Genomic DNA, 144,179 nt, shown 5'->3' on the forward strand with positions numbered 1-144,179 from the left:
TTGTCTTTTGAAAATCACATTTTCCATGCTACTAAAACAGCTTTCTTCTTTCTTAGAAACATTGCCAAGCTACGAAACATGTTATCTGTTTCTGATGCAGAAAAGCTAGTTCATGCATTCATGACCTCTAGACTGGGCTATTGTAATGCACTTCTAGGTGGTTGTCCTGCTTGTTCAATAAACAAGCTACAGGTAGTCCAAAATGCAGCAGCTAGAGTCCTTACCAGGTCAAGAAAATATGATCATATTACCCCAATTTTACAGTCTCTGCACTGGCTAACTATTAAGTTTCAGTTGCAAAATATTATTACTTACCTATAAGGCTGTAACACATTAAAAACTTCATAATCACGGGAAGAAGGAGGCGGGAACTGGCAGACATTCAAATCAAGACTTTAATAATAAAATAAACACAAAACAGCGTGACAGCCCCTCACGGACCACTGCCACGCACAAACAAAAACAAACACAAAATAAAACCCAGACCTGGTCCTCTCTTGTCCTTCACTGTCGTCGCTCCTCTTTTGTATCCTTCTGATCTCCTCCGTGGGACTCGAGACCGGTTAGTGGACCAAATGTCGCTCATTTCCCAATCAGTGGATTTGCATTAGGCAATATATATAGGATATTTCATACTGGCAGAAAATAAAGAATAGTGGAATTTGTTACAGTGCAGTTATAGTATTTTTAGCTTTCGGAACCAATAAAACAACCATATAGTTCAATCTGAATTGCTTTTAAAAACTTTTTTTTTTTTTTTTTTTTATTAAAAGAAAATAATTTGAACTGTGAAATGTTTGGTTTAATTGTAAACAGTTAAGCTCTGTTAGTTCACTTAACTCTGTATTGTCAAGCTCAGCCAATACGTGACACGTAATTAACTCTCATGACCTGCAGTGATTTAATTCATTTCCTTCCAGTTGCACTCTGAAAGAGTATCTGTTTATTATATTCTTCCTGAAAAAGGACACTGATGCAAATAATCATCCAATTTAACACACTTTCTTTTCTCATTAAATGACTCAAACCTCATTGTCAGACACTACGGCTCATTAAAACACACAGAAAAAAGAGCTGCTTTGGATGAGAATCGGTCAGCAACATTACAAACTCTTAAACAAGAAGCTCACACACCATTTACAAAAGTGAAAAGAAAAACATTTGAAACTTCAATACAAAACATTCTACTAGAGGTTTTTATCTTGAAAGAGTTAAACCAATAGTCAGTCTGTCAGGACTAAATGATGCACTGCATACTGATCACTATGCAGTGGTTTTTCTCCATGTGAATGACAGTGTGAAATTTACATTAATGGTGTCATTGGGATTGTAGCGTGTATGAGGTAGGTATGAATGAGTAGGGAGGACCAATGATTTTCAAGGAAACTGAAGTTGCTGCCAAAGCAGTACTTCAATCACAAATTTTCATTGAAATGTCTGACAAGATTTTAAATGTAACTCCAATTCACTTGACAGTTTAACAAATTATACTTTATTTCAACGTCCTTTTTCACTTAAAAAAAAAAGCATTCCTTTAACCATAGCATAAAAGAGCTTTGATGAGGTTTCAAAATTATAATGTGCACTTACTGTCAAAATAGGGATTACAGAACAATCAAAAGCCTTTGCAAAAATCAACATTGAGACAGCTTTTACATTTTTATTTAAAATTCAGTTCCAACAGCAGGGTGCATAGAGCAAAGTCTTGTATTATTAATTCCCTTTTTGATTTGCATCCCCAGCACATAATGTAAGCTCTTTAAATGACAGTTCCCTTCACTGTGCTTTGGCCCATCCATTAGGTAATGTCATTTCCATTAGTTGGGCAGACGACTGTGTGTTCTTGTGCTTGAGTGGTCTACAGATGTCCAATTAATTGTGAACCCTAGTGTCCCTTCTCATCCTGACCATTCAGATGTGTGTTGATGGGAACCATGCTGTGTCCAATCTAGAATTGAGAACATGCTAACATTTGGCGCAGTTTTGACTAATAAATCGAATCATCTTCGTGTTCCAACACAATTTCAGACTTCTTAAGAGTATATGAAATAAAATGAAAACAGTGCAGGTTAATCAGCATGAATGGTGTACTTACTGTTCTTAATCAAAAAAGCACAGTGTCGGGTTCTGGGTCTGGGAGTGATGTGAAGCTCTTCCGAATCTCCTGGGCAAGAAGTGATTCTTGCTCGAAGTGAGGAGGAAGAATACTAGGAAGTTCAAAAAGTGGCACAGATTCCTTCCAACCAGCCGGAGGGTAAAGACCTGGGGTCAAAAAGACAATGGAGATTAATGAAACCAGAAAGAGAAAAATGTCTAGTGTAAAACGAAAGACTAGTCTTCATAATTTCACTCCCACAGTCACAAACACAACAGGAGGGCTATACAACCTATTGTACTTTCAATTAATGCTGGATGGTACGATTTAGTAATTGGTATAATCTGTCAAAATGGATCAAACGATAACACAAGACAGATCAACCGACCACAGTTCACTTTTTGGCATTTAGGCTCAGGTAAAATTGAAACAGATGACACGATAACAATAAACCAGCATACTACAGTGAAGGAACAGCTTTCCTGGTATTTTCACAACAGTAAAGCCCCTTTCACACTGCCATTCCGGCAAATACAGGGGTAAAGTGTTCCTGTAATTGTTCCCTGGTCGCTAGATTTGGCACTTTCACACTGCCAGTGATGACCCGGTATATGTGCGTGCTTTCACACACAACCCTTGAAGATCCCGTAACGACACGTGACATCAGCGCGTGACGTGTAATGTACGAGTCGACAACGCTTGGCACGTTATACTTTAACTGAAGCAAGCAAACGATCTCAGCGTCAGCGCGGAAAGTGAGGAACTAACTGATCTCTGCTTCATTACAGTTTGCACATATGTTTTCGTCGCGAATGTTGATCTTCCTTCAAAACAGCCGGTAAAAGAGTCGCGCGATAACTCGCGTCATCACTTCGTTACGGAATTAGATCTGGCTTTTGTTCACACAGCGCTCGATTACCGCAATGTTACTAGGCCCCCGACCCGGGTTCAATTCGGTAATCAATTCCAGGACGTGGTTGCTTTCACTGAGAAGGCGACCAGGCAATGTTACGGGAATATTGCGGGTCCGACGTGCAGTGTGAAAGGGGCTTAAGACTGTTTTCGCTGGGTTACAATAAACAGAGCTGGCATTTCTCTTACCTTTTTGTTTCAGGTCTAAATCTGGCCTGCCATAATCTTTTGTAGTGCTGATCTTCTTCAGTTGACTCTGAAGACCTGCCTTGCTCATTGACACTTTGGGGTCCACAGGATGCATTGGGACGTAAGCAGAGTCCCACTCATAACTCTCATCCACAGAGCCTCTTTTAGATCTAAAGTCAGAAGATAAAGCAATGTGAGGTGTCATTGTGGATATCCTTAAATCAGGGATATCCAACTCTCCTTGCAACTGCCAAACATGTTATTACCATGGTACTATATCCACAGATTGTGGTATTAAAATGTAAACGTCAAAAAACACATGGCATTTCCATGGTCTTGTGTTAAAAAAGCAAGGTATTATCAGTGCAAATACAAATAGTATTATGGTACTTTTTGTAAGAGAATTAATCTATTTTAGTAATTGAAAACAGCTTAGAGGGGTCATGAAATGCATTTTTGTAGAAGTAGCCGTTGATCTTTTCATCTTAGACACACTATTACATCATAAAGTGGCACATTCCAAAGCAAATCGTTTTCTGAGCATGGTTCCTATAAAAGCTGTTTTTAAACTTACAAGAAAGTTTTGAGTTTTTACATTTATAGGATTGTTTATATTAAACTGACCTGTTAATGTATATGTCAAAAGATCAAGGTTCATTTGATTTCTCAGTTTATGACCCCTTTAAGATAAATAAATGGAGCAGGAAAAAGAAAAGCCAGTTGTACCTTTCATGTTGTTCAGGATCCTGTAGAACTGCCTCGTCTCTGTCACTGTCCTCTGTTGTCTCTGGAGAACTTGTGAGAGGGGGGCTGAGAGAGAACTGCCTATAGTTAGGGGCATCCATGCTGCCTCTACCACTGCTTTGGCTTGCATAACTTCTGTAACTTCCTTCTGTCTCTGAACTCTTCCGGTATCTGTTAATTTCTACATCCACCTCCTGCCCATCTTCGTCTTCCTCCTCTCTCTCCCTCTCTTGGCTTTGGCTCCGTCTTCCAGATGGCAAGGCTGGCAGAGAGGGGCAATAAGGCTGAGGCCAGCTAGAACCCCCTATTGATAAGGCAGCATGAGTTCTATTTCCCGACCGAAGGTTTTTGCAGGATTTTGAACCATCATAGGTTTTAGAGCCCTGTTGACTGGTGTCTTGTATTTGTCTTTCTAAAGGCACAGATGAATCTGTTCGCAAACTGGGACTACTTTTAGGCTTATCTGCCACAGAGTTGGGTCTGCATGCTATGGGGGACATTTTAGAATCTTGTCCAAGTGTCAGCGAGTCTACCCAAGCATCAGGGGTCAAAAAGTGGTCCTTGTACAATTTTGAATCTAAACTTTGGGTGCTCTTGTGCCGATTCCAATTGTTTGACCCCAGACTCTTTGTTTTCCGAGGCATTGTTCCAGAGACATTCATTTGAGATACAGATTTGCTCGACCAATTGTGCTTTCTTAAACTCATATGTCCTGACTCTACTGATCTGTCATTTTCAAGATCTGATAATCTGGGTCTGTCATAATCTAGAGTCTCATAGCTGTGATTAGTGCCCAGCATAGACCTTGAATAAGAAGACTGGCTCTCAAGACCAGTTCCATCTACACTCATCTCTGAATAAACACTAGTTGGATTGATCTGTCTAGTGCTTCTTTCTATGGTCAGCCTCTGCTGATCATCTGAGGATGAATAAATACATGGGTCCAAATAATTTTGACTTCTACTTGAGGTTCTCTGGCCTCTATGCCCTATATCAGTTTGGGTCTTTTCCAATTTGTAGATTAAAGGTTCATCCATTACATGACCAAGACTTGACTCAACGGGAGTTCTGCTTCGTCTTCGGTCCCATGTTTGTGATTTTTGGTGTTCCCCTCTGTCTAGACTACGAGACCTTTGGTAGTTGGATCTCTGGATGGAATAGTAACCTTGTTGATTCTGCCTATTCTTGGTATCCTTTCCATGAGAGGTATGTAGGGGAACCAAGCTTGCTAAAGAAATCCTGTGTCTTTCCTCCCACGGAATGCAAGAGGCAGCTCTCACCTTCAACATGCTGCCATTTTCAGATAAAAGGCTGTGTCTAGTTGCTTGGTAGTTACCCTGAGGTGTTGAGGTTTCTTGAAATTTACAGATTTGTCCAGACTCATCATCTGTCTGTTCATGACTATATGGAGTTTCATCAATAGTGTACTTGCGCAGTTCCCTTTCAAGCTCCTTTCTCTCACGAGCTAAAGTTAAACAGCGACTTAGGTTTCCTTGTTCCCTCTCATGCTCCATCTGCAAAACCAGGGTACTGGCTGTAGAGTGTTTGGTATCTTGTTTCAGGGATTGTCGACCCATAGTACTTTCTGAATGGGGATAGAGAAAAGAGCCAATGCTAACTGACGAGAGACTTGTTCGGTCTAGTCCATCCAAGAAATCTTGCTCCCGAATGGGTATGTAACAGCCATTCAATGAGAGGTGCTTAGCCATAGCTCGTGTTCTGCTGGAAGAAGGGATATCTGATCCAAAAGGTGGAAGATCCACTGAAAGGACAAAGGGTGTTTTTTTTCTTTCATCCCTGTAGGATCTCAAAGACTGGGATTTCTGGTTTCTGAAGTCCCTGTTACCATCTGATGACTGATGGGAGTTTTGACATGAGTTCCTTTTGTTCTGAGAACTGACAATATTGGTGTCTTCACAAGGATCAACAATAAAGCGTCCATCAAACCCTCTGTGAATGAACTCGACAGAAGACACAGGGGCAAGCGATGCCCATTGGAGATGGCTCTCAGGGAAGGGTTGGTGGGATGTAAGGTTAGCTTGAGGCAGGAGATGTTGCTGCTGGGAAAGAAAATCCCTGTGACTAGACTTTTCACTGGAGGAGTGATTGGAAGAAGAGGAAGTGTAGGAGAGTGGACGAGCTGGTAGGAGCCTTTGGTTTAGGGTGTTGTGAGGGCTGCTAAGGTCAAGGATAAGAATTTAGAACATTCCAAAATGTTTGCAATGTATGGAAAATTTTGGACAATTAACAAAGGTTTCATGAGGTGAGGGTGGTGAACTTACTTTTCAGAAGGGTTCTTATTTATTGCAGGAGGGAGATCTGAATGGAGGGAACCAATTTTACAGTGGAATGAGTGACAGGATAAATGATCATGCATGAAGAATAAAAATATGAAATAAAGGAGTGAGAGGATTCTCTAAGGAGGATACATTTCAAAGTGTTGTTTCTTTACCCTTGATATTCTGCCTGCGCCTTCGGTTCCTTTTGTGAAAAATGAAACAGACAATTGCCAGGGTCAGGATAAGAGCAAGACAAAGGAGTCCTACTCCACCCATAACGCCAGCCATTAGCTGGTCAGGATAGTCTAGTAGGCGGGAACTGGCTGGGTGCTTATTAATTCCTGCAGAACCCAAAGAAAGGTTTAATGGTTGGGTAAGTTAAAAGACGTATAGATTTTCTTAGTATAGTTTAGAGAAATTAATTCTAACAATTTCTGACGAAAATATTACAGGCGGGTGATTAGAACAAGGAATATGTGAAGCACTAACCAATGGTGGAGACATTGATTGATGGACTGGGCATGCTCAGCTGATCTCCACGTTGAGAGAGAAGCCTCAGTTCATACTTGCAGTCCTTCAGAGAGTGATGCATTGTGAGAAAGTTAAGGATAATAAGGATGAAAGAAAAGGAAGAAAGGGTTGCATTTATCAAAAATGACAAGCTGACTGATTCATGAAAGTCTCAGATCATGTCTTCAAGAATATTTACCTTACATAACCCTGGAAGAAAGATTTGACTTTGAACTGGACTAATGTTCTCTTTCAGATTAATCCATTCCCCTCCTTCAAGGCGTGACTGTACGACAAAACTGTCAATGGGTGGAGACTGGGCCTTGGGCACTGACCACCACAAAAGAATTCCCTCTGAACTCTTATTGATTGAGAGATTTGTAGGTGGTACCAGCTTGGCCACAACAGGAAGTGCATCTGTGAAATTAAATATTAAATTAAATAAGAGAGAGACTAAAATGAATAGCTTGATTCTATTCAATTATCCACAGTGTGCAGCATAAACACAGATGGTTTTAAATTGATTTGGGTCTGCATGAGGTAGCCAACACACATGCTTTAAAGACACAATGAAATCAAAATTTTTGTTTTTTAGACCATTTCTATTAGCTTTGAGGCCACCTATATGCTAGTATATTCACAGAAAATGACACAATTAATTAAAAATAATAAAAATGATAAGATATTCAAATTTAAATGTACAGGCATTATCTTCTTTCTATGTACAATATTTTGTTAAATAAAATGCAATCACCCTAATCACATGCCACTTAAAAGCAACAGAATGTAACAAATCGTGGTTCATGGCCATGAAAACCTGGGGCTCATACACTGGCCCCAATGTTTTTGCTAGTTTCAGCCCAACAAAGTTCTAGTTTTGCACGATGTTGTTTGAATAGCAAATGCATTTGTGCCCAATTGTGCACCCGTAAATTGTGAATGCTGGTCTGAAAAAGAGGTGTGTTCAGATGCATTGTGGGCATGTTGCTATTTTGAGGAAATGAAAACAGACTGCACCATAGAGCAACTCAAACCTGGTCTAAAGTCTTGCGCAATATTTTTTATTGTTATTTAAATATTTTGTTGTTATTTAAAGAGCGCTAGTAATATGCACCTATAGGCGGGTGAACAACGCATGTACACTTTGCTTATTACACACACTGGGACGTGCAGCAGCACACAAATTAAATAAAAATTACATTCCGCCATGTAAATAGCGAACCCGCTATGGCGCATGTGCAACTAGCTCTTAATGGAGATGGGAGATGAGACACTGATTGGTTTGTTGCATGTTACACACAAAAAAACACCCATTACTCATTAAGAGAATAAGGGCAACATGTTTAGACCATGTGGCCGGGCGCGCCAACCATTTTCCCGTTGTTAAATTAGCAAAAGTGGATTCAGACACATGCCCTGAGTGCACCTGCACTTTAGACCATGAGCTTAAATCGTTAAAATAGGGCCCTTGGCTCTTGAAGCAACTTTAAAAAGGTCTTGAAAGTTTCTTATGGACAGCTAATGTTTACCCAGAGTTGTGATGGTGGTGATCTCACTGAAGGGCCCAGTGCCAATTTTATTTTGGGCTACGACACTGAACTGGTACTCAGTGGAAGGAAGAAGATTGGTGACCAACAGACTTTTTTCAGTGGAGAGGTCTGAGAAAGGCAGCCACTCTTGCTTTTCCTCTTTCCTTTCTCCTGACACCTGCTTATACCTGAAAAAAGAATGTTTGCACAAGTTTTCAAAAAAATCCAGTACATTTATGAAGACAGACATAAACCATCCAGTGAAAAAAGCAACACTACTCATTTTTTTCAGCAGAGTTAAATTAGCTAAAAATGCGACATTTTTGCCAACCAATAGCAATGTAGCATGACAAAATGCTACATCAATTTTGTGAGATTTGTGCACCTATTTAAGATTTGTATTGTGAACGTAGCTTTGTGATTCTGCCTTGCATTTGCACAGACTACTATTTCAAAATATTTTCCCAAGATAAACAGAGATAAACTTTAACAAGACAAGACACCAACCAGACAGTAAATTTCTGGGCATATCCTCCATCAAAGCCAGCCACCCAGGAGACATTGGCCTGGTTAATTCCTGGGATCACAGATACTGATGACACTGCATGTGGACTTGTACCTGTGAATCAGAAGGCAACAAGATACGTGTGACACATGAAGTGTGATACATGAGGTGTGAAAACTTCCGAAGTTACAGGTTCAGTCTAGATGAGGACTACTCAACTCAGCTCAACTCAACTTTAGCCCCCTTAGGTGTTTTTTTTTTCTGAAATCCAAGCCCAAAATGAACACAGATGATGTCTGTGCTTACTGTCACAGTAAACATCACATTGGTCCTGATCTAGATGCCTAAGGTCTTACCGAGCACATGGACTGTTGTTCTGACGGATACAGTGGCCACTCGGTTGGTGGAACTGCACTCCCATTCCCCCTGGTGGTCTTTACTGAGAGGATGCAGAATGAGGGAGCCATTCACTGCCAGAGTGAACAGTGAGCGAGAGGCTATGCCAATCTATGAGGAGCAGTGCCAAAACGAAGCATATAATGAGATTAAACATCAGTTTTAATTAAAAATGTTATTGAATTCCAGCTATAGAGGGTGCATTATAACATTTGGAGAAAATTAAAACTCAATTTTTGTGCACAAGACCGGTGCTATTTTTTCTAATGTTAATCAGCACGGTTTCATATAAACAGCTGTAATGTATTGCTGTATTGCAAATGTGCTTATTATTATATTCATTATTTATTTATATGAATTATATAAAATAATACATGGAAAAGGGGGGAATTTGTTTAATGTAAATACTGTATGTGCTAAAGAAATATGGAAGAATATAATCACGCTGACAAGTGAACGAAGAAAGAGCACAGTGTAATGACATTCACCTTTTTCCAGCTGACTTTTGGAGCCGGATTACCGTCCATCTGACATGGAATAACAAGCATCCTACCAATATCCTGTCTGTACTCTTTACGAGGTGATACTTTAAATGATGGAGGATCCTAAAAGAAAAGGAAAACACAAAGTTTAAGGGTATTTAAATTATGGCTTGAAAATGTAGCTATACTGACCATATCTCACTGTATTTCCATACCATTCCGCCACTTTTTTTAAAATCTATTACAGATATTTGTTGTTAAAAAAAGTGTACTTGTAGATATTTAAGTTTATAGTAAACAAAAAATAGTAATAATTAAAAATGGCAGCACTGTGTAAAGCCCCACCTGTAGTATAACAGTAGTGGGCTCAGACTGGCCCATTGTCCCAAAGCTATTGTAGGCAGTGCACATGTATACACCTGCAGCATCATCATTAGCTGTTGCTATAATGATAGAGCCTTCTGAAGTCAGTGTCCATCCAGGATACTGTTGAAAGAATTTCACAGTTATTCTGAGTGATTCTTGAAATAATGATCTTTCAGAGATGTGAGGTTACGTCACCAAGAGAGGGTAAGCACTGCATGGTATCACCGAATCAATATGTCAAGCATTAGTAGCTAGGAGAAAAAAACACTTAGGACTAGCAGTGTACACATATAAAATGTACATTTAAAAGGTCAAAAGGTTTTTTGCATGATACTGAAAAAAGCAATGGTTACTCACAATGCCTAAATCAAGTGGTTTGTCATCTTTGATCCAGTCGACATGTGATAATGGTGGTTCAGCTCTGACGGGGCACGCAATGACGCCCCTCATGCCAGTGGGGAGGAAGGTCAACGAGGCCATCTTCATCACCTGTGCTGGGTCTGTTCAATATCATTTTAAATATGATTTAATACATTATTTGTATGTTTAGGGTAAAATAGTTAATGTTCACCAAGATTGCATTTATTCGATCAAAATACAGTAAAAAGTAACATGTAAACTGTAACATTGTAAAACATTTTTATAATTTAAAATAACTACTCTCTATATAAAATGCATGTTAAAATTAAATGTATTATTCCATTAATATACTGATTTACTGCCAAATATTTTTTAAACCTTTTTTTTTAAGGATTCTTTCTTTATACACAGTTCAAAATAAGATTTATGTAAATGTATTTAAATAATTTAATTTATTTCATTTTTATTTATTTTTAATTTATTTTTTTTAACAGTAAATCACTTTACTGTCACTATTGATCAAATCATTGTGTCCTTGCTCTATAACGGTATTAATTTCTTAATTTGAAATTAGTCAAATGAGTGATTAACATATAATAAGTGCTTCAGATAAAAATATACATCTTTGGAAGTTCCATTCAAAATCAATTTGGTTTAAAATCTTAGGGATGTGGATTTTTTTTATATCATACACTTATATAAACATATGTAATTAAATAAAATGTTTATGCTAGTTTTAATTTTCATTTTGCACCAAATGTTGCACATAATGTAAAATGATGGCTACAAAATTCTAATTCAAATTCAACAATATCATCCGGATGTGTCTCATTTGAACATGAATGTAGTTGAAACTAATACTTTCTAGTTACACTAGGGTTATACTAGTGTCAATCGTATACTAGTGCAAACAAACCCTAATGAATGAATTCATTATTCTGTGAAACACTTACGCTGCACAGTGAGGGTGGCCGAGGCAGAAGGGGAGTCAGGAAGTCCATTAGTGGGCATGCAGGTGTAGTTCCCAGAATCCTCTGGAATCAGACGCGATATGAGAAGTGTACCGTCCACTATAACCTTAACACGTGACTTCAGAGACCTAAAAAAAAAACCACATGAGTTATGCATAAGCTATGCATTACCTTTAAATAATTAGGGGGAAGTTCACAGTTTTAGAAGAGAACTCACTCAATGTGGTAAATGTCTTCTCCCTGTCTTTGCCACACATAGGTCATGTTGGGGGGGTCAGCCTCAGCCTGGCACTTCAACTTGGCATCCTGGGACATGTTGAGAACGGTGTCCGTTGGAGGAATTACGATCACTGGAGGGCCTGTTGTTAGACAAAATACACAATGTTCCATAATGCAGCAATATGTTGAAAGAAAAACGTTTTATGGAAATAATATCATTTTTTTCTAAATTTCCTAATGTAAAAAAATATTTTCAAACACTTAGCTGCTGCATGCTATTTACAATTAAATAGAAATGTATTCAACTTTGTATTAATATTTAAAGGAATTAGCTGAACTTTAGAGTGCTTTTGACACACATATGCAGGACTTGCATCTTTATATGTAAATTCATTATTACTTCTTGTGTCTTAAATATGGTTAAAGTGAACTGTCGAATGCACAGACAAGCAAAAATACTTTAATGTTAATGATTTCTATATTGAAACTTGTAATTTGTGTATTTAAAATGCATTTGTAATTACTGTATACATGAAGTAATTAACATGTTTTATCATGTTTGTCAAAACATCAAAATGAGTGTTATTTTATAATGATTTAAATCTACTGTAAAGTAGTTTTAGTTTGACATTACAAACAAAGTGCACTTTTTTAAAGATTTTTTAAAAATATTCATTCAAGCGTACTCTCTGTAAGTACACTTCAATATTTGTGACCTTTTATTAATATTTCATTAACTCCAAGTACATTTTTAAATATACTTTTAAGATTTGAAGTACATGACAAATGCATATTCATTACAAATAAGCATTTAGCAAACTTATATTGTTTTTTGTTGTTGTTGTTGTTGTTGTTGTTTGTTTTTTGTTTGTTTTACCCGTTCATTTCCTGGGAACTGAACCCATTATTTTATTACTGGCATCATTCTGTATTGACTGAGCTAAGTTCACTTGAAAAGGAAGTGCGCTTTAATGTAATGTAATGAAACAGCACCACTAGGTGGCGCCATTCAATCAGTAAAGCTTGTAGTTGTCATGTAGAATATAATTACATGAGCTAGGGGTTTAGAAACTATTTACAACTAATGTGAAAATTGTCCCCCTTCTCCTCTTATTGGGCAATAATCATATTTTGAGACCAAAAATAGAATCCAGTAATCCTAATATGGCTTACACTCACTTACTTGATTTCCACCAAATTAGTTCTAATTAATAGGGAGACATTATGCAATCTAATTAATATTCATGAGCAAGACTGATAAGTTTTATAATGGTCCACCCAACAAATCTAAGGTCACAGCAATGCCCTAGCATGAGAAATACAGATAATCATCCTAAATGAGGAGAAAATATCAGTGCTGACTTACCAATGACTTTGAGCAGTGTGACGTGAGATACATTTCCTTCAGTGTTGGAGGCGTCACACTGATAATGGCCTGATGTTTCTCTGCTTACAGCATGGAAAGATACACTTCCATTCGTGATCTATAGGATAAAAATGAGAGATAGGAAGTGTGTGAAAGTCGGGAAAAGAGAGTGGGGGATATTCTAGATCTGCTCCTCCACTGCATTTGTGAACCTGAGGAAGTCAATGAAATCAAAAAGAAGGTCCTTATTAATTCATGTCTGTAACCTTAAAGATCAAAGTGAGTACAACCCCAAAAGCTGACAAAACGAACATCTTTCTTTTCTAGTAAAATGGCCTAAAATGCTTATGACTCAAATTGTTTGGAGTCGTGTGTACATATTTTTGTCCAATCAAATGCTCTCGGAAATGTGCGCTTTCAAGTAATAAATCACAGTGTTTTTCCAGGCTGTGATGTGAACCTAATTTTATTGTCTATTTAAAAGAGGACTAGAACTTCGATATGTCCCACCCAACTTTCCGTAGTTGCGTTTTAGGACTAGGTTTTACTATGCCGTATTAGTATTGCACCTGCCTCACATAAATGGGGAACAGTGTAGAGCATTTTGAGTGGTGGTACCAGGGCTGGAGGGGAGAAGGTATAGAGGGAAAGAGCTCTCAGCTTCACTGGGGTCATTCCTTGGTGTTTCGATGATATTCCCAGGTGTGCCCCCTCTGCTTTCACCTCTGTTGTTATAGGACCCAGACAGCTTCCCTCCTCTTAATCCAGACCGATTGACTTCGCTTGTTCAGTGGCACGGGAAAGGTCCTTGACAGCTTGGGATTGGCCTTGGATTACTAGTTCCTTAAAGAGTCTGATGGCAGATCTCCCTATGAAGCCACTGCAGTCAACCTCGACTGGACAAACCTTTGTTTTCCAGCCACATTGCTTTGTGTCAACTGCAACCTCAGAATACTTAAGGCTCTAGCATTCATAGGCTTCCTCCACTGCATCCTCCCAGGGCACAGTGAGCTCTACGATTTACACAGTACGTATTGAATAGGACCAAAACACCATATATATTGAAATATATCAACACAGGGAAGACAATAGCATTTTTATCCACTTCATGGGTTTTGAAGTACTAATATCCCACCTTTACTTTGTTCTGAGGTTTTATTGGTCGTCCATCTTTAGACCAGGTTATTGTAGGCCGTGGATTTCCCCGAGCTGAACACTTCAGGGTTACCGATCTCCCTACAAACACTTCAACTCCAGGAGGGGGGGTCTCCGTAAACACAGGAGGTGCTAGACATAGAAATGAGCACAGATAACGAAAGTGTCAGAATCTTTCAAAGAATTATAAATATTCATTAACAATCAAATGTGATGCTATGAAGAGCAATTCATAAATTATTTCTTTTTTTGTTTTAAGGGGTTACTAAATGTATTTTTCAATCACAGGCTTTCTTCTCTGATTCATTTTTAAATCACATACTCTTATAATTAAAAGTTTTTAATCTAAATTACATTAAATTACATGTCGATATTATCTACAATTTAGATATTAAATATTGCACATCTAATTATCTTAATAATCTACACCACTGTTTAACAAGCCTGCATTTTTTACAATCAAATATTAAGTAAAAACTGTATTTTTTAAAATAATATTAGAATTGAAAATAACTTTTTTTTAATCTGAATTTATATATTTTTAAATTGAAATGTATTCCTACACAGAATGCAACATTATAAATGTCTTTCCTTTTACTTCAGATTAATTTAATTCTCAATGCTAAATAACAGTAAATAATTTCTTTAAAAAAAAAATTGTACTGACCGCAGTGGTAGTGTATTGTATCTATATATCTTAAATATATTTGTATAAATATTTCCCCTTTTATCAGTAGCTTGTAACTAAGTACAAATTCAAATTGCTAGATTCATTGACTGCCTCATTAGTAACTTACAGTTTCGAAAGCTAAAGGTTTAAAGTAGCACCTTCAGCTTTACTCGTTACTTATTTTTTTACTTTAATGAAAGCCTGGCCTGCTAGATGCTCTTTCTGCTTGGCGTCCTGCGGCTCAAAGAACTAATGAGCTGAAAACTGAACCTAATGCCAGCACAGGCCTCACATGGCTTCTGTAATCTGGCCAACACTTGTTTTTGAGTGTCAGAAAATGGCCTGGAGGTGTGGTCGACCGAGACAGAGCAGACTCTCGAACAGGTGCGTGAGTAGAGTCTGGTAACAGGTGCATGAAAACAGGCTGGGCTGTGTATTCATTCATTGTACACTGCATGTTTGAATGGAGTCGTGTTTGGTTTGGAGACTGTGGGATGAGCATAATGGCATTGTTTCTCTGATCTGACATAAAGAGAATTGCTTTAATGGTTCTGATTCAGACTATGGTAAAATTGGATATCTTTTCTTACTATTAATAATTCAGGTCTACTCGCTGTATATGGTGAGTCTCACCTGTAACGGAGAGTAGAGTCCAGCTCCCGCTGCTGCCAGCCTCATCTGTGGTTTTGTCTAGCGGGAGGATTCTGCACTCATACCAGCCTTCATCCTCCAAGAGAAGACCCCTCACCTGCAGTGATGTCCCCCTGACGAGTGACACTCGTCCTGGTCCAGGAGAGGGGAAGGATCAGAAATTACAAATATGTACAAAACTGAAGAGAAGTGCATATTCGTTGCAGACTAATTTTCAAACACTGATTTAAAATCCACATGAGCACTTGTGAGTTTGTACAAAAAAGCATATATTTTTTTAAATATTAAATATACACTTTATTTAAATAATCCGACAAGCTCCAAGAAAACAAGCTAAATATAAAAAATATATAAAGTGTGTGCATTTGTAAATGTATTTTATATTTGTGTGTGTATATATATATATATATATATATATGTGTGTGTGTGTGTGTGTGTGTGTGTGTGTGTGTGTGTGTGTGTGTGTGTGTGTGTGTGTGTGTGTGTGTGTGTGTGTGTGTGTGTGTGTGTGTGTGAGTACTATTAGTATTTTTCTATATAAATATATATTTTTTTTTTTTACATTATTATAAGCAAATTTTACTTTTCACAATGTTAATATCAACTTAAAATAAAATACACATGGAATTTGTGAGTTTGCACAAAACAAATGCAAAGTGTATATATGTTGCAGATATAAATAACACAGTGTAATTAATTACATAATATAATATTCATTTATCTATTTTAGAAGTATGAGCACATGTAAATGCTTTTTCTTTAAATTAGTTTTAATATTATTATTTTGGTTCATTTAATGTCCATTTAATATAAGTTTACAATTTTAATGTCAAAAATAAATAAATACAAATAAAATAATAATCAATTACAAATGAAGTTTATTTAGTCTTAACCTTATTTAGACTTAACATTTTGAAATAGTTTAAATTTTTTTAAAAATTCAATTGAATTCAATAAATTTAAATTCTAAAATTATAAGTGTTAAAGTGTATTTAAGCATCAAATAAAACATTTTTTTATCAATTATATTACTTTCAATCATGCAACAAAAAACTACATTACTAAGTACTTTGTATTAAAATTAATAAAACATATTCAGTTCTAAAATACACCAATATACCACATATTTTAGCTGAATATATTTTTATACAATTTTATTTTAAACTAATCAAATTGTACAAATAAAGCATATTTGGTCCAGGCGTAATGTTTTCAAATCATTTTAATAATGCAACAAAATATATAAATGAATTTTCATTTTAAATGACATATTGTAGATTTAAGTGTCCAACAAACCATTTTAGTTGGAAGAGGAATTTACCTTTTAATGATTTTTGTTTATTTAAATGTAATGACTAAAATTCTAAAATGCACACTGTCCATTTACGTGTCCCGTATGCCGTTTAGTTTAATTGGAGAAGGCTCAGATAGACTCGGTGTTTAGTCTAGATCTTTTCAGTGCTTGAAACTCTATCTCTCCGTTGCCAGGTGACTGCACCCTGTAGTGACGGTGTTTGCTGACTCACCCCTCCCTCCTCTTTCGTCTCTCTCTCCTTCTCTTCATCTCCCTTTCATTCAACCAAATGAGCTTTTCAAAGACTGGTTTGTTTGATTCTTAAACTCAATCGTCATTTAAAGAGACCAGCGGTCAAAATCTCCACCACGGAAGCCACATCAAAGATAAAAAGGACTCCAAACTGAAAATCCATCATCTGCAAACACGTGTGCGGCCGATGCATGCAGCATAGCTATGATGTGTTTATGAAAATAGGCAGTGACAGCAATCATTAACCAAGCTCCCAAGAGGAGTGCCTGTGGAAACAGAGCTCAGGCTGAGATAACAGCTGAGAGCATCACGGCCCATCCACCTCTGTTTATTTCACCCACATGGAAGTCAGAGGTCACTGAAACAGGGACACGGATGCCATCATCCCTGGGGATTTGGACTATACAACATGTTCCTGTCCAGCCCAGAAACCAAGGGTACAAGCCAGCACTAAAATGTTGCCATGGTCACTCCTGCCAGTGGTGTGGATTTGAATTTAGTTGCCGTGGTGACAGGGATTAAAATCAGTTCGGGGGCGGGGCTTGGGATGAATTTAAACTCTCAAGTTACTCGACACTCCTGAAAAAAGCTGAGGAGAAAGTAATCTGTTTAGTTTAGAAATGTCAGACCACAGTGTGACGGAGAACAGTTATAGTAGGAGGGAAATCACAGAGATCTCTTTAATGTTTCTCCAAAATAAAGTGAGATTAAATGAGATTAAATGAGAGCAAACTGAGACTGTCGAATCTCCTGCTTCACAGATTTACCTCCAAAGAAAAAGATCCTGCTGAACCCACATGAAGAGATCTCATCAATGTCTCACACTGTGCTCAGATTTGTAAATATATATGAGTCTGGGTAATTATGGAACATCAGTCTTAAAAAGTGATATTATTTACAACAGGATTTCCACATTCATGGGGTTCAATAAAACAGTTTTGTTATAAGAGATGATAAAAACAACTCTGTGCATCATTTAATTATCCCTTAGCAAATTTGGACTTATTTCTGAAAGATTTCAAATTATTTCCTGTTATATTCTCTATGTTTGTTATAGTGTGAGTTTTTTACTTTGACAACAACTGTCTAATTTAGATTTTGATTTCTTCTAAACAATTTACGGACAAACATCTGAGAAAAATGTTATATAAATGAAACGTAATATATAACTCAATTCCAGAGGTGTGGGAAGAAAAATTTGAGCTATAAAACCTCTGAGTCAATCTTAAGAGAAAAACATGAGCAAATGAACCTTGTGAGAGTTTATGCCCATTCATGGACTACTAACAACTGGACTGAGAAGTATCTCTTAACAACAATCTATAGTTAGTCGAATATATTAAAAAACATTATCTATATGTGTTCACCTGTTTCCTGGCGCAGCAAAGTCTTCACACGCAAGTACAAACTCACTTGTTTACTTGGGACTGACTAACCATTTCCCACAGCAGATCATGGCCGTACAAACAAACGCTCACTCTGTTGCTTAGTCGACGGCAGTTCAAATCTCCGGATAATATTAGACTCCTTAATGTATGAAGTAACATATGCTGTCATTTGTATCCATGTCATTTGTATCCACTTACTTCATCATTTGAAGGCAATGTTAGACCAGATTTTTGCTGGAAGAATGCAATTACTATTATTCTTTAACAGCTGTTAAACCAAGTTTAAGAACAAGGGCAAATGACCTGTAATTAAGTCTATTTAAGTAACACTCAAGTTACTACAACCGCCTATTCAAATTCAAAAAGGTTCAAAGTTTGAAGGTTTTCCTAGTTGGAGGTTGTATTTAACAAGTCTGTGACTTGAGGCTATGAAACCTGGAGTCTGAATCCTATCCACTGCCTTGTATCCCAGAGACATTGTGTCACCTCTTGGCACATGTTTCCCAGGTAGGGACTCTCCAGTTTCAGCTCAGGAAAGCGTTGGTCTGGTTTCACACCTTATTCATCATCTGTCTTCTTTTCATTGTGTTTCAAGACTGTTATCTTTTGAAATTTGAATCACCATGACGGGCTACTGGGAAGCTGCTTAGTTTGATCGGACCAATGGCCTTTCAAGGTAGCGTGCTGCAAGTTAGAAAGAGTTTTGACTCCATTGAGCTTGACATGAATGGTGACAGATGAGGGGGATGGGAGGTCATCTGGAATAGAGAGCGTCTCTAAAAAGACCTCTGATGGTCACGCTTTTCTCCGCAATTTACAGATCGCTTCTACTTTACTGCCATTTAGCAAGCTAGATTCTATCTAGTTAAGATGTATAAAAATAAACACCACAAAACCTAAACATTTAGATTTTGTGGAGCATAACAGTTATGGCATCTTGAATAATATCAGTATGAGCTCCAGAGTGGACACATGAGACATTTTATTGCCCAAAGCAATGAAATTCCCACCAAGCTCACCCTTCACCTCTTCCCATGCTGCACCTGCCCCCTCACTGCACAAAAATCCCGGCTTTACACTTTTTGCTTCTTTTCTTTGTTTCTCATCGCATAAAAAGGACTGTTGTGACGCCCTCTAACCCTTACTCGGCTGTTGGTGTACATGGGGCTATTCACTCCTTCTTTTAGTTCACAAGGAAGGAATGTGAATAAAATCAATATTCAGTGGTATTCAGTCTCCGAAAATGCTACTAGGAAGTGCTAACACATGCTAAATGTCTAAAAGATATGGAGCCACTATCAACAGATTCTCACACAAGTAAACAAATTTGCTTGCAAGTCATTGCTCGTCACGCAAGAAGCAAAAAACCATCACTTGCTGAATAGTACATTATCATCTGTTTGTTCAAGAAAACGTGCAAGTACAAAAAAAATTCAAAACAAAAAAAGTTGCAAATTCATCTAAAAACATTGCTTGCGGCACATGTATACACAATTGTAAATTAACTGTTGCATGCTGCACAAGTAAACAAATTAACTTATAATCCGATGCTTTTCACAAGAAATTCACTTAAAAGATGTTGCCTGTTGCACATGTAAACAAATTTGTGTATGAACTGTTACATGTTGTACAAGTGAACAAATTAGCTTACAAAGCACTGCAAATTCTCTTAAAAATGTTGCTTTATTGCAGATGTAAACACGTTTGTGTATGAAGTGTTGTTGCACAAATAAACTGATTCACTTATGAACTGTTCCTTTCTTCACAAGTAAATCAATTAGCTTAAAAGTGATCTACATTTACTTTAAAATGTTGTTTGTTGCACATATAAACACATTTGTGTATGAACTATTGCATGTTGTACAAGTAAACACAATCACCTATGAAACTGCAATTTTTAAACAAATTTGTGTATTTTGTGTATGAACCGCTGCATGTTGCTTGCTTGTCGCACAAGTAAATAATTTGTTTATAAACTGTCGCTTGTAAACAAACTCATTATTCTTTACACATTACCACGTAGACAATTGCTTGTTGCATGAGAAAATTAATTTGGCTATAAACCATGTTATAAGTTAACTTAATCAGTTATTGCTAATGCTCAGTGGGTTTGCATTCCATCGCCCGGGCAACGTCGCGATGAACAGGTGACGTGCTGTCTGCGAGAATTTGTTTAATTGCAAAGGGACGCACTGCGATCGCTGCAGGGCTGAACCTGATGCCCGCTCACTGCCTGGAAGGTGAGGCTCTTACAAGCACAGAAAACTTGCAGGGTTACCTGGTTTTTTTTTTTTTTTTTTTTTTTTTTTTTCTATATTAGATCCACTGTCATTTTAAAAACAAGGGAGGGAAAAGTATTTCCAACCTATTGAAAGACTCTTTTCCCCTTAGACACCTTTTGTATTCCAGCTCCCCAAAACACAATAGGGAGTTCGGCAATGAGAGGGGGAGAAACTAGCAGGTCCCACAGCACACAAAAGAGAAGAGTTACTGTAAGCTGAGACCCACTATAACCAAAGTGGCACTCAGGAGAACAAATTATGAAAGAGGGGAGAGATACTGCTTTGTCCATAGTAGGATGTGGTTTACAATGCCATACCTGTCCCAGCTCAGAGGTAACAATATAGACACACTAATGCCAAAATGTCAGTGAAATCTGTTGAAAAGGTTTTCAGTTCATTGTAATAAAAAATGATTCCCAATTACTGACTAATTTTAGCTGTGTCCACATTTTGCACTCAACCCTGTTACTGCGTGATTTTCACAATATTATAAAACATGTAAAATGCTAAATATGAGACAGCCAAGAAATAACATTATTTGGACCCTAACAACAAACAAACAAACAAACAAACACATGATCTCATTCAATATCCTCAAAATTCATTTTTTTTTTAAAGAATAAGGAATAAAAAATTAGTAAGAAAAATGAATAATCATGTGTTTTTCTTTACTTTATGGCAAAAATAAGTTTAGCAATTACAGCAAATCAACATCTGGTCCCAAACTAGATGTCCTTGACTGAGCAATCACTTACTTTAGGCTAAATATGCAACCCTGTTATTTATTATAAATTCATAGTTTTTAATACAGTTGTATTATTATAACCATTACATTTTTATTAATATATTGTTATTTTTAAATAATTCAATTTTCATATTCATTTTTAGTTTTTATTCCAAATTGTATTTTAATTTGATACATTTCCATTTTATTTAAAATTCCAATCCTTTTATTGATTACCCATTCATATTTTTATTCCAAATGTTTTTTTTTATATACATTTTATCTTTGATAAAATGTTGAAATCCCAACCCTGTTATTTATTATCCATTCATAGTTTATATTTATTTTAATTTAATTTTTCTTTCTTTCTGTCTGTCTTTGATGCATGATAACAGTTTTACAAAAATGTAAACCCTTCTTGTGCCCGAGGTTGTTAACCCCTAAAAAAGCTGCCAGTGTTGAGGCACTCACCGTCATAGCTGGGATGCACTCTGGGATCGTGCACTCCAAACTGGATGAGGATGGGGATATCATAGTCCTGACGCACCCACTCGATGACGTGCTGAGGAGCAGAGCTGCCCTCATCCAGGGCTGGAAGACTGCATGTCAACACAGCAGTGTCTCCTTTCTTTGCACGGACATGGACTTCTGCTGCACTAGTGTGATCTATAATAAGTAAATACAAGGAAATCTGATAATTAACCATAAAAAAATTACAAATATATTTACACTAGCGACTTTAAATGAGAAGGAGGTTAGTGCATATATCAGTTGTAAAGTAGTTACTGTATAATACTCACTGAATAGGGACAGTACTGCAACAATGACTTCCAACAGAGGAAGAATCTTCAGTAGCATGATGGGTTTTCATTCAGATTCACATACCTGAAGAACATCAAACACACAAGATCAAACAACAGGCAAACAAACCTCGACCACAGAAACCATTAACCCCACCTGACTATAGATATGAGTTAAACCATAGAGTATGTCACAAACACGTCCACACCTCCTTTGCTTTGCCTGTTCCTGTAATCTCAGAGCACACAGGAGGATTATGGGATCTTATGTATGCATTGTATTGTTTATGTACACAGTGAGCTCAACAGCATCTCTGAATTGAACCAGCTAATTCATCCATAAACCTTAACACAGTTGAAAGGAAGGCTGTAAAATGAGCTTGACTCAAAAACTATGAGTCAAACTCCAGTTCAACAAGAGAGTGAAATATACTGAGACATTTTATTTGTATTTATTTTTTGATGATGTTGAACAATATTGTAAGAGTAGGAGACAAAGAAAACACATTTTACTACATAAAAACATTTGTTTTCCCATTTATTCACTGACACCTCTCTTCTATCCGTGTTGACAGAAATTGGGAATTAGGCGCAGACTAAGAAGCTCTTCCTTCAGACAGAAGTTTATTCATTACACTTTTGGTGTAAAAGGCTCTTTATAGATGCCAAAAATTTTACTTCTGTCAGGACGACTATCGTCAAAATGATTGACACTTACATTTTGACTTACAGTTTGGATTTGGCGGATTGGTTCTGTTCTGGGCAAAAACTCCCTGCCCATCCTTACAGCTGGACATGATGAGCAGGAAGAGCAATAATACCCCCACCCCCCAGTTATCATTAATGTTCTTAATGATATTTTAAGTGTAACACATTATTCAGGATAAAGCAAAGTCTGATTCAACTAGAAATCAGAAGCCAAGTCCTGACTGTGGTGTAAGGAGGAGATGGGGATGGAGGAGGGTGATTTGCTACCGAGCAAACACTAAAGCTGCTGAATATTTCTGAACAGACCTTTTATAGGAATGCCATGATGAGTCAGCTGATGCAAGCTTGACTCACGTGACCTGCCAGAACTAATGCCATCATAAGTCATCAGTAAAACGTTGCACGCTTCTTGTAAATCATTAACACATCAAGAAGCAATAGGTTGGTTGGGTGCTGCTGGAGATACTAAAGCCTGTGACTCATGCAAAGTTTAAAGCTAGTGCTCCAATTAGCTAACTGTGAGCCTGTGCACCAGCGCACAATGCCTACGCCTGCTCATTATACCCATGCAATGAGGGAGAACCATTCTTAAGCTCCTGAAAGGGGTCCCAAGACAATGCCACAGGTCACACGTTTCTCACCGCACACTCGGCTACCAGTCTGTTTACTTTGTTAGTGTCTATTCAACAGTTTAGAATGCTTGTGGTACAAAAATCATGAGAACTTGGGTAATTAAATACTTGCTTGTATGTTGTAAAATGCAATGCATCAGCTCTATGGGATGCTGATAAACTTGTTTTCTCGGACAAAAGCTGGAAGGTCTGCCCATTCCCAGACCTTTGGCTAATGTTCTAGCAAGGTTCTCTTAATGTTAATAGAACATTTGTTCAAAGTTATCCAGACTTTCTCAACACATTATTTATACATCATTCATGGAAACAACTTTGTCGAACTTTCTTTAAATGTTGCTTCTTACTACTTGTTTCAAAACATTTAGAGAGCACTCAAAAGTAACCTTCCCATAATGTTTGCAAAATTATAAAAATGGAACATTCCCTTAATGCTTTCTCTAGGGTTAGAATAACTAGGAAAACCTTTTTAACACATTTAAAATCTGATCATTTTAAACATTCACAAAACACTGAGAAATAACGTTTTCAATCTTAGTGGGAACATTAGCACCATCCCAGCTAGACCGAAGTCCTACATAAATTACCAAGCACACAAAGGCTGTCTTTTTGATTTACTGTTTTAGTTTCAATAAGCGGCAGTAAAATCCAATTTATTTATCTTTGGGGGCAAGGGTTACAGTCCTTTACTATTAAACATTTTGTCTAACCAGTGAGCAAATGTTGAATTATACAATTTTCTGTCTTCAAATGACATTAAACTGGGACCATATTGCAGGATATGCTAATTTAAGGCACTGAAAGAGTTCAGTTCAGTCATCCATTCTTTCTTAGGGTTTACAAAGGACAGGCTGAGCTCATGTCACAAATTTCTCTCAGTCTATAAATCTGGATGTTATGAGAAATAACTGGGCCAAATCGAGCATGAAGGCTAAATATAGCCCATTCATTACAAGCTTAAGCTTAATGCAAAAGGATCACCAGTCTTTCAATTATTCATATCTGACATATACTGCATTCAAGTAGAAAAGGATGACAATACAATTCAGAAATGTTGCTTAATCAAGCTGGGCTGTAACAAAAATAATAACATATAAAAGAGTGCTAGGCCAATTTTTAAAACATGAATGGAGTAAATTTGTTCAACAAGAAATCAAACTTGAAAAAAGTAAACTTTTTCTTCTTCTTCTTTTTTTAAGTACAATATTAAATTTTTAAAATTGTTTTCAAGTCGAATTGTGACTTTAACGATGTGTAATTCCAACTTTCTTTTCCTGCTGCCGTCACTTAGGCCACACATTTAGTCACTATTTAAGCAATATCTGCTACAGACTGAATCATGCTCTTGAGAACTATTTTAACAATTTTATTTATTTATTTATTATTTTATATATATATATATATATAAGACTGAAAGACATGTGGGAAGCTCAGTTAATGTGATGTTAAAGTCAAGAGAACATGGCGTAGTTTGTATATATATCATATAGTTTCAAAATTCATAAATTTGTGAAGATTATCATGATACAGCAATAATCCAAAAAGCCAATGGAAAAAATGGGTTTTTGTCCAGAGCACCAGAATGATGCTAATGAGTTGTCCTACAAAAATATGTCATCACTGCAGAACTCTTCATAACACCCACTTTGATGTTTAAATTGCTCATTTGTTCAATGGAAGTAAAATGAGATTCTACGGGGGCTTCATGTTGGATTTAAATGAGGCCAAAGATAACAAACAAAACCTCACACGTCTGCGTTCCTCTAAGATGTAGCAGAGCAGTAAACCAACTTTAACTTCAAAGAAGCACAAAAAACACTGTAAAGAGCGAAACAAACAAGAAACGTCCACACTAGCAACCTGCGACAGAACTATTTACTCTTTGAAAGCCTTTAAAACAGCAGTCACGTCATCCTGTGAAAGTGAGTCCTACTTTACCAGCGCATTTGTTCGCTGGAGCAAATAAACAGATCATTTGTAGCAGCTGGACCTGAAACTCTGAGGCTCAGAGCAGATTCCCTGCTGACGTGATCGCAGCTACACCGGAGCTCATGGATTTAATCAGCCAAATGGACTAACCATTGATTTGTAGAGGTCAGAAATGTTAACCCACTTTCCTTATTTTATAAAGCATTAACAACAGCCTTTTTATGAATGATGCAACCAAATGCGCACTTAAAAAAAACATCCATACACATTTTAGAATGATAATAGAGATTTAGCTGCTATAGGTGGATTGCTTTAGTCCATTATAAACTAGTTTAAATGATCTAAAAAACGAAAGGAATGAGATCACTGTTTGTATAAGGGAAAAATATTCAGTCTTCACCAACATGCAAATTCCTGCAGTGGTGCGAACACAAACAAAACTAACAGTGACAGAAATAAGCACGTACAAATTCAAGTGTCAAACCCTCAAAAAAAAAATGTCACCGGCCATTTGATGGAGAGAGAAAGTGCCATATCCTTGACAGTGTTGATTACAGATCTTCTGTAATGGTAAAAATATATAACACTATTGCATATGTAAGCATTATAATCCATACAATGCATGGCGGTGTGCATGAATGCTCACTGATTCATGACAGCAGGGATCAGACACAGAGACTCGGTGTAATCCAGGATAATCTGGCTGCAGTGAGCCTGGGAAAAGTGACAGATTAATATCACTGTAAATAAGAGCAATGTCTCTGGCCGGCGAATACACTGAGGCATACTGTGAATTTGACTACATTACGCATGTGACTGACTCTGGATCTACACATGAGTCACACTGGGCTAACATTTGATGAAAAGGAAAATCAATTGTCACAGCCATTGTTTGCAATCAATAAGTATTGTTTACACTCAATTAGGGAAGTTTGATGAAGGAACGCTTAATGAACTTCAATAACAGAAATACAATAAGAGTTACCTAACCCGAAAGAAAATATACATATAATAAGATTAAATGTCCAAATATAATAATGAATTCAGGTTGAATGACAGATTGAGTGTCCCAATAAACAATCAACCTGAATTCACCATACGTTACACTAAAGATGAACGGGTTAGAAATTGATCTACAACTACCTACAAGCCTCATGCTGGGTAGATGTTGGCAATTCTGCTTGACCTGCCCCCACAAATCCACCTGGACCCCTTGCAGAGGCAACAAAACCCTTTAATTCGTCCTTGCTAACAGTCAAACGTTAAATAAATCCCCCACTTCTCAAGCAAACACACTAACAACGACAAAAAAAAAATAATAAAAAATAAATAAATAGACAATAGACCCAAAAAAAGCATATAAATGTTGCCGGCAATATACAACTTAAGTTAATGGCAAATAAAAATTATTCTGTGTCTCATAAAAAAGAATAGATAGATAGATAGATAGATAGATAGATAGATAGATAGATAGATAGATAGATAGATAGATAGATAGATAGATAGATAGATCACATGTAAATGTAAACCATGTAAACCATAGATGAAGTGTAAAGTGACTAGTGAACGTAAATTATTAAAGATACCAAGCGCTTACATAGGCTACAAGTGACGTCAACTTACGCTTCATTAAATGGTGCTAGCGTTCATTCGGTTTTAGGATTACACAAAACGCGCAATTATTATTATTATTACCTTCAGTTTCTAATGTATAAATGTTTATTCATTTTTTTTTCACCTAGTATATCTTAAAGAACGTAACGTGTAAGTCAGAGTGAGTTTGTTTATACTCACCTGTATCACTTCATCTATCAGCTGTGGTAAGCAGCGCTGTTTTGCATTGATGACGAAAAAAGAAAAAAAAAAACGTGGAATTATTCCAGAAGTAAGAACTAATACTCTCTCAGCATTAATTCCATATCACAAACAAATCCTCAAGACTTCACAACTTCACAACACTGGCCAATAATATTTCACTTTCCTCTTGTGCCTATGAATGTAGTGAAGAAACCCAAGCACATAAAGTTTGTCTCTATGGGAGGGTTACGCTCGCGCTTCAGCGCCCCGCTGCTGCTTCACCAAACTCGTGCAAACACAGGCGCGCATGCGCAGAGTACACGGAGAAACTACAGGACCAACACACGTATTTACACATAACCAGCTGTCACAATGAAGAAAGAATGTGTTTTAATATCAAAGGAACATTTAAAATGTTTAAATGTTTTACCGATTTTTTTTTTCTCAAGGCATAGGGTATTTAACTCAGCCTGACATCATAATACAGAGATGTGTCTAATGTTGTACTTTGGTCAATGTGTCATCTGGGCACAAGGAAATCACTCCTGAGACTGCACAACTCTGTAAAATATGACGAATCATTACAATATCTGGCTTAGAATGTGGGTTTCATAAAATGGTAGCTTAAGTGAAAATTTGTCATGTCAACTAAACCATGAAGTGTAATGTAAAACACAAACACACACCACAATTTATACTTTGCTTCACCTGCAATAAAATTAATAAGAACATAATCCGAGAGAAACTTTGTCTTCTTCTGACCAATAAGGATTATTACTAGTATTATTTATCATCCAGGTTAATAATTATAATGTAATAATAATTATTATAGGCCTATTATATATCAGTACACCACAAGTCTTAAAAGTGTCTTATATCAACTGTAGTTTGTAGGCCCCCTAGCGGTGGCAGATCACGTGCTACATCTTATGTCCAACAGTTTTATCTACTTGACCACTAGAGAGCAGTGCTTTCTTCTGTTTTCTCTTCAGGACAGGAGGCGTCTTTGAAAGGATCACTACCTTGTTGCTTATCTCACAGTATATACTTTTTAATACTATGTGAAACAGTATGCATTATGGAAGAATAAACGTTTCAAACAACAACATGCTACGTAGTCCTAATTATGTTGCATGATTAAAACAATATATAACGTTGAAAATAAAAAGTTCACCTCATATTACCTCCAGTTCAATAACCCTGAAAACTGAAGGTCAAGCGTTTCGTTGGATACCCAGTTCTGTTCCTCCTGTTGTATACTTTACATTTTCATAAATCTAAAGATATTCAATAAAGGTTTGATATTTAATATTGTATTAAAGTTTGGATTCTATGTAGAGAAAACAATATTTATCTTATGATGAAACAGTAACAGAAGTATGGTTATAAACATATCATCAGTCTAAAGTTTAGCATGTTATTCTACGTGACTAATCAGCCATTTCTGATATTATAAATAATACTTAAATTCACTTTTGTTTTGCTTCACTTAAAAAATAAAGGATATCAATATACATATCTAATTTAAAATGAACACTTCTCATAACCTTTAATGTATATTAAAATAATGTTTTTGTTCCCTCAGAAATCAGAAGCACAAGAAGGTTAACATCAATACTTCCTTCAAACATTTTCAAACCAAAGAGAAGACGGAATAAAATGGTTTATTCCACAAAAACAATACTGCAACTACCATTCAAATGTTTGGACACATCTGCTCAATCTTACTATTTCCCTCACTTTAAAATAATGGTTAATAATGGACAAAATAACAAATATGCAAGCATAGGAACACAAACAGAAGTATATAGGACAATCAATAAGCAAAAAATAAAATATAAAATATCTTGCATCCCTCAAAGTCAACACCTTTTGCCTAGATTCTAGTTCTACATACTCAGGACCTCATGAGGTGCATCCTGGGGAACTTTTTAAACAATACAGAAGTTCCCACCTTAGAGAAAAATAAATATACTTAATATATTTCATGCCAAGTATACTACAAATGCATTTAAATAATTATGTACTCAAAAATACCCTGCAATCGTACTTTTGTCTGCTTAACAGGAACAACAGATGTTGTACTCCATGCACTTTAATTCTGCAGAAGTAGTGCTGAAGTCCAATTAAAGATACTGAAGTATTATGACTGTGCTAAAGTGGAACTATTTTAAGTATACTTTAGGTACAGATTCTGCTGAAGGGAAACTGTGGCAATCATACAGTACAGGTACACATTAAATACCTTGCATTTGAAGACCGATATTATTCAAAGACCATACAATCCTCGTCAACAGTGGCATTAAAACACATTTCAGGCTTAATATTAAGAAATGTCCATTGTACATAAGTAGCACCCCAAATTCTAATTTATTATATATTATATATATATTATTTTCATCTTTGGCATACAAATCATATTTGTGCCCAAACATTTGACTGACAGTGTATATACAGTAAATAACATGCTCCATTACAAATACATTCAATTTCTAGCTTTTAAAACAATACTTTTTCAAGTTTTATAAAAGCTAAGAAAATATCAGCATATTTCTTGTTGGCATTTTATGCATTTAGCTAAATAAATACTCTATTTTGCTTAATATTGCACTTGTTTTTTTCTTTTGGTAAAATAAAGATATTCAGCTCAAGTAAAGCACAGTGTGCTACAGTTTCTCTCCTAGAGAAAACAGGGAATAAAAGTCTAAAGGCAAATCATGCAACATCTGCAAAAAAAAAAAAACACACATAGAAGTAACAGCATTCTGTATGTCCAGATCCGTTCAGTCATCAAAGTCTGGGATGTCCTCGTAAGAATAACCACGATAACCCTTAGAAGCATAGTAAGCAATCCGCAGATGATAGAATCCGGGAAGAAAGATCAGTATGCCGATGATGAGAACAGGAATCGTGCGATCTGGGTACTAGAACAAGACCATACATCACTGTCTAACATACTGACAGATATTTACAATACTGCAGATTGGTTTACTCACCACGACATTAATGTATCCTGCCAAAAGAAGGGATCCAACAACAATCAATATAGAGCCAACCAGAAATAGGAAGGTTGCCAGCGCAATAGCCTTGTAGGGTACTTTAGGTGGTGTTTTCTTGAACTAGAAGACAGTGTTTGTTTATTTATGCTACAAAGAATACATATATAATTATAATGATACTATATAACAATCGTTTTTTTCTCACCTGTAGATCAATGTAGCCTTCATCACTATCTGCCAGTCTGGAGTACTTCACCTTATTGTTTGGAGCAGCACTGGCTGTGTTGTTCCGAGTTGCCATCATGATGAGGTTTAGGCTTATTGGCACTTGAAAATGATGAAGAGTAGCAAATTATACAGTGATTATCTGAGACAGTATCCGCTCCTGTTGTGGTTTATTGTGGGAAAGCAGAAAGTTAGTTTTAACTTATAATATACAATACATGCATCACAATAGTGCAGAGGAAAACTCATGTTAGATCATTTTCAGACTGTCATGTTTACTGTCTAAACACCAGTCTACATTTAAATTCACACACAGTAATTTGATAACATTCTGGTGGTTTGGCCTACTGTCTCAGGCTAGGTAATTATTTAATAGCAGCTATTATATAATTAGATAACACACCCAAGAGGTTATTTATACAGACGTGAGTCATAACTATCGAACTGCTGTTTTCGACTGTATCTGCTCGGTATTGGTCAGTTTATAAAAGCGTTCATATACTCACCAGATCGACGGGGTTGATTTTTAACTGCTACTTCCACAGGACAACGAAAACTTTGCTCGCTTCCCTGTGAAAACACTGCTCAACCTTCTGCGGACATTGTTTACTTCCTTATTCCCATTCCAACCTGCGCGCGCAGGGAAGAAGAACCGCGGCAGCCAATAGCAACTCGCCTTAGGTGTGCAGATGACAGACAGGATATCGTTTAAAAGAGGAAAAATAATTAAACAAAAGACATTAAAGAATATTAAATGTGAAATAATATTAAATATATTTTAAACCGTACATTAGTAGAATAAATCATTACAATTAACAAATGCACATAGTCAAATGTCAGGGAAAAATACATGCAAAAAGTGAAATGAATGAATGACGACATGAATTTAAAAAAATCATTTAGAATTTATTTTAAATGAATATAATTTAAAGTTAATATACATCAGTTAATGCATAATGCATCAGTAAAACATCTATAAATTAACACAAACCGATTAATAAAAATAATAATAATATAGGCCCTATATGTATTTTTGTGTATGAAGAAAAAAGAATAAACATACAAACAAACTTTAAATGACTCAGTCAGCCTGCTTTTTCGTGTATCTCAGTACTAGATTAAACTGAATAATAATAATAATACATTTAAAAATAACTTTAATGAATAAACAATATACAGATAAATGAGTATGAAACATACAATTATAATAATTAACAAGTTAAATGTAATTATTGAAAAAAAATAAAAATAATAATAATATATTGTTGAATTTCCGTGCGTGTGTGCCGTGGCTGTGACCTCTCAGACACAGAATCAAGAGTGAAATGATGTGGAATTTGAAGTGCTTTTGAGAATAAGTAATAAACAACCTCTTAACTGACTTTTTTTGTTAAATGACAGTGCTTTTGTAACTAAATTGAGTGACAATTCATCTTCAGATGGGCGGAATTTGCTTTTTCGGTATATAGGTTCAAGTAAAAGCCTGGAAAAATTATGAAATAAATTTAAAAAAAAATCTGAAATTGCTTGTGACATTTATGTAACCATATTTTCCCTAAATAATATCAATAAATAATTTCATTGTACGTTCATAAACTTTCTGCTAAACTTGCCGTGGGTGTGTAGATGATGCTGTAAACTCATATTTTATGATTCGAATACAGTGAGAATATAAAGACTATGACAATGGTATTTTTTGTTTATTCTAGACACTTTTTAGGTGCTAAATCCATTCATCTGGCCCATTGTTTGTCAGCTTCTAATCAGAGGATTCATTCTTTCCTCTATATTCTTTATGGTTTGTGCAACTGCTGACGTTGGCTGGCTTCCAAAGTAAGCCTACAACTAAACAATGAAAGAGCCTTAACATTCGCAGCACGTCTTGAGACTGCAGCTTTTAGGCAAGTGCCTCAATAGCTTAAATATTTAAGTTGACAACAAGGGAGGAGATGGAAGCCAAGGCATTCAAAGTCAGTGCAAGCAATCAGTCATGCTTGCATTAAAGTTCTGCATCAAGCACGACAAGGAGGAATATGAAAAACACAAGACAGAACTGTTCACAGTTTTGATTTAAGGACAAAAAAGCGCATGGACATAAGATCTGGCATGAATAAGCATTCTATGATGGACATGGTGTATGCAGCCCAAAAAATAAAAATAAGAATAAACAAAAAGACGAAAGAGGGTGCATGTGTTTTTCATTTCTTTTTTTTTGGAGAAAAAAAAAATAAATGAAAATGAATTATTTAAACGCTCTTGTCATTCAAAACCCAAGGTCTTCTGATGACCATAAAAACTGATGTTTTAAAGAATGTTACTGCTGCTCTTTTCCATACAATGAATATGGATGAGAACCAGAAACAGTCAAATACTTAATGAACACCATTAACGTAATCTATAAAGAAAGTCTGAAATGTCATGACATCTATGTTCTTATGCAGTGACAACAGAGGCATGCAACCTTTGACGAGTCAGCCTTGTTCTGGTAATAGATTGAGGGCATGGATTATTGTGGAAGGAATTATGAAACCAATCATGATGATGGATCTTCGAGACAAAGTAATGGACAGTTGAAGAAACACAAAGCGACATTCACAGCCACAGGTGGGAATGCCATTTCATATAGCCCCATAAATCACTTATTTTCTGTGGCTGTGACATTCACTTTCATTACCAAAGCTGACCTTCAGGGACGTCAGTGATCAGTGCTGATGAATTATACTGTTCTCCACCGACTGTTCGAGCAGAAACAAAATGTGCTCAGAAACTTTCATATCAAACCAACACAAGAAAAGCCAAGGCCCACAACAAAGCACTTAAGTTTTCAAATGCACATGGATCAATGACATGATGTTTTATTTTATTTTTTTATTCAGATATATTGTTATTCAAAAATACATCAAAATGCAATTGATACAGACGATGACTTGAATAAACCTCTTCTAAGAACATTAGGCATTAAAATTCACTTTGACCATCTTTGTCACTGAAACTAGGTTGTGTAACTGTTTGGAAGTCGCAAGAAAGAAGAAATGTTTAAGAAGGAGTCTCAAATTTTCGAAAAATAAAAATGCTGTCATAATTAGTATGAGATTTACTATATATATATATATGTATATATAAAACATGCATTAAATTCTATTCATCATTCAAACTCATTCTTAAATATCATTTTGAAATGTCTTTATTTTATGTGTGCACAGATAGAGTCTTTAATAAGTTAAACTGGCTGCATACAAACAGAATAGTAAATGGATAAAGTAAGTTATAAGTAAGTGTGTGACATATATGAGTGAAGGAAATTAGTCCACATCAGACTAGAACTGATTTTAACCTATTTACTATTTATAAAACAGAAGAGATACCTAAATTAAATATAAAATAATTAAATAAATAAATAATCTTATCATAAAAAATGCTCCTTTACCATGAAAGAGAGGGAGAGAGAGATAGAGAGAGTGAGTAGGCTGATATATTTGCACAAGCACTGTTACATCCCATCAGATTCCTCATCAGACTCGCGTATTTCTCATTCAAAAAACTCATTCGTGTTTACACATGTTGCTCTGAATTAAGGTAAGTGCAGTTAATTTTGAGAAGGATATTTAGAAGGAATGAAGATGAAAAACGCAACTTAATGTTTGTTTTACTGATTTAATGGATATAGTTGCGACCGCAGACGCGATTATTATGGTATCAGAACCTGTACCTCAAAACTGAAGAGCTGCGTGATTGTTAATCGCTTTCGAGTTCGTTTGAATTGGTATCAGTTTGTTTAGTAGAAACTGTATTAAGTAGTGTGGCAGTGTGTCTAATTTGTTGACAGTTCGTAGAAGTAGCAGGCTAGACAACTATTGTCATTTCTCAGTCGAGTTTTGAGTCAAATGTCCAATTACACAAATGCTTGTTTCCTCTTGCGGTGATTGTGTTGTGTTCTTAAACCATTTAATGCCCAAATTATCCTAGCTGAGGGAAACATTTCACTACATCTGTACGTCTTTTCTGAACAGTTTTAAAAGTTATTCCTGGTCACACAATGAAAGATGCTCAATAATATGAAAAAGAAGTTGCTAACAAAATATTTTCTAGGATCAGGTATATGATAAACCAACACGTTCATATTTATTTATTTTTTTCTTCACTTTTGCTGTGTTGCATTTAATGTAAAAAAAAAAAAAACACAATGATTTTCGTCACGTGAATTATCTGTTGCTTATTCAAAATTGAGCTCACAAATGTGATCACTGACATGTCTTGTGATAATGATTTATTTTACTACTACATTAATAATAGAGCATATAACGTGTTTTATGGCGATTTAACAAAGTTTCTTTCAGAGGCGTCGAGGTCATGTGCTTTCAGCAGCCATATATAAATGTTGACATTTGTAGTTTGAAGGAATTTGCATATAGGCCTATATAATCAAATATTTATATGTGTTGCATAACTCGTTTATTTTATTTTTATTATTTTTAATGCCTTTGATTAAAACAAAAATACAGGAAACCTTTTGGTCGTCCATACATTACACTGTATAATAATATAATGATTATCCTTAAGCTCCCCTCTCATTTTGGGCACTGTATATGTTCGCTATAACCAGGCTCACCTGATGGATGATAGACAGACTCAGCGTCAGCACACACCTGATTAAAACAAAACATGACTTCTGTTTAATCATACATTTTATGATTTTAATAGGTTTTATTTAAGCAAAAGGCATGTTAATTTCCATGTTGCAAGGTTTGTTGAAAAATATAGCTTTTTTTGGACTAGAAACTTCTTAGTTCTGTTTCAGTGAAAGATATTTGGCCTGTATATGAGCTCCTGCAGTTAGTGCATCACACCATTTGAACAAAAAGATAATTCCTAAGTGGCTTTTGTGAACGGAGGCGTCTAAACATCCACAGAACACAACTGCTACACTGAAACAATCCACCCAATAGTAACTTGAAGGAACAGGCACTTTTCCATCCCATTATTTTTTGCAAAGAGGGGTTAAGAATCAGTCACATTGAGCTAAAGATATAAGTGGTTAAGATATTCACAGACGAATTGTGATTTATAAGTGCCTCAAAATAATATATACTGAAAATACACAACTTTCAGTTGTGTTCATCTCGCTGACTGCAAAAAAAAAAGAAAAAAAAAAAAGCAAATCTATCACAATTCTCAAAATGAAACAGTATTTGGTTCATTCCAAAGAATTAATGAATCAGTCTGAACCGAACACAGTGGCTAAATATAGAAATGCATACTAGCACACTGCTCTTACTGTAGATACTCACTGTAGGCATAACAGATGTAGAAGAACAGCAGCCTACTCCAGAAGATAACTGTTACGGTTTTATTTGGAAAGCAACATTAAAATGCTAATTCATTAGTTTAATGAAAGTTGAATCACTTTAGTTCCTCATTTGATATTTATAATAATTCTTGTAATGAGCATCAACTGGAGGCAAGTTGAATGAGAACCCATGTACAGTTTAGAAAAATCCAAAAGTGAGTAGAAACACAATGAACAAGACTTGGCAAAAACATGAACAAGCTCACCAAATTACACAGACAAAGCAAGACAAGAGACAATGGCATTGGCAACATGAGGGCTATATATTATCAAACAAAATGAGTCACATGACACAATCCAAGCAATGAGAAACAAGACACACAGCTTATTATCTGTAACCTTTTTCTTTTTAAGGTTGCAGGATCAGAAAAACTATGATGGCTAATGGCTGATATCAAAAGAGATACCTGAGATGAGGAAATGTCAGTCAAATGTCTTCAAGTGTGACTGTCAGGCTACTAAAGCGAGTTTGTGTTGAAACCACAAACATATTACTAGTCATGGATGGTTATCACAGCATGTTCGCTACTCAAGCTTAACCTCATAACACGGGACTCTTACACCATGACCAACGATCTTCCAGCAGAAGATAACATCAGTTTAACCTTTTTTCCTGAGAACTGTCCCAACTGCACTGCGATACCTGCATTTGACATCACTAAGACGCTGGCTCTGGGCCTGGTCCTGGTGCTCTTTATAATATTCGGTGTGATGGGCAACATCCTGGTCATCCTCTCCGTGGTGTGCCATCGCCATCTCCGTTCCGTGCCACATTATTTTATCGCCAATCTAGCCATTGCAGACCTGCTTCTGAGCTCCATGGTGCTCCCGTTTTCCGCTGCATCTGAAGCCTTGGGGCGTTGGGTGTTCGGCCGTCATTTATGTAACGCCTGGACTGCGCTTGACGTGCTGTGCTGCACGGCATCCATCCTCAGTCTCTGCGTGATCTCTGTGGATCGCTACATGGCCGTCAGTTACCCGCTGCAGTACCCTTCCTTGGCTACAGGTCAAAGGGCACTGGTGGCAGTGGTGGCTGTATGGGCTCTTTCGGCTGCCATCTCCGTCGGCCCGCTGTTCGGTTGGAGGGAGCCCATGCCGGAGGACGAGTCGGTCTGCAGAGTGAATGAAGATCTGGGATATGCCATCTTCTCTGCTGCATGCTCCTTCTACGTGCCGTTGGCAGTGATTTTGGCAATGTACTGCAGAGTGTATGTGGTAGCCCAGCAAAAGACTCGTTCCATGAGGAAGGGCTGGCAAACGAATGAGTTAGGTGAGCAGGGAGTGACCCTGCGGATCCACTGTCGCAACGCCCAGCATGCCGCTGGGACAGAGGAAGCAGTGCGCCCGAAGAACTCGTGCTTCGCCTTCATGCGTCTGCTCAAGTTCTCCCAGGAGAAGAAGGCGGCCAAGACTCTGGGGATTGTGGTGGGATGTTTTGTGCTCTGCTGGCTGCCTTTTTTCCTAGTGCTGCCCATAAGTGAGTATAAACGAAACGTTTTTGTGAACACACAGCAAAGCCCATCTGAAAAACAAAACAAACGAACAATAAAAAAATTACAATTTGTATTCAGTTAATAGCTTTATTTTATATATTTACTTACTTTATTTATAAATTTACAATAGAATTTTCACACCACAGTTGCACCACAACATTTTCCAACCTCAACAAACATTGTTTTTATCTAATATTATTCAGTGACATTTTGTTTTGTTTCCCTTTTTTTGTATCTTATGTTTTGTGTTGTGTTTTATTTTTTATTTATTTATTTATTTACTTTTTATTATTATTTAAAGGGTTAGTTCGGCCAAATATTAAAATGATGTCATTAATGACTCACCCTCATGTTGTTCCAAACCCGTAAGACCTCCGTTCATCTTCGGAACACAGTTTAAGATATTTTAGATTTAGTCCGAGAGCTCTCAGTCCCTCCATTGAAACTGTGTGTACGGTCTACTGTCCATGTCCAGAAAGGTAAGAAAAACTTCCTCAAAGTAGCCCATGTGACATCAGAGGGTCAGTTAGAATTTTTTGAAGCATCGAAAATACATTTTTGTCCAAAAATAGCAAAAACTACGACTTTATTCAGCATTGTCTTCTCTTCCGTGTCTGTTGTGAGAGAGAGTTCAAAACAAAGCAGTTTAATATCCGGTTCCCAAACGAATCATTCAATGTAACCAGATCTTCTTGAACCAGTTCACCACATCGAACTGAATCGATTTAAACGGTTCGTGTCTCCAATACGCATTAATCCATAAATGATTTAAGCTGTTAACTTTTTTAATGTGGCTGACACTACCTCTGAGTTAAAACAAACCAATATCCCGGAGTAATGCATGCACTCAAACAGTACACTGACTGAACTGCTGTGAAGAGAGAACTGAAGATGAACACCGAGCCGAGCCAGATAATGAACAAAAGATTTACTCGTTCTCGAGTCACGTTCTCGTGCCCTTGATTCAAGCCTTCGGTTTACCCGCGCTCATAACACTAGCACAGAATCAGTTCAGAAACAATCACTAAAAGAATCAGTTCAGTTCAGACGCTCTGTGTGTCGGTTTGCTGCACGCTGAATCACACATATGTGCAGCATCATCAGCTCCTCGGTTCACGAATCGGACGCGAATGTTTTGTTCGTTATCTGGCTCAGCTCGGTGATCATCTTCAGTTCTCTCTTCACAGCAGTTCAGTCAGTGTACTGTTTGAGTGCATGCATTACTCCGGGATATTGGTTTGTTTTAACTCAGAGGGAGTGTCAGCTACATTAAAAAAGTGAACAGCTTAAGTCATTTGTGGATTAATGCGTATTGGAGATGCGAACCGTTTAAAACGATTCAGTTCAATTTGGTGAGCTGGTTCAAGAAGATCCGGTCACATCGAATGATTCGTTCGGGAACCGGATATGACAAACTGCTTTGTTTTGAACTCTCTCTCCCAACAGACACGGAAGAGAAGACAATGCTGAATAAAGTTGTAGTTTTTGCTATTTTTGGACCAAAATGTATTTTCGATGCCTCAAAAAATTCTAACTGACCCTCTGATGTCACATGGACTACTTTGATGATGTTTTTCTTACCTTTCTGGACATGGACAGTAGACCGTACACATAACTTCAATGGAGGGACTGAGAGCTCTCGGACTAAATCTAAAATATCTTAAACTGTGTTCCCAAGATGAACGGAGGTCTTACGGGTTTGGAACGACATGAGGGTGAGTCATTAATGACACAATTTCAAGTATTTATATGTTTTTGTGTGTGTGTAAATATTAATTTTGTTTTTCTTTAAAATAATGATAAAATATTATGTCAAACTTGAGATTTAAGAACTCCTGCAGAGGGGAGATGATCATAAATATAAACAGTCACAAATGAGATTTGAATAGCACATATTTCAGTCTGTTCTTCATGCAAATCTATTTTACGGTTTTAGCAGAAATATAGTGCATGAGTGTCATTTTGGCTGTTTCCTCCTTATTCATTTTCATTTCTCAGAAAACAGCCAGAATAAAGTAAGTTGGATTTGCAACGACATGAGTAAACAATAACCAAATTTTTGTTGTACCTTTAACTCCAATATCTCAAAGAACACACTGCTCACTGAATATTCTGTGAATTAAATGACGTATGTGTGCATATTTGATAGACACAAGCAAAACACATTAAATTTATTTTCTGAAGTTTATTCTCACCCATGTTTCCAAACGACTCGATGTTCTCCCACAATATGCCTCTGCGTAAATACCATTGACATAATTCTTCCCGGACCTTTTAGATTACATTTAAATGAGCTTGTTTACAACAAAAGAATGAATTATGAACCTAAGACAGAGGCTTTTAACAGCAGCCCTAGTTCAGAAAAACCATATTTTGTATGGATGGATTCCACATGTGTTTACAGGCGAGTCATTTTAACTTTGATGGAAATACAGCTTATTTATTGTGCGTTTAGTAATTGGACAGCTAAGATGCAAGGAGTCAGTCATTTGTGCATCCAATTCAAAGCTTTTAAAATACAGGAAGGAAATGCACACATCAAAGCAAAGCCTTTGAAAATATGAAACATCCAAAACCATTTAACCCTCTGTCTTGGGGTGAGCTTATGAATGATGGAGGTCTCTTGCTCCATAGAGTAATTATGTCATTGCATTCTTTCCGTGTGTCTCCAAAGGCTCCATCTTTCCATCCCATAGACCCCCGGACACTGTCTTCAAAATTACTTTCTGGCTTGGCTACTTAAATAGCTGCCTCAACCCCATCATCTACCCGTGCTTCAGTCAGGAGTTCAAGAAGGCCTTCCTGAACGTTCTCCGTGGCCAATGCCTCAGAAGAACACACAGGATCTGGAGCCCTCCGGCATCTGCTCGAGACCCTATGCATGGCCTCAAATCTCCACAGGGTTTCCCATCTACATCTACTGACTCCGGGAGGCCTGCTAATGCATCGCTGACCACGGATAAGAACTCATTTACTCCACATAGCAACAGTGCTCTGAATGCACCTGAAACATCTCTGATAATGAAAGTTCATAAGGTTTCAACATGCACGATGGACGGTGAGGCTGTATGAACTGTTTTTAAAAGAATAAAAGATAACCTTTCAAAGTTGTTTGCAAAGACAAGGTTCTGAGCCTTGAACACGAATGACCAGAGATCTGGCTAATTCTTATTTATAAGAGCGCCACCTTGTGACAACATCTTTAACATGCATCTGCACTTTCGTGAAGTTTAACTGAGGATTCATCCTTTGGATTGTAAAAAATAAAAAAAAAGCTTGGTAATGAAATGATTGTGGACATAATTTATTTTATTTTTTTTAACTTGTGCAAACACAAAGACACTTTAAGAAAAGTCCAATATACTGTGGTAATATAGAGGTTGAAGTATGACGATTTTGTTTGACATGTTTTCCCATATTTTGAATTATGCACTGCATTGTATTGTATTCTGTTTTAGAGTTGAAGGAAAAGTCTGTAAACTTAATTTTTTTTTTTTTTTTAATTAAAAAAAAATAATGGCCCAGCATGAATTTTTCTACATTTTGTTTTTCTTAGAGTGTACAATATAGGGTCCAAATGCTGTGAAAATACTTGTATTTTGTGTTATTTTTCATATAATTTTAAAATAAAGTAAATCTAAACCTCAAAAGTTTTAATTTGAGTTTATATGTATATGTATGTATGTACTGTAGGTATATGTATGTATAATTCAAATATCACAAATCTCATGATGATGATCAGATTGGATGATATAATGATAATAGACTATTAAACGATAGTATTCTATATGTAAAATGCATATGTCTACTTAATTCTGGTTTCCTGGTGCAAAATTATTATATTATATTATATTATATTATATTATATTATATTAAGTGAAATTTAAAAACAGAGAGAGAAATCTTTTTTCCCCTTTTATTAATTTTCCTTTTCATCACCATCCAAGGGATTGGACACTTTTAAGAGCAAGCAAACATCCTCAAACAGCACAGCCAACAGAATAAACACCAGCACACAACACGTTCACTTCTGGAGTGGGATAAGAGAGGATCTGGGATTATAAATAATCGGCAGTCTCAGATTTAATGACCTTTCAGTTACCATCTACATTTTACATAGATTACATACCACACATAGAAGAACATTCAAGCGAACATAGCAAAGTGTGTGTGTGTGAGAGAGTGTGTGTGTAGTATTAGTGCCAACAGCTGCTCTAGGATTAGAGGAAATGCTTAAGGCATGTTTTATTTGAACTCTTACATATGATGTCTCGATAAGGAAAAGACAAGGAAATCTCTGTTCTCAACGGATGCCATATATTCACACCAGCAAAATTGGGATGAAATACAAATACCAATAAAACTAAATGTTAAATAAACAAGAATAGCTAATACTTGATTTCTCTGAATGTATCTTGAGTTAAATGTATACCTGATCCTTCTGATTCTGATTTCCTGCTCAATAAGTTGGGTACTGTATATGGTTTGTGTTACACTGTATGAAAACGCAGTTGAAATGATTCAGGGATTCAGTGTTGTTTTAACAGCACCAGCCCCAGAAGGGTTGCTAAGGGCATGCTTCCGATGTGTAATGTGTTGCCATGACAAATAAAAGATTCAGATCCTGTTGACTAGGGACGGTCGTCATAGGAACAGTGGAAAAGCAATGAGGTCAGCAAGGAACAAAAAAGAAACAGGAAGAAAGAAAACAATCGTAACAGTCATGAGGTGATAGACTCTACTTCTTCTCGATGGAACGCAAACGTTTTTGCAAGAAAACTTAAACTAATTAAAATAGGCCTGTAGTCCTTCCTCCCATTTAATTTGACTAGACATCAACGTGACAAAAGATTAGCGAGTGAATGAAATTTTGACTGATAAGACTGAAAACATTCTCTGGGGAAAACTAAAACTAAAAACCAACGAGAGAGAGAGAGAGAGAAAGCTTTCTCCTCCATATTTACTAAACTTTAACTTCACTAAAGTTTTGCGAGCAACCTCAATCCCAACAGTTTCAGGACACCATAAGTATATAAGCAGCACTGTACGTTAAAACCCTGAATCAGGGCTTGAGTGTGTGTGTGTGTGTGTTGTTTCTGTGTTGAGTCGCAGAAGAAAAGACAAGCAATTGAGAATGATGTTACAGGCCAAGATTTTGCCGATATTCAAGAGGTAAGAGAAAACAGCTGGAGAACAGGTTTACTAAATGAAAAACAGACTACAGAAAGTCCCATCGTTTCTAATCCATAGTTAGATTTAAGCAAGGTAGGCCTACACTGAAATGTTAAAGCCTTTTTATTCCTGTTTTAACTATGCCTTCTTTGCCTGAAGTGAACGCTTTAGCACCTTCCACAAAATGTGGATTACTGTTAACAACTTTGAGAGTTTTTTGGAGATATTTTCTAACTTTGAAGCAAATCTATAGTGTACTCATTAATGTTGGCAGATTTGAAACGTCTTTCTCCTTACTGCAAATGAACCAAAAATATTGATGACTCATCTAGTACTACACAGATTTTTATCCAATTAAATGCTCTCTACAGTGACAGTGTCCCGCCCTTAATACCACAAGCAACCTACAAGCATTAGCAAATACCAAATCAATAGATGACATAGCCTACCTATAGCCTGGTTCTTTTAAAAGAGATGATCCCAGTGTGTGATGATCCCCAAACTTCTTGTTTCAAAATTAAATGAGTCAAACACAGGAGAAGAAAGCAGACACTGTGCTAGCTGTATTAGCTAACCTAGAGCTGCTCGATGCATCGCCCTTTGTGGGTTTCCAGACCAACTTGGAAGTAAAACAAACAATTTCTCATTCATTCGTTGAAAAAATACAATAAGACCACAAAAACATGGAGCTGCCACAGGCACAGTTGTTGATAATCACCTTTAACCTTTGACTTTTTATTTTTATGATGTTATTACAGGATGCAGCATTTATAACGGCGTTAAAAATGGCGCTGTGATAACTTAAACTTAAAAAAGCCTTTTAAAAGCACTATGACAAGAAAAATCTGGCACCTTTATATCGGTTAACCGGCTATTTTACATTTATCAACCTTTGGGTTGTTTAAAAAAAAAAAACATAAACAAGCTCTTGTAGAAATACTCAAAGTGATCAGTATGTCTCAGGCACAGCTTGGAGTTAAAGATACAAAAAAGACACATTAGCGTAAGGTCTGCGAGATCACATTTGTTGACATAGAAAGTAGCGACATAGTCACTCAATACTATAAAATACTACGACTCGCATGGCACTTTTGTTTTGCGCTGCGATCAAACTTAAAGAAAAATCCATCTGGGGGTTACTCTTAGCCCAAAGTATACTTTGTACGCGTGGAGACTTGATTTTTGTAATCGCGTACATTAGCTCACACATGCACATTAACACTAATTTGGCCACAAGGGGACAACATGTCTAGTTTTACATGTCTAGAGTTTGTGCACTCTATCAAATGAAAAATACTTTGAAAGGTAACATGTTCGGTTGTAAACATATGCCAAGTGTTTGCGTCATCACTTAAGTATATTTTGGGCTTCAGTGCATTTGGAAATTGCTACTATTTTGACGTAGTTTTGTTCTTTAGTAACACAGCATTTTCTCTAGTTAACTACGGAAACTAAAAATAAATTGTGACTTTTTTCTGCCAATTCTGATTTTAAAAAGTCAGAATTACAAGATAAACTAAAATTTGGACGTTCTTGCAATTCTGAGTTTACATTTCGCAATTGAGTTTATATATCACAATTCTGTTTATTTTTTTCTGTATGAAAAAAAAAGTTATAGCAACTTTATTCCTTATTCCCCCGAATTTTCCAAAAAAAAAAAAAAAAAAAAGAATCATAAGATACAAACCCAGAATTGCGAGAAAAAAGTTTGAATTAAGAGATAAAAAGTCGAAGTTATCTTTTTATTTTAATTTTTATCCTATGATGTTGATGAGTTCGAGGCCAGAACAAGGAAGGTTTCCAGCTAGAATCACTTGCCGTCCTCTCTTTTTTTTTTGCAACATTGCTAAGCTGCTTGTTTTTACATGCGGTTTCTTCTTCAGTAACATTAACATTGTTAATTGGTTGTGAAACAACACGTGCTTTTTAATCAGTGACCACTAGTAAAGCTTTCTTTTATTGACTGGCACAGAAAGTATCGCATTGAATGCCACAGAAAGGGCATGGGCGCTACTGATGTAATAAAAAAATAAAATAAAAATAAAAATGTAATAAAAAATTGCCAAAAAATAAAGACATTCCTAATGTAGTAGACTTAAAAGTCTTAATAGATTTGTAGCACAAACAGTGACACAAGAAACCCGGTACTCTATCCATTGCCTTGTCAATGAGTAACAATGATAAACAGCTTCTCTAATACATACACTTGATCCCTCTGATTTAAAAAAGCAAATAAAGTTAAATACAAAAATAATAACACGACTCGTGGTGGGTCGAAAGTACAGTATAAAAAAATCATACAATCAGAAGTGCTCAGATGTGATGTTACATTTTTTCCTTTTCTCTTCACATGAGGCAAATACTTTTTTTTTTTTATCTAGATGTCTCCTTTAGGAAGTGGTGCATGGTTGGGAAAAGAAAAACAAGGGAATGGGGCGAGAGCTCGGGGGTTGGGAGACTAGGGAGTGGAGAATCATAGGCCCTGTGGAGGGTTCTTGATGTGACACGGTGGTCTCAGTAAACACCTCCGGTATAGACATCCCTCCCCCCCAACCCCCTATTCTCCTGTCTGCTGATGGAGGGCGTCTAGCCCAGGCTGGTGATGTTGGCCCTGCCACCAGGGGGCGCAACGATGCGCTGGGTGTTGCGGCGGGTGATGCTGTCGTCAATCTGAGAGCCTGAAATAAGACAAGTCAAAAGGCAAATCAACCTTACGGTGTATAAATATTTAAACATGATGACAACGTTCCTGTGAAAGTGTTCAAAACGGATCACAATAGATTAATGTGAATGATCTCTCACTAATATTACATTTAGATTTTTTAACTTATTTAATAATATTTAATTTATATATAATGACAAAAAATTTTAAGCAAAAAAAAAAAAAAAACTCTAATATCAGGCTATATGTTGATGACATTTTTTGCAAACTGCTGACCCGAGAGGCTGAAGCCGGACTGGTGCAGATTGCGGACCGGTTGAGCGGGCTGCTTGGCAGGAGAGGTTTTGGCAGAGGAAGCAGGAGTCACAGCTTTGGGCGTCACGGAGACTTCACAGACCGGCCCGTCGTAGAGACCCCGCGGGACGCCCCTCAGTTCAGCAAGCTACGAAACATCAGTGCATGATACTGTTACTAAAACACAGCTAATCTGATAACCTCAAACATTTAGAAAACTACAAACAGATAAAGTGTTAATGCAGAAATAGAAAACACTTAATAGGCATTAATTGACAATTATATTAAAAGGCATGAAAAAATAGTATTGTACAGTAATTATAATTATTAGTAATTATTATTAGTAATTAATTATAATCAGTAATTATATAAATTATAATAATAACAAAAATAAAAGTAATATTCTTTTTAAAAAATCCCTGAAATAACAAACGACTATTAAAATCCAAGACAACCACAATAAACTATAAACAATAAACAATAAACTAAAATAAGCAGAATATATATATATATATATATATATATATATATATATATATATATATATATATATATTACCAGTATTCCATAGGACAAAAACAATAATAATAATACTAATAGTAGTACTCTAAACAAATATATTGTTACATTCAAAAATATCTGATAATAATAATAGTAGTAAAAATCTATATCACAATATGGTCACTAATCGATTGTGTATCCATAAATTTCATATTAGAAAACCTGATCAAATAAGTCAAGTCAAGTCTGTTTTATTGTCAATTCTTCCACATGTACAGCACATACATAAAGATAATTTAAACTGCATTACTCTAACAAGACCCTTGGTGCATTCAGAAAACACTAGCAGTAGAGCAAACAAATACAGATAGATACACATTAATTATAAAATACAACTATACAAATAAGTGCATGTAAAAAATATTAAGAATAAACATTTTAATACAATTAAATAAAGCAGAAAAAGGCACAGATAGAGGGTAAACTAGTGAAGTAAACAAACAGTGCAGATAAAAAGATTGTAGTGCAAAATTGCTTGTTCAGACTGATTTAAAGTGACAAAGAGAGCAGTTCTTGATTTAAACTGACTGAGGAGCTACATGTAGTTGAAAGGAAGTTGAATGCATAACTCACCCTGCTGCGAGCCTTTATCCTCTTGTAGACGTAGTCAGGGAAGGGTTTGCGGGTCACGTAGCGGCCGGACCCCTCAGTGGTGTGGAGGTTCCCCTCCTCCAGGATGATCTTTCCCTGGCTGATGACCACCAGAGGCGACCCACGCACCTCGGTGCCCTCGAAGATGTTGTACTCCACCGCCTGGAAAACGAGAATCAACAACATGACACTAACAACACAGAACAGGAACCTAATGTCAGGTGTAACATTATATAATCTTTCGATGATAACGAAGCAAGAAATCACTGCTCAAACGATCCAGATCCCTTCCACATAATGAAGCATTATATCAAGGTGGAAATAGAGGTGATGTGCTGTTGGAAATCATTACTGATCCTTCTAGACAGCTATTTGAGTAATATGTTGAGGATGTGTTACCAGTTTAGAAATACAGTACAAACAAGGAATGTTGGAAATGAGAGGGAGTGAATGAGGGAGGAAGTGTGTGAAAGTTTACAGGGTGTGTGTGTGCCGGCAAAAGTGTGACCACCTTTCTTAATGCTACTGGCGCTTTGCTAAAAGCAATACAGTATGTCTCAGAAGACCTAAAAACAGCATGAGGTTATTCAGTGAGTCTGATAATCAACACACACACACACACACACACACAGACACATGCTCACACACCTACAGATTAGCCACAGGTCTGAATGTAAAAAACTGTTTTCTTAACTTCTTTACTTGAGAACCGGAAGTGTGTTGTAAATATTAAGACATACAAGTTTCTTAAGGTCACAAAGGCTGCATTTATTTGATAAAAAATACAGTAAAAAAAGAAAAAGCAATTAAAAAGATTACATTTTTAGTTAAATTTCATGGATTTTCTTCAGTGTCGCATGTTCCTTCAGAAATCATTCTGATTTGCTTCTCAAGAATCATTTATTATTATTTTTATCAGTGCTGAAAACAGTTTTTTCTATTTAATATATTTGTGAACACTGTGATCCATTCTTTTGTGGCAATGTCAAAATCCTAAACATAATTATTACAGTATTTAGTGAGGTTTACGCATAAGAGGAAAAAAATATTTGCATATGGGATAAAAGACATATTTTTTTGAAATGAGCGTAATTATTTATTAATGTTACATTACTTACTGTAAATGTATTATTAATATAAAAACTAAATACAAATAAATTAATACATTAAATAACTATAAATGAAATACATTAATAAATTATTAATTCCATTATTAATTATAAATGTAAATAACATCTACAATTTCTATACAAATATTTTAATATTTATATTTTATTAACACATTATTTCCATTATTTATCCTATACAGTTTTGCTTCTGAAATAAATCTTTATTTTAGGATGTTTAGATCTGACAAAAATCCACCAAACAAAAGATCACAACCTGTGAAATCCAGTGAGTTGTGGAGCCCAAGAACACAAATAGAAGACATTAAAAAAGATCCTCGTGACGTTGTGCGCACTGTTACGCCTCCAAACCAAGAGGGAGGCGTTAATTACCCAGACGAGCTGAGAATGACATCACTCACATGGGTAACATTCCCATGCCCAACTTTCAGTCAGAACAACCGATGCTCATTGGTCAGGACTGCAAACTACTTCCACAAGAACACAACTTTACTCTATAATTAACTAATGTGATGGCATGAATATATAAACACAATCCATAACCCGCACCAGTTAATCATGCATCTTAGGACTAAGAACACGCCACATGTTCTGAAAGTAAACAGGGACCATTGTAAACACACGTGACATTGCTGAGAGCAGATCTCACCAGATTGTGGCTCTTGGCTGAGATGATCTTCGTGAGTTCAGGGTCCCACAGAACCAGATCGGCGTCTGAACCCACGGCGATGCGGCCCTTGCGCGGGTACAAGTTGAAGATCTTAGCGGCGTTGGTGCTGGTGACAGCCACAAACTGGTTTTCGTCCATTTTTCCAGTTACCTACGAACGAGGGGGACCACAGGGAGAGATGACAGGTGTCTCGGTTGTGTTTGTGTTCACTGTGCTCGTCTGCTGTATTTAGGCTCACATGACCACTGACTGATTTTGTTTATTTGACTGAAGGAAGTGTAGATGCTGCACTGTGGTGGCTTGTGATTAAATGTCTCTCCTTAGTATTTGCAGAGTAGTATTTCGGCCTCACCACACATTTGTCCCAGATGATGGACATCCTTTCCTCAGTGCCATTGGTTCCCTCAGGGATGAGGGTGAAGTCGTCTTTGCCCACAGCTCTCTGGGCGGTGTTAAAGGTGCAGTGAGCACTTCCTGTCACCTGCAGATCCCCACTGAAGCGTGCAGTGAATGAGGAGACACATTCAAATTAGTAAAGACACTTATATTTATTCACTTAGCAAACCTTTATCAAAATTGTGTTTCAAGCAAATATTTTTTGGCCCTAAAAGTGCTTCAGATTTTGTTATTTTTATTATTATTGTAAATAATGTGTATTTATTAAAATGATCTAATATTATATTTTGGATATTCCATTGGATATATGAATATTGTTATTATTATTATTAGTAGTAATATAATAAATATTTGCACTATTAAGATTCTAACAATAATACAATGAGATAAAAAAATATATAATAGATTTTTATTATTATTATTATTGTTTTTTTGTCTTTCAATTACTATTAATACAAATAAAAATAATCATTAATTAATATTGATAATAAAAATACACACAAAGAATACAGTAATTTGATCATTGCTTTATTATGAATATTATTTTATAGTTAATTTATTTTGTAATAAAATTATAACTAATAATTACTAATAATTAAATATCAAATGTAATAATAATAATAATAATAACAATGATGATGATAGTAATAATAATAATATAATAGTGATATTGCTAATGAAAAACAAAAACAAAACAATTTAATAAAATAAAAAAATCATTAATTATGATGATCATTAACTGTATTCAATTTTATAATTATTAATAATAATAATAATAGTTATAATTAAAATGCAAATAAATATACATACTAAAATACAATATTGTTTCTAATTATTACTTCACATGGAATTTTATTTTTTAATTTATTTATTTTGTAATAAAATACTATAATAGTTATTAATATAATAAAATGTATAATATTAAGAATATATTATATATTATACACATAATATCATATCTAATAATAATAATAATCAGAATAATAATAAAATAATTATTATAAATATATTGCTAATAATAATAATAATAATAATAATAATAATAATAAATAAATAAAAAAAAAAAAAATAATAATGCATTTCTTTACTTAACACATTTTTAAAAGTAAATCCCACAGCAGACTCCTAAACTTAAAATCAACCCTTCAGTTCACTTTAAAGTCTTCTAAGTTAATATGGAACTTAAACACATTTGCACTCTCATACCACAACAATGAATCAGTTTCATTTTTCATGGTACACTTATTACAGGGCTTTATTATTAAATCAGTAATGCATACTACTAATGAACAGCCTTGGAGTGCTCGTACCATGACAGCAGTGAGTTGAGATAGTCCGGTGTGGTGGGATCCGGACTCAAGGGTGGGGACGTGACGTAGGCGGCAGCCTTGGCCCAGTTCTTGCTCCAATAGTGTGAGCCGTCCGTGCCAAGACTGGCTGTGATTGGCTCTCCATACACAACAGTGCCTAAATGGTTCAAAGATACCAAATTAGGAACAGGCATATATCATTTCACTGTAATTAACTTGGCCTTATTCTGGAGCCTGACCACCATGATGTCATTTCTTGCTGTCTAGCCAAGAACTATTTTTTGCAGGGCTGCATTGCATCCATTCTCATAAAACCCACCTTGCTTGTTCAGATTTAGTAATAATACCTCATTTTAATGGCACGGATGGAGTGGAATTAGATCAAACCGCCTCAGAATGTTCTTCCATGTTGCTAAATCAACCTTGAATGTTTCTACTATAGGTTTGGATCCATTGAAGACTTCCTAGAGACACCATATTGAAAATGGTGTTTAGATCTCACCTTTCTTCCTGGCCTGGGCGATGACATCAGCGGCACTCTTGCTCATCACCTTGGTGATGTAAAGAGGACAGTTGGTCTGATTGGCCACTGTTACAGAGCGGTTCACTGCCTCCGCCTCCAACTAAATTGGAAATAAAACCAATTCAGTACAAATGTTTTCTTCAACAGAACGTCAGAAACATGGGGAAATAGATGTCATTTCCCAGAATTCCCTGCCATTCACCTCTTCTGGTCGACTGAGGACATGTCCCTCTGGACCAGTGATACCCAACTCCAAAATCCTGCGCTGCTCCTGTTGAAAGAAAAACAGGAAACGAATGAGATGGAAATATAAGAGTAGCATAAGTTGGTTGAATCCGTAAATCATGATGGCATAGTGCCAAAATATACTGTCTATATTAAAAATGTCTTCATTACAAAGAGTTTGCTTTTCTTGATCATGATAAATACACATAACCACGAGCCAAAAGTCATCTGCAATTAATTATATCAAGCTCATGTAGGAATATTTGCTTTGGCTTTGCTTACCATAGAGTCCGAGCATTCATAGTGGAGCATGTGTTTTAATTTAACATCTCCAAACAGTTTATTGTTGATAGTTACTCTGAGTAATGGAGCTCAGTGTTGGACTGCGTAGCCTCTCTGAAGAGCTCACCTCGACTATGATGTCTCCGTTCTCAGCGTGGACCTGAGCGATGGCCCCGAGGTCCCGGATGACACTGAACACTTCGTAGATCTGCACACAAACACACATTCGAAGCCGCACAAAGGCTGACAATGAGAAAGGAATGGCAAATGATGAAGCATGCTTAAAACAGATGCAACGCTCACAGGCAGACTATTCAAGGATCATTTGTTTATACATCGAAAAGGAACTTTGTTTAGAGTTTTCTTCTTTTTCTTTCTCACAATCGTCATTAGCAAATAAAACATAAACACCCAACCCATCAAAACTTGGTCCTGCGCAACCTAAAAATGTTACCATGGCACTGGTCACAAATGAAATTATTTTTTGTCATTTTAGAAAACATTTTGACTCCCAAATTCCATGTTTGACCAATCAGAATCAAGGAATTATGTGGGAGAATGAATGCAATGAATGCATGTTTGTTTGTAAATACATAGTTAGGCCAAGTTGCATTACCAGTTCCATGTTTTGATTTGTTTTGATGAATGAACGGTCAGGAATCCTTTTTTAGAAGAAATGTCATGTCAAATTAAACTGCAAACTCATAAATAAATAATGCATAGTGAATCTACTTAAAAATATCATGATACATGCCTAAAACCAGTGAGAAAAAAAACACACCAAGATATACCAATTTAAATATTTATAACATATCTTTATTTTTATGTAAATATATATATATATATATATATATATATATATATATATATATATATATATATATATATATACACATCGAATATATTTTAGGACCATTCAAATCTCTTGCGTTATTTTCATAATTTTAATTTCTCTCTTTTATTTTATGATTAAATATGACCAGGGTGTGTTTTTGACAGGTTTCATGAGACTGACTGTAAGATACAAGTAGGTGCTCTAGGTACATCGCATGGAGGAAGCCATACCTGGGAATCAGTGAGCTGGAAAACATCTTTGTAAGCCAGGTAGACGAGGAAAGAGTTAACGCCTGCACACAAAGACGGGGGATGAAATTACAGAAGGAAATGAAGGAGTTCGTGAGACATTAGTGAAACCTGAATTCCTGAGCGATGCAGTATTCGCTAACTCTGCTGGGTTTGTGCAGCATATACAGATGTTGACGGTGGTTTACCGTGATCTTTGACGAGCGCCTCCATCTCCTCTTGAACACCCTTGTGCCATTCAGTGATGTCCACGTGAAGAGAATAATCACAGCACGCTTTGCTGTCCGCCCATTCCCGCCACTGATTGAAGGCCGAGATCAGACTTGTCCCGGGTTCAGGAACCACATGATCAACTGTCCACACACACACACAAACACACACACATATGGGTTAGGCAGATATTAAACAGCTCCTACATATTAATAAGTACTTCATATCAATTAATAACACTGCTCTGAAAAGAGGACAATGAAGATACTTAAACAGTCTCTTGTGTTATTTTAAGCACACTGTCTCCATCCTGTCTGACTGCCTTAGCAAAACATTACAGCTTTCATAACAGTTAGGAAAAAGGTAGCATAATTCTTGAAAAGCAGCTCTAACCATAGCTTAAATGGGTATTTCAACCAAAAATGTATTCGCGATATATCATGATAATGAACATGCACGCTATTGTTATCATGAGCACTTCAAAGTACCGTGAATAATTATTTATAACAAATCATTCAGATTTTTCTGAATCCATTTTAAGAATACTTTCCCCATCAACTAGTCACAATGCACAACACCGCTGGACACTCGCATGTAAACAAGCACGGATGAGAGGCACATGACATGAGACAAGAAGGTCCTCACTGCAGAACACAAGATCCAGGGGGCGTGGCTGGATCCAGATCCAACTCCTCCCACCTTACTAACAGTTGTGTTTTTAACAAAGATGAATGACTTCTGTAGCAAATGTATAGATATTGCTCATTGTTGATGTTAGTGCATTAACTAAAGTTAACTAAAGAAATCTTAATGTAAAGTGTTACCTATTGGTCTTTATAATTCTTTTGCACTTCAATCAATTTATTTACTCTATATTTTTTGTGTGTGTATTGATTTATTGTATTTAAATGTTCATTCTCTTTTTGTTATAAGAAAAAAAGTTATCAAACCTGTTATACTTGATTAGCTAAATCTCAATATCATGATAATACCGTATATACCGTGATAAAAGGATTAGCTATTAGCGCACCGTGCACTTTTGATACCGTCATACGCCTACCCAACAATGAAAACTGGTAACCAAACAGTTGATGGTAGCCACTGACATTAATATTATGGAATAAAATACTGTCTAAATCAACGACAGCCAGCAACTGTTTGGTTACCAACATTCTTCACAATATCTTTTGTGTTCAACAGAAGAAAGAAATCGTGGAAGTTTTGAACGACATGAGGGTGAGTAAATAATGACAGTTTTTTCATTTTTAGGTGAACCGTCCCTTTAATTGTGCTATTTGTATTAAAACCACAAGCAAATGGGAGAAACTGTAAGTTTTGCTCGATTCATCATTACTAGATGGTTGCTATGGTACTGTCGTGGTTGCTAGGGTATTGCTAGGTGGTTTCTATGGCATTGCTTACAGGCCCAAGTCTCCATGATTATCAGGTCTCTACATATTAGTGGTTACTAAGTGCTCTGAATGGTGTTTATCGTATCACTATGCATTTGCTCAAGTGTTGTGGGTATTTGCCAGGCTGTTGCTAGGTGGTTGCTATGGCATTTTGTGTGGTTGCTAGGTGCTCTGGTCCTAGAATTTAACAGATGCTTGGTGTTTTGAGTAGGGTTTAAGAATTGCCAAGCATTTGTTTGGGTGTTGCTAGGTGGTTGCTATGTCATTGTGGATGGTTGTCAGGGTGTTGCTAAGTGATTCGTGTGGTGGTGTGAGTAATTGCTATGGCATTGCTGGTGCCTGCCAGGTTGCTGCTAGGCCATTACTCGTTGATTGCTATCTTTTATCTTTATGATAAACACCAAAGCATTTGCAAGGGTGTTGTGGCTGATATGCCAACAGAATGAAATCTAATCTTGGATTCAAACTCTAATCACACTAAGGACAGTCGGACACATACTGATCATGGTGGTTCCTCCAGCCAGCGCAGCACGGGTGCCTTGATAGAAATCATCCGCAGCAGTCATGCCCCTGTCAGGCATCTGGAAGCGTGTGTGCACATCAATGCCACCCGGCATCAGCATACGCCCATGAGCATCGATGGTTTTCACCCCGCCGGGCACTATCAGGTTCTCTCCAATCTGCCTGTAAGTAAGAGTGAGTTATAAAAAAGCAATATGAGTTGTACAATCTGAGCAATCGTAATTTAATTTCATTATCTCTTTATGTGTCATATGATATAAGGGCATATTATGCACACATTAACCTTATAACCTCAGACTACTAAAGGAGCAATGCACCTTATATATTTTACACTCACTTGATCTGGCCATCTTCCATATAGATGTCGGCATAGAACGACTGATCATCATTCACAATCTTCGCCCCTTTAATCAAGAGACGGTCACTCTGTAACCACAGATAAAGCTGGCTTTAGTATTCTATAGCAGTGCAAATGCAAATAGTCTGTTCACCTTGGGACATTAATAAAGAACACTACTGCAAGGTGAAGATGGTGTTTGAAGCTGTGATTAAATATAGACTCAGTGTAAATATAGACTCAAGTAAAATACCAATTCATCCAGGAGTGAGTTAATCAGAGCTTATGAAGCAGCAGTATATCGTCACCCACATTCTTTATAAGCAGCATCAGCCAAGTCCATGGTCTTTACAATTATAAACACATGTTCACCATGGTACATTTCTTTTTCACTGCTCTAAAACGCGCTCAGTTGAACCCAGAAGACAATGATTCACCCTTACAGTCTGAGCTGATTGCTATGTCAAATCTAATGTGTATTGCATTAGTGAAGGGGATCTCAGTTACTCAAATCTTTTAAAGCTGTTCTTCAAAAATTATTAATTCTGATTCATTTACTGATTCATTCAGTAAGCATTTCTATAGGTGACCTTTTGCTGCAACAATATAATCTTTTTCTTTCTTTTTTCCCCCTGTGTTATGAGTGAGTAACTGAATCATGCATTCAGCTAATTTGATAAAAACACAAGACCTAAAATTCAAGAAGTCTATCAAGGTTGGGGTTCGATTCCCCGGGAACACGTGATAGGTAAAAATTGATAGCCTGAATGCACTGTAAGTCGCTTTGGATAAAAGTGTCTGCTAAATGCATAAATTTAAGTCTTATTATTGTATGCAATCTTACAAATCAACTAAGGTTTACTAAATATTTGTACATGGTCATTTTGGACAAATTTATACGCATTCAAAATTCGTCTGTCACCTTTATCTTCTTGTTGTGACCAAGACTGCATCACATGCAGACACTCATTTTCAGTGTATTAACAGTTTCGTTGTTTCCCAAACGGAATGTTCCAGTTCATTCATGAGTCTTGATCTAAAAACACTAACTCATTCAGTTTGTTCAGTAGATGCAACCAATGAAATGCTCCATCACAGCCCACACCTGAATCCTATTGGTTTATATTATAGTCAGTCTTTGAAGACGGGAAAGCAATCACATTCCAGTGAATTAAAAATGTGAGACGGCACAAGGAAGTGACCAAGAATGAACCGTTACTTCTTCACTGATGTACTTACTATCTAAATACAGACAGTAGTTGTATTGTTAATATCTTTTTTTTATGCATATTTATTTATACATTTACTTTTTATCTTTTCTTACAGCATCATGCCCCCCTACAGTATGAAGGGTAAATCTGGCTAGACACCCCGGTATAGACGCCACCACCGAGGAATCTCTTTACAATCAGGGCGCCAGAAGCACAGCCATATTTCGGAAAGGGGAGCGTGGAACAATTCCTGTCACAAGGCCCTCTGCACCGCACGGGGACAAAGGCGGCTCTGTCTTGCGTGTTTGTTGGGAACCCAGCAACATGAGGTGCCTGGCTGGCTTCCCAAGGCCTGCCCCGATTCACTTAGCAATGAAAGAAAATACTCCAGTGACCTGACATCTCCCACTACACATCCCACAACATTATTAGCCAGAAATCAATCACCAGATATAGTTTTACTGAAACCAAATGGTGCTTTATTAGCTTTCATATACCTTTAGTGAGATTAATTCATAGACAAACCAATAACAGCTTCTACAGAAGAGGAATGCCTTCTACTTTTTATGTCCAACTTTTTGCCCGAGGGCTTCTGGGACTGTGCAAGTGGCTTTGGCAGTCATCCACACTCAACAGCTGCTTCATAACATGCATTACATAACCCAGGCAATCGCTGCCATCCACTTCCTCAGTCTCCGTGCACCAATCAGAGCCATCGACATAGGGCTAAAGTATTATGACATCATCAAAAAGGTTGTAAGGTTGATTATAGGAAGTCTGAAAAAAACTGTGGACCCTATGAACTGAACTAGTGCTTGTTTTGGACCTTTTCCAGAGACAGTGCTGAACACATAGTACATGAGAACACTGACAGGAAGTCTTCAGGTCCGCGTGTTTATTTTACTGGTTTCCATAAATGATAATGGACGTTTAAACAGACATGGCGAAATAACACTTTTATGTCCATGAACATCAAAAGTATTTTGTGAACCATAAAGGACATCACATTTGAGACCTGGAGCAATGTTTTGATGCTATGTGCTCATTTACAATCATTAATAATCCAAATTGACAGACTTACAGTCTTTGGGTTTAACCATTTGCAATTCCATCCTTCTACAGTTTAGAATCAGATGTAGTTGAGCCAGATTCTAGCTGTCAGGTTGATCCGAATATGATCCTCTTAAAGGAAAACTGAATATGTGGCTTGTCTGTTTGCGTGCTTGGTGCCTTTTTCCCCTTTGAGGCGCAAGCATAGTCGTTTGTCAAGTCGTTATGAATGGAAATCCTGTATGTTATTTGGCGGGGAAGAAAACACGGTCTTGGCAGACTGCTTGGTACGAGTCAGAGAGGATATTGTGCTTTGTGATGGGGGAGAACACGAGGTACAACAGCAGGTCAGCACTGCATTCTGGGACAGATCACTGGGTTGCACTGGAGCTGCTGCGGTTGCCATGAAAACCAGACAACTGGGCTGAGGAGGGGATTTATTGAAATCACAGCATTTTACGCTGTAACATTCAAAAACTACTAAAATCATGCAAAAGTAAGATGATGTAGTTTTATTTTTAATAAATATTTAATCCTTATACATTTTTTATTCAGAATGTATTTATACATATAGGTTTTTATACATTACTTATATACCTGTATGTTTATCTATCCATAAATTTTTTTACTTAAAATGTTTTATTAAATAAAGATTACATTTAATTTAAATGTATACATATTTATTTGTTTGTTTATTTTATTAATATTTATTTACTTTACAAATATTTATTTATTTATTAAATACAAATAATACTTTATCTTAAATATTTATTCATTCATTTATTAAAAATATATTTTACTTGAATAAACTAATTTACTTTAAGTAGAAATATGGCAAATATTTTAAATTATACTTTCTTCTTCCTATAGTAATTAAATAAATAATAATAATTACTTGAGTAATTTGTTTCAAAAATAAAACTTTTATTCAATAAAATTAATTATTTTACTAAATATTTTTGCAAACATTTACTTTACTTAATTATTAATTACTACAAAAATTGATAAATATTTAAAAAATAAAATTTTAATATTTCTGTAGTAATTAAGTGAAAGTAAATAAAACTTTCATCTTTATTTAGTAAATAAAAAAATAATATCAAAACAAATATTGCATATAAATATTAAACTAAATATTAATGTAAAATCAGTTAACTTGCTGTCAATTTATTTATTTTTATCTTTTACAGTAGCTCTGATGCTGTAAAATCTAGAAACTGCAAACAAGAATGTAACAGAACTTACATAACATACTGTAACAATGCCAGTAACTGATCAACTTAAAAACAGGCGAAATTAACTATGCAGTCAAAGAATTTATTAACATAAAAATTCTTCTCTGATATCTGACCTCATAAGTACAACTGAAAGTGACCAGGCAGGTGGTGAACTAAAGCTAACATTCATCTTTAATGAGGCTCAAGAAGGTGTAACCCTCCTCCGCCTGTCTGAGCAGCTGACCAACGCAGCTGGTCCACCTCGACCCACCCATCAACCATTCCAGCCACCCTCCAGCAAACCAGCCACGCTGCCATATGCTTGTGTGTCAGCTATGTGTGTATCCAAACCACGCCTGGGTCTATTTATGCAGGAGAGAAAAAAAATAAATCACAGGAAATACAGATCTAACAAAGACGGACAGTCCGTCGTTTGCATGGCCAATAGCTCTTAAATATCTGCTCTACGACTTAAAGCATTAAAGGAGGATAACATTTATGCATGAGGTCTTTGGGTCACAGTGTGCTTGGGAGGCACATGAATTCCACTACAGTACAAGGGGAGATGACAGACGTGGCCAAGCTGTGACTAGTAAGAACGGACACAACAAGTAAAATTGGACCGAGCAACCTTTGCACTAGGCAGGCATTTGATGTCAATTGACAGATCTGTTTGAAAGTGTGAATTCCATTCCCATTCTTTTTCCAAACGCTGATGTGCCACAGACGCATGCTCTACAAGATAACTACTGTATTAGGGGTGTGGCACAGACAGCTTTCTACAAGCATTTCTCTCTATGCACACTTCAGACAGCTCATCATTTGCCATTGTTTCCTTCTTTCCATCTGAATTCATTCTTAGCTGCACATTTCAGTCTTTTTCTGCATGCGATCCTCCATGTGCTACTCTCCGACAGGCTTTTCTCCAACCTCTTAGATCTTACTGAGAGCTGGATGCGGTTTCTCTAACATGCCGGACAGAAACCACAACCCACCTACTTCTCATTCAACACTGCTTAGAGATTCTGAAAGGGTGTCCTAAAGCTCTCCCCTGAAACCTCGGCCGAAAGTGCTTCCTTTGAAATGAAACAAAAGGCACACCCGTCACCAGCCGAGCCGGGTGGGTGCTGCATTCGACCATCTCCAAACAGCTATTTCCAGCATGTTTCTCTAGGAAACAGATCAAATTAGGTGCATTGTGTTGCCACTTAAATATGTCATAATCAGATTGGTGGGGAAGCATGATCATGTCTATTCTATTGTGACTCTATACGTGGCTTTACCAAATCTCTAGATGTGGGCCATGCAGATTTTAAATTTCAAACCCTCTGCCTTGAGGAAGGAAATCTGATCATTTTTCTCCCGGTCTGCCATGCGTTTTTCCATTATCCTGTACGGCTCCCTTAAACACTTTGTGTTCGCGTCAGTCAAATTGGTCAAAAACAGACAATCGGTTTCTCATAACTGCTTGTTTTAGTGCAATTATTCAGTAAACCTTGGAATGCGGTTGTTAATTCGCTACACACTGTAACAAGCCGTGTAGGAACGCTTAACGCGAGCGACGCGACCAGAACGCGAGTTAGCGGCAAACAGCTTCATTAATTATAAAGGGAGCGTTCAGGTTTTGTTGAGTCGCGTTCATAGACGGGGTGTGAATCTCATAACAGTGCTAGAACGCAATGCCGTGCTGCAGTACTCCTTCAAGACACGAATTACAGACCTTGACAGCTTAATTTCGCTAAAACATCACAAGTTAACCGGCTCCCAGCACCTGAGCAACGTAATGTAACGCAGCTACGCGAAGCAGGGGATCAGCGAGCGTTGCGTTCATTAGCACTGCAAATCAAACACATTTATCCTCACAATATTTTAAATAGTTCTAAACATGATTTATACGAAGCAAATAATTATAGAAGATATTCCATAACTCACGGTTATGCGGGGAATATTCTTCTTGCCCTGATAGCCAGACATCTTCTTAATGCTCTATTCCCTTTGATGAACCGTTATCACTGTGATAATGGATGCAAAGCTCTGTTCGGGAGGGGAAATGGATTGGTTTGGGACAATTTGTGTAGTCCTTTAGGAATTAAGAGGCGAGTGGAGGAGGTAAAAGCGATAGAAATGTTAAAGGACAAAGGACCTGTGCCCAATATATCCTCTTTACTGATGCACCCAGTCCACCCAGACTGCACGAGACAAAACGAGAGATTTTCATAACGGAGAGCAGCGCGCATGCGCACAACCCCGCCCTGGATAGCCAGCAGCTCCTCCTCTGAGCCCAGAGAGGGTGAGCAATGTTTCAGACAATGGGTTCAATGACACACTGATCAGCTGCCGGAAAACAAAAACTGTACAATGATTCATTAACATTTTGCATGCAAACAATTATGCAGACTGATGAGATGTTATTACATACACATGAAACAATTTAATACATATGAATTTTTTTTTAATAAAATACATTTTAAATAAAATAAAGGCACACATTTCTTGGCAAATATAGTTGCAAAGCAGCTTGAAAAATGGTTTGAAAATAAATAGTTAGATACATTTAGCAAATAAAAGTGACTTAACTGTGTGTCATGTTCAAATGACCCTCATATATCAATACAGACATAAAGACACTCACTAACAAAACAATACATGTTTGCAAAGTTTTAGCTCTAGCATTTCAGAAGAGTATGTAATACCACAATTAATGCCATCTTAAAGTTAATCTTCTACCCTAAATCTTAGTTTATATAATACACAAACACTACAGCTCAATTTCCGGGTCCTTCTGGCTGCTTTGGTCTCAAACATGCTATTGGTCTCTGCAGTCATTAAGGCCTCTCAGCGAAGAAAATAAGGGTGGCTTTAAAGCACACTTGCCAAAAACTGAAGAATCTCCTTTCTGGTAGATTGAGTGACAGAGCGTTTTCTTAAATGTATCATGTTACCATGTATAAAAGCCCTGTCATATTAACTGATGAACAACATTCAGTGAAAATTCTATCTCAACTATTCTCAAATATAACTTATATGGAAAAGGAGAGTAATTCTGAATATAATTATGATCTGAGGTAATTAACTCTTATGAGCTTTTTAACAAATCCCAAGTTATTCCTCTTAAAGCCCTAGTGGGGCGTACTTCAGTCATAGCTCAGTATCACTGTCTCTGTAGCTATGGTTACCGCATCCAGATACCAGGGCCCACACATACAGCCTCTTGAATTATAGTGATACTAGGAACAAGAACTGGATTGTCAAAAAAAAAATAAAAAAAATAAAAAACCTGTAAGATGTTTTAATCAGCTTCAAGGCTGCACCTTATTTCTAAATTATTTTGCAAGGTACAGTGACAAAAAGGTTTATGTATACTTGACCCTTTTTTCTGTGAGAACAGCAACTATTTAAGCCTTAAAATAATTAATGATTTTATTCAACCAAAACAACTTTAAAAATAAGTAAGACATTTTGCACAGTCAGTTGGTAATTATCACAAAATAAACCCATGCAGGTGATCAGATGGGGTATTTTATGATTAATGATCATCATCACTGTACATTTTCTCACATATTTCTGCCTACTAATAAATGGGGAGCGATACAACTGTGAAACTATCATTTTAGGAGATTTATTGCTGGGGTAAAAGTCAAATATAAAGTTTAGATGGTATTATATATAAATATTTGACAACAGAACTCTGTGACTAAACCAATCAGAATAAAGCATTCTGGAAATTATTAGCTGTGTATTATGGACTGCAAATTAGTACAACATATATATATATATATATATAAAATTATTTCAAATCAGTATTCATCCAAGCTATGTTTTTTTTTTTTTTTCTTGAAAATTGAAGCATTACTACTGAGAAAAAAAAGGTTTATTTCTGGTTGATTGTTATTACAAGCAAGGGAGGCTGCATCTGAATGAAGACTGATATGTGCATTAGTGTTAATGTTTGCACCCACATGACAGTGCACAATCCCTGCAGCTCTTACCTCGTCATTTAGGTTCTGCAGAATCTCTTTTCCAGTACTTCTTCTGATCTCCACCTTTCGTGGTTTGGAGATATCCTTCTGCCTCTCGATCACTCGACCTTTCCCTGATGACAGCAAGTCAAAGTCCAGTGTTTTGTTGTCCGCCGAACCCTCCACTGGGCAGAACATGCCACAGAATTTCTGCCGTGGCTGGTTGGGGCTGGAGCTTCCCATGTTCTGGAAAAACGCAGGCACATCTCCGGCAGCAGACATTTCTCTCAGTGAATACTGTCAGATGGATGCAAACGCATGTAAACCTTTGGCTAGAGAGCTCTGTGGATGCTAAATGTTAGTTTTCCCATTTGGAGGTGAGAAACAACATTGCATGTGCAGCGAGGAGGTTCCTATACTTGTCAGAGAAATCTTAAAGGAATACTAATGGAATGTAAACATAAGTAACAATGTAAAGAATCCTCAAAGAAGAAAAGAATGAAGTGAAACAATAAAAGCAATCCATTAGCATTTCTTCAAGATAACACATATGAGTCGCCAAAACAATACATTTTATTATCCACACCATTCAGCTCCAGCATATTAATATGCAATTGATCGGAACTAGCAAAGACTTCAACGAAAAGCCCTTTAGAAAAGATGCCCAAATTGAACAATCTGTCAAACAATACAAAACACGAAGAATGGATGCAAATCAATGTGGCCAATGCAAATTATGTTGTTATTAAACGCAACCCGTCAGGGTTTAATGTTAGTATACGTCCTGAAGCGATGATAAACATTAAGAGAAAATCCAGAGATGTTACCTTACATTAGACGCGAGACCGACGGAGGATGAGGTGACGCTCTGCTGGAGAGAGGAGAGGAGAAACAGTGCAAGTGATGCGGGGTTTTGAGGGTTAAAGATGTAATGTGTCCATATCTGAAGGCTCTTTCCTCGGATGACTTGTCACTTAATGTCTTTTGTGAGATAGACTACCTTTGTTAGCGTTCGTTCTGTATGTTTGGTGAACACACGTTGGATGTGGTAAACAAAGGGAAATGAAGGCTATGTTAGGTTAAGTCGTAGAATGGATGTAACTCTGAATTTTTGTTTTTATTTCTTAAAATGTCGTGGCTCCGTTGATAGTTGAAGCGCCACGCCCATGCAGGTTAAAGTTAAGGGCGCTGTCCGTTCAGCACCACACCATGTTTTTGACTTGAGTTCTGAGTGGAAGTTCACACGGCCCGGGACGCGTTCTTGTGCTCCGTACAGTATTAGAACGTTTCTGTTACGTCTCATTTAAGGGAATCGCGAGAAATTAGAAATGTAATCATTCTACTTTTTCTAAACGATCCCTTCCACTATTTTAGTAAAACTCAATTTCTAATCAATTAATAACTATAGCTACACGTTGTTATTTAAGAACAATCTTCCAGCAACAACAATAATTTACCATCATAGACCTATAGTTACAGTTCCTGGTTCAGTTCGATTCAGACGACATGATTAATAAATAATAATGTGTGTTTCAGTAAGTGAGTCAGACTGATTCAGCAAATGCTCCAGTTGATTCGGGTTTTTGAGTGGTTAGAAAAAAACAACTCATAAGAGTCACTTGTTCAGAAATCTGAACACACTGGCCTCGTTGTGTTTTAAATCACTGTAAAGATCTGACTCTCAAGATTCATTAGCTCGGGAATGACATTGCACTGATCGATTTGATTAAATCAAAAAAAAAAAAAAAAAAAAAAAAAAAAACGACTGACGTCATTCTTCTCGGAACGATCCATTAATAGGAAGAACCATTAAATAGATTAATTAAAAAGAAAGAGTCACGCGTTGGGGAATCGAACATTTTTTTCCCGCGCTGTATTCAAAGTAAAAAAGCCAAGATGCTTTGGGCATTCTTTTCTCATATAGCAATTTTTGCTGCATAAGTAATACTGGGCGGTGGAACATTTCGATGGCAGTCACTCACTCATTGGAGACTCGCTATTCTGCTTGCTTCACCAAGGCAGCCTCACAATAATAGCTCCAAAAGCTCAGTTTCCATAACAACATGTGCCCTTACCCGCTCAAAAGAGTTCCTGCATTAGCTACTGTCTTTACAGGCTGATGGATTGAGGGGGAGAAAGTGAGAAAAACAGTTTGTGCCACAAAAGGAACAAAAGATCAACAGACCTTTCCAAGCAACTTCTCTAGTTAACAGGAGACATTGTTTTGTTTTGGAGCACAACACACACACACGCACACACACACACACACACACACACACATACACACACACACAAGCATGTATACATTGACTGTACCTCAGAACACCTGTTTCAGCCAATCACAAGACGGGAAATTCAACCACAGCTCCTCCCACTACATCCTATGCGGTTGCATTGGGTTACTGGGAGGCATAGACTAATCAAACTGAAATACAAAACTCACAGGATCTCCAGTTTTATAACCTATTATTTTAAAGGAAAAAAATATTTCAAAGAACTGAAATTTACAAACAAAGTCAATACATGTGACAAGCTACATAATTATTTTAAATTACATTTAACCTCGGATACTGGGTTATACTATCTGTGTGAATATGACACACTTAGATAAAAAAAAGAGATGCAGTTAATCATGTCAAAACAACATGCATTAAGATTCATGCCGATGTCACTGAATTGAACCCATCCACTGTTTTCTGATCTGATTTGCATCTGTGCACAATATGAAACGCCCTGCAGGTTGCAGCAACTGCTGACTCATCAATCATTTGATTTCTGCAGTGTTATTTAAAAGCTTTGAGAGACCTACCAGGGGCAAGCTGTGTGTGTGTTGGTGGGTGGGGGTGGGATGGGGTGGGGTTAGTTGTAGGCAACTGTATCCATAAACACATACCACAACATTTTGGAAGGCGGATGATGTCGTTTTCCACTCCATGTTGAGTCAGAATGAGGCACACCCTTAATGTCCCATCTGCGCCACTAGAGGGCAGTCGTGTATCGCTTTAGACTAAACTGGGTTAATATTAATTAAGTTAAACCAAATGAACTCACAAAGGCAATTTAGGCGTTTAGTGTCGGTATAACTGGTTGCAGCCTCTTAGCTCGGGGTGCAGAATTTCACACAAATCAATGGAGGAAATTGATTCAGTGGTAAAAGCTTTTCTGCATTGTGAACCAATCAAAGAAGAGCTTAAGCATTTCAGCTACAAATAGCATATAACTGTTCTTCATAACTAGCAGAGTGGCACTCATTCAACCCTTCGTGATTTTACCACAAGAAGCCTAAATAACTGATTAAAATTCACATTATCTCAGACAGAGACAGCGACAGAGCACAAATATGATATGCATTTCATATGAGATTGTACAACGAAGCATGAGTCAGATTTAAGGTGGGCCGGACGGTTGCCAGAATGGTCTTAACTTATGTTCAGGACAAGATTTGTTTGGTTAACCCTAACATGTCAATGAGAAATGGATCCATACTGATGGGGGGAATGCAGTGAGATCATGATAACTGAGAGTTGTGTGTAATATTACAAATGGTTGATGATTTATCTATCTGTCTCTGGTGCAGTCTGGCTCCAAACTAATCATCTCACTAGTTTCAACAACATGGCTCGGTGTGCAAACTGTAGAGCCGGAGAAGTTCTCACCTCAGGTTGAATTCCCAGACGTTCCCAGCTCTGGAGATCTAATTCTGTGTTCTGAGTGGTTGCTAGCATTGCTGGGTGGTTACATTCTGGTCCAAGCCCAAAGAGACTATGAGCAACAGTAATGATGCTTGACTAAGAACAATAAAAGTATCATTTTATTGAAATAATAAAAATGACTGCTAAAGGTGCACTACATTAAGTTTTTAAAGGTAAAACTAACAGTTCCGTTAATAAACATGTAAAATGTGGTTCTTGATTTACCTTTATCAGCCAAGTCTAAAATAATAATATATTTTGAGCAGATGGGTCGGATTTGGTGGGAAATGTCCACAAACAGAGACAAGAATCAGGCCACAGTGTGGTCAGCTGTGCTACAAAATACCTTGTAGGATTTGTTTTACAATTCTTCTTACTAACAGCAGGTCTTTAAATTAGGTCACATTTAACATTGTTTGTCAAATGGTCCCTGCCAAAATCCAGTCATTTCAATAGCAAAGAAGTGAAGTGAAGAACATACATTTGACAAATAAAAGAGATAGATTTTTAACTAAGTATGCAACCTGACAAAACAAAGAGCAGTTTAATCAGGAGAGAAATAAACATGTGAAGAGTCTTCATGAAATCAGTAATCTTAAACTTTAGCAATAAACTATAACCGAATTTGCTGAACCTGGGAAAAGAAGCAGAGCTACTGTTTGCACTTTTACCACTGGACAAACGGTGATTCTGAATATACAAGAATAATAAGGTAAGTTTAAGTTATCAAAAATTATAATAATAGTGTACATTTATTTTCCTGTATGCTGCTGTATGCTTAACCGTCACGGGATGGAACAGGATTGTGGGATATCAAAGGAAGTGAATGATAGATGCTGCCATCAAAAATCGATCAGATGAAGGTATCTCATGAGACAGGAAGTGAAGCTTACTATTCGGACATGTGTCAAGTCAAATGCACTTTACAAAAACAACCTTGACAATGTAACTAATTTGGCAGTCTGTGGGACAGTCACAAGTCTCCTGGTTTTTATCCAAAAATATCTTAAATTTTGTTTCCGAAGACGAACGAAACTTTTACAGGTTTGGAATGACATGGAGGTAAGGGATTAATGATAAAATTAGCATTTTGGGGGTGGAGTAAACCTTTAACTCTACCGGCATCGGTGGTGCTGGATCATTACTGACGTACACCAGGATATATAGTAGGTTTGGAAGATGTTTGGAAAATGTGCTGGGAACGTTCACTGTTGGTTTGAAACGTAAATAGAATGTTCCCGTTAGGTTAGGGGAACGTTCCTGGAACCTACTGAGAATGTGCAGGGAACTTCCCCCTGACCTAAAGGGGAACGTTCTATTTATGTTAAGACAACTTTCCTTGATAACCAACAGGGAACGTTCTGGGAACCAAAAACTACAATTCCCAGAATGTTCTGAGAATCAAAAATGGTTAGCTTGAATAAAGCTTAGTTTGGAAGTGACCTCTGATTAATGGTTATCAACTAGACCGATTACTGTAATAATATTAGTTAAAAAATGTAAACTATAATTATATATTTGAATATAACGATAATGACACAGAGGAACAATATTGTTGATTGATAAATGATAATAGCATTATTAAACCATAGATGATGATAGAGAGAAATTCCTTTTGAAAAAAAAAAGATAAAAAAAATAGTATGTATGTGTGGTACAATATTTTCAAGATTTCAAGAAATCATCAATATCATGTATAATGAAATCAAACACAAATAAAATGCATTATTTCAACACAACAAAAAAATGCAGATTGTTCTTTTAATTTTAAAACTTTTTCCAGCAGGGGAGAAAATAAAAGGTTTGTCAAATCAATAAAATCACAATTCCTTTCATCATTGCATCCCAGTCAGAAGAACTTCTTTCCAACTGCCAACACAAATAAAATAACTATCTGTGCCTTCTCTTCTAGTTTACTGTACCTTGATTGCCAGAAAAAAAAAAAAAAAAAAAAGCATATGAGGAACTTCCCTAAAGTTATGCTCACCAAGAAGATGCAAAACAACAAATGACAGGAAGTGATAACAGGACGCCTTATCAATAATGAAGGAAATGAGGCACAAAGTTCATAAGAGTTAGTTTTGGCAGCTGTGTTCGAGGAGAAGTGGATCCTCAGGTAGACAATGAAGACCAATGAAAAAATGTTCACATCCAAAATACACTTAAAAAACAAGGCAAAACTCTACTAGACTTGATGAGAATTCACTTTAGGGTTTAATACACAAATTCAGCTCCCAACGATGGGCGCTGGGATGTCCTGGAAAAACACAAGTCACCTGTTGTGCTGGAGTTATACGGGTTTACTAAATGTGCGTGACTATGACTAAGTGTGCCTGGATAGTAGCTCAAACAAGAATTTTAATTCTGCCATCATTATTCAACCTTTTGTATATGGAGATATTCTAAAGAAATCCAAGCGGCCCTTTTCCAGTTTATCTCAACGAACCTTCATAGATCAGAAAAGAGCAGAACAGACACTGTTCAAAGCTTCTTCTTTTGTGATCTACAACTAAAAGAATGTATTTTTTGGAACAACATGAAGTTGAGGAAATAATGACAGAATATATATATTATTTCTATAAATTGGAGATACAAATTTATCTTGCACAGTTGTCCTCAAACTAACAGCTCTGAAATGACATAAATTAATAAGAGACTGGGAAGTATGGAAATGTTTAACAAAATTCCAGAAAGTCTGACCCAGCCATTACTGCATGGCAAAACACTAAAGCCACTGTTCTTGTTAGCAAGATCCTTTCAGCTCTGAATGCCAATTATAAACTGTGTGGCGCTGAAAAGTAGGTAGACACTAGTGAGAAATCACTAGGTCCTGATATGTACGTGAAGAAAACTAACAAAACGACACAACAAACACATAGAAACAAGGACAGGTAAAATAATCACTTATTTCATTCAGAGATCCATCAACCCCACCAGACTGTTTTTATCTAGGTTTATGAGATGAAGTATTTAAAAAAGTTGTGTAAAAGATTTTGGAAAAGTTGGTATAAAATTGCATTTGATAAAGTCATAAATGTTTATCATGCCTCAGCTATTATTTTTTTTGTCTTTACCAGAAGAGTTTGGGGTCTACGGAGAGCCCTATCTTTCCAAAAACACTTCCAAGTCCATAATAAAATAACTAAAATTGGTAGCATTTGTAGTAATAAATAAAATCTTAGCTAGCACTCAGGCATGCTCAAATAACTTCAAAATTCAATATATTTCGGTTGTTCCCATTTTGAGGGTGAAAACCAGGGGGATTCTTCATCACCTGGGAGTGGCCCACTGTTGGGTCAGGTGACTGGACCGAAACGGGATGCTTTTTACCTCCTAGCTGAATCTAGCTAGGGCAGAGCTAGTGTGTGCACATTTGGTTTCAAGCAAAAACTTCCAAAATTAACTCAAAGGGGGTGTTAGAACATTCAGAACTGGAAAAGAGAAACAGAAAATTATAAACGAGGAAAAAAGAGGGCCTGATGCTTCTCAACCTGGAAAGGTTAAATAAAGGAACCACTAAAAAAGGGAAGAAAGGTGGCTGAAAAGAGTAAAGGAGCAGAAAGGGCAGCAGAGGCTTCTTCATAAAAACTGCCACCTTCTCCCTAATCCACCCGTGTCACGCCTGAGGCACTCGATCAGATCGGTGTTCAAATGGAGCTTGCAGAGGCAGTTGTCAGTCTTTTCCCAATGTAGACCCTGTTTTAGAAAATGAAAGTGTCAGAAACTTCATATGCAGAAGATCACACTGTTGTTAAGCTACATAGTAATCAGGGGTGTATGAATTGTCTCGGTGGTGTAATATGAATGCTGTTAAGGTGCGGTAACATTTACTCATGTTATGCAAATTTTCTGCAAACAGGAATCCAAGCCATTTCGAAATTGCTAAAGATTTCCCAGAGCAAACTTCACAACGGTTTTGAGTTAGCAGAAACGGCTTGCTTTGAAAGTGACTTCTGTGTGAGTGGTGCTTCATACTTCGCTACATTCTTGACAATAAATAATGGACCCATTTTACCACCCAAATTGTAAAAAATTTGGCCGCACCTTTAGTGTACAAACAGGTGACCACCAACTAGATGTTAGGCATGCCTATAAACAGCTCTCAGACACGAACTAAAAAATAGAACTTTAAACATCTGAAAGCTTCAATCTGCTAGCTTTGTGCAACACCAAGTTACAAGTGTGTTTGTGTTTTAAGGTGTATCTACCCGAGACCCAGGACCAGGATGTGGGACAGAAGCAGTGAGGGGATGAACACTTTGAGGAACTCCGCAGAGAAGATGCCTCCGTCCTTCATGGCTCCTGTCTTCCTCATGCTGAGAGTCACTGAACGCCGCGGGTGCCGGAAATGAAACTCCCTGTCAGAAAGATAAACCCACCCATCACCACAACAGCATCTCACTGCCTGCAGACTTTGACTCCAGCCAAAAAAAACAAAAACTCAGAACACTACAGGTGCAACACAAAACCTAGTGAGCTCACTATCTACATACATTACTTGTTAGGACACATCTCCCACTTCATTTCCTGTCAACATACTGTCCTATCATGATACAATTTAGTAAAACTTACTAAAAGGCATAATACATACATAATTTCACTCAGCATTTGTGTCTGTGTTTTTGTGCTCATGTGTTTTCAAGTGTTAGCCTAGCGACATGCTAATGCTGACGGTTAGTGAGATTCATTTGCTGCACACAAGTGACCTTGACAGAGTGCTCATTATTGTTTTGAAGTGTTAGCTTAGCAACATGCTAATGTCTGAATCAGCTATTAACACACAGTGCTATTAGCTGCTTGTACGAGAGTGAAAGTTGCAACATATGTAGAGCATATAAAATCAAGATGCCGTCTATTTAGACAAACATTAATTAGATCACTAGCTTTTGACTGATGCTTGAAAAAGATCTCTGCTTGATCATGGTTTGTGGAAATATCTGTGTATACAAGGGTTATTACAGTAAAAAACAAAACAAACAAAAAAAACCCCTATAACCGGAAAAGAATAAACAAACAACAAAAAAACCTAGCAAGCTCGTTGTCAAGACATAATTTCTCATTAACTGGGTTAACTGGATGTACTAAATCTTAAATAATATATATATATTTTTTTTTAAGTGCAAAAGTTACAAATATGTATGCGAGTCCTCACTGGTGCTTACTTAGGCGGAATATTCTCTGGCCTACTTGACCAGTCTGCCACCCGGTCTGAATCCTTCATTAAGATGTCATCATCTCTGATCTTCTCCATCACTTCCTCCTGAGTGGACACAGACACACACCCAAACACAACCTCAGACAGGTAATGAAGAGAAGCCAGAGCTCTTTCCATAAATTAGATGATCCATAACGTTCTCAAGAGGAAGTACCTGACTGTCCCTCCTCACGTCCACGTCGAAAATGATCTGGCCTTCATCCTGAGGACTGTGAGGTCGAGGAGGGCTGTGGGAGTGAGCAGTTATGTTAATCTGCAGAGCTTGCTCTATGCTTATGTCCTACAGGAACGCCACTGTCTTGTGTGTGAACGTGCTTACAACAGTTAGCAAAAGCTAGAGATTATGGTTTATAAAGTTTTAAACATAAAAATTTGTGAATTCAAAAACACATCGATTTGCTTCAAAATGTCTTTATTATCCCCCAGAGCCATGTGGGGCGCTTTTTTTATGATGGATGGACGCAGTTTATTGGACTTCTATTGGACTATGAATATTACCACACATTCCACGCAATGATGAAGCTTGGAAAAGCCCAAACATTTTTAAATATAACTCCCAAATGTATTTCGTCGGAAAGGAGAAAGTCATATTCATATATCTAGGATGGCTTGAGGGTGGGTAAATTGTGAGGTAATTGTAATTTTTAGTAATTTTTAGCTGATCTATCCCTTTAAGAATTGTCATTAAAATGGCTTAAATATCATTCTATTCCTCACACAAAGCTTTCGTTTGACTTCAACAGACGATTTTATGAAAATCTGTTGCTATTTTGTCCTTTTAGGGCAGCATGAATGACCGATCGCTTTCATTTTATGGAAAAAAGCAGCTTGCACATTATGCTAAACATCTCCTTTTGTGTTTCACAGTTCAAAGAAAGTCATACAGGTTAGGAACGAATAAGTTTTCATTTTTGTGTGAACTATGCAGTGTTTGAGAGAGCATTAGTCTGTGTCCATATGAGAGAGAAACACTGTATTCCTACAGTAAACATCAGAATCATGTGACTCAATGAGTTTGAGTGAGAAAGAGTTATTATGGGCGTATCCTATCAGCATGAGGTCAGTGACACCTCGTGTGATTTGGTGTGGATGTTTATACTCCTGCTCATCATCTATGAGGTCATTGAACTCAAGCTGTGAACCTAGGGTGAGCGCATAATGAGAGAATTTTTATTTTGTGGCATTAATATGACATTAAACATGGTGTCTACCTGTCGCATGAGGAGTTACTGCGGCTGGATTCATGCTGGGCATCTAACAGGATTTTTTCCATGTCTCCATTGTGGATGGAAGATGATGAGGGAACATGTTCAAGCCCCCCCACAATCCCAACATCCTCCTCTACTAGCTGGGCTAGAGGGGGCGGCACTGAGGGGCTGGAGGAAGAGAGAGAGGCGGCATTTCTGTTCATCTCCAGCTCTACCCATGACCCTAAACAAGATCATAAAACAATCACAACAAAGCATATACATTAAAGCTTATAACATTTAAAATCAAGATCATAACATTTCATTATTTTATTTTATTGTTAATTAAATGTTTTTGTTTTACCAATCACACAGAACCTAATATTTTGATTCAAAAGACTTTAAAAGGAATTAAGAAATCATACTTTGATCATACCTACATTTTCATTATTGTAATGCAAAAAAAAAAAGTAGCAATATATTATTTACATTGTATAGTATTTATTGTATGGTGCTTACAGTAATAGACAATGAATAAAAAGAAAAAAGTCATTATGTAATGACCAAAGACGCCCATCTGACTCGGGACAAACATCAAAGAGCAAGAACATGTCCTATGGGATTGGCCTATTGTTGTCATTTTTAAATAAAAATTATTTTTTATCAGTTTATTTTATTTTATTAAAGGTCACCGTGTTTATTTCAATATTTGCTACTAAAGTGATCAAACTCTGAAAAGTCATGTAGGGGACAAAAGATTTCTATTTCAAACAAATTATTTTCTCTAAACTTTCTATGCATCAAAGCATCCTGAAAAAGGCACACCACGGTTTCCACAAAAATAATAAGCAAAACATTTAAACGTTTTCAACATTGATAATATTGAGACATTTTTATTAAGCAGCAACGCTGCCTATCAGAATGATTTCATGTGATCATGTGACACTGAAGACTGGAATAATGATGCTGAAAATCAACTTTGCATCACAGAAATAAATATTTTTTTTTTATATATTCAAATAGAAAAGAGTCATTTCAAACTGAAATAATATTTCACACTATAAATGTTTATTACTGTATTTTTTTAAAGGTAATGCACAAAATAATATACTTTTTTGATCAACATTGATATAAATTATAAAAACAAAATGTCAGGTTGTTTATGGATTATAGTAAATACAATCTGACAGTCTAAATAAAATAATAAATACTGCATGCAAATAAATCTAAAAAAAAAAGTCATAAAAGCACACTTAATTTTCTTTACAAAATATCAGATTTTAGAGCGAAATGTGACTTGGAAATGATTTTGCATCCACTGTATCCACCACTGTATGAACCGAGACGGTGACAGAAATGGTTGGTGGTCTGGTTTAACTTCTCTTAACTGTGTGGTGAAAGGACAGTAAATGCCTCCCTCTCAGACTTATTGAGCTCACTGATATTATGGAGTCACACCTGACCTGACCGCCGCGTGCTCTATGTGAGTCTGAGCAGGGACACACTCCCTGAGCGCATGGCCTGATCAACACAAACACACAGACTCCCTTTCATCCACGAGTCAGGGAAGAGCACGGTTAAGATTCCCGTGTTCCCCTCTCACCCACATCTGCAGTGCTGTCTCATCAGAAAAGTCTGTGTTATTGCGTGGTCAGTCCTCGGTTTACCTCCGGCTTAACCAGCGCACGCTGCTGAACAACCATGAACTAAGTATAAACCGAATGCCTCGTGAGCCACTTCCAGGAAAACAAAAAGAGGAAGACAAAAGAAGGTCAACATAACATCCTTGGATTGAGCAAACACGGATCATGTGACATGTCCGTGTGAATTCGGCTGACCTTTGTCTCAATCCACTGACACAAACAGTGCTGCAAGCTGAACATTCTGGCCAACAGTGGAACATTACTTTAGCTGTCATCGGGAAATATATAGAGATCAAAATTAGATAATAGTATGAGAGAGTCTCATTTATGAAACATTAAAGCATCACTGCTATAAAGTGATCACTGTGTGGCTCCGATACAGGAAGATCTGTGGTAGACAAATATTGGTATTTTCAGTCATTTAAAATATGATTATGATTACATATTCAATATAACACTGTATTGTTGTAGAAATAATAAATTTTGGGATCGGTAATATTTTTTTTTTTTTTTTTTTTAAGGAAGCCTCTTTTTTATGTCATTTATTCCTGTGATGGCAAATCTGATTATTATAAAATTAAATATTGTAAATGGGTGTGCTGTTTAAATGTATTTAATTGATATTATATTATATTATATTATATTATATTACATTTACTGTCAACTTTGAATAATTGAAAGTGTCTCTGCCGGAAAAAAATAATTAAATTATTTAAACTAAACTAAACGTACAAAACACAAACTTAAAATGTACATTTAGATTTGACTTTTCTTTAAGGAAAATTCTGAGAAATAATAATAGTAACAATAATAATAATAATAATAATAATAATACTCTCGCGCATATGCAAATTCTTTAAACAATAATACAAAAAAATATATAAAACATACACACATACATATATACACAAATAAAATATAAATTATATTAATTATAAATTATATATAGACAATTGACCAGTAACATATTATTATTATTTTTTATATCTGAACAGAAAAGTAATTATAGCTAATTAACATTATATTTAAAAGCCTTAATTTACGTTTAACTTTTTATTACCAAACCACATTTTTTTATTCAGAACAAATCCAGAAGAGCTTTAAGTAAAACAAGTTAAAAACTAAAAATGCACGTGCTCGTTCTGTTTGTCCATCCATTCTTTTGATTTTCTTGAAGAAATATGACCGGGCGTGTTCTTGACTGGTTTTGAGAGATTCATCCGGTTAGATCTTTGGCTGTGGGCAGAGTCTCTTCACACGTCCTCCAGCTAGCAGTCATCATGTCTTGTACACCGCCAGGCACATCCAAATTGTTAAACAAACACTGTAAACTGAGCCCACATTTGCCCATCTGTTACACTAAAAGAGCCTGGCCAACATTAAGATGTCATTTCACTTTCTCTAGGCAGTTTCTTCACTATAGTGACTGAGAAAACTGTGGCCATCACATCACTGCACTGAGATCTGGCCAAGTTCTGCCTCATCTGTGTGAAACCTAGAGTTTTATGAGATAACTGGACTGTGGTGCTGTTGATGATATTTTCAACATCTAGTGAATGAAAAACTGGCCACAGAATTCATTGAGGAAATACAATGGCCTTATACCAGGGTTATGCACAGTGTGAAAAGCCATTGTGCAGCTATCAATAAGTGTTATTTTAGTATCACAGATTCATATTTTAAACAGTTTATAATATAGATACACCTATATTACATACAAGTATATACTACCGTTTTTGAACAGTAGAATTTGTAATGTTTTTAAAGAAGTCTCTTCTGCTCACCAAGCCTGCATTTATGTGATACAAAGTACAGCAAGAGCAGTAATATTGTGAAATATTTTTACTGTTTAAAATCACTGCCTTTCATTGAATACATTTTAAAATGTAATTGATTTCTGTGATCAAGAAGCTGAATTTTCAGCATCATTACTGCAGACTTCAGTGTAACATGATCCTCAGAAATCATTCTTATATGCTCATTTGCTGTTCAAGAAACATATTTGTTGTTATTAATAATAATAATAATAATAATTATAATAATAATAATATTTAAAACAGTTGAGTACATCAGGATTTTTTGATGAATAGAAACATCCAAAGAGCAGCATTTATCTGAAATAAAAAGCTTTTGTAACATTATGCACTATACCAAAAGCTTGGAGTCAGAATTATTATTATATATTTTAATGTATTTATTTGTACTAATTTTATTTTAATTTTATTTATTTGTTTGTTGATCAAAGGTAATAAAGGCATTTATAATGTTACAAAAGATTTCTATTTAAGAATTTCTATTAAATTCTGTTCTTCTGAAATGTCTATTCATTAAAGAATCCTGAAAAAAAGTCAATATAATAATAATTATTATTAAAATAATAATTAAAATAATACGTGTTTTTTTTGTTTTGTTTTTTTGAGCAGCAAATCAGCATATCACAATGATTTCTGAAGGATCATGTGACACTGAAGACTGGAGAAATAAATAATGCTGAACATTTCGGAAATCACAAGAAAAAAAAATACATTTTTAAATATATTCAAATAGAAAGCAGTCATTTTAAATAATACAATTTCAAAATATTGCTGTTTATTGGATCAAACAAATGCAGTCTTGTGGTGAGCAAAAGATATTTCTTTAAAAACAAAAAAAATTTTTTTAAATCTTACTGATAAAAACCGTTTGACTGATAGTGTATTAAAACCCAATTTCTAAAGGGCCAAAATGTCAACATGAGTACAATTTATTTGTTGAAAAAGTCACTATTGAATTATTAGGCTCGGACTCATTATTTTTTGTGCTGCTGTGTGCTCTAGCCCCTCCCTGTACAATAAATCCATGTGAATATCTGTCTTTGATCATTTTTTTTTATTTTTTTATGTAACTTTATTATCGATATTGATGTCCTTTAGCACAGTATCCTGAATTATGACAATAATGGGGTGCTACTTATAGCCAACAAGTTTAATACTCAACTAGGTTAACACAGACAAAACTATCTAGCACATTAACAGATTAAACTGACCTGCTCTCGAAGCCCTGAACAGGTCAGTGATGCTGCAACCTTTCACTGCTTCTTCTGTCCGCTTGATCGAGTCCCGCGCATCGGTTCTGTTCGGAACCATTTGACGGAATCGCGGAGCAGACGTGAGCTGATTCGTATATATACTGCCAATCAACACTCACCGATTTATGATTTATTGTCGATATATTGTCGAATGACAAAATCGGAAATGATGTATTTGGTACATTGAGAAGGCCAATATATAAAAATTTACTAATAATCTGGATCACTACTAATTACTCTTCAGGACTCAAGCCTTTATCATAGTAGAATTTATGAAGTGTCGTCCTGAACTGGGGCTGTGAGCTCACTCATAGTTGTTTAACACTGCACAAAAATAGTGGTCTTAATATTTAGATAATTGAAAATTGTAGGCTATATTTAATGACAAATGAACTGATATGGATTTTAAAATGGTAATATTTTTAGCAAATCCACACATACTGTATGATAATAATGAACTCTTTGTTTATGGTCTGGCTAAAAGGGTAGGCTACGACTTTTTCGGATGCAAGTTATTTTTGAGTGCATTTCAAACTGGGTTTAGTCTACTTATTGAATTCAATACTAATTTAGTTGTTAAATCGAAGAGGTCAGAAGCCAATAAAGAAACCAGTTTGTTTGCAACCTCGCAGCTCACACGAAAACCTTATTTGCTGCCACATATCATGCGTTACATCTCAAACAAATATGAACAAAACACTTTTTCCTTGAGCCACTTCTAATAAACACACCGGAGAAACAAATGTATGCGTTACATATTTATTAAACGAATTAAAACATGTTTTTTCAAGCATCCAAAATCTCCATTATCGAGTTGCTCTAGTTCTCGCCTTGTTGACATCGGCTTTGGCCAGCCTACTAAAAACGTTTAACCACACTATTGGCTTGGATTAAAGTCAATCACTTTTTAAAACACGCCTCCTCACACAAGCTCAAAAGCTATTGGACAAAAGGCTTGTCAATAAACATGACGCAATTTTATTCCCGCAAACCCCGCCCTCTATATGTCACAGAAATGTTGCTGCAACTAAAAAAAATACATTAAACGAAATAATTAAACGTATCAAAATCACCAATACAGACAAGCTAAAGGCTTCTCGAACAGATTTGATAGATGTCAGAACAATACAGCGAGGGGCTCCGGCTGTACATACCGTTTAATGCAGGCTCCCCGTTGTTGTCTGCTGGAGCAGCAGCGTCGGACATCGTGGCTCTGTGTTGGGCGGCTTGCATAAGAATGAGTGCATGAACAAGCGCTGCGCGCTCACGCGTGACAGAGCCCGATCTCTAATCGGACGCTCTGTGAAGGGGGTGGCTTTTAAATTCGCTAATAACCGCCTTTGTGGCTGACCTCAAGGCGGTTATGGGAGCACAGATTTCCTGCCTAAAATGATAACAAAGACACCAACATTACTTAATGGACTCTTTCTCAATAAACTAATATGTCGTATGGCAAGCCCATTTAACATTGATTTCTTAAACTAGCATCTATCGTTGTTGCCTATACTTTTTCATTACTTGAAAGTCATGCAGTAATAACCACCATCTTTTTTTTTAATTCCATTAGCTAGTTTCCATTAGATGTGTGTATTATTTTTGCTCATTATAATTTTCCATTAGAATGACTAGTCAATATAGTGATTTTCCCCCTAACAAATTGCAAATTTTACCCATTGATTTTTGTATGCATCTGTGGTTCGGATATCAACGGTTCTTAGTATATACTGCAATTGTTGCTAATTGCACTAGTTTAGAACATATCTTTAAGCTACTAATAAGTGTTCCTGTAGCTCAATTCGTATCGCATTACAATATCAAGTGCAAGGTTGGGGGTTCGATTCCCTGGGAACACATGATAGGTAAAAATTGTTAGCCTGAATGCACTGCAAGTCATTTTGGATAAAAGCGTCTGCTGAATGCATTAATTTAATAACTATACTTAACTCTTTAAATAAAAATGCCAACCACCGCCAGCACTTTTTTGTCATTTTCATTTGACAAATTCTGACATAAATATAAATATTCAAGTGAAATGGCTTAGGCTTGCCGCACACTAGACGATTTTAAAAACCATGGGAGATCACAGACAAGACAGTTCAACTGATTTTTAGATTTATAATCCTCTGAAAGCACACACTAGACCAGGGATCCTCAAATCTGGACCTCGAGATCCACTTTCCTGCAGAGTTTAGCTCTAACCCTAATCAAACACACCTGAGCATGCTAATCAATGCCAATTAATGTCTTTGGGATCATTAGATAATCCCAGACAGGTGACTTTGATCAGGTTGGAGTTAAACACTGCGGTGCATTGGACCTCCAGGGTAAGATTCGAGGAAGGGGGCACTAGACGATTCCACCAGACCACACACTTGATGATTGTACGAATGATTTCACAGTGATAAGTGATCTCACGGACACTAGCGAGATCAAACGCTGACTAGAGAAAAAAAAAAAAAAAAAGAGGAAAATCAATGTTGTCAGCCGACTCTCCCGGCATGCGTTCTGCTTCACAGTGAAAAATAAAGTATAGAAAAGAATATGGGTGATGTTCTCTGCTTTCATGTCATATTTGTGGCCGCCAGGAATCAGCTATAGAAGCACGCAACATCCGGTAGTTGCTGCTTGCTCGCTCTCATTGGCTATTGCGGCTATCACGTCAGAGGCAGCCCGATCTGGAGTCGTATATATCCTATGTATATATCAAACATATTCGAGTTTGGCGATGCTCCGTCTTCATCAGGACCAGTCAAATAATCGTAATGACACCACACAATAGAGGATTTTTGCGACAAACATCGAATTGGGCCACAGCACAAGAATATTTCTACCTTCACCATGCATTTTATTTGTTTTATTTTAAAAAGTTTAATCCAGTATTAAAAAGATCTAGTCAATGTTCTTGATCTATCAGGAGCTTATACATTAGAAAGAGGGCATTTGGCACTAAAATATTGGAGCAACACTTAAATTTACCATTTATCCAAATGGTCAACTGCAGAACATCCCTTATGGTTCTCAAAATCCTTTAATATCCTATATTAGTTTGACAACACTAATGCTTTTCAGTTTTGTACAAGGCATGCTTTGCATATTCAAAGAAGACACAACTCCCATGTAATTGTTTGTTCCATTTATAAATACCATTTTGATATCATAATCTCTATAATCTTTCTCAATTTGTAATTCTTGAGATGGAGAGAGTGTAGACAGAAATCAGGCATGGATCACAAAGGAAAATAAACCCTGTAAGGCTGAATGACTCGTACATGAGCGAGCAGTCCAACTGGAGTGTATGCGCTTGAACAAGTGTATGTTATATTCCTACAGCAAACACGGCAATGCCGTCTATGCCACGAAAAGGAAAAAAAAAGAACAGGAAAAGCTCTTTGGACCAATGTGATGGATGGTATGAGTGTGTGGATATCTGAAAAGAAACAGCCGAAACGTTTTGTGGCTGTAATGGAGTGTAATGGGACAGTATGAAATGTAAGGAGTACTAAAAAGAACTAAAAAAAAAATTCAACATTAAAAAAAATTAAAACAAAATTAAAACAAACTAAAACATGGCAGTTTCTCTGATCAGATTAAAAATAATTACAATGGCACAAACAACATATGGAGGATTAAAGGACACAGGGACACATCCACATGAGTTCAAATTAGTTTTTATACAGACACCTTGAATAAACCAAAGCCAAAACAAAAAAACAACAAAAAAAAAGTATGGTTGAAATCTGTCAGAGATTGCCACCCAATTCATCCCTGGGCTTTTGGGTAAGGGGAAAAGGGACGGAGGGTACAGACAGGTTGGCACAACATCACCAGAGCAAGGCGCGTGTCATGGTGCCATAGAGGCCGAGGCCAGGTTGCGCTTTTCTCCAGACCAGTCTGAACCAGTTTGCTCAGTATTGACTGCCACTAGTTGGCTCGCCTAGGTCATTCTGTCCTGGAGTAGGCCAAGGTTGGTTATGTGATGATGGTAGCTGTCACAGAAATGATTTTTGCTAGTTCTTTTTTTTAATTTTCACATAGAGAGAGAGGTTCAGAAGCTTCCTCTCCCCATGACGACCGTTTTAGTTCACTTTTTCCTGGAAGATGTAGAGGTTGTTGGTGGTTGCCACAGCAATGATATTTTCCTGCGGGTGCCAGGCGGTGTGTAGGATCTTCTTGTTGAAGTCCAGGCTGTCCACGCTGATCTCATCCTTCTTTCGCTTGCCGCCTGCGCAAACTCTACGAGGCTTCAGCAGCTGCCGGGGCTTGCAGCTCTCGCGCGAAGCCTCCAGGGTGACGTCCCGCCGCTGGGTGCGGTCCAACATTCGGAAAAAGTTGTTGTAGGATCCAGTCATCACCACACTGGGACAAAAGAATAGTTATTCTTATATATATCAGTTATTCAGGAAGGCAATACTTGAATCTGACAGTTAATAAACCTCACTATAAAAAAAGATAAATGCAAGTTTAATTTGGGATGCACAATATTGGATTTTCGCCGATATTCAATATGCTGATATTTTTCCAACTAATTCTGGTCGATAGCCGATGCAGATTTTTTTGTTTTGTTTGTCTCTTCTGAACAGAGATTATAAACAAATGATTTTTCATTAAAAAAAAAAACATTTCACACATTAATGAATAAATCTGTATATAAACACACACAAACAACCACACACACACCTCTATTCATCAAAATGTAATACTTCAGAGTTATATGCCCTCAAGAAGCTTGCATTCTGCAAGTGAACGACACACTATTGTATCTCAAAGAGGCACAAAAGCATATCCTTAGCCATATTCAAGAAACGACTAAAAACACATCTGTTCCATCTTTATTTGACCCTCTAACGCTATCACTTTCTATTCTATTTAAATTCTACTTCATCGTCTTTTTTATAAAAAAAACTAGCATTCAAATTTTTTCTATTCTAGCTACTTGTTTTCCTTTGTGTGTGTGTGTGTGTGAGTATATATATATATATGTGACGAGTGGGCCGGGGCCGAGAGCCGTGGGAACAGGAGCGAGGCCGGTAGAGTGATTGGAAATGAGCGACACATTTGTGGGATGCCACAATTCTCAATATAATATTGAACCATATTGTACTCATTTGTAAATCTCTTTGGATAAAAGCGTCTGCTAAATGACAACATTTTAAATGTAATTTATATTAATTGAAAATCTGTTGATAAACTTTAATTTCTCCATCAACTGAGTTTATGAAGTAGTTGTCAGTATATTAAAACAAACAAACAACTAAATTTTAAATTTAGTTCTGGCATCCACAGCAGCCATTTATTATTATTATTATTTTTTTATGTAAAATTCACAAACTTCATTAGTTAACATTAGTTACTTAATTAGTTAACAAACTGCCAATTAAAAAATCTTCTGAACATTCATTAATCTTAGGTATTCCAAAATTTTATAACGTGTTACAATCAAAAGTTGCAACAGTGTTATTTAATGAACTAACATGAACTAAGACTTGTATTTTTTAACAAAGATTAATAACTTCTGTAGCAAATGTACCTATTGCCCATTGTGAATGTTAATGCATTAAATAAGGTTAACTAATGAGATCTTATTGTAAAGTGATCTGGTCTTTATATTTCTTTTGCACTTTAATCTGTTTAAAACATTTAACTTTATATATTTTTCTGTATTGCTTTATTGTATTTAAATTTTCAGCTATTTTTGGTAGAAGAAAAAGAGATACTAAATCTGTAATACTTTATTATGACCACTTTTCTGAAACTAAATTTCAATAACGTGATAAAAGCATAAGCAATTTATTCGCAACATGAAAATTGGATACCGACATATCCCTAAATGTGAACGAACACCACAACAGCTTTAGCAGCACACTTTGCAATACACAAAATGTATGTAACTGCAAAAGCTTTTGGCCATGACTTTAGGCTAGCAGGAAAATTGCAGATGTCTAGGAATGGAACGTTATGGCTGGCTAGTAGTCAAGTTTTAGACATGATTGTTGTTAGTGACTAATTTAGTAGAGAAGGATTATGTTCAACAGAACTGAAATGCCTTCATGACATACTAACCCAATCTTTCACTGACCAGCATTTAGTCTGTCTGAGTGTGATTAGAGGTTCCCTCCAGATAAGAGCCAGTCTGGGCCCCAATAGAGAGTCACGCAGGCTCAGTAGCCACTCTAAATGTTGACTGCCACCTTACACTGACTGACTGATGGTCTTAAATGGAAAATTAGCCTTTATTACAGAAGTACCTATAATAACTCATACTTCATGTTTTTTCTACATACTGTTGTTTAACTGCGGCATTTTCTCAAAAAATAAAATAAAAAATAAAAATAAAATAAAATAAAATAATAATAATAATAAATAAATAAATAAAAATGCTAACAAAACAAAGTTAACTTGATAGAACCGGAAACATCTCTGTACTCTGCAATTTATTAGCTAAAATAATTAATTCCTATGTATTTATGCAGTTACAGTGCAATCAAGCTATCATTATACGCAGTTAACTATACATTTCTCAGAAAAAAAATGCTATTATAAACTACCATTCAAAGGTTTAGGGTTGGTAAGATTTGTTTTAAAGACTTTTTGAAATGTTTTATGCTCACCAAGGCTACATTTAATTAAAAAGACAGTAAAAACAATAATATTTGGAAATATTATTACAATTTAAAATAACTGTTCTACTTAAAGTCTAAAATGCTGATTTCCTGCTCAAGAAATAGCTGTGCTGCTTAATATTTTTGTGGAAACTGTGATTCATTTTACTCAGATAAAGTTCAAAAGAACAGAATTAAAATGTTTTTCTTTTCTTAAAAAAATATGGATTATTATAAATATAAATTATAAATACTTTTTTTTACAGTAATAAAGAGCAGTTTGTGGCAGGAGAGTTTAGGAGAATTATTGTTATTGCTTCATCCCATAACAAACAATAACAAAAAATTATGTAGCATTTTGTTGGAAAATAGTACATTGAAACTGGAAGAACAAGAGAGTACCATTTTTACCCTGCTGATCAATGTAGTCAGCAGTGTCGCTGCTTCCAGACACACTTACACCACAACACCATATTTTGCTGACACTTTTATAGGAGTATGATAGTTTAAGCTAGCAGTACTTTTAAGTGTTTACATTTGAGGCCCTGATATACTCAAAATTAAGTTCAACTTTGTTCTTTCTTTAGGGTTAAAATGAAGTTCAGAATACATGAGCAGCGGTATACTGTTATCGAATATCCCGACACTGCCCACTCTGATGAAAGCAATGTTTTATTGAATGTGCAGATATGTGCTGGACGCTTTCGCACATTTTTCTGAAATTAATCGTATTTAATCCCACCTAGCATTATAATTTTTAAATATATATCTTATATTGCAGTGATTTCACATTCAGTCTTCCATTTAATGTAGAAAAAGACAGTATATATTTGTAACATTTAAGTAGCATCTTTTTTATGACTGAAGGTATAACTGATACCAATATTTCTGATGGCTATACGAAATAGTTTTTCCCACTAATATTTAACTACTGATTATATAATTGAGAGCTTAAAGAACAACAAAATATTAGAATATTAGACTAAAATAATAACTTCTAATTTAAGTAAACCGTAAATAATCTTCACATAAATCCATTATAATATATGTCATATTTAGCTACATTCAGCAAGCTGCAAATAGGCCTATCCAGAAATTGAAAAAGTTACCAAACTAAATTCTAAATTAAATATAGATCCAATCTTTAATTTACAAAAGTTATTGATTTCCTCTTATTTTCTTTTGCTCTTTGATGAACAGACATCACAGCAGCTGGGTTTTTAGGTTATTTTGGCTTCTTTAAAAGTTGCCGCTGCTGAACATGATGTGGATCTGACACGCATCACATTTGCTCACAACTCTTTACCTTTTCTGACCCACTTCAGGTCTTAAAAGTCTCTACTAATGAGCTGACGAGTTGAATTGGGTGTGTTAGATGAGGAAGACAGTGCTGGCACTCCAGGACAGTTTGGAAAATCACTGCAACGGCAGGCAACACCTAACTTTGATATGTGCAGCACCCATTCTATCTTTATGAAATCATAACCTTGTGAAGGTTATTAATCACATTAAGCAATACTTCAATTCTTGTCTTTCCATCCCCACATTTAAGACCTCTTGAATTTATAATTAGGGATGCACCAGCTGACCGGCCATAAATTGGAACCGGACTGTTTTTGCTTAAAATGCGTGATTGGCAATCGGCCGGTTTTTGGTCTTTTTTTTATGGCCGATTTTTCCGGAAGTGCTCCCGCGTGCACAGATACATTGTAATCATTTGCTATCATGTCATCTTTGTGGAAGTATTTCGAGATATTTGCGCAGGACACGGGCAGCCGTATAGCTCTGGAAATGAAGAGCTACCAGTCTGAGGCACAGATAGCAAGAAACGAATAGGCGTTGGTGTACTGGCGCACAAATAAGTGCCTCTTTCCTGTCCTCACTGAAGTTGCGCAAAAGTACTGTATCTGTCCGTGCCCTGCACAGGCGTAGACAGTAAAAGGTTGTTCAGCTCAGCTTCTCACGTGTTGGATGAGAAACAGACTTGCATACACTTTTGAAAAGCCAGAAGTAAACATTAATTCTGTATAGGATGATTATTTTTATTTTACCTTAAAATCACATTGACTTAATTTGATTAAAAAAAACACCTGCTGTAGCATCTTTGTTTTACTCACACTAAACATTATTTGAATTAACATTTTGGAATAATTTATTTATTTAGCCTACTTTTATTTAGTTTCACTGGTAAAGACCTAGGGGTGGGCGATATCTCGATATTTAAAATATATTTATATTTTTTAAAACACGATATGGATTTTGACATATCGTATACATAATATATATTCTTTATATTTAATTCTGATTCCGCGACTTTGCTTGTTTGCCTTCTTTGTGCTGTGCTCGCCCCTGCCTCTTTGCTTTGGTTCCCCCTCCCCTCGCGTGTTGTCTCATTGAACATGGCGGCGTCCTCAACCAGCCCGGAGGCAGCAGAACTAGTATCAAAAAAGACAACTGGCTCCATTATATGGAGATACTTTGGTTTTAAGGCGTCGGACGAACAGCAGGCAGATGTCTACTGTAGGGCCCTATGATTTCCGGGATGCAGAAAACACAGACGAAATCGTGGAATCCAGTCATAAAAATGGAATTTACAGTTTTACGCGGAATGTCACAGAATTTGTCAAATTTTTAATTAATTAATCAAAAGTAGGTCAATGCACTCACATAAAATTGTGATATGGACTAATATCTGTAAATATTAAGCCAGAACAGTCCATTTAAATATGAATCCTGCATGTTCTGCGTGTCTGTGTTAATGAATGGCGCAGAAGCGCATCTTTATTCATTAAACACACGGAAGCACGCGTGATACTCGCAGTGATTTCAGCGTCTTTCCTCTCACTAAATAAACATGTGAACTAGGGCTGTCAACGAATATTCTAAATTCGAATATGTATTCAAATAGTTTTAAAAAAACGAATTTCGAAGGTGAAATTGAATATTCGAATAAAAACAGAAATGTGGGGGAAAAAAACGTCCGCGGCAGTAGAGGCGTGGTTGTCTGCTTTGCGAGTGCATGCGCAAACACGCCTGAGGGTCCAGGGACAGGTCAAAGGAGTCGCACTGTCTGGCACAGCATCACTATTGAAAGTTGACGCGTCTTCATTGAAGCTAAACAGTCACGTCTTGACACTTAATGTTACTTTGCATCGCCCGCCACAAGCTCTTTGTCTGCAACACGACAAGAGGCCATAACGGATAAAATAATTTTGTTCATTTGTAAGGACATGAGACCAATCAGTATCACGGATGGGGCAGGCTTCAGGGAGTTCTGTCAAGTAATGGAAGTGAGGTTTGATTATTTATCGTTTCATGTCAAGGAAAAGTTCCATGTTTACCACAGCACAGCTCGCTCAGAGCATTCAATGTCAGTTCTATATGCTGTAAAACTTCAATTAATATTAATAATATTTCTTTCAATCACTGAATGAAGCCTGCTATATTTGGGACAACAGTTGCGACCTTAAATTGCTTGCAAAAAAAATTGTTTGTTCATTTAAACCGTTATGCACAGAGAACGTGAGGGTGAGAGAGCTTGAGGTCTGCAGTCTTGGCCATTAGTTGATTTCCTTGTTTTTGTGTAGGTAATACGTTGTCATATATGTTTAAACTGAAATAGACTATCTATACAAGTAGTTATGTCTCTTTGTATTATTTTGTCCTTTTATTAACGTAATTTATTAACACTGACAACATGCGCAACCAGATGTTCGAAAAGTTTGAATATTCGTGTATTTTTTAGAGGGAATATTCGAACGTCATTTTTGAGTAATTTTGACAGCCCTAATGTGAACACACGAGGAACATCTCCAGAACTGCTCTGACAGTCACTTCATGAGCATCTGACCGTTTGATTTGAGTAAAACTAGCGTCATATATCACATCATAGACTGTAGTATCACATACACAGAACTGTAAAGGTACGGTAACCTGTCAAAATAAAAGTCTGGTTTAGTTTAAAGACAAGTATTTGCCAGAAATCTATTACTATTGTTCAGCAGAATGTACATAGCCTACTACTACTATTAAAATGAAACAAACAATTTTTTAAGGAATAATCAAACAAACTTTCTTCCATGTTTTATTCCCCTTTGTTTACCAAAAAAGAAAGTTTGCTTAATTTTCAATAATTAAAAGATAAATTAAATGAATGTTTTATGCCTTCATTTGATAACCAGAAAAATGTAAATACACAGAATTTCAGAGGGGGGAAAACATTTCATAAGGCTATTTTAAGATTTATTTATTTATTTTTTTTACAAATTAAGTTGTTTTAATGCATTTCAATAATTACACATGCTAAAACACAGAATTAGGTAACAATAAAACATATGAAGAAAAAAATAAAATATTTTTCGTAGGGCCCTAAACGTAAAATTTGGCATATATATATATATATATATATATATATATTTTTTTTTACAGTTATTGTTTTTTCAATAGCTAAAAGCCAGTTTGGCCTATTAAATACCATATAAACATCTTGTTTATGTATAGTTTCCTTCTCTCTTTCTTGCTTGTTGCTTAAAGAAAAAAAAAAAAAAAACGGAAATCAATATCGGAATCAGCCAGCTTGCTTGTATAAAGTATATATATATATATATATATATATATATATATATATATATATATATATATATATATATGTCTGTGTGTGTGTGTGTGTGTGTGTATAAAAAATTAGGTATCGGAACCGGCCATGAAAAATCATGATCAGTGCATCACTAATCAACTTTTAAGACTTTCTTGTACTATTTAAGACTTTTTACGGCCTTAAACTTGATACAACTAAAATTAAGGACTCATGAAAACTCTTAAAAATACACACTTGCAAAGGCTCTGACCTGTCATTTCCGTTCCAGCAGCACTCGAATTTGTCAAAGATGCAGTCGTTCTCATAGAGAGAGCACAACTTACTCCTGAGGTACTCGTGAACCTGCGGAAGACAAACACAAAACACTCTGATCTCCAGTAATAAATGTCACTGCTGTGTCATGGGCAATGAATCAACCTGATGCTCACGTACTGTAAAATCAATTTATATCTATCACACTAAACATATCCATTACATTCGATGATGAAAACAGTTGGCTGTGCTGACTAGAAAGTATGTGTTTACATACACACAGAACTTGACATTAACTTTTTGTCTCACCAGCCACTGTGTCTAGTGGTTTTCCAAAATTACTAGCCACTCAGCATTTTCGTTTTATGATTAAAGTTAACTTCTGCACAGTAACATTTACTTAAATTGTTTTCCAATTTTTGCCTACATAAGGGCATTTTTTCTAACTTTATTAAATGTGTGAGTAATATTTCATAAAAAAAATGGAAATAGCTCAAGTCAATGGCATTTAGATGCAATTACACAGAGTGTTTAATGAAGCTGAAATGTAGTCATTGAGGCGTTCATTCATATGATTCATTCAGACAGCTGACTCATTCAAGAATGAAGCAAGTACCTTTCTTTATGTATGGGCTATAATCATTTACTCAATTCATGCTATGATCTTGGTTTGGAATTTTAACCAAAACCAAACAGACCAAAATAGGTCAACACATGACAATTCTGTGTCTAAAATGTAAGTGATTTAATATGAACTACTCGTTTGAACTCTTGGTTTTCAGGGAAAACTGCACTCTCTTGATCATTTGACCCTGTTTAACTAGGCTATATCATATGTTATAAATATAAAAGCTATGTTTTTACCACACTATGATTCTTCTGTGTGCAGTTGTTCATTTGTTTTGATTTCTCTACGAGATTCTTTCATATACAGACAGGTTGTGTGACACTTAACTGATAACATTGTTAGTGTCAATGCATTATCCATAATAAATCGCCGTTTACAATCAATGTTATAAAATCAGAACCATTCTCGCCAAAATTTTGGCGCTTCCCTAGTTAGATCTTTTAATTGGGTTAGTTGTCCAGTTGGGCAAGTAAACTTCTCTTTCAGTCAGTCCACCTCTTTGGACAAGAAATTGTGAACAGCTGCAAAATCACTAAATTAATAAAATAAGGATTTACTTTATTATTATTTTTTAGATGACTTATCCCTTTAATTAGGGATGCACCGTTTGACCGGCCATAAATCGGAAGTTCGCTCGCGTGCACAGACTACATTGTAATCGTTCGCTTTGTCATTTGTGTGGAAGAGTATTTCGAAATCTGTGCGCAGGACATGGGCAGCCGATCAGTACTGGAAATGCAGAGCTTCATGTCTGAGGCACAGATAGCAGGAAGCGATCAGCCGCTGGTGTTCTGACGCACAAATAAGAGCCTTTCCTGCGTGCACTGAAGCTGCGCGAGCATCTACTGTACCGGTCCGCGCCCTGAACACGGGTAGACCGTGAAGAGATGTTCAGCTCAACTGCTCACATGTTGGATGAGAAACGAAACGGACTAAACTGTGACAAAACTTAAATGTTTTTTTTATTTTTTTATTAAACTTGCATACACGTTTGAAAAGCCAGAAATAAATGTCAGTTCTGCATTAGGATGATTATTTTTTATTTTACCTTAAAATTACAATTTTTATTTAAAAATCACCTGCTGCAGTACACTGAAAAAAGTTTTTCATTCATCCAATTAAAACATTTTAGGGTAATGATTCACATGTATATTTGTTTTTACTTGAGACAATAAGTTATTTATTTTTCACTGGCTCAAGTAAAAAAAATATAGATGTGAATCATTACCCTAATTTTTTAATTTTTATTGGATGAATGAACACTTTGCATCTTTGTTTTATTCGCACCAACATTAATTGATTTTAACATTTTGGTAAATGTATTTATATAGCATACTTTTATTTAGTCTCACTGGTAAAGAGATTTTTTTTTTATTTAAAACCAAATTTAAAAACTAAAATAATGAATGCTGATTAAGAAACATCTTATTAATTGTGTGTTGATTGTGTTGCTTGTACTGTAGAACTATGCAGTTGTTGCCTTTAATTTCACATGGTTACAGTTAATCTTTATATTTAAGGCCAGTTCTCTGTAGTTTCAACCCAATTCAAAAACAAACGCTAAATGCTGGTGTCTGTACCATCTATGTTTGTATTGAATGTAGGCTACTTATTGTGCAGTAACTGCCTTTAATTTCAGATGGTTACGGTTATTGTTTTCAATAGCCAAAAGCAAGTTTGGCCTATTAAATACCAAATATCTTGTTTATGCACACTTTCCGTCTTTCTTGTTTGTTGCTTAAAAAAAAAAAAGAAAAACAAAAAAGGAAATCTGTATCGGAATCGGCCAGTTTGCTTGTAAAAAAAATCGGTATCAAAATCGGTCATGAAAAATCATGATCGGTGCATCCCTATCTTTAATGTTTTTTTTGTTTTGTTTTTTTTATTAACATGGTAATATAAAACTATTATAATTTTTTAAAAATGAAATAAAATAAAAAATACTATAAATAAACAAAAACTGCCAGTAGATGGTGGCATATGTCTTAATGAGTAACGAAATTAGTCATTAATTCATCAGCAGATTTATTCAGGAATTAAGTAAATGTTTATGAATAGGCCATTAAATCATGGTTCACCCGATCTGTTCAAAAGGCAGATTCATTCAGAAATTGTGTGTAGCTTGGAGACGCACAACAGCCATGATGTAGCTTTATAGGTAATATTATCATTGGAAAAACTGAGCAAAAACAATTTCGCTGTACCTAGCCACTCTATCCATTTATGAACCCACCTGGTATGTCTCAACGGGTCGATTCTCCATGTTGATGTCCCAGATTTTGACGGACAGGTAGTCTCGGGTCATCATGTAGCGGCCATTGTGACTAAACTTCACGTCTGAGATGGAGGAAATAATTTCAGAAAAGAACGAGCGGTTGCTGGGGTCCTCTGGCTCCTCGAACACTAAATAAAGAAGAGGAGAAAGCAACGTGCTTTACAAACACCTTTATATGACTAACACACGACACAGTATATGCAGTTTAGAAAACAACAAAATACAAAGCTTCATTGGATTAAGTGGCATATATATATGATGGCTCATATAACTCACATTTAGAGTGCTTGTCACAAAGTGCTGATGCACGCATGTCACACAGGCGGATAGTGCCTTTGCTGCTGCTGTAGACAAACGTGTTACATTGGTGAGGGTGGAACTCTGCGGCTGTAATCACCTCCGTCAGCTCCTCCATGTTGGCTGGTTTTATGTCCACAATGTCTGACGCGGAGTTAAAGCTACACAACATTGCTGAACTGACACAGAGAGATTTCAACATGAAATTCACAACCCAAATCAACACAACACCCAACAACTCCTATGTATCCTCCAAAATAATTCCCAATACACTTTATAGGATACTGAAGCTGCGGTCTGTGATCTCTAAGTGCCAGAGGTTGATGCGCAGGTCGTCTGCTGACAGATAGGTCTCGTTGTCGCTGTTGACTGAGATGGAGTTGATGTGGTAGGTGTGGGCGTTGGCAAAGACCCTCCTTGGACTGGCCTCCACCATGAGATCCATGGGCCTGAATACTGGCACCTGCACACGGAGTTCACATGCGTATTTGCCATTTCAGCCAAACTTAACTGTTTTTATGAATATATAACAGTTATGGAGAGCAAAAACATAAACGGAGAGCAAATGTACACAGCCTTTCAAAGTTTAGAGTTTGAGTGTTCCTGTGGCTCAAGTGGTAGAGCATTGTGTTAGTAGCGCAAGGTTGTGGGTTCGATTCCCAGGGAACACATGTTGCAGCCTGAATGCACTGTATGTCGCCTTGGATAAAAGCATCTGCTAAATGCATAAATTTAATTTGACAAATGTTTGTGCATGACTCACCCGCAGAGTTGTGATGGTAGTAGCATCTCTGTAGCGCCCATCCTCCTCTTTAAGATTGTATCCCTCTGGTCTCTTGTCACGTTCACTGATCTTCCACAACTTTATAGTTTTATCTGCAAATAGAAAGTACAGAATAATCTCACCTCCTAATGCAGGATCAGCCTTCTGACTCATGCTAAAAAATAATTATGTGAGCCACAAAAAAAACCCCAAGCCTATTTCCATGTGTATTAAGAGGTAGTGTGACTGGCATAACTAATCCAGCTGACAGTCCACCAAATTCTGAAAACATCTGAATCTGAACTCTGTTCCACAAATATCTTTCTCCAGTATGAGCAGAAGATCAGCATTCTGTTTATTCAAGAGTCTTAAATACACACCGGTTGCATAACATGTAGAAGTGTTCATATTTTTAGACAGCATCTGAGACGCATCGAGTCAGGGAAAAAAAAATCTGAAGAATCAGCAGAGCTCACATCAACTCACAGAAGTTTTATGCATCTCCAGTTGAAAATATGGAGGAATCAGTACTGACTATATTACAACAGTATGTATAATGCTAAACTTTTAAACCCATAGGACCAAAAGTAACAACCCCAGAGATTTCTATTAATTGTTTAACATTTCAATTAATAAAATAATAATCTGAAAACGAATCCCAGAATGCATTGCCGTATAAATAAATGATTCATTAGCTTGTGTTACAAGATGGCTATTTTGCGGGTTGCAGAGATTTAAAATTAAAGGTAATATAAAACCATACATAATAAATGAATAAAAATAATAAATAAAAGCTTTGTGTTGCTAATTGGTCAATTGTTAGCAAAAAAAAAAAAAGCAAAAAAATAAAATACAAAGTTTCAAATTTCATAAAACTGTAGTTGCCCCAACACCAATTTATTCAGTGAACTAGACGGACAAACAAACACTTAATATTTTTAATGAACTGAATGAATTAATATTAATAACTTAATCTTTTTGTGAACCACAGTAATGTAACATCTTGGACTTTTCTGCATTTCGTGGCTATTTTCAGCAAATACGAATTTGCAAAAAAAAAAATTTAATTTACCATTCACTTATAGATTTTTAAACATACAGCAGTAATGATGAATAATAAATGTAATATACATTTTTATGTCCAAGTAAAAAAAAAATTTTTACTTTTAGATTATTTCATAAACTATATTACTATTTTTTTTTTGAGAATTTTAGAACTAGATTTAAAGTTTTTTTTTTTTTTTACTAATAAATCCCAAGCATTTCTATTAAGAACGTTATGTATTCATCCCCATCCTTCAGTAAAATCTAAGAATCTGATTCGTCTGCGTGATTGCGCTAACAGTAAGACTCCACAGAGCCCCGCTCCTCTACTAACCATTTGTGGACAACAAAAATTGTGCAGCGTTCTTTTGTGGCAGCCAGCGGATCTTGTTAATCTTTTCCTCGATTTCCAAGCTCTTCAGGTAGTCGAATTCAGGCTCGTGGCTCTGAAAAGTGCTGTAAACATTGTATTCACTACGGCACTGTGGCTGACTCTTGTTCTGGAAAAGGAAAAGCACATTTTTGTGAGAAAGACACAAGTGGGAATGAAAGCGGATATAATGTTACTATGAATTCGCCTGATCCTTTACCTCGGTCTCTTGCTGGAAGATGACAACTCGACCACCTTTATCCCCTGTGGCTAGCAGCTCCCCTGAGTGGTTGAACTCCACAGTAGAGATGATGTCGGCTGTAGACGGGCAGAAACAGACATGTGCACATCTGTCAGACGTCCTCCATCCTCTTCCCCCCATAAAATACATACAACAGACTGATCTCAACAGCCAATGGGATCTTGCCCAAAACACCCACAGCAGTCATAACTGAATGTGTGATTTGCTGCAGACATATTTCGCCTCAAAAGTCAGAGAGACACTGACTGACTCAACAAGATGAATCTTTAAATAAAAAAGGAACTGCGACCCAGATTTCTGCTAAAATATATGCTCCTGAGACAGATGTCTCAGTCATCGATGAGCTGTAGACCGCCTCACACCAATTTAACCCTTTATAAACCAACAGAGCAGAAGAATGCAGGAGAAAAGAAGCAAGCAAAGGCCCTTTTGTGTAATCTGACCTCCTTGAGGGCCAAAACTGAAACAAAGTCACTGAATCGGGCCAGAAGACTTTGAAAAGAAGCCAGTAAAACACAAACTGAAGACTTAAGGAGAAGGTACAACCATAATAATCCTATTCTAGCTAAAGAACAGTTCTTTTTGTTAACCGTTAACAATAAAAAAAAAAAAAACTAAAAACATTTTAACTATTTCCAATGTTGTGCAAGTGTTGTATTATGAGATCAGTACTATGTATTGAGCCAAATCATTACACAAGTGTATTGTTACACCCCTATATTCTATATACGTCTGTAACATAATAAACCATCATCATGAACAGGAAGAAATTTCATGGTCATGAAGTTTGGAAATAGACTGGTGTCAGGAGACTAATTTCTCATCTAGATGGTATTCGTGCATTTTTTTGCAATGATTTTGAGAGAAAATCTGTTCGATGGATTTAAATATGGAAAAATGTGTTAAGCAGAGCTGAAAGTACTGCGTTACTGGCAGTACAAAGCATCATCAAATTAGCCAAAGTATTTATGAGCTGCAAGATTAAATCATGTCATGACCGGCTTTGCCGTGCTGCTGGGCAGCTTGTTGTTTGTCTGTGTTTGATGGTTGCCGTCTGTTTGTCTGTTTTAGTCCTACAGGTGGAGCTGTAGGCTGGCCGTACAGGTTAATGGATGACCGGTTAAAAGAGGCCTTCGGGGCTCTTGTTCTCTCTCTCCTCTTCAGGCGGCGGTCCGGGTGGCTGGTGGCTCCTCGCTCATCGCACTTACCTCCTCTCACCACCTTTTTCATTCTACTGACGAACACTACACTTTCGTTAAACCTTACACTTACTGATATCGTTTTATTCTTTCTGTTAAATAAACACTCTTGGTTAAATATAGCGATCGGTGTGGTCTCCCCTTTCATGTTGCGATCACTGTCTGAGCCAAGTGGTCGTAACAATCATTTGAACAAATCGGCTCTCTTTAATTGTGTTTTAATCAACCCATTTAAAAATGACATTCTTGTGTTAAGGGTGCATACTAAACTTACAGCAGATACTGATAAGCCAATAATTTTTCTCATGGGACATATATATATATATATATATATATATATATATATATATATATATATATATATATATACACATACATCAGGTTTTTCAGATACATTGATTTATTTGTGGTGGGCCACCACAATATCAAAACTGACCACCACAAATAGATTTTCCAAAAGGCTTTGACTTGGTTAAATAAACGTGCACTGCAAGTTTCACAATCAAAAACCGCCGCGGGTGTTTTTATATCAAAACCGAATGTTTTCAGAAAATTTTCAATGTCATTTTCATTCCATCTTACAAGTAAAGCCTGATAAATCAGTGTTTGTTAGCTCAGCTCTGCTTTGTATACAGCCGTTACCACAGAAACCTCCATCCCTCCAGCTCCGATAGCGCCTCCATCTGGCAGAAAATTATTTGCATATTTATATAAGGGGGTGGGGGAGTGCCACTACAAATATTGTGTAAGGCTGTGGGAAACACTGTGTATAATACACACACACACACACACACACACATCTATGCTAGGGCTGCACGATTAATCGGACTCAATTAAATCGCGATCGTCATGCACATTTTGTCAGTAAAGCCGGTTCTGTGATTAACAGTAAGTCTTTATCACCTGTTTTCAGATGGAGTAGCATTTACTACACAGAGCCGTAGTCCTCTGACAAGCTATGCAAAAACTGCAGACGATATAATCGTAGGATTCGGAAAATTGACCAAATGTTTTGCGATAATGCCAGCTGTTTGTGTATCTTCGCAGTGAACTACGGCTCTGTGTAGTAAATGCTGCTCCATCTGAGAGCACGTGAAAATACGTTTTTACTCCAAACTCACTTCATAAGGACAGTGTGTTTGAAATAAATCCTTCTGTGAGATGATGCTTTCTTAAACAATAATTAAGGCACACAATATTCCATTGTATCCTAAGCAGTGAGAAAGGCTATGTTGATTATCATTTCATTATAAATATACTTTATTATAACTCAGATAAACCGTATATTGCTGTAGTCGTGTGTTTATTAGTCACGTTGAAACAATGAAAGCAGTTAAATCTTCTGATTATTCAGCTGCAGCAAATAAATGTTTTTAGGATTTTCAGTGTGAGAGTGACCTCTGGCCTTCGAATGAACATTAACTTCTGATCACAGAACTGTGCTCGACTAAAAGATCAGCTTGACAAATCGCAGCCTAATCGCGATTTATTACCTTTGCGATTAAACTTTGATTAATCGTGTGCTCTACAGGCCTATAACCAATATGTTACTGATATATTTAGTTTGGTTCAAACCCATTCGGATAATTTTAAATCTGCACAAGACATACTTCATAATGAAGGCAATTCCTTTAGCTTCATAATCAAGTCCTTAATACTGAATAATCCCAGTTGTGCAAATCAATCAAAATGCAAAACAAGAAAAAAAAATAAAATACAAAAATTACTGTTTAACCATCAACATTATTAGAGTTCGAGATTCACAATCAGATTTGGCATAAACATGCTTCTAACTCAGAAATCAAGTTACAGACTTATAAAACAGAGCCCTATGCACATTTCACAGTTAAGCTAATATAGGCACAACACTCTGCATTGTGAAGAATGCAACATGCATTTGAGCTTGAATGTCTGAAATCAGCCGATTGACTGGTAGAGACAAAGAGTGCTGCAAGACTCTTGGAGAGTGAAGTCTGGTGAACTAAAGGTCATATAATCCAGCACACAGTCTCTGACTCGACATCCTGCTGTTGACAGGAAACCAGACCAAAATGTCAAGCTGTTTGCCTTCACCATTGACTAGCACTATTAATAAGCATGACAATAGGTGTTTCCCAATTCACATACTTATGTGCTAATCTATAGCATTTTATAGTGCCCTACAAAACTGCAAATCCCTGGATGATACACTAAACAGAAACACAAAATCTGGAATGTCAGACTCTTCGTGCAAACTAATTGTCCTCACGTAGCAGGAGGAATGGGAAAATCTGACTGAATGCTGGGGGACAATATAACAATCTAAAAAAATGCCTACAGCTTTTTATTTGTTCTAGAAGTATTTTTAACATTTATGGCGCTTTTCCACTGCGCGGTACGACTCGGCTCGGTATGGCTCAGGACGGCTCGACTCAGCTCGGTTTGCGTCTCCACTGCAGTTTAGTATCGATTTAGAGTGGATGGGATTATTCACGTCATTATTGTTGCTCCGCCTCTACTGCTGCCCCATCAAGCTCTCGCTGGATCCACTCCTCTGATATCAATACGAGGAACATCTGTACTTCCTCAACAGACAACGAAATGCCCATCTTTGAGTTGTTCAAAACATTTCCCCCTTCATTGGCTGTGCTGATTTAAATCTAGCAGTTCTTTTGTGTTTGTGTCGAAAGTTCAGTGACGCAGGTAGTGATGATTCTCACCGGCCAATCAGTGATCAACAGAGTTTACACGTCACGTTATGGTAATGGCAAGGTTCATTTGGAACCTCAAACGAAGTGATACTAAAAAAGTACCAGGTACCAGTGGAAGCCCCCCCAAAAGTGAACAGTACTGAGCCGTACCATGCAGTGGAAAAGCACCATTAGATTTTCTACAAAGATTTACAAAAAAGTGTTCATTAAAGAGTTATAAGCAATGAGCCAAATCAACCAGGTGTGAGGTGAATCACAACATTACGACCTTTGACATGAAGCAAAAAAGTATTTGAAAAACAGACAAAGGTATAAGACTGTCTACCTAAAGGCACTAATAAAGGAAAGAACTACAATCCCATGAATCACTGCAAATGACAATCAAATTAAAAACAATGCTGAATTATAAAACTTTTCATTTAAAGTAGTTATTTCTATAGAAACAACAGATTTTACATTTACCAAGACCCACTTGATTATGCAGACACCACAACTCAAAGTTTGGTGTAATTTTTCTGCACAGCATCATGGGTAATGTAGTTTTCTACCATGAATCCAGCTGCTAAACAATTATTCTACAAACGAAGTTGAAATAATGTGAACAGATGGCTTCAACAAAATAATATACCACTGACTAACAACCTTGGAGCTCACAACAACTCTGTCTTTAAAGAATTATAAGTTATCATTAAAAATCTATTTGACTGTGGAGAAAAATTGATGGTTTTTACTTTTGGATCCCGACTGTTGCAGTCTGTAGTGTCTATCATGTCACTGGGGACACATCATTGTGTTTTGCCCACTTCTGAGTATGGTCCATGAATCGCCTGCTCTTGATAGGAAGAGATTATTCAGACAAGAACTCACCTTCAGCTACGTCATCATCGATCGCCCCTTTCACTTGTGAAAAGCACCACTGCACATCGTTTCCCCCGCCTCCGGCTCCTGAAACCATAAAAGCCAATTAAAGTTTGTTGCAGCCCACAATTATTTTTATTTTTTTTTTACATTGGACATTGCTGGGAAATATACTATTGAAGCTTTCAAAATTTCAATAAACCTATAAGGAGCAACATTTTATTTGATTTAAAAATCATCTTTCCGTGTAGAAAAAAAATAATAACAACAACAAGAGTATAGCATACTACAAGAAAGATGGTAATGACGCGCAGTAAGGAAAAAATGCTACATCACACAAAAAAGAAATCAATGCTAAAATACTGTCTACAGCCGCAATAATACATATAAAATGTAAAGGACAGCTCTTGCGTCATTTTTTAATGAGAGCGGAGAAACGGGCTGGGGCAAACCCGGAGCAGCTATTTGAGGAAAAGTGGTTGGATTTGTTCTCGAGACAAGCTTTTCCAGATTTCGGACATTATCTGAACTCTTGAGGGGGGTTTTAGTGCATCCATTAACAACTGATCTGATTTGTTTTCTGTTAATAATAATAATAATAATTATATACAAGTCTGATGGTTTAATATAAATTAAGTTGATAAGTTTCAGAAGCAGGAACACACTGGGGTTTTTCATTGCTCATGACTCTGCAGATGCCGGTTACAGATCGCTAACGTTACTTTAACGGAGGTGATGTAAAGAGGCCGAGATGTCCAGCAGATCTAAACACCAGGCCAGGTGATACATGCACACAGAGGACGAGAAGCAGGACACGTTATCCAACGCCGATTCAATTTTACAACAAACATATTAAAAACCCCGTAGAGACCGAGCATCCCCGCTAACGAATGATGAGTGATTCAGCCGGACAGATTTCCGCGCAAATGCAGCTCATCGCTGAAATACCCAGATCACAGAGGAGCATCAGTACTCAAATGATTGTCCAATTATGAATAAAGCCCGATCGAAATCAGTTTTGCCGATTTGCTGGCTAACGGGAGGGAAACGAGGCAGCTAGGAAGCTAGGCTACTGTCAGTGGTTCAGCAACACCGACGATGCTTCAGCACAACCGCTGCGCTCACTCAACCCAACAGAAGCTGTTGCTAAAACAAGACTGATTTAATACAACCATTGCTCGAGCAGATCCTAAACTTGTCAAGTTACCTGCCATGGCGAGAGCGGCGATGTAGGACCCTAGTCTTGATCAGCAGTGTGAAGCCAGCGACCACAAGATTTCCAAGAGAGTCGCCGAGAATTCAGTTTTTCAAAATAAAAGCGCTTGATACTGTGAAAAAATGGAACAGAAAAACAGTTCATAACATAAAACTAGATTTATTAATAAAAATGAGAGGTTAACATATTAACAGATAGATTTCCTGCATTCTATGAATTAGTCAAGCATGTTAACACAAGTAGGTAAGGAAACCAAACGGACAAATGTCCTCCTGTGTTTCTCCTGTTCACAGAGAACCGATCCCATTCATTATTCAGCAAATCTTTGGATTTTTTTTTTTTTTCAAAATAGGTTTTCAGGTGGATCTTCCGTTCACATTCGTAATTATACATCTTCATAATGCAATGTTTCTACTGTACTTGTGTATCCATGCATTTAATTTAATATTGCTGATGTTTTAGCAACCAGCGGGGATGATTTTTTTCCAAAAAAACTTATTAGTGGTAAATGATACTGAAATATCGATACTGGTGAACATAAACGATGCTAAAGAGCTTCGTCTGACACATTTATAGTTATCAGTTTTAACTGCCACAGTGCAGTGGAGCAATGCCAATTTTATTATATCTAAAGATGCTTGATACTTAAAGATGCATGATGTGCCACTAGATGTTCTTTTTTTTATAAATAATAATAATAATATTATATAACTTAAATGATACTTAAAAACGTACTCAATTGGATTCACAGTATAAAAAAAAGAGAATTAAATAATAAATGACTTCATTATTTGGTCTGCCTTAAATCTAATAATTATTTACAAATCTATAATTAATACACTAAATTGAGATCTTGAAACTTGTGAGTGTAAACCAACTTAATTTTAAAGTGTAATTTTTGTTTATATTATTAACAAATAACTGATGTACTATATAAAACGGATTTACACCATTTAAAAAATAAAATATTTATGTTCCATTACATTCAAATGAAAACATTTGTTTTTGTTATTAACTTTTGTTTTGACATTTTTTTATGTCACAATTATAAAAATATAGGTTGTGAAGTAATTCTCTAACTTATTAATAAATAACATGTAGCAATATTACAACTTATAACGTTGTGTATTTTAAACTTTATTAAAGGCTTATTTTCACTCTAGCTGTATTCTGAAGGAAAATCACGCTCTCAGGCCCCGCTATTACGTCACTTCCGGCTCTTACCTTCGCTTGCTGTTGCAAGTGTTTGGTATCAGAACTGTCAAGATAACTTTGACGGATTTATTTTATTGCAAACAGTTCGTCTGGGTTTGGACGAAGACGGACCTCGGAAAGAAGATCTTGTCGGTAGTCCTTTCGTTCACTCGTAAATCTGAGACCCTAAGGCTTTCTTCCTTCAGCCCTCTCTCCTCATAGCTCCATCCTCCTACACCTCTCTCAAAATTCAAAATGGCGCAACCCCGCCCTGTAGTGACGCCATTCGCATTGGCCGTTCATGACTGGATGCTGGAGGACGATGACGCAACCACGCTGATTTTGGGGAGGCTGCAGACCTGACTGTAGCCCAGGCAGTTTTACGCCCCTGTTGTTCCTGATGCGTCCAGTAGAGGGAGGAGGATACACGGCGATATATACATGATATTAACCATATTTAGCCGATCAGACATAGAGTGTCATCATATGGACCGTCAATGAAATATTTATTTAATATTGATTGATTGACAAAGCATTTTATAAAGACAAACACAATTCACCATTTTCTAAAATCCCAAGGGCCATTTATCCATCTCAGAAGAAAGAGACAACTTGCACAACAATATTATTTATTAACACCATTTATTAAAAAAGTGAACTAGGATGACTCCCGTTGGTGATTCTCTTTTAATTGTTGTTCAGTCTCGTCACTGTTTGACTGTTTAATCTAAATTGAATGGAGTGTTTAGCATGGTGTAAAGGGCATACTGTTGACATTATATGCCATATGAATGTGGCAATCGTTTCTTAGCGGCGGACCTAAAGATGTCTCTGTGCTGGTCATCTCTAAAACCAGGCTTTGATACTATACAGAGAGACTAGAAGGAGGATCTCTCTTCAGAGTGGCTTCAGTGCCCTTTAGGGATGCATAAGCAATGGATATGGCCAGGGGGTATAATTTTTTTTATTTTATTTTTTATGACAATCCATTTCACATTTGCATTATCTTTGCCTCATGATATTGGGATAAAATCACCCTCCGTAAACCAGCATAAAAGAACAATCCCTCCGAACCACAAAGTTTAATAATTACTATATTCTTATGAGCTACACCATGTCAAATCTTACACATTGCAGATAATGATCTGGGCCGGTGGCTTGTGTTCATGCAGGAAACATAAGTGCATCCTTCATGAAAGCAGTATCCTAAAAAACACAAATAACACTAATAAAGAATAGCCTTTTATTTTACTTCTGACTTATGGTAGATGTCAAATAGTATGAATTATGCATTCAGCACTCACTGGAGAGTAGGTTAGAGGATTGTGGCAATAACATGCATGTTGGCAGTGTGCATGTCTTTGCCCTGTGAAAGAAAAATTAAGCTGACTACCATATGCCATTCAAATATGAAATGAAGAAACTCTCTATAACGTCTCAAAATGTAGCCGATATAAAATATTGTGCTCAAAACTCTTCCTATAATAGATTCAGATAATAGAATCCAATCTGCAAGAGAAACAATCAATTATCTAATCAATCATTAATCTATTATAAACAAAATTTTACAACAATTAAATTTTATTGCAACATATATATATATATATATATATATATATATATATATATATATATATATATATATATATATATATATATATATATATATATATATATACTACTATTACTATGTTTTTTAAATATTATTTAAGAAACTGAAATAGAAAAAAGAAAATGTACACACAACTTAGTTCATAAGCAGTAGTTTGCAGGTGTATATGACACATACTTGGATGACCAATTGAGCTCTTTCCATTCAGAACATCTTTTAAATCACATCTCAATATACATATGGACATGAGATTACAAAGAATAAAAGATTACAGATTCATGCCATGCGCCAAAACAGTGATTAGGGATGGTGCATTCTGAAGGATGTTCTGGTAAACATAAGAACATGTTAACAGATGGTTGCATTGCCCATCCAACAGACTTATTGGCAGTGTTGCTCTAATATTCCTAACAAATGAGTACAGCACAGATGCATTGAACAACTAGCAGCAGGTGGCAGTCTTGCTCCATCAAAATACTTCAGTATTGATCCACTCTTGATGAACAGTGAGCAGATTTCTCTCACAGACCATAAACTATTGCATTATTTCCTCAAAACTGATTTCAGATCAGTCTAAATAGAAATGCGCTGCCAATAATGGCCTTATAAAAGTAGAAAAGCATTAGATGCAACAAAGAAGAAGGGCATTATCATTTCGCCTTCTCATGTGATGGTGGCTAAAATCGAATACACTTCACTACTGATATTTGCAATAGGTTTAGCACCGAAGTTTAAAGATATGAGAAGACAGACAGTCTGGGTGCTACCAGTAGACTAGAGAAGGCAGTGCATTTGGCATTCACATGCTCTTGGAACGGTCTCTGGTGTTGACAGACTTCTGAGGGACGGCGGTTTAATTACAGTGTGAGGAAGCATGCTCACACATGAGTGCCAGACCTCCAGGACACTCGGGCTGCCAGGGCTCCGAACTTGACCACTGCAGTCATCCATTCCAGAGAGAAGCTCCCTCCACTGAGGAAGATCTGCTCTGATTGCCATTGCTGCAGTGTGCCAGAGCCGGGCTTTTTCTAAATAGCCCTGAAACATGTCATGTGGCGGGTTTCAGAGAGCTGTGATGAGCAACCGTGAGCTTTTTAAATGAGCACTTTCACTACTGATAGCCTTTTAACTTGCAGATACCATGCCAGTCGAGGTTATCATGGTTTTGCATTTTCAGTATGACTCTAACTAATTACATTACTGATCGTGTCATGTGATAATGACATGTGGGAACACTATCTAGATGATTAAGATTGAGGTTGAGATCGCATGATGAGAAGGCTTTATCATGCTCAGAAAGATGCTCAGCAGAATGTGTTGTGTTTGACTGTGTGCTTGTGTTGAAACTCATTTGGTGATAAGAATGTCCTTCTTTTTTTAGTAGCAGATGCCATTTAGATCACAATTAACATAGGTTTTAATTAAGTAAACAATCCTGTAATTGAGTAATGGTTTAACTGGTTTATCTCTCAAGGAAAGTTTGAGGCTCCGTCCACATTAATCCAGATTTAATCCAAAATTTTCTCCATGCGCATAAACATTTTTTTTATTTCTCCAACAGTTTACACGGACACATCTAAAAATGCTTAAATCATCTTGCCGCACGTGTGTAAAAAGTCATAAACTCTCACTGAGAAGATGATACTGAGAGACCAGTCACTATTCTTTAATTATTAACAAAATATCGCACCAGTCCAGGTCATACTCTAAATCAAGATTCCAGGTGTGGTCTAAAACAAATTTGTTATCATCTTTTTCCACAGGACAGCAACTGTGTGAGTAAATATTCTGTCGTCTATGAAGAAATGTAATGTGAAGACTCTAAGAAGGAACATTTATCTTCAGAAGCATTATTAAAGTGAATAGCAGGCACAAGGCCAATACAACCATAGATATTTATAGGGACAAAATGCGTCACATGACTAAACAGGATGCATCTAAACAGATTTTGAAACACTAGGCACCATACACTTTCTGACTTTGTAAATATGGCACAGAGACAAAACTGGCCAACATACACCAAACATCTGAGGATCATACACCACCGGACTTTAAAGTAGTTCTGATCACAACAAACTCATGCAGAAACCTGTGTCTTGCTGCGAGGAGACGTGTGACAAATGAAAACAATGTGTTCTAAAACCGGCTGAAGCCATCGAACATGAATGATATCCTCCGATTTGACGGATTTGTCGTAATCGAAAAAAAAAAACCCCGAAATTTGTGACCATGCAATTTTCATCCAAAAATGAACATGTCCAATGAAAGAATGCTCGTTTTTGGTTGTACTGTCCCTTTAAATTTCGGAATTTAAGTTTTAAGAACAGTCATTTTTGAAAATGATGATTAATAACCAATGAAAAGTCACACATATTCAGTGCTAAGGTTCCTTTGAGGATGTGGAGATGTGGGGTCTTATGGCCCTTCATTATTCCTCATTAAGACCTGTCTATGAGGACCATTAAGCAGACAAAAAGATAATCACCTCCCTGGAGTACTGACCCCTTTATGCTTCTGTTAAGGGTTAAACAGAAAAGCCACCTCGACTGTAGTGTGGTCCACTTCCACAAAAACCATCCACAGTATTAAGTCTGGATTCTGACACATCATTAATTTTGTTTATGAGAAGACCAACACTTCCTCCGAGCTCACAGCCTGTGTGGAAACAGATCAATTGGCTTTTACATGTAACAATAAAGGTGAAGGTGAGTTTCCCGATTAAACGATCAAATCAGACGAATCTGAAAGTATTATATGGTTTGTTACCAGCAGGTGTTTAATTAGAGCACTACCACTTGACATCTGGAATGGCCATTATGCGATATATAAACATACAGTCATCACAATGGCGCTATATTAGTAACAAGCCATGTGTTTTTTGCATTCTAATTAGCGAGCACCTGTGAATAGGCTACTGCGTGTTTTATTCAGTACGATTCTAGTATATCATTTCATGACATATGGAAGCGTTTCCACAATACGTCGTAGATTTATAGGGACGTTTGTGGTATCCTCTCTAAATAACTCAAAGCATTTATATCAACATAGATCACTGAACAAAGAGATGTCAGGTAAAGATAACATGGCTGCTGGCATGTACCACTCCGGTGTGCGTCACTTCATATTTTAAGACGTGATTCATCGCCTTCCACCTCCTCACCTCTCTTTTCATTTCGGCTCCTCTGTGTCGGTTTGGCCTCAGGGCTCGGCAGGAGAGCAGCCCTTGATCGTTTTACCTTCACAGGATTTTCCTTCTTTAACATCAGCTTCCCACAGCTCATTACAAGGGCTGTACTTTGCCGTCTCGAGAGGCCGAGTGGAGTTTCCAGAAGGCCTATTAGCGCAAGCCTCCCCTCTCTTTTTTTAAGCTCATTCACTGTTATATTTCACCCGCTAGTGAGCAAGTGTTTCAGGCTCATTACGAAGCGTCGCTCATTTCCGTACTCTAGAGTGTTGCACATCCTGATGCTCAGGTTTTTTTAATGGGGACAGCAGCACTCTGGAGATCTTTAATCAGAGGGAAAAAATCATCCTAAAATGTGATGTTCAATATTCCAGCATGGCGTCAAATTATTACAGTACATCTCATGCAAGATAATAATCGCACACTCTGTATAGTTAACTTGGATTACCTTGGATTTGACACAGACAAAAACCCTTATATCTGCTTGCACAGACACTTGAATAATAATATGCATTAGCTGACAATGATGCATAGTTGTTATGTACAGCCACTAATAATTGGACTAAGTGTTATTTAGGAGGAATAGTTCTGGAAAACCCTTTCTCCCAAATACGTTGCAACTAAAATCATTTTAATAACTTTTCAGAGGACGTCTGAAGAGGCAAACGAATAGCTATAAAAGGTCAGTTGTGTTTCGGGCAAAACTGATATTGGAAATGTCTTTTAAAATCCAGTTCAGTTCCTTGAAATTACAGTTGTTGTTATTTTATTCGCTTTGGTACCGTTTTCTCAAGTAAGGTGTATATTTTTGTACAAAACTCTTAGTACAAAAATCCAAACTGATCACACTTGTAACACCACTCATCATTCTTTGAAAAAACGATCTCATGCTTTCTTTATAATTACACATATTTTCATCCACACAATCATTGTTTCAAAACATAAGATTATTGTAATATTGAGAACACTTGATTTCAATTTAGTTCTTTTAACAATCAGTTAGTTCATTCAAGAGCAAAAAATGCAAGATGGATGTTTCAAATCATCTTTTTTTTGCTGAAATAATTACAGTAACACAGGCAATACTTGTCACGTTAGAAAATACATAACTCACATAAAACCCATAGTATTTATAAAATTATTTATCCAGTGTTATCAAAAGGTGTGTTGAAGGTAAGACATGGCCATAAAGTTTTGTGCTAGGATGAAGTTTACCGTCAATGCAGTAAATATCCTCACTGTGCCATATAACTGAATCTATAGCATAACTTTTCAGATGATTATATAGTATCACATGGCATAATGTAATGCAACATGCTGTTTGATGCCATCAGTCTCCCTTCTTCTGATACATCTCAGATCAGTTCCTCTCCTTTGTCTCCTGCTGTATGTTCACAAATTGAAAAACAGTTTTACAAATGACTCCGAGGACATCCTTAAAGGGAGGTTTTGAGTGATTTTCCTCAAACATTTGAAAAAATGCACATTTCATGAACAGTTGTGATATTAGTACTAAGAGTTCTGAAAACGTAACAGTTACTTATGAAAATAATACCAAAGCAAATACAAAACTGTGAACTGAATTTGATCTGTAACAAGTTGGCTGTCTAATCAAGCAACTGATGGAGTAAAATTCAAGAGAGTATTTAATGCAATTGTAAATCCACAACACAAACCAGCATCGCCAAAACAGACAGAGAACTTAAATACATGAGAATGCAATCAGGGAGAAACAGAACAGGTGTGGAGCTAATTAACAACCAATGAGACTAATGAATTACTAAGGAAACAGATTAAGCAGGGAACTAATAGGGGACCAAAATACAGAGAAAACCAAAACGTAAAAGCACAGAACAGAAAACATGACACAGTCAGAAAAGTAACTGAAATTTAAATTTGAATGTGAGGAAATGAACTGGAATTCAACTGAGCAAAAGTAAAGTATGAATGTTGGTTTAAGAATAAAAGTCTATAAAAAAAGTCTAGACAGCTAGACAGACAGACAAACAGTTATGGTAGTGGTGTCCCAATCCTTAGGGGTATATTTTCTCCCCTAACCCTTGACATTCTGTTTCAAGGGACAAGGGGAAGAGGTAGGGGAAGGGAAGGGGTATAAAAATAATTGGGATTGGGCCTTAATGTGGCTCAGAGGTTGAATATGTAATAAAAATATAATGTTTTGGTGAAATAAACTGATTGTGAGAACCTGTGTACGATGATAAAGGCAACTCAAATGCATTTACTTTAATGCCTTTGGCAGAAGTTTTTTATCCGAAGCGACTTGCGTTGAAGCTATAGATTTAATCCGTTCAAACATTCCCTGGGCATCAAACCCATGTTTGCCTCGGGCTGTTTGAGCTACAGGAACACTAGCATCTGATGCTGCATTTTTGAACAGAACTAAAGCCAGTACGGGGCAAAAGAAGGTCAGAGTCAGCATATTTTAGTAAAGCTTTTATTGCGACTTTGTATCTTCACATAATTTAGAAGCACAAAAAGCCTTCAAGGGTTGTTTTTTTTTATATATATATATATATATATCTAAATTCTGCTGTCATTTATTCAACTCTCATGTCATACCAAACTTGACTTTCTTCTTCTGAAAAAAAAAAACATAAATAAAAAAAATATTTTTTTGTACGTTTTGGTGGAAAACAGCCGAATATTAATGCGATTCTACACTGTAACCCTTGCAGTCCAGTAGTTGTGCTAAAACACATCTTTTACGCTGGTTAGCCAACTTCTATGAACATGACCAAAGCAGCAGATAAACATTTAAGATGGCTTAAAACTTGCACAGATCATTTAGCAAGCTACAAATTGGTTTCACAAATACATATATGAATACTTTCTATCCTGTTTAATATGTATACAGATCCAGAGGATCAGATCGGGTCAAGTCCAAAGAAACTGTTATGAATGGCAGTCAGAAGTGAAAGACCTGAGTCTGTGTAATCTCCTCAGAGCTAATAGAAAAACTCAAAGGCTCAGATATGAAAAGGTCAGGTCCTGTGGGACAGAGAGAGTGTATTTCGAGAGCCCAGTGAAGTGTGGAGAGTGATAGCAGACTGATCACACTGAGGGCTTGGATGGCCTTTGTTTCTGAGGGTCATGGGTAGCACAGGCCTGATCACTGGCTCTGGAATCCATAAATATCATCAGAGCAGGGGCGACGTTCACACGCCTTTGAATCTGAGCTCCAAAAATCCTGTCTTTCGCTGACTACATGTTTCTGTGCTGCTATTGCAGAAGCAACTGAGGTTTCTGGTTTTATAATTATCAGTATCAACGAGGGTTATTACATAGCATGTCTTTAATTAATGTCTTTCATTTTAAAAACAAACATGAAAATTCGGTCATTTACTCAGCCTCATGTTATCACACTCATATCTTTTTTTTTTTTGAGCACAAAAGGAGATATTTTGAACTATGTTACTGCTTTCCATATTGGTAGAATAAGTGCAAATTTCAGGATCTTGATTTAAAAGCTCTTTAAAACATGGAATGGCGACACATTCATCTAAGAATGGGAATGATAAGCTTCGATGAGAATGCGAAACTCTCACCTTAGTGTTGTTTGAATCACAGATGCAGTGCTTTGGCAGGCAGTGGATCACCATCTCATTAAAAACAACACAAGCATCAGGGACATGCTCACGCTGTCCAGACCACAAATAACTCTGGCAGGGCGACGTGGAATCTGTTCGCTATGATCCAGATTGCCGTAAACAGCTTTTGTCAACAGTGCGCGTATGCACAGTTAGAGGCTATCAGAGAAACACTCACATATGTTTTCCCAGGGCTGGCTGTCTTACAAATATCAGATATGAGGGACGAGCGAAGCCTTATAACATTCCACAAATATGATTTTCACCTGTTTACAGTTAAAAGAAGAACTGCATCATGAATAAATAAACCGTTCTTGAATATATCAATATATAAAGGTAGAATTGATTTTTCGTAACATTTTTGGAATCACAGCAAAAAACACAATTTAATAACATTTTTACTGTTTTCCCCCACAAGTCATAAAATATAATTCCCTGCTCTAGTCAGGATTATTATAGTTAGCCAAAACTGAACCATAAAAAAAACTCAATTTAATAAATTTAACATTAGTTAAAATTATATATATATATATATAAAAATAATAATATAATTATTAATAAAAACCATGCTAGTATCTCAAATGATTAATAAAAAATACATAATAAAAAATCTGTCATAATAAAAATGAAATCTTAAAATTAATGATATATATGTCCAGTCATATTGACTACTTATTTTACTTTAATAAAATTAATTTTGCTCGTTGTGTATTTATCAGTTCCCCCCAAAAAAATATTTGAAAAAGTAGTATTGTTTACATGTTTCAAAGAAAAGATACCTCAGATTTGTCTATATTATTTATGTACTTTATTTCACAAATCACTTCATCTTAGCATGGCCTCTAAACAGAGTTTTATTGATTTATACACTTTTCCAGTGCTTTATTCACTAGCTTCTGCCTTCATAAAAACAGAATCCTAAAAATTGACTGTTTGTTATTCTGGCTTGTGTAAAGAGATCCTTTGCCCAACTGAAAAGCTTCGAATTATAAATAGCGGCGGGGAAATGTGTGTCTTCTGTGACAGTCTGTAACTGTGACAGCATCGTCTGAACAACGCTCTTGTTGATGCACAATGTTTGCATGCACAGGTTTCATGGGATCAGGATCGACTAGAAGAGATGGCTAAGACATCCTCCGAAGGCTTCGTAATAGAGTGACCTTTCCACGTCACTGTTCTTGCACCTCATTGACCTCATTTCCTTCTGTCACCGAGGACCATTTAGTAAACGCGCAGAAACTTTTCTCACTTGAAGTATGGTATTGCAGTAATGTGCTTAATGAGGCTGTGAAATTACATATTTTACTAAAGCACCCCGCTGCTGAATGTACATTAATAACCTAAACACATTTCTAGTTGTATGTTTTCAATTTTTGTGTTAAGAGCTACTGGTTCTCTCAAATTAAAGTCCTCGACGGACACAGCAAGTGAGTCAAGGCTAATTTTGACTTAAGTATTTAAGCTTAAGTCTTCCGGTGATAATCAATGGTGTTTTTCAAAGAAAGTGTGAGGCATTGTTAGATTACAGACTGCATATTAGGTTGTGCATATTACTCCCAACATGCCACAAACTCTTCGATTGAACTTTAAAATCTCGGCCCACAATATCCCAACAACGCACAACTGTCATGTATTAAGACACTTAATTGATTTGTGAAGAGCAAGCTCATGAAGTCTTTATTATCCTAAGGAGAGTTTTTGATGATTTCACCATGCGCTACATGGAGAGCTGAGCAGATGTTCTGCTCCTATGAGGGTAAACAGTGTTTGAAATCACGGCGTGAAATGAATGCCAAGCCTTTTAATCGAGCTAAAAAGGGCAGAAAACACATTCAATGGAGAACTGTGGGTTCACTCAAGGTAATAAGGTGATGAGAGAGAGAGACGGAGAAGGATTCAGCTGACAGAAACCCATTATGTCAGTTTTCGGAGCAATTTAAAATGGATTCATCAGGATAAAAAGAATTATAGGTTTTAAACGGCTTTGCCGAATCCACCTGTGTTACAAAATTAACAGATTTAGTATTAGTCAGAAATATTTAAAATCTATCTATTTAAAATCTATCTGATAAATATGATATAATGCATTAAAATGCATTAATATTACTTCTTAAAAACAAGTAAAGATAGTTTCAACAAAAATATTAAGCAGCAAAAACTGTTTTCAACAATGATAACAGCGACTAATAATAACTGAGCACAAATAATAATGTATACAATTACAACAGCACATTAAAGTGACTTCTGAGGTATATGTGACACTGAAGACATCACAGGTGTAAATAAAATTTTAAAACAATAGAGAACACATTTAAATTGTAATAATATATCACAATATAACAGTTTTTACTGTCAAATAAATAAATGCAAATAAATACAGCCTTGGTGAACATGTAAGACATTAAAAAAAAAAAACATTTTAAATAGTAAAAAAACATTTTAAAGTAATGGAATAATTTTTAAGGGGTTTAAGCAGAAAGAATAGCTCCTTAAGGTAAAAACGGTGTATTTATAGTTTTCCTACTGCAGCGTGTGAGTCATCACTGACAGAAAGATGCTTCGGCATTGCAGACTTTGAGCACAGCGCTTTTTGCAAATGACCATTGACAAGACAAAGGCATCCATCATATGAACTCCACTCAAGGGTTTTGACAAAAAGTGAGGAAAAAGCATTTGAGGCAGCAAACTGAATTTTTATCCTTGTGAAGAGAGCCATTCATCAAACATTACAAGTAGCACCCCAGAGATGGAGACGTTCTAGCAGAGAACTAGAATATTGCTGGAATCCTCTCTCCGCAAGAATTCTGCACCTCATAACAAACCACTGAAATGTCCTTATTACATTATGTATTGCGATGTTAAATCAACCGGTATCTCTGGCTGCTGCACGCTTATAAGAAAACCTAATGGACTCTCCAGGCCCTCTAACTCTTGCTCCGGCTGATTGTGGAGCTCTTGACAGATCTACCCCACCTCCATCTCATCCAAAAATGTTTTTTTTTGTGTGTGTGTGTGTGTGTGTGTGTTTAATCCCAGATCAAAGTTCCCGGGAAAAATTGGTTTGGATTTTCAGGGCTAATGGTGTGACATTTTCTGATGTCACAAGTGGACTGATTCTCTTTATCTGCTTTCTGCAGGTGAGCTCATAGTCTTCTCTGACGGAGGCGGTCGTAGCGCTGCTGTAAGGGCATCATTGCATTAGAAGAACTGAAACTGAACGCTTATGTGCTGTTTGATGTCTTTTCGCTCCCTCTGGGCCATGTTCAAGGATTCTGAGAAATGGAAAGATGTCCACCACACTCAAACATCTGGATAACACCTAAATGTATCGCAGGACTGTAACAGGAATTCTTTTATCAAGCTTATTTATTTATCTGGGAATTTGCGTGACTTTAATTTTCTCACTAGGACTCACTAGGACTAGGACAGCATTTCCTTTTTTTCTGTAAGATTTAAAGGGGTCATCGAATGCCCATTTTACACGAGTTGATACGATTCTTTAGGGTCTTAATGAAAATTCTGTAACATAATTTGTTCAAAATTTCTCAGTGGTGATAAACAAATTTTATTAAACTGTCAAAAACAGCTCTTTTCAGCGCAAGCAGTTTTGTAGCATTTTTCCTTTAAATGTTAATGAGGGCTGCTGACCTACAGTAACTACACGTAACAAGTCATCACTTTAGATTACAGCCCACGGTTACAATTACACAGTAACTACACGTAACAAGTCACCACTTTAGATTACATTACAGCCCGCGGATGTACACATTAACTACACGTAACAAGTCATCACTTTAGATTTCAGCTTGCGGATGTTACACTTACACAGTAACTGCATCTAACAAGTCATCACTTTAGATTACAGCCCAAGGATGTTACACTAACTACACGTAACAAGGGTGTATGTTAGTACATTTTATTCTACTTACCTCAAACGACATTCGGAAGCTCAAGTGCACCAACAGCACTACAGCTATCAAAAAACAAAAAAACAAAAAACATAAATTCAGTAAATGTACATCTATATAGCAAAAAACATCGTATTTTTATCTTCATTTGATCGGATTGTCAAAAGGCCATGCGACCCACCAATAATATTAGGGGATACAGCAGTACTGTGAGTAAAAATACAGCCTCCAGCAATAAACTCACTGTATGTGTCAAGGCCCCTTTAGAGTCCAACCACAACAAGGTAGCCTATTTCAAAAGTCAGCATAATATCGCTGCCTACCTTACTGAAGAGCCTTTGCGCCAGGAATATGCCTTGCTGCTGGCAGCTGACTAGGTTTTGGAACAGAACTGTTGATATCTTCAAAACTGTGCCTTGGGAAACTATAAGAGGCTGCACTTTGGTGTCATTTTCTTCTTTTCCTGCTTAATTATAATGACAATTTTAATCAATCGATGTACTTCCAGAAGAATGACCAAATTAAACCGCCACTGTTCACACTGAAAACTCCACTTCAACTCATTTTTTTGAATGCTAAACAATTCTCTCGTAAAGAGAGGCCAGGAAAAGATAGAGGCTTAGAGACAGAAGAGGGAGATTCTCAGCAGCACTGTGTCTTTGTGCCAGTTCTGCTTGTTTCATGTTGAGAGGATTCTGACAGAAACAGACAGATGGATGTGAGGTATCAGAGGGAGAAAAAGTGAGGTCAAAAAGAAACTCAACAGGAAATGGAACACAGGCCAGAATATCACAGAGCCAAACACTCTCAATAAAACATCACTCATCAATTGCTCACTTCATGTTTGCTTTAGCGGCATGAGAGACTTACATGAAAGCTTTGGGTATGGGAATGAAATAGAGATCAAAAGAGACACTAACATTGACCAGTGCATTTGGTTATAGTGCTCTTCAAGAGGATGTACATACTAAATGTGATTAGACTTTAGATAAAAATCATGTTTATAAAGTATATTAAAAAAAAAAAAATGTTCAAAGATGCCAATCCTAGTCAATTTTAATGTGATGTATTTCACAGAGAAAAATATATATGCCAGGATTTGATTTGATCCTTTGGGAACATCAGCAATTAAAAATAGGTCATCTAAAATAGACAGAAACATGGCTGATAACCAGTATGGTGTCAATATATTGTGCATGCCTGTAGTTCTAACTAAGCAATATCACATGATCACTGGCATGCTGAGAGAACCACATCACGATCGTGTGATATTGATTTTGCTCAATAGTTTAGTGAAGTTAATAAGTAACCACGTGTCTGAGCAACACACAGAAGTGAATGAATGAGTCTCTTTAATCAAGTTGATTCAATTAATGACTCATTAAGTACCTATAAAAGCAAACATTTGTTTAGTTTCTATGAATTAATGTTTTTGAATGAATCGCAGTCCCTATAGGATTCCGTGATTTTGCTATCTCTGAATTTATCTCAAAATCAAGCAAACTCAGAAATTTTCGCAAAAGATCGCAAATTTTTGTAATTGCCACAAAATTTAGCAGAATTCCGCATCAATGTTTTTAAAATAATCTGTGTTTTTGAGCTATTCATTTGAATGAATGACTCAGTGATAATCTTAGTTTCAAACATCTCCAAACAGAAGAAAATAACCCACTGGTGTGGTGTTGTAGAACAGCAGTTTAACTCCTGTGCTTATCTCTCTTTCCTCCTTCTGCACAGCCAGCTAAAGCCATTGATTTTGCCCTAAGGGCTGGAGAAGATGAAGGTGGCGTGTGGAGAGCCGAGTGGGTCTGAGTGTTGATGTTTGTATGCAGTATTAGTGGGTGTTGTACTTGAGCGTTGCACTCAAGCCATCTATTGTGCAGTCCACAGCCAGATCAATGAAGACAGACAGGATCGAGCCGAACCTTCTGCACCTACAAAGTAGGGTTATTGAATAAGTTTGGGGAAATCGCTGGGGAAATGTTGTCTGTTCAAATGATTTTGTCATTAAATCTTTAAACTGAGGGAAAGGTTCAATGGTGAATGTAACCAGCCACTGCTGTTTTGTATTTATGAAGATAAATACTGTACTAAAAATCCAGAAAGAGAAATTATGAATTTCACAAGAAAGAGGTGATGCGATTTCAGTCAAGCAAGAAAAATCTCAATTATAGCTACACTGGATACATCATTAGAATAATCCCGCTAACGAAGAATGTTATCACAACGTTTTTGAAAAGGTACATAAATTTAGGACAAAACATTCTAAAAGTAATGTGTATGGGACATTTTTATAACTTTATTAATATTTGATATATGTTCTCATAACTTTACAAGAAACGGTTCATAGATATTTGATAGACACTATGATAGACATCAGTTCATGTAGAACCAGAGGCTATGCAATGTTGTAGATCTTTGTAAAAAAAAAAAAAAACATACTTAAAACTATATTCCTGGAACATCCTTATGATGTTATTTGTACTTGAACCTTCTAAGTAATTATTATTATTATTATTATTATTATTATTATTATTATTATTATTATCATTTGTAAACTTTAACATTCTAATCACGACACTAAATCTGTATGCATTAGAAACATTTCAAAACAATGTTTCCACAATGTTTTTATAAACTACATTTGTTCCTGGGAAAAAGTGGCAGCTGATAACAATGTTTTGTTGCACAAATTGTTTTAGCAGCTGATTCACAAAGTATGCAAAGGAGCATCTCCATTGTGCCATGATTGGCTTGTTATGTTTATTTTATTTAAATGTTGTTTTCGAACTGTCACATGTTCCATGTTTTGAGTTCCTGTATGTCCTTATTTGGTCCTTGCTGTTCCTTTGTTAAATCTGTTCCTTGATTTGATTCCAGGTGTTCCCCGTTTGTGTTTATTAGTCCCAGGTGTTCCTCATCCTCCCCTTATCTAGTCATGCTTTTAAATAGTGTTCTCTGGTTCTAGTTTGCTAACCTCCACTGAAGGAAGGTGATCATCTGGTGTTTGGACAGTCTCCAATCCTGAGCTGGAACTCCATCAGCTGCTCCTCAGCCATGGCCACGGTCTGTGGCTCACTCCAGTTCACTGACCGCTCTGATTCCCAGTAAGCTGAACATTAATGTGACAAGCTGGCTAGCCCGAAAGCTCACTCAGTACTGGGCTCTTGATACTGGGGGATCTGTCATGTGTATGCTTTGAGTTCCTGTATGGAGTTTGACCCCTAACCCTAGGGTTGTGGGTTCAAGTCTCGGGCTGGCAGTATCACATCTTAGGTGCCCTTGAGCAAGGCACTGAGCCCCCAACTGCTCCCCGTGTGCCACAGCATACATGGCTGCCCACTGCTCTGGGTGTGTGTTCACGGTTTGTGTGTGTGCACTTTGGATGGGTTAAATGCAGAGCACAAATTCTGAATATGGGTCACCATGCTTGGCTGTATGTCATGTCACTTTCACTTATTTTTTAAGACCCAGAACCTGGGTTAGAATCGAACCCAGGTCACAACAGTTCCTACTATAACAGAACAATCAAGCCACATCTGTGAATAGTTTTTTTTACATTGTCTTTTCATGCAAGATCATATAAACAATATATCTTCAGACAGAATGCCTAAGGGCTGTTCACTAATCTTCTGATGTATTGCATTCATAAATTGTGGAATTGCATGTTCCAATCTAAATGTCATGCAACTTCCATGTTTTTATCAGTTCTTCAGAAAACAAAGTTACAAGTCACCAAGCCACAATGAGAATTTTGAGTAAGATCTCATTAATATATTTGACGTTTTTGTTGAATGGATCCTTGCTGAACTAACAAAGCCAAGGCTGCTTCATTCACAGGGAAGAAAAGGATGACATGCGTTCTTTGAATGCACTTCTAAAAGGTAAAAAATAAAGGAATGTGATTGAATCGTTAAAAGATACTCAACAGTTGTGTGAGAATGTTTGTAGCAAGTCAAAAAGATGTTCTTTAGAAAACTGTTTTGTATATCTGGAACAGGAAATAGTTACTTTAAACTGAATGGATTAATTTGCTTATTGCTACATTTGACACTAAATTCTGACAATAAAGTTATCACAAGGGGTTCTTAACAGTGTTGGGTAGTAAGTGATTACATGTAATGTGGATCACACAACCAGATTCCAAAATAAAACTACTTGTATCTATGTCTTTGGAAGGCTTTTGTCTTTCAAACACTTTAAAATGCTCAAATTCACTCTCTGCAGTTCCTTCATGAACCCCACTTTAGGAAACCTTCACATAATGTAATGTTTAATGCACTTCCTGTTGCTACAGAAAAAAAAAGAATATACTTTCTTTACTGTATGCATTTTTATATCGATTTGTGACTAGATTACCTCATTTAAATCAATGTGATAAACAAAGTAGGTCAAAAGCAATCTAAATGTAATCAAAAAGTTGTCCAATTATATTACTTAAAATGTTTAATGTAACAAATTATGTGACTAGCTACAATTTTTGTCATGAAATTTGTAATCAGTTATTACATTTTGTTTAGTAATCTAAACTAGTAATTTAAAACCAGTTAGACGGATCACTGTAAAAAAAAAAAAAAAAAGTCATTTTAAATATATAATATTGTAAAGATGCTACAGAGAAAAAAAAAGTTAACAGTTTCCATAATCTACTATATTCAGGGAATACTGTAAAATATCTAACCAAACATTTCATGTAATTTTACAGTAAAATGCTGTAGTAAAATCTTTAAGATTCTTTACTGTAAACACTGTAAATTTATATTCCCAGAATTCCATACGCGACACTCCACATTTAAAAGTATTTTAAATAATCATATTTCTTAATAGTTTTGTCATGTTTGTTTGTTATCAGTTATGTACACCTGTGTTTATTTTACATCAGTTGTTTAATGGATGTTTATTAATTCAAGTGTAGTGGCTGTCAGTTTATTTTAAAGATTCAAAACTGATTTTAGTACCAGTGTTCATTGTAGAATTTGAATAGTTTAATTTTGTAAATGACAGTTTTTACAGGTTGTACTGTAAATGTTTTTATTTATTTATTTTTTTTTTTTACAGTGATGTTAATAAAGGTTAAGTTTGATTTGATGGCAATCTTGGAAGAAGTGTCCGAAAAAGTGTGAGTCCCTTCAAATTCCTGCCAGAAACTTTTTTTTTTACAGTCGGCAAACCTTTTTTTTTTAAATCTGACTTCCCTTTACAGGTTGTCACAAACACGTGTCCTGTTATGACTGGATCAGATAAGTTATCAGTGCTGTGTATTTTACCCCCTGATGATACAGCTGAACATCCCTGCAGGGAAAGTCACCAGGAAACCGAATTTGAAAATGCATGCTCATTACCAGAAGGGTGGAAACAAATGGCAGTGACTTACACGCAACAGCACATTAATTTGTGATCATTAACAATGGTGGCCATTGTGTGGCAGCATGCTAATTTTGTGGTGTTTCTAATGAGCTGTGACAAAAACTGCAAAACTACACACAAAAAAAAAAAGAATACAAGGAGAAAAGATGAGGGTAATCAGGAAGTGATTATAGTCTGTCACTTAATCACATGTCTCCCAGGGATATATCTCAATGTCTTAATTAAAGTGCCACAGCAACATCATTTCACCTCAGGAGAGAGATGGTTAAAAGAATGTGTGTTATCTGCGCATATGGAACCAAAACAATCAAAAGCTACCGAAAAGGAAATAACAAAGACACCTAAAAGTGTCACTGGATTTTGATGACAGATTAGGATATTGTAACAACAACTAAGTTACATGTATTAATGGAGGACATTGTTCACATCATGTACTGATTGGCAAAGCACTGCAATCTATGTAATTATTACTAGAGTAGGAGTGTCTGTTGTCTGGAGGTCAATCCCAGAATGTTAAAAAAAAAAACATATTCTGGCATGGTTCTCTCAAAGTTTTGAATAAACGTCCCACCTGTAAAATAAATAGACTGTTACCTTCTCTTTAATAATGTTATTAAAATGTTAGAAACAAAAACATCATATTTATACATTGCTCACTGTACCTTTCCTTAAACATTTTAGTTGGACATTAGTGTTATGTGTTTTTATTAAACATTGCTACTGGTTTCAGGTGGTTCAGAGTATATTCAAAAGTAATGTTCCCATAATGTTTGCAAAATGATCAAATTAATCATTCTCTTGATTTTCTCCAATGTCCACATAACCAATGAAAAAGAGTTTTTACAACACTGGTTTTTAAAGGCTGGACATATTGAACGTTCCGAGAACATTCAGAAATAACATAACTTCATGGACAAAAACAGTACGCATTTTTTTAGTAACGTCGTAGAAGACAAAGCGCGACTTTAGCTAACCTCCTCAGGGAAAACGAATGTAGAGTTAAAGACAAATACTTGCGTGACTACATGAGATAAAAGCTGTGGTGCAGTTATTTATTCATTTATTTATTTTCTAGAACACAGCAAGTAGGCTACACCACTGCAGTCTCCTATGCTTCTGTCTCTGAATCATTTATCATAACATCCGGCCTCTTCGCAAACAAAATGTTCGACTCGCCGCTTTCCGCCAACACAATTGAACAAATCATATTTACTATCTCTAAATCAAACCGACATTTTAGTGGGAAGCATCTGATGTATTAAAGAATACTCATGTGCTTGCTCACGGTGATTAATCCTGCGTCCCATCGGCACAACCTGGAACTCTCCTGATGTGCTTGAGCTGTTGAAACGTTTTACAGAGCAGTTCTGTCAGCTTTATGGAGTCGGACTTATTTAATGGAGTCCGCCTGCTGCTGTGCTTCTGTGAGGGGGAAGCGAGGAGTGAGGGATGCGAGACGCGGTCGCTAGCTGTCTCTCTGCATCCCAAATGACAGAGAAACCCCTTGCTCGTGTGTCCATCACTAATCCAAGTTGTCAGCTTGAGTCCCGCCGTAGGACAGAGTACCAAGCATCTGCAGAGAACATCTGGACAAGAGCAGTATTTAACAGACGGAGATGAGAGGTTGTGTTTATCATGTGTTTCCACAAATGGCTAGCATGCCATGCTGGGTGAAGAATGTCTGACAGCCAGTATTTGCTGTAAACTGTGGGTCAAAACAGGAACGACTTAAAAACCAGTTTAAACTTGTGCTAAGTGCTGCACTGGGACACATTTTCACTGGATGCAATGTGTGGTGAAGCGATGATGGAACCTTAAATCTAATGACATGCTAAGGAAAGATGTGTTATCACTTTTATTTTCATTCTGATTAACAATTTTGGATATATGTAGCCTATTATGTATTCAAAGCTGTTCTGCAGAAGAGCCTGGTGTGAAATCAGACTGAAATCTTGATCGTTCACAATTGTGTTTAGTCGAATGAGTTTCAACACAGTCACCCGGTATTTCACATTGTTTTGTGTTGTCTCGTTTGAACATTCAGAAGAAATCTTATATAGCTTTTGAAACATTTATGTAATTTCTGCTCTCTCGAGATACAAAAATAAACATAAGAGAATGAAACTAGCTAAAAGGGAAAGATTCAACCATGAGGGTGAAAAAAACAATCTTTTTCCAGCTCAACGAAGCCTATTGCAAAAGCAATAAAAAAGTGATTTTAATGAGCACCGTGCCCCTAGAAATAATGTGTAATGATGCATAATACAACAATCACATGATATGCTGTACTATTCCTGCACAAATATTAGAAAACTGAGCTTAAGAGTATTGCAGTAGCGACGACTCTGAAGACTGCACAGAAACAAATTAGGGATCCAATGAATAAATCCACCATGAAACAATGGGCTGTCTTTTTGCAGATGTCGCGGGAGTCCATCTTTCACCATGGACTTCTGCCTTTGATAGTAATATGAAAGGAAACATGTGTTCACTTTCATCTCCACACATCTTTGCAAATCAAAATGTTAGCAAGCTTCCTACTGCCACAAGACAGTTCTCGACATTTTCCTCATGACAAGAAAGCAACCGGAAGATTGAGTCATTTTAACATGCATAGGGCTTTGATCTACACATTCTGCTGCACAACATGACTAATGGTGTTTGAATGGGTGCAGTATTTCATTTCTGTGCCAGGTGATTCATGAGAACGAATACGAGCTGTAACATTTAATCCTGATTGCAGATCTATTAACATAATCTTAACCGTTGAAGGTGATGAAAGCAGTTTCATTCATTTCCCAACACCCCTCTCGAAATGAGACCACCTCCAATGTGAGGGTTCAGGTGTAGTTGCATTATCTACCAGCAGGGGTCTAAAAGGATCATGCTAACTAGCCGGCTTAGCAGACAGAAATGGCATTAGCATAGCAAATAATAGTTATTAAAAAAGGACTGTTTGGTTGACATTGGGACCTCCTAAGTCTCTTTCAAACGTTATGATCCTATCAGTATGAAGTGGCCAATCTCTGGTGTGTTATTGAGCTCTGAGATCAACCGCAAGGAAAAATCGGGAAATGCTAATGTGTTTTTGATGTATCTGGTCTGAGTACATGACATGCTAATAAGATATTGGAAAAACATCGCCAGCCGCACGGACTATGCCCAGCCAGCAATTACATGTGGGGCCCAGATGGGTTAAGTACGGGTTCCATGGTTACTGTGTGGGCATGGGCTTTGACTGGGTGAAATCAGCGGTTCCCATGTAGGTTTTTTAGTATGAGTTCCACATAGGAAGTCCATATGAACTGATTACATGGGCTCCATAAGGGACAGGCATGGGCCAACTCGGCATGGGTTTGAACTGAGAACACATATATGGGTCCTGCATAGCATATTTATGGTCCAAGTGGGCGTGTGTTTGAACTGGGAATGCATATATGGGTCCTGCATAGAATTTTATGGGCCAAGTGGCCATGGGTTTGAACTAGGAACACATATATGGGTCCTGCATGGCATCTTTGTGGGCCAAGTGGCCATGGGTTTGAACTAGGAACACATATATGGGTCCTGCATGGCATCTTTATGGGACAAGTGGCCATGGGTTTGAACTGGATACAACATATATGGGTCCTGCATGGGATATTTATGGGCTGAGTGGGGATAGCCAGATGGGTTTGATCTGGGAACGCATATATGGGTCCTGCATGGCATATTTATGTTCTAAGTTGGGTTTGAACTGGGAACACATGGGTCCAGTCATTTTTGTTAGTCGTGCAGAAAATGAAAAATGTCACTTCCCAAAAATGTAAAAAACATCAAAATAGGTCAAAGTTTACACTGTTGAATTATGCTGAATAGTGGACACTCAGAAAGGTTGCAGGCCTACCGTAACTCTTCAAATAATAGTCCAGTCCCAGATGCCTGTCCCTTGGGGCAGAAACACATATTTTAGACAACTAGGGATGCTTGATATTATCGATATTGGTTTTAAAATTCAATAGTTTAACTAATAGTGGATAAGTGGATAAGCAGTGGAAAAGACGCATGCCTTTGGTGTGAGAGACCCGGGTTCGAATCCACTGTGAGACACCAATGTGTCTGAGCAAGACACTCCAGAGGCGACCTCTGACATAAATAGCAATTGTAAGTCGCTTTGGATAAAAGCATCAGCTAAATGAATTAATGTAATGTAAATGTAAACCCCTTTAGGCAGGTGGGGCCCAAATGGGACTGACATGAATTACCCAGTTAAGACCCTTACAGGTCCCACTTAAAACCCATCTTGGCATCCACTGCTGGCCCCTGTGTGGATCCCAGGTGCAAGCCCATTTTAAACGCCCTTTAAGCAGGTGGGGCCCAAATGGGTCTGACATGAATTGCCCAATTAAGACCCATGCAGTACCCTTACAGGTCCCACTTTTAGCACGTCTGGGCTTCCACGGTGTGCCCCAATATGGATCCCGGGTGCAAGCACATAATGGGGCCCACATTTGCCGACCATGAAGCCCTCATCTGAGCCCCACATGTCATTGCTGGCTGGGTGTGAGTGGAGACGCAAGTAATGAGTCTAGATTAAACCCAGTTTTTGCTCTTAAGCTCAGTCTTGACTATCTGATTTGCTAAAGTGAAGACACTTGGAGAAATAAGGCAACACTGACACCTTGATTAGCTCATTTCCCTCCGTTAATCAAGTTTAGGTATCAAGCACAACTGGCTTGACAGGTGACAGCTAAACAAGTTTTATTCACTTAAATTACACAACTGAGACAGGGCTTATCATCCTCTAATGGCCTATTGAGGAATTGATTTGCCTCCTGTTAAGGCACCCAGGCTTGCCATGTCAGTTTAAAAACTCACTTCTCCACCAACAACTCAAACAGTCCCAGCTGAGGAGAGTGTTGCTTTTGGATTTTCTCTTTATCAGCCCACATTAAGGTGTCACTACAAATAAAAAAGTGCCACAGTGCCACGGCATATTTGTAGTCTGAAGAGGTTCTCATAGTATTCACTCCCCACCGAGTGACTCAGCAGTTATACGCATTTTTGTCTGACAGCTCCATATGTAGACAGCATTTTAAGTCATCATAGCTGCTCTACTGACACGAAAGTAGTTTCAGAACTTAGGCAGAATAATTATCCTCATAAAGATACCTCATTTAGACCCAGTTCTCATGCGGTGATATGTGGGCCTGTCCCGATACCAACAATTGCATTCTTGGCCATGTGAGAGCATGTGTATGCAACAAGATGTAAATGCGCGAGACTGCCTCACATCGGAAAAATGCCAACGCTCAGAGCCCTTAACCCACACTAAATCCACATCTCAAAAACCTCCTCCGAGTAGAATTTGAGGTTAAGAGTAGCCCATCTTTCAACTTGGCACATATTGATGAATCCATGTCGAGGAAGCAGAGTGCACACTTTATATATTCATAATGGTCCTTTACGATTGGTTCTTGTCAGAACATGATCTCAGCTATGAGCCATGTCACACTGCGGGATTTCCTGATATATGCAAAACAACTCATCTGGAGTTTTACATTATTAGTCTGTGACATGTTTGGTGATGGTGAGTCACATACTAAATTAAAATGATAGTTAGCAAACAAAAACAATATCTGGCATTAATTTTGAACATGGCTTGTTTAAAAAAAAAATATTAAGATGATGTGCGTGGAGTAAGTGGTGGTTTGTTGTTGTCACGCTAATTGCATCATCAGGTTCTGTTCTCCTGATGGTTCTTGATTTGACAGTTTTTGTTGGAAAGGCCACACTACCTCAGAACATCTGACACTGGCAGAATTTCATTGGAGGTAAGATTTGATTGCAATGGTTATTAAATGGCTGTCAACCAACATGTCAAACTAATGATCCAGGACAACAGATTTTGGCCTAGGATCAGGGGAATTGCAAATTTGGTCTCAGGCAGCCAAAATCTGTGAGTGTGAACCTACATTTATAGTTTAATTAGGATATTACATATAATGTGGTTGTGAAACAAAGTGTATTTAAAAAAAAAAAAAAGAGCATCTCATTTAATAAACAACATAGGGACTACTGTACAAATATTTAGAAGTTTATTAGTGCAAACTACTGAAATATGTTTATAAAGCTCTGTAATAATGTTACTTGCATTTTTACAACACTATAATGTAGTGTGTGCCATCTGGTAATCAAAAGTTCTACACTTCTATACTTTTGCATTAAAAGACTTGGGCCAAATACCTGAAATCTGTCATGTAAGTAGGTAACAGAGAACATTCTCACAACTTTCACCAACTTAGGTATATAAATGTTAGGACAAAGCATCTTAAAATAATATTTATGGAATGTTCTTGTAACTTTATTATTTATTTGATATAGATTCATAAAATGAGAAACGAGAAAAAGTTTTTGGAGAAGATAAATTTCTGTATGTTCTCATGATGTTATTTTAACTTCATGAATGTTCAGAGAAAACATCTGAGATCAATTGCCTATATTAACATTTTCATAATCTGAGAGAAAGTATTCTTAGAATATAAAAAATAAACATTCGAATAATGCCATAATTTGAATACAAATAAAATTAGTTAAACATTGTTTAAAGGTGACAAAGGGTCCTTTCACATTTGGTTTTACAAACCCGAGTTTGATTGCCTCCTTAGCTTAATGCTAATTAATAGTTAGCAAGGTAGCTATTAAATTTAGTTATTGGGCAGAATTAGGGATATAGAATATGGCTACGCAGAATATGTGCTTTATAAATACTAATAAACAGCCAATATGTTAACAATAGACATGCTAATAAGCAACTAGTTAATAGTGAGAAATAGTCTCTAAAGTGTTACTATAGTTTTTAGTGTAGCTAACTACTTTTCAAAGCAGTCGCTTACTTGTAGCTTATCAAGCTACCCATTCAAAGTAGCTTCATCAACACCAAATATGTGTGCAGGGTTGCCAACTCTCACGCATACAGTATGGAGTGGCACTCACGCTTTCAGCATCAATCTCACGCTGAAGTCCAAGCATGAAAGTCACGCCAGATGCGTGAGAGTTGGCAACCCTGTGTGTTTGAGATGTGTTAGTGGTTATTCAGATATTGTTTTTAGCTTAGCAACATGCTAATGGCAAACTATTGAACAGTAAGTAGTGGTATTTCTATGACTAATGGAGTTTTTGCTTATATAGTTTGTTCGAAATCGGTCACTTGCATTGTTTTATTTTAGTAGGTCTGCTATGTAGGCAGTAGACAGCAAGCCAGCATACTAGTTTTGGAAGAGATCCAGTTTTTGGGAGAGAGCTTTTTCTCAACCCTTTGGTTGTAAAGAAGCCAGGTACACACTATTGTACGCTTCTCTATTTTTGGCGTCTGATTAATGTTCCTGGCCGCTCTGGAGTCTCTCTGATCTATGGCTTCTACTTTAATATATTTTTCAAAAGGGGCGACACCTTTGTGTACTATTTCCTGTTCTACTTCATCTACACATCTTATTCGCAGGTGTGCCAACAAAATATTTGTAAATTTTTTTATAAAAGTGTTGTACTGGACATTACATTTGACGTGTGTAATTTCTGTGCCATTAGCATCATGAAACAGAATTGCAAAAATAACTGACTTCTTGAACACTTCTTGATCTTCCATTAGTCAACAAACAGAAAGTCCTGCTGGAGTTTTCATGCCCACTAAACACATACATTTACAAAAAGGATCTCAAAAAGGCAGAAAAAGAAGGGAATGTAAGTTTGATATTTTAAAGGTGAAGTGGATTGCTTAGCATTTGCTGAAATGACACTTTCATTAACTACAAAACCACTGAGAAAATTGCTGGGAAAAATGACTCCCTACCATGACGGATTACTTAACTGAAGGCCTCTGCCCCATCTAAAATTTTCTTAAAAGCCTTGACATTATGGAGCAATAAACTCAGTTTCAAATGCTTGGAGTGTGTGTGAAAATGAATAGAATAATCAGAGCAAGGTTTCTCAACCGGGGGCTTGTGACAGCACTGCAGGTGAGAATACATAAAAAAGTTAATGTATGAATTTAAATGCATTAAAATTTAATTCAAATAGATTAAATCTGTTGACTTAAGAATTAAATGTACAATAACAAATAGGAATGCCACAATTTAAAATATAATATATAATATAATAATATATAATTTAATATTTAACTTTTAGTACATCATTTATTTTTTTCGTTTTGGTGTTTAAATAATTTTCTGTGTGTTTGTGTGTGCCTGTGAGTTTACACGTTTACAATTGAGATGCATTTGAAAAAGCAACACACATGAAACATTCTGTTGTGATGAGAAATGTTTCTTAACCTGCTGTCCAACAAAAGAGAACATTTTGACATGTTTTTACTCTACAACATCTGTTGACTGTTTGAAATAGCTTCCTTTTGTGATCTGATTTTTATCGCAGAATAAAGCCGAAAATACAGTACAGACCAAAAGTTTGGACACACCTTCTCATTCAAAGAGTTTTCTTTATTTTCATGACTATGAAAATTGTAGATTCACACTGAAGGCATCAAAACTATGAATTAACACATGTGGAATTATATACACAACAAAAAAGTGTGAAACAACTGAAAATATGTCATATTCTAGGTAATTCAAAGTAGCCACCTTTTGCTTTGATTACTGCTTTGCACACTCTTGGCGTTCTCTTGATGAGCTTCAAGAGGTAGTCACCTGAAATGGTCTTCCAACAGTCTTGAAGGAGTTCCCCGAGAGATGCTTAGCACTTGTTGGCCCTTTTGCCTTCAGTCTGCGGTCCAGCTCACCCCTAAACCATCTGGATTGGGTTCAGGTCCGGTGACTGTGGAGGCCAGGTCATCTGGCGCAGCACCCCATCACTCTCCTTCTCAAATAGCCCTTGATGCCTTCAGTGTGACTCTACAATTTTCATTGTCATGAAAGTAAAGAAATATCTTTGAATGAGAAGGTGTGTCCAAACTTTTGGTCTGTACTGTATATTCTATACTGTAATAAAGGCTATGTCATTAGCAAAGGATAATAAATATACTAAATCATTATGAGTAAACCCAAGATGGCTTTAAGAACAAAGATAAACTATATATAATTGACGCAAATGAGTGTTTATTGGTTTATTTTTCATCATTCAAAACTTTTCTTTCTTCTTTTTATTCAGTTACAGTAGTAGCAATGTCTTCGTCCATATTAGGGATTTAAAAATAGGGCTTTTTCAAATCAAATCAATTTTATTTATAAAGCACATTTAAAATCAATATTGGTTCGCCAAAGTTCTGTGCATAGCAGTAAAAAAACAACAAAATAAAAACAGGAAACAAAAAAATTACAGAAAAGGTTGGGGGCTTGACTGCAACAAGCTTTGTAAACTAAAATTTTCAAATCAGCTGCGTTTTGGGCCATTTGGAGACAGGAAATTGAGGAGGGAGGTAGTCTGACATATAATGACTCATAGTATTAAAATCTTGTAGGAATAAAAGCATGAATAACTTTTTCAAATCTTTCAAGTGCTTACTATGCTATTGATTTGTTTGTCTATTTTAAGACTACTGTCAAGGTAAAATCCTATATTTTTTTTTTACCTTGGAGGTAAGGTATGGTGAGATGATACCTAGGTCAATAAAATTTATATTAGAACAATTTGGATAATTTGGGTTTTATTATCATTCAATAACATAAAATTGTTAGTTAGACACAATGTAAGTTCACCAAGACATGCTTCTAATCTTATATGTGCAAGTCTATCTCTATGTTTTATAGGTATGTAAAGTTTGGTGTCATTTGCGTAACAGTGGTAAGACACACCAAATCTACTCATAATTAATGTTAGAGGTAACATGTATAGAGAGAATGATAGAGGTGCCAAGTATGGTGACCCATACTCAGAATTCATGCACATCCAAGTGCACACACACAGAGCAGTGAACACACACACCATGAACACATATCCGGAGCAGTGGGCAGCCATTTATGCTGCATCAACTGGGGAGCAGTTGGGAGTTTGGTGCCTTGCTCACTCGAACCCACAACCTTAGGATTAGGAGTCAAACTCTCTAACCACTAGGCCACGACTTCCTCAAGCCACGGGTGAGGTGAGTCACAGAGGACGAATGAGCACCTAAACTAACTGAAAGACTTCTATTGATTAGAAGTACTGGAACTATTAAAGTACATTACCTGTGATATCAATTGCTGAAAAGCTTAGCTCACATCTAAAAGCACTAAAGCTATAGTGTCACCAGCGTCTGTAGTCATTAAGATATGATTTAGAACTTTTAGGAGAGCCGACTCCATGCTGTGAAGCGGTTGGAAGCTAGACTGAAAAAAATATAATTTTCATTCATCATTTAAGAGTATTTTGAAGAGTATTTTGTAGCTTGCCAAACTAAAATTAACTTTCAAATGAACTTGCCCAACACTGCGACTAACATCAGTATCCATAACTGCTACATCAGCTGCTTAAAGAGAGAAAACTAGCTTGTACGCAGGAGGTCACCTGTACAGAAGTGAAATGACCTGATCTTCATCAGCCTGACACTCACTTCAGCCCCAGTTTCACACTTTGTACATTACGATCTGTGTCTGTTCCTAATGACTGCGCATGGAAAAGCTGAATGCTTGATCAATGAGAAATCGTGGTTACTGTGGGAAACATTCTTTGAGATTTCCATTGCTTGGAGGCAAATGGTTGTTTCAGTCTCAGCATGAGACATTTTCCACTGTCATAATCACTGCTGTCATTATCACCAGGAACACGATATTCTTTCCTTTTTTTTTTCTCCTTTGCCCTCTTTGTAAGTTTCATCATTATCATCATCAACATCATGAACATCCTCCTCATGGGCATTACATTCAAATCATTACGTCAAAGCTTTGTGGGGAAAAGATAAAACTGTATTTTTACAGCAAATTCAGGTATTTTCTTGTGTTTTTACTAATCTGTTTGGATGTGTAGTTTGTGTTTAGCCGGTATTTTAAGAACTTATCATTAAAAATGTATATTACAGATTTATGAACGGCCAAAGAGTTTTGCATGACTAAATGATAATGTTGTTGCTACACTGAATACACCTTATACACTAAGGAAGAGCAACTCTGCCTCAGAAGTCAAGAGAGCCCCATTCAAGCGGCAATATATAATGCATAATGTATAATATGTAAGGTTTAAATTTATAATTAAAATGCTTATGCTTGAATGTATGAAATTAGTTTTGTAGACAATTTAGAATTTCGCTTACATGTCATTTTCTTTTTGTCATTTTTATGCAAGACATCTGTAAAGGGTAGAAGGGGCGAGCGTGATCCTTGTTGATCCTGGAACAACATTCAAATCAACCAATCAGAATTGAGATATAACTTTTCATAAAATATCTGTTTTAGGCTTATAACCAGAGTTAGGTGCTTTGACACCCTTGTTAATCAGCTATCATTTCACACCGATTTTAGGAATAAATTATGGGTAGGGATTGGGTTAAGTCTATATTTTTGGAAAATAATGTTGAATTAGGATTATCAGAAGATGTTGATCCTGGAACATGTCTTACTTGGCCAAATCACGGTGACCGGTAGAAGGAGCTGGAAACGAAATGTCTACAATATATATATATATATATATATATATATATATATATATATATATATATATACGAACCCGATTGCAAAAAAGTTGGGTCACTGTACAAATTGTGAGTAAAAAGCAATGGAATAATTTACAAATCTCATAAATGTATATTTTATTCACAAAATACAGATTACATATCAAATGTTTTGATATTTTTAAATGTTATGCCAAACATTGGCTCGTTTTGGATTTCATGAGAGCTACACATTCCAAAAAAGTTGGGACAGGTAGCAATAAGAGGTCGGAAAAGGTAAATGTACATATGAGGAACAGCTGGAGGACCAATTTGCAACTTATTAGGTCAATTGGCAACATGATTGGGTTTAAAAAGAGCCTTTCACAGTGGCAGTGTCTCTCAGAAGTCAAGATGGGCAGAGGATCACCAACTCCCCCAATGCTGCGGTGAAAAATAGTTGAGCAATATCAGAAAGAAGTTTCTCAGAGGAAAATTGCAAAGAGTTTGAAGTTACCATCATCTACAGTGCATAATATCATCCAAAGATTCAGAGAATCTGGAATAATCTCTGTGCATAAGGGTCGCGGCCAGAAAACCATACTGGATTGCTGTGATCTTCGGGCCCTTAGACGGCACTGCATCACATACAGGAATGCTACTGTAATGGAAATCACAACATGGGCTCAGGAATACTTCCAGAAAATATTGTCGGTGAACACGATCCACCGTGCCATTCGCCGTTGCCGGCTAAAACTCTATAGCTCAAAAAAGAAGCCATATCTAAACATGATCCAGAAGCGCAGGCGTTTTCTCTGGGCCAAGGATAATTTAAAATGGACTGTGGCAAAGCTGAAAACGTCTCAGGTTACAAATGTAACCTTGGTTCCCTGAGAACAGGGAACGAGACAATACGTCAACGACGCTATGGGGAACGCCTCAGGTGTGACAGGTGTCTGAAATCAAATATCAACTCACAGCAATCATGCTGACCGGCGACAGCCGTGAATCATCAGCTTGAATGAGGAGCGTGCGACCTGGATATAAAAAGGGCGCCTTGAAACCATGACAATATCCTTTCGTCTGAAGGGACTGTTTGGCAGGCAGACCCTGAGGCATGGCTGGGAGACGTATTGTCTCGTTCCCTGTTCTCAGGGAACCAAGGTTACATTTGTAACCTGAGACGTTCCCTTTCGAAGGGAACTTCGACAATACGTCAACGACGCTATGGGGAACGAAATACCCACGCCGCCATGCTAAAGGGAGTGCATGCCCAATGGCAGTGACAACTGTCAGAACCAGCATTCAGTGAACGCTAGAACCATTCACCCTCAGGTCACACAGGGCTGTCAGTGACAGCACTCCCTACGGTCATAGCCCAAGCTATATGATACCACAGAAAACCTCCATAAACATAGTTTAGTGAAAGGTCTATCTGGGCCTGCTCAAGGGCCTAGGACCACAACTTCAACTTCTTAGAAGGGGTACCTTCTAGGGAATGTGGCTAGGGAACCCGAGGGAACCCCAGCCAGTCACTATTCAGGGGAATGTACCACCTGAAAAAGCCACCAGGCAGGCCTGACCTGGTGTCACTACATAAGACACTACAATCAATCAATCAATCACCTTTATTTATATAGTGCTTTAAACAAAATACATTGCGCCAAAGCACTGAACAACATTCATTTGGAAAACAGTGTCTCAATAATGCAAAATGATAGTTAAAGGCAGTTCATCATTGAATTCATTGATGTCATCTCTGTTCAGTTGAAATAGTGTCTGTTTTAATTTGCAATCAAGTCAACGATATCGCTGTAGATGAAGTGACCCCAACTAAGCAAGCCAGAGGCGACAGCGGCAAGGAACCGAAACTCCATCGGTGACAGAATGGAGAAAAAAACCTTGGGAGAAACCAGGCTCAGTTGGGGGGCCAGTTCTCCTCTGACCAGACGAAACCAGTAGTTCAATTCCAGGCTGCAGCAAAGTCAGATTGTGCAGAAGAATCATCTGTTTCCTGTGGTCTTGTCCTGGTGCTCCTCTGAGACAAGGTCTTTACAGGGGATCTGTATCTGGGGCTCTAGTTGTCCTGGTCTCCGCTGTCTTTCAGGGCAGTAGAGGTCCTTTCTAGGTGCTGATCCACCATCTGGTCTGGATACGTACTGGATCCAGGTGACTGCAGTGACCCTCTGATCTGGACACAGACTGGATCTGGTGGCCACGGTGACCTCGGAACAAGAGAGAAACAGACAAATATTAGCGTAGATGCCATTCTTCTAATGATGTAGAAAGTACGGTGTTATGTGAAGTGTTCCGGTTCCAGTTTACCTAATTAATGCAGCCTAAAAATCCTTTAACGGATTTGGATATTAAAAGCATATTAGTATGTTATGTGTATGCCAGGTTAAAGAGATGGGTCTTTAATCTAGATTTAAACTGCAAGAGTGTGTCTGCCTCCCGAACAATGTTAGGTAGGTTATTCCAGAGTTTAGGCGCCAAATAGGAAAAGGATCTGCCGCCCGCAGTTGATTTTGATATTCTAGGTATTATCAAATTGCCTGAGTTTTGAGAACGTAGCGGACGTAGAGGAGTATAATGTAAAAGGAGCTCATTCAAATACTGAGGTGCTAAACCATTCAGGGCTTTATAAGTAATAAGCAATATTTTAAAATCTATACGATGTTTGATAGGGAGCCAGTGCAGTGTGGACAGGACCGGGCTAATATGGTCATACTTCCTGGTTCTAGTAAGAACTCTTGCTGCTGCATTTTGGACTAGCTGTAGTTTGTTTACCAAGCGTGCAGAACAACCACCCAATAAAGCATTACAGTAGTCTAACCTTGAAGTCATAAATGCATGGATTAACATTTCTGCATTTGACATTGAGAGCATAGGCCGTAATTTAGATATATTTTTGAGATGGAAAAATGCAGTTTTACAAATGCTAGAAACGTGGCTTTCTAAGGAAAGATTGCGATCAAGTAGCACACCTAGGTTCCTAACTGATGACGAAGAATTGACAGAGCAACCATCAAGTCTTAGACAGTGTTCTAGGTTATTACAAGTAGAGTTTTTAGGCCCTATGATTAACACCTCTGTTTTTTCTGAATTTAGCAGTAAGAAATTACTCGTCATCCAATTTTTTATATCGACTATGCATTCCATTAGTTTTTCAAATTGGTGTGTTTCACCGGGCTGCGAGGAAATATAGAGCTGCGTATCATCAGCATAACAGTGAAAGCTAATACCATGTTTCCTGATGATATCTCCCAAGGGTAACATATAAAGCGTGAAGAGTAGCGGCCCTAGAACTGAGCCTTGAGGTACTCCATACTGCACTTGTGATCGATATGATACATCTTCATTCACTGCTACGAACTGATGGCGGTCATATAAGTACGATTTAAACCATGCTAATGCACTTCCACTGATGCCAACAAAGTGTTCAAGTCTATGCAAAAGAATGTTGTGGTCAATTGTGTCAAACGCAGCACTAAGATCCAATAAAACTAATAGAGAGATACACCCACGATCAGATGATAAGAGCAGATCATTTGTAACTCTAAGGAGAGCAGTTTCAGTACTATGATACGGTCTAAATCCTGACTGGAAATCCTCACATATACCATTTTTCTCTAAGAAGGAATATAATTGTGAGGATACCACCTTTTCTAGTATCTTGGACATAAAAGGGAGATTCGAGATTGGTCTATAATTAACTAGTTCTCTGGGGTCAAGTTGTGGCTTTTTTATGAGAGGCTTAATAACAGCCAGTTTGAAGGTTTTGGGGACATGTCCTAATAACAATGAGGAATTAATAATAGTCAGAAGAGGACCTATGACTTCTGGAAGCACCTCTTTTAAGAGCTTAGATGGTATAGGGTCTAACATACATGTTGTAAGTTTAGATGATTTAACAAGTTTATACAATTCTTCCTCTCCTATAGTAGAGAATGAGTGGAACTGTTCCTCAGGGGGTCTATAGTGCACTGTCTGATGCGAAACTGTAGCTGACGGCTGAATGGTTGCAATTTTATCTCTAATAGTATCGATTTTAGAAGTAAAGTAGTTCATAAAGTCATTACTGCTGTGGTGTTGGGAAATGTCAACACTTGTTGAGGCTTTATTTTTCGTTAATTTAGCCACTGTATTGAATAAATACCTGGGGTTATGTTTGTTTTCTTCTAAAAGAGAAGAAAAGTAATCAGATCTAGCAGTTTTTAATGCTTTTCGGTAGGATATGCTACTTTCCCGCCAAGCAATACGAAATACCTCTAGTTTTGTTTTCCTCCAGCTGCGCTCCATTTTTCGGGCTGCTCTCTTTAGGGTGCGAGTATGCTCATTATACCATGGTGTCAAACTGTTTTCCTTAACCTTTCTTAAGCGTAAAGGAGCAACTGTATTTAAAGTGCTAGAAAAGAGAGAGTCCATAGTTTCTGTTACATCATCAAGTTGTTCTGAGGTTTTGGATATGCTAAGGAATTCGGATACATCAGGAAGATAACTTAAAAAGCTGTCTTTTGTGGTAGAAGTGATGGTTCTTCGATACTTGTAACAAGAAGTAGAATTTACAATTTTGGCTATATGAAGTTTACACAGAACTAAATAATGATCTGAGATATCATCACTTGGCTGAATAATTTCAACACTATCAACATCAATTCCATGTGACAGTATTAAATCTAGAGTATGATTTCGACAATGAGTAGGTCCTGAAACGTGTTGTCTAACACCAATAGAGTTCAGAATGTCTATAAATGCTGATCCCAATGCATCTTTTTCATTGTCGACATGGATATTAAAATCACCAACTATTAAGACTTTATCTGCAGCCAGAACTAACTCGGATGTAAAATCACCAAACTCTTTAATAAAGTCTGTATGGTGCCCTGGTGGCCTGTATACAGTAGCCAGTACAAACATAACAGGGGATTTATCATTAACATTGGTTTCTTTGGATAATGTTATATGAAGCACCATTACTTCAAACGAGTTATACTTGAAGCCTGCCCTCTGAGAAATCCTGAAAACGTTATTATAAATTGAAGCAACACCTCCCCCTTTGCCTTTTAGACGCGGCTCGTGTTTATAACAATAATCTTGGGGGGTGGACTCATTTAAAATAATGTAATCATCAGGTTTTAGCCAGGTTTCTGTCAAGCAGAGCACATCTATATTATGATCAGTTATCATATTATTTACAAAAAGTGTTTTCGTAGAAATGGATCTGATATTCAATAAGCCAATCTTTATCATTTGTTTATCCATATTGCATTTGTTTTTTATTTGTTGAACCTCAATTAAATTGTTAACCTTAACTTGGTTTGGACGTTTTTTGTATTTTCTAGTTCGTGGAACAGACACAGTCTCTATAGTGTGATATCTAGGTGAAAGAGTCTCTATGTGCTGAGAATTAACTGACCTCTGTGACGGGAGGCAGCTAGCAGACGGTCGGTTTAGCCAGTCTGTCTGCTTCCTGACCTGGGCCCCAGTTAGTCAAGTATAAACACTAAGACTATTTGCCATATTTCTAGACAGAAGAGTGGCGCCACCCCAGGAGGGATGAAGACCATCTCTTTTAAACAGGTCAGGTCTGCCCCAAAAGCTCGTCCAATTGTCTATATAACCTATGTTATTCTGTGGGCACCACTTAGACATCCAGCCATTGAGTGATGACAATCTGCTATGCATCTCATCACCACGGTAAGCAGGGAGGGGACCAGAGCATATTACAGTGTCTGACATCGTGCTTGCAAGTTCACACACCTCTTTAAAGTTATTTTTAGTGATCTCCGACTGGCGAAGTCGAACATCATTAGCGCCGGCATGAATAACAATCTTACTGTATTTACGTTTAGCATTAGCCAGCACTTTTAAATTTGCCAAGATGTCAGGCGCTCTGGCTCCCGGTAAACATTTGACTATGGTGGCTGGTGTCTCTATATTCACGTTCCGTACAATAGAATCACCAATAACTAGAGCACTTTCATCAGGTTTCTCAGTGGGTGCATCACTGAGTGGGGAGAACCTGTTTAATGTTTTGATCGGAACAGAAGAGCGGTGTTTTGACCCACGACTACGCTGCCTCACCGTCACCCAGTTGCCCTGCTGCAGGGGCTCTGCTGGAACCGGACAATGTACAGGAATCCCTGAGCTAGACGCATCCAAAGCCATATCTAGAGCCCTAACATTCTTACTGTCCTCAATTAAAGTTTGGATGCGTGTCTCTAATTCTGAAATCTTCTCTGTCAGCCTAACTGTTTCCCTGCATTTATCACATGTGAATCCCTCATCAGCGACAGAGATAGATAAACTGTACATGTGGCAAGAGGTGCAAATAACAATTGTAGGAGAAGCCATTACTCACCATGCTTGATGAAATATTCTTACTGCGGTTGTTTGACGAACTTGTGGAAAACTGCAGCGTGAGAGAGGAGAGGAGAGGAGAAAAGAAAACGCTAATGACAAGCTAACGAGTGCTAACGCTTTGCAGGTGTGCTGCAGTCACGGAAGAGTGAACGATCAAAGTTAATCTGATAAGATTGATTGGTAATATCAGAAATATGGTGTGAATTAAGTTATATTTTACAATTAAAAAAACAAACAAACAGACAGTGATAGTAAGAAAGATTATAGAGAAAAAATATAAAATAAAAACAGCTACATGGAGCTATGATTAGCTACAGAAGGCCAACAGGAAGTAGAGAAAACACTGTCCAACAGCGACCAACAGCGACTACAGACTGGCCACTTCCTGTCTGTCCGAAGACAGAGCCTCTGGACACTTGCCTTTAGGAAGGCATGCAGTCCGAGGAACTGCGGAGCAGGCAGTGAACCACTCGGCCCGGATCTCAGAGACGGGATATCCTGGAGAGTATGACTCAGCGTAGTGCTTTACAACCCTTGCCAGCGAGGGGAGTTTCTCTACTCGATCCACGGATCTACCCAGTGTTTGTGTTTCAAAAACACTGAGGAGGCCTGTGAGGGCCTTAGGACTGATCTAACTGGGAGGCCTCATGAGAGGCCTACGACCGACGGACCAGACTCAGGAGACCACATACTCACATTGACCCTCAGTGAGGGGAGCATAAAATCTACCTGGTAGGCAACCAGGCTGTAGCAGGATAAAAAGGTTCCAGGAGGGAACCCGTAGCAGAGAATAAAAACTTGAGCCGAGCCAGGGCGCAAACTCACCTCCAGTAGCTGCCTGATAAGGACTGCTAAACTGAAAGTAAGTGGCCACTAGCTTACGAAACCCAGCATCACCGTGAAACTACTCCCAGGGAGACCTGGAGAAGCCTACTACCTGACAAGCACAGTATGTGGGAGCTCACCTTCAGAGAGGCCTGGTGAGGCCTACTACCTGATAAACACAGTGCAGGAAAGCTTACTTTCAGGGAGGCCTGGAGAGGCCTACTACCTGAAAACCATAGCTGATAGTGAGCCAGACTGGCAGTCCAGTTGACTGTCTTTGGGGCTTTGCCTTCAGGGAGGCCTTATGAGGCCTACTGCCTGACAGTTCAAAGAAGCGGGAATTCAACTCCAGGGAGGCCTGTGGGGCCTGCCACCTAGTAACCACAGTATGTGGGATTAAACCCTCAGGGAGGCCTAGTAAAGCCTACTACCTGACCACCACAAATGTGGGAGCCCACCTCCAGGGAGGCCTGAAGAGGCCTACTACCTGAAACAGTCTAATCAGCTGGATGTAACTGCTGCTGGGGACTCGCCTAACAGGGAGGCCTGGGCGAGCCTGCTAGCTGATAGCGAGTCTATTCTGCTACTTTACCGAACACTGCTGGAACCATACTATTAAAAACTTTTCCTATAGTTTTGTCCAAGTGTATGTTCCACAATGTTGCGACCCACCTCAGAGGAGGCCTGTTAAGGCCTACTAATCAGCAGTGAGCCTTCTGCCCGAACTACCAGGGCCAACCATCGAAGGTGAGCTGGCCTAGGAGCCCTATTGGGGGCTATTCCGTCAAGGAGGCCTGCTGGGGCCTACTACCCAACTGCAGCCTTCGCGGCAGAAATCTGTTGCTACAGCATCCTGGTACCTAATCACATTGCCAGAGGCAGTGTACTCAGCAAATAGCAATACCCTTATAGCAGGGGAGTACAACATACGCCATTCTGCCTAGTGGAGGCCCCATTAGGGGCCTACCTACTAAATGCATAGGCATCAGCCCATGGCAATGCTCTGGCTTCAAAGGGAGCGGAGTTCAAAAACCGGAATGGAATGTAGTTTAGAACTCCCTGCTCAACCGGAGCCATCGTGGTGTGAGGTAGATACATACAGAGCTGAGAATGGCCTACTCAAAACTACCCTGAGTTAGCGGGGGAGTAACAACCATATGCCCCTGCAATGTTAGACAGGGAGCAGGCCTGCAAGTGGCTCCAAATTTTGGGATTTGTCCTGCGCCCAGCCTAGGGGAGCGGGGGGGCTAAATTGCAAGCCAACCCACTTCAACCCATCCGTCGAGCGATTAGCTCAACGGGCTGAGTGGAGCCAGCTCTAGAGGCCCAAAAACATCTCTGTTCGGCAGGGTCTGACAAACTCTCACTTCGCAGAGCGAAAGATGGCCTAACCCTGCCAGACTGATCCTACCTCAGCTACCACCCTGCATTACTCTATCACCCCTGAATGCAGAGAAAGGGGCGGGCCTTGGCCAACAACTCCCATTTAAGGGAGGAGGCTGAAATCAAGGGGAGGAAGCCTAACACATAATGAATGTGGCAGCTATACTTAGCAACACGCCTCCAACATCCCTAGCATAGCCTAGGCCAGCTACAGAGGCGGCCCGGATGAGGGCCGACCTACAAGCATAGATCTACCTGAGGGCTCGGAGGAGCCACAGCCTACTTGATTGAGAGGCCGTGAAAACACTCAACCTACTGAAACCCAACAGAGCTCAGGGGAGCGAGTACTCAGGATACCAATGTCACAAACCGATAGGCAGGACATCTATCTGAAGATCTATCTGAAGCGCCAGCGTCAGTCTAAACCTAAAGCAAAAAAGGTTTTTTTTTTTTTTTTTTTTAGGAAGACCAACTACTCTACCCTCTGGGTGGCTAATAGCCCTGAGGCTAAACAGAAATGAGCGGTGGCCCACCACGCATATAAAATGTTATGACAGGAAGGCCATCACATACTCAGCACAGAAGCCAAATCTTCTTTGAGCTTCTTCCTAATTCGTTCTAGCCACCAACTGGGGGAGGCTTCAGGGCCCTAAAGTCCATACTTTAATTACTCCTCTAAGAATGACCCCCTAGGTCTATACAGGGAACAGGGTCTGTAGAGAAATACAATCAGTGTTAGTTATACACACAGAATTTTACAAACCAAAAGTTCACCTGCGGCGTGCGGAGTGAAGACTCGCCAGAGAGTTCTCAATGAATCTGGGGTCCACCACTTTTACATGCCTAAAAGAGGCGCTCGCATCAACCAGTTGCTACGGCGGCCCATCAGAACATAGTTCTCATTATAAGGCCCATCCCCAGGGCTGGTGTAACGTAAACGCCTGGGGAGTCAAGAAGAGGGAGAGGGCTGGTAGAAAAAGCCCTCCAGGGAGATCAGACCCTACTTCCGCTGAGCGTTGCAGCGCTTGTGCTGAATGACCTCCCTTAAGTCCCTCTTTTTGCGGGAGGCTCGCCTCTTCTGTGTCCTACTCCTCCATGGAGGGGGGGCACGAGAGGCGACACTAGACCTCTGGTCCTGCCTACGGTCCTCAGACCAAGACGGACCAGGTCCTCCCGCCTGCCTGGGACCTGTATTCATGATGTCGATGAATACGGGCAGAGTACGGTTTCTTCCATGCCCTCTCGATCTCTGAATGGAGATCAGGAAGGAATGGAAGGCTCTGCTGAGCTGGTGGTCTATGTTCAGGGAGAAATGATCATCCAAACGACCGCGAACGATCTCTCCCTGAGCGCGCCGCCATGGCAACTGAAGTTTGTCAGTGGCGCGCTCCATAACTTCCACCAACTCTGCGTACATGGGGCAGGATGGCTGACGAGGTTGAGGATCTAAATCATCCTCCTCAGCCATCTCTTGCCCGGCCTGAAGAGCACTCGCTGCAGTATTAGTAGGAGAAAAGTCTCCGTCATCCCCCTGCAGCTCACTCTCGTCAGCCGATGACGCGTCCGAGAGGTTAACGCCCCCCTCGAGACTGTCAGCGAGCTCCATCTGGGAGCCCCATGAAGCGCGTCGCCGCTCTGCCTCGGCACGAGCGGGACCCGATCCGCGAGGACCAGACGCTGAACTCTCTTCCCTCGAGAAGAGAGCCAGACGAGAGCGGAGCGTTCTCATAGGAAAACGCTCACAATTTGCACAGGACGCTCCCTCAAGATCATCCTGTGCGTGCTCTTCACCCAAACAGTACACACACATCTCGTGAGTGTCACCCGGCGACAAATATCTTGGGCACAGGTCAGCACATTTCACGAAATTTTTAGGACTTGCCTTAGATGTGCATTTCATTTTCGCTGTAAGCAGACATTTAAATCAGACAAAACAGTCCCTGAAGACGAAAAGGATATTGTCATGGTTTCAAGGCGCCCTTTTTATATCCAGGTCGCACGCTCATCATTCAAGCTGATGATTCACGGCTGTCGCCGGTCAGCATGATTGCTGTGAGTTGATATTTGATTTCAGACACCTGTCACACCTGAGGCGTTCCCCATAGCGTCGTTGACGTATTGTCGAAGTTCCCTTCGAAAGGGAACTGTTCTGTGGTCAGACGAATCAAAATTTGAAGTTCTTTTTCTTTTGGAAAACTGGTACATCATGTCATCCGGACTAAAGAGGACAAGTACAACCCAAGTTGTTATCAGTGCTAAGTTCAGAAGCCTGCATCTCTGATGGTATGGGGTTGCATGAGTGCGTGTGGCATGGGCAGCTTACACATCTGGAAAGGCACCATCAATGCTGAAAGGTATATCCAAGTTCTAGAACAACATATGCTCCTATCCAGACATCGACTCTTTCAGGGAAGACCTTGCATTTTCCAACATGACAATGCCAGACCACATGCTGCTTCAATTACAGCATCATGGCTGCGTAGAAGAAGGATCCGGGTACTGAAAAGGCCAGCCTGCAGTCCAGATCTTTCACCCAAAGAAAACATTTGGCGCATCATAAACAGCAAAATGTGACAAAGACCTTAGACAGTTGAGCAACTAGAAACCTGTATTAGACAAGGATGGGACCAATTTTATATTTTATATTCTATTCCTATTTTACATTTGATAACTTTCCTGAAATTTAAAATCAAGATAAGGCCTGCGAGGCCTGACAACGGGGAGTCTAATGTCTCGAAAGTGGCTGTGAACTAACTTGTGTTTGCTCCTTTTTCTCCAGAGACCAGTGTGTGACCGATCAGTACCAGAGCTAGACTGCACGGAAGAGCACCCAGCACCGGGAAACTCATACGGAGAGCTCTCGGACACTCAGCACACCCACTATTCACTCAAAATCTTCAGCTGTGAATAAATCCACCCTGTGAAAATGACATGCAGTATATCAGTGTTATTTTTGAATAACAGTGCTACTTTTTAAAATTAATTAAATTGTACTAAATGTATTCTAATTAGCTGTAATTCATAATAGTACTTCAACTTCTGTACCCTATAATGTGATGTGACAAGTAATTTAAAAGACATTAACATATTTTCATGTTATTTCATTATACACTATGTGAACAATAATACTGGGACACCAACAGGGATTTCAGTGACATTGAATTCTAAATACATGTACATTAATATGGAGTTTCCATAGTTTCCCAAAAGACTTTCCACAAGATTTTGAAGTATTTCTGAGGGTCTTTTTGCCAATTCATCCAGCATTTGTAAGGTCAGTCACTGATGTTGGATTTGAAGGCTTGGCTCTCAATCTCTATTTTAGTTCATCCCAAAAGTGTCTTGGTTTCTCTTCACTGGAAGTTAGGGATGAAGCACACCCCCTGAAATACACTCCTATACTCTTATCCCTTAACAAAACTTTACATTTGGCACAATGCAGTCAGGCAAGTAACATTCTCCTGGCACCCGTCAAAGCCAAAATCACCCATCAGACTGACAAACAGAGAAGTGTGAAGCATGATCAGTCTACATAAGAGGTTTCCACTGCTCCAGAATCCAGTGGTGGTGTGCTTTACACCACTCCATCCGACGCTTGACATTGTACTTAATGTGTGGCTTGTGTGCAGCTACTCGGCCATGGAAACCCATTCCACGAAGTTTATGTTGCACAGTTTTTTTTGCTGATATTAATTCCAGTTGAAGCTATGGAATCAGGTGACTTTTACTTTGAGCATCAGCACTTGGTGTCCCTGCTCTGTGACTTTACGTGGACTTCCGCTTCATGGCTGTCACAGTGTCTGGGTTGTATTCCCTGGGGTTCCACTAGATGTCCCCCTTTCTCCCGGTGTCTGTCACCTTATCACTTCCTGTTCCCTTATTTGGTCACCTTCCTCCTTGTTGTGTAATTGATTGTTCCCCCACCTGTCTCCTGTTTCCCCATTATCCTTCTGTGTATAAATACCCAGTCTGTCTGTGTCTTTGTCACGGAGTCCTTGTTTAATGTTACAGTTATTTCATGTCCGTCATCCTTGCCTTGCCTAGTGTTCGTGTCTTGTTCATGTTATGTTTCGGATCTTCTGGTTTTGACCCTGCCTGGACTGTTTACCCCTTTGGATTTGTCCTCAAATAAACACCATACCTGCAATTGGATCTCTCTCTCTCTGTGTTTCCAGTACACCGATCGTGACAATGGCTGAGTTGCTGCTTTTTCTGAACGCTTCCACTTTCCAATAAGACTTTTACAGCTGAATGTGGAATATCTAACAGGGATGACATTTCAAGAACTGACTCATTGCAAAGGTGCCCTCATATTACAGTACAACACTTGAATTCACTGAGCTCTTCAGAACAGCATGTTTTTTACACAACAGTGTTCGTGACTAGGTACTTAATTTTATACACCTGCATCAGAGGCTATGAATGAAACACAGGAATTCATTAATTAAGAGGTCCGTCCCAATACTTGTATCCATATAGTTTATAATTTCTAGGCACAGAACAGGGTACATATGTTGGAAGTGGTGGAAAGAGAGGAAAAGTTCTCTAAACATCCTGCTGTTCCTGGCTTTGAGTGTTAAAGCTGCTGTTAGTTTCAGTCTCATTTTGACATTTGCGATGCAAATTTCAGCACACTGTTTGTGAACCTGTCACATTGTAATGCAGGCTTTGCTGAAAGAGACTGTGAGTGAAAGACAGGAAAAAAAACAACAACCTTAAATAACCATTTATATTCGTGCAAAGTTTTTACATAGTTTACAAGTGACAGAAGCAAAAACTGACCTGTGGTGCATTTGCCAAAAACTAAATGTGGTCACAAGTTCCATTGAACTCTATTGGTAAGGATGGACCATAGTTGCTTTTGGGAAATGCTACTCTGTTTGATATGGCCTTATGATTTCTGTGATGTGGAATCATAGTGAAACCCAAAGGTCCTGCCAAAATAAAGGTTTGATTGAACCTGAAGAAAAAATAACTGAAAAATGTTGCTACTGTACAGTAGAATCTCCTCAGTACCACAGTTTTTCTGATAAGATACTTATGATAAACACATGTGATTTATCGTGCAGCCCTGTTATCGAAGTAATACTAAAAATAGCAATATACAATTTATCAAAACATGATATTTCATGGAATATAACTCAATATCTTACTAGTACCAGTAAGTACGACTATATTAGCCCAGTTCTATCAACTCTGTACCGGCTCCCTGTTGAACAACTGATACATTTTAAAATCTTGCCA

General features: G+C 37.2%; 6 protein-coding genes across 14 annotated transcripts; 1 reads left to right on the forward strand and 5 right to left on the reverse strand.

Moving 5' to 3' along the window:
* Window positions 1-775: 775 nt before the first annotated feature.
* LOC113054244 (protein turtle homolog A-like) lies at window positions 776-27,483 on the reverse strand. 2 transcript variants are annotated; one of them, XM_026219652.1, is made up of 22 exons: window positions 27,200-27,483; window positions 22,140-22,224; window positions 21,811-22,005; window positions 15,382-15,531; window positions 14,059-14,210; window positions 12,924-13,041; window positions 11,556-11,697; window positions 11,321-11,466; window positions 10,365-10,507; window positions 9,987-10,127; window positions 9,648-9,764; window positions 9,120-9,270; window positions 8,766-8,877; window positions 8,259-8,446; window positions 6,929-7,146; window positions 6,709-6,793; window positions 6,393-6,560; window positions 6,223-6,259; window positions 3,923-6,115; window positions 3,197-3,366; window positions 2,096-2,262; window positions 776-1,948 (listed from the first exon to the last, which is right to left on the reverse strand). In XM_026219652.1, the coding sequence occupies exons 2-21, from the start codon at window positions 22,195-22,197 to the stop codon at window positions 2,105-2,107; spliced, it is 4,842 nt and encodes a 1,613-aa protein (XP_026075437.1). In that variant the 5' UTR covers window positions 22,198-22,224; window positions 27,200-27,483; the 3' UTR covers window positions 776-1,948; window positions 2,096-2,104. The 2 variants fall into 2 exon arrangements, with proteins under 2 accessions (XP_026075437.1, XP_026075436.1); XM_026219651.1 differs by having other exon boundaries at window positions 3,923-6,118.
* A 1,367-nt stretch (window positions 27,484-28,850) lies between these two features.
* Window positions 28,851-31,075, reverse strand: LOC113054289 (transmembrane protein 230-like). 2 transcript variants are annotated; one of them, XM_026219727.1, is made up of 4 exons: window positions 30,933-31,075; window positions 30,407-30,586; window positions 30,199-30,321; window positions 28,851-30,126 (listed from the first exon to the last, which is right to left on the reverse strand). In XM_026219727.1, the coding sequence occupies exons 2-4, from the start codon at window positions 30,503-30,505 to the stop codon at window positions 29,986-29,988; spliced, it is 363 nt and encodes a 120-aa protein (XP_026075512.1). In that variant the 5' UTR covers window positions 30,506-30,586; window positions 30,933-31,075; the 3' UTR covers window positions 28,851-29,985. The 2 variants fall into 2 exon arrangements, with proteins under 2 accessions (XP_026075512.1, XP_026075511.1); XM_026219726.1 differs by having other exon boundaries at window positions 30,407-30,528; window positions 30,933-31,073.
* A 2,835-nt stretch (window positions 31,076-33,910) lies between these two features.
* LOC113054268 (alpha-1A adrenergic receptor-like) lies at window positions 33,911-40,748 on the forward strand. 2 transcript variants are annotated; one of them, XM_026219692.1, is made up of 3 exons: window positions 33,911-34,002; window positions 36,128-37,250; window positions 39,941-40,748. In XM_026219692.1, the coding sequence occupies exons 2-3, from the start codon at window positions 36,278-36,280 to the stop codon at window positions 40,336-40,338; spliced, it is 1,371 nt and encodes a 456-aa protein (XP_026075477.1). In that variant the 5' UTR covers window positions 33,911-34,002; window positions 36,128-36,277; the 3' UTR covers window positions 40,339-40,748. The 2 variants fall into 2 exon arrangements, with proteins under 2 accessions (XP_026075477.1, XP_026075478.1); XM_026219693.1 differs by lacking the exon at window positions 33,911-34,002 and having other exon boundaries at window positions 34,773-37,250.
* Window positions 40,749-41,168: 420 nt separating this feature from the next.
* Window positions 41,169-63,778, reverse strand: LOC113054257 (dihydropyrimidinase-related protein 2-like). Of its 4 annotated transcripts, none has more exons than XM_026219676.1 (15): window positions 62,913-63,778; window positions 62,111-62,377; window positions 54,644-54,732; window positions 54,284-54,468; window positions 52,351-52,515; window positions 52,145-52,206; window positions 51,207-51,287; window positions 50,775-50,843; window positions 50,552-50,672; window positions 50,050-50,206; window positions 48,696-48,837; window positions 48,323-48,493; window positions 46,529-46,708; window positions 45,377-45,542; window positions 41,169-45,116 (listed from the first exon to the last, which is right to left on the reverse strand). In XM_026219676.1, exons 2-15 carry the CDS (start codon window positions 62,360-62,362, stop codon window positions 45,025-45,027), a joined length of 1,932 nt encoding a protein of 643 aa, XP_026075461.1. In that variant the 5' UTR covers window positions 62,363-62,377; window positions 62,913-63,778; the 3' UTR covers window positions 41,169-45,024. The 4 variants fall into 4 exon arrangements, with proteins under 4 accessions (XP_026075461.1, XP_026075460.1, XP_026075458.1 ...); XM_026219675.1 differs by having other exon boundaries at window positions 62,908-63,778; XM_026219673.1 differs by having other exon boundaries at window positions 62,111-63,778.
* A 2,514-nt stretch (window positions 63,779-66,292) lies between these two features.
* Window positions 66,293-78,208, reverse strand: LOC113054283 (BCL2/adenovirus E1B 19 kDa protein-interacting protein 3-like). The gene is made up of 6 exons (XM_026219718.1): window positions 78,039-78,208; window positions 72,199-72,418; window positions 71,142-71,214; window positions 70,935-71,032; window positions 69,981-70,130; window positions 66,293-69,468 (listed from the first exon to the last, which is right to left on the reverse strand). The coding sequence occupies exons 1-6, from the start codon at window positions 78,115-78,117 to the stop codon at window positions 69,420-69,422; spliced, it is 669 nt and encodes a 222-aa protein (XP_026075503.1). The 5' UTR covers window positions 78,118-78,208; the 3' UTR covers window positions 66,293-69,419.
* Window positions 78,209-80,002: 1,794 nt separating this feature from the next.
* Window positions 80,003-101,390, reverse strand: LOC113054269 (serine/threonine-protein phosphatase 2A 55 kDa regulatory subunit B alpha isoform-like). 3 transcript variants are annotated; one of them, XM_026219696.1, is made up of 11 exons: window positions 101,261-101,390; window positions 99,926-100,046; window positions 98,728-98,805; window positions 93,930-94,027; window positions 93,674-93,839; window positions 92,296-92,408; window positions 91,818-91,995; window positions 91,512-91,676; window positions 91,194-91,363; window positions 88,331-88,422; window positions 80,961-81,240 (listed from the first exon to the last, which is right to left on the reverse strand). In XM_026219696.1, exons 2-11 carry the CDS (start codon window positions 99,930-99,932, stop codon window positions 80,961-80,963), a joined length of 1,347 nt encoding a protein of 448 aa, XP_026075481.1. In that variant the 5' UTR covers window positions 99,933-100,046; window positions 101,261-101,390. The 3 variants fall into 3 exon arrangements, with proteins under 3 accessions (XP_026075479.1, XP_026075481.1, XP_026075480.1); XM_026219695.1 differs by having other exon boundaries at window positions 101,159-101,389; XM_026219694.1 differs by lacking the exons at window positions 99,926-100,046; window positions 101,261-101,390 and having other exon boundaries at window positions 80,003-81,240; window positions 98,728-98,815.
* Between the last annotated feature and the right edge of the window lie 42,789 nt (window positions 101,391-144,179).

Source organism: Carassius auratus, chromosome 35 (genome assembly GCF_003368295.1).
Source record: "Carassius auratus strain Wakin chromosome 35, ASM336829v1, whole genome shotgun sequence".
NCBI lineage: Eukaryota > Metazoa > Chordata > Actinopteri > Cypriniformes > Cyprinidae > Carassius > Carassius auratus.

Coding starts and splice junctions, on each gene's coding strand:
- LOC113054268 (XM_026219692.1), top strand. CDS start 36,278: ATGGTTATCACAGCATGTTCGCTACTCAAGCTTAACCTCATAACACGG. Junction 37,251..39,940: donor TTTCCTAGTGCTGCCCATAA/GTGAGTATAAAC, acceptor GTGTCTCCAAAG/GCTCCATCTTTCCATCCCAT.
- LOC113054244 (XM_026219651.1), bottom strand. CDS start 22,197: ATGCTACTGAAGATTCTTCCTCTGTTGGAAGTCATTGTTGCAGTACTG. Junction 14,211..15,381: donor GACTCTACTCTCCGTTACAG/GTGAGACTCACC, acceptor TTCTATGTCTAG/CACCTCCTGTGTTTACGGAG. Junction 11,467..11,555: donor GAAGACATTTACCACATTGA/GTGAGTTCTCTT, acceptor TTTTTTTTTTAG/GTCTCTGAAGTCACGTGTTA.
- LOC113054283 (XM_026219718.1), bottom strand. CDS start 78,117: ATGCAAGCCGCCCAACACAGAGCCACGATGTCCGACGCTGCTGCTCCA. Junction 71,215..72,198: donor AGTAACTCCTCATGCGACAG/GTAGACACCATG, acceptor TCACTCCCACAG/CCCTCCTCGACCTCACAGTC. Junction 70,131..70,934: donor CCAGAGAATATTCCGCCTAA/GTAAGCACCAGT, acceptor TCTTTCTGACAG/GGAGTTTCATTTCCGGCACC.
- LOC113054269 (XM_026219694.1), bottom strand. CDS start 98,815: ATGGTTTCAGGAGCCGGAGGCGGGGGAAACGATGTGCAGTGGTGCTTT. Junction 94,028..98,727: donor CGATGATGACGTAGCTGAAG/GTGAGTTCTTGT, acceptor GCCCGTCTACAG/CCGACATCATCTCTACTGTG. Junction 91,364..91,511: donor TTGTGACAAGCACTCTAAAT/GTGAGTTATATG, acceptor TTCTTTATTTAG/TGTTCGAGGAGCCAGAGGAC.
- LOC113054257 (XM_026219676.1), bottom strand. CDS start 62,362: ATGTCTGCTGCCGGAGATGTGCCTGCGTTTTTCCAGAACATGGGAAGC. Junction 52,207..52,350: donor GGCGCTCGTCAAAGATCACG/GTAAACCACCGT, acceptor CTTTGTGTGCAG/GCGTTAACTCTTTCCTCGTC. Junction 50,844..51,206: donor ACGGAGACATCATAGTCGAG/GTGAGCTCTTCA, acceptor TTCTTTCAACAG/GAGCAGCGCAGGATTTTGGA.
- LOC113054289 (XM_026219727.1), bottom strand. CDS start 30,505: ATGATGGCAACTCGGAACAACACAGCCAGTGCTGCTCCAAACAATAAG. Junction 30,322..30,406: donor AAGGCTACATTGATCTACAG/GTGAGAAAAAAA, acceptor ACTGTCTTCTAG/TTCAAGAAAACACCACCTAA. Junction 30,127..30,198: donor CAGGATACATTAATGTCGTG/GTGAGTAAACCA, acceptor GTCTTGTTCTAG/TACCCAGATCGCACGATTCC.